This window comes from Leptidea sinapis, chromosome 12 (assembly GCF_905404315.1).
Source record: "Leptidea sinapis chromosome 12, ilLepSina1.1, whole genome shotgun sequence".
Classification (NCBI taxonomy): Eukaryota; Metazoa; Arthropoda; class Insecta; order Lepidoptera; family Pieridae; genus Leptidea; species Leptidea sinapis.
The window spans coordinates 10506161-10634992 of record NC_066276.1 but is presented as its reverse complement, the minus strand read 5'-3'; the positions used below and the strand labels follow the sequence as shown (position 1 = coordinate 10634992).

At 34.6% G+C, this 128832-nt stretch overlaps 4 protein-coding genes across 5 annotated transcripts; 3 read left to right on the top strand and 1 right to left on the bottom strand.

The window, feature by feature from the left end:
- The first annotated feature begins 24086 nt into the window (after positions 1–24086).
- On the top strand, positions 24087–35055 carry LOC126967202 (protein AAR2 homolog). The gene is made up of 5 exons (XM_050811688.1): positions 24087–24443; positions 24739–24941; positions 27061–27285; positions 30001–30127; positions 32314–35055. Exons 1-5 carry the CDS (start codon positions 24241–24243, stop codon positions 32732–32734), a joined length of 1179 nt encoding a protein of 392 aa, XP_050667645.1. The 5' UTR covers positions 24087–24240; the 3' UTR covers positions 32735–35055.
- An 8508-nt stretch (positions 35056–43563) lies between these two features.
- On the top strand, positions 43564–61849 carry LOC126967133 (uncharacterized). Its single transcript, XM_050811558.1, has 4 exons — positions 43564–44555; positions 45965–46028; positions 48471–54273; positions 56641–61849. Exons 1-4 carry the CDS (start codon positions 43912–43914, stop codon positions 56985–56987), a joined length of 6858 nt encoding a protein of 2285 aa, XP_050667515.1. The 5' UTR covers positions 43564–43911; the 3' UTR covers positions 56988–61849.
- LOC126967163 (vacuolar protein sorting-associated protein 51 homolog) lies at positions 61781–64421 on the bottom strand. The gene has a single exon (XM_050811624.1). The coding sequence runs from the start codon at positions 64123–64125 to the stop codon at positions 62020–62022; it is 2106 nt and encodes a 701-aa protein (XP_050667581.1). The 5' UTR covers positions 64126–64421; the 3' UTR covers positions 61781–62019.
- Positions 64422–74046: 9625 nt separating this feature from the next.
- Positions 74047–120224, top strand: LOC126967147 (aminopeptidase N-like). 2 transcript variants are annotated; one of them, XM_050811593.1, is made up of 14 exons: positions 74047–74179; positions 98427–99150; positions 101406–101561; positions 103832–104125; positions 107342–107525; positions 108767–108923; positions 109451–109710; positions 110591–110789; positions 111944–112224; positions 115755–115954; positions 116994–117161; positions 117446–117589; positions 118457–118535; positions 119985–120224. In XM_050811593.1, the coding sequence occupies exons 2-14, from the start codon at positions 98462–98464 to the stop codon at positions 120135–120137; spliced, it is 2964 nt and encodes a 987-aa protein (XP_050667550.1). In that variant the 5' UTR covers positions 74047–74179; positions 98427–98461; the 3' UTR covers positions 120138–120224. The 2 variants fall into 2 exon arrangements, with proteins under 2 accessions (XP_050667550.1, XP_050667551.1); XM_050811594.1 differs by lacking the exons at positions 107342–107525; positions 108767–108923; positions 109451–109710; ... (5 more) ...; positions 118457–118535; positions 119985–120224 and having other exon boundaries at positions 103832–104129.
- Positions 120225–128832: the final 8608 nt, after the last annotated feature.

Genomic DNA, 128832 nt, shown 5'->3' with positions numbered 1-128832 from the left:
ACGTACCTAACTATAAATATTTAAAATTAAATTCAATTTAATAATATTTAACAAAAAAATAATAATACAAAGGGAATATCTTTATCCCTGTAATACATTCCGGAACAGGGAGATGATTGGTTAAGAATAACTGGAACATACTGAAAATAGATGTGCAATCCAGGAATGTAGCTTCTTAGGTCACAGGAGTGTGGCAAGCTGGGTACCACGGTGAAGCTTTCTTCCACCAAGCAGCCGGCTACCGAGACCGGCTACGGGGGTTGCTAAAATGATCTGTTTCGGCTATAATCGGCAGCCGATTTTACCACTGCATTATGTTGATGCCTGCATTATTATGATGGGGAATGCCCCAAGAGCGTGGTATACAAGAAACTATGTCAAATGAAATCAAAATCACTTTACTCAAGTAGGACAAGGAAATTACACTTACTTGAGACTTGGCATCTGATGTCTTAAGCGCAAACGGAGTGTCTCAATGGATTTGGGGTTGGCAATGTAATATATAATTAACATAAAATGTTGTTTTCAAATTTTATTTGTGTATTTATCCTTGAAGTGAGGGTTATCACTTTAATAACATAACAAATAAAGCAGGGTGTATCATTTACTATCAGGTGAACGTCTTACTCATCATAATGTATCATAAATAATTAGGTGTGTATCATATTATTCATTCAATATTCTTGAGTTCGAGCACCTTTGAGTTCGAGCGTTCGAAACTTGAAAATCACCTCACTGTGCTTATAATTTGTACCATAAAACAATTGAACCTTTTTGTGGGCTCCAAACCGTGTCCCTGACCGACAGTGAGCGTTGATGCTGGTCGACCGTAGCACGCACCCGTACGTACTTACCGTGTTTTTTTTTTATGGAATAGGAGGACAAACGAGCGTACGGGTCACCTGTTGTTAAGTGATCACCGCCACCCACAATCTCTTGCAACACCAGAGGAATCACAGGAGCGTTGCCGGCCTTTAAGGAAGGTGTGCGCGCTTTTTTTGAAGGTACCCATGTCGTATCGTCCCTGAAACACCGCACAAGGAAGCTCATTCCACAGCTTTGTAGTACGTGGAAGAAAGCTCCTTGAAAACCGCACTGTGGAGGACCGCCACTGTGGTGTGTTTACTTCTCAGACTGATCGAATTCCCTTAGTCCACTCGAACCAACTTTACCAGAACAAGCCTTATACAGCAAAACTGGACAGATCAGTCTACTCTTATACCCACACAATAAAGTGCACAGCACGCCTTAGCTATTACTTCAAAACGTTTGAACGTACACCAGTGGGAGCCTCTTTGCATAGGATCCCGGCGAGATTATGGGTACCACAACGTCATGGGTACAACAATCGGTCTGAAGGGTTAAATTACTGGGCAAATGAGACTTAATATCTTACGTCTCAAGGTGACGTTCATGGAGTATTGCTTTCACTTCTGGGAATGAACTCCCCAGTACCAGCTTCTTACAGCGAAGCGCATGAGGACGATCAAGTCATCGCCGATTTGGTTGATTCTTTAGCATTACGTAGAGATGTTGGTTCTGTCTACATACTATCACGGAGAGTGCTCAGACGAGTTGTTCGAGTGATATAAGCAGGCAAACGCCACCATTGAACATTATGTTAAGCAGCGAATTACTGCGTTTGCCAGAAAATTCTTGCCATGCTACTCTGTGGAATCGATTACTGGCTATGGTTTACCCGAACCGATACGACCTAGGGGCCTGCAACTTCAGAGCATACTCCAAACTTAAAATCCGGCAATGCATTCATTTATCCCTGAGACTGTGGATATCCATAGGCGCTTGCCTCACTATTCCCATGGAATTTGCCCCCATACATTAAAATATTTTAACAAAAAAACAACCGACTTCAAAAACACTACAACACAAACTTTGACTTTGACTATGTTTGTTACCTCAAAACTTTCGACTGGGTGAACTGATTTTGATATTTTCGAAGTACACTAACACTAGTACACTAACAATTTATCTAAAAATGTGTAGATATACAATTTTTTTCAATGCAGCAATAAACGTAAGCGCTTTTCAATTTGATTACAGATAGTTAGAAATACTGCCACAGATCGCACCCTTACTGTAAGTCGTTAAGAAGTCCCATTGATCATCAAATTCGATTACGACAATTACTTGACCATAACAATGTTATGGTAGATGACTTAAATATCCGGATAACATAAACATGATTCGGCCGAGTATCGATAGTTTGCTATACGTATGTATAGCAAATTTAAGACTTTTATGGTTTTCTCATGGATGCCAAATTACAGTGGGACTACACAGGATGCACCAGCTTTCAAATAAAAAAAGAATTATTTAAATCGGTTCACCCAGTCGAAAGTTTTGAGGTAACAAACATGAAAAAAAAGAAACATACCGACGAATTGAGAACCTCTTCCTTTTTTGAAGTCCGTTCAAAAATGCTTCAGGTTGGATTACTAACAAATATGTATTTCACTTATCTTACATTTCACAACGTTGCTAAAATCGAGAAAAGCGGGAAATCTACCCTTATATAGTTAAAAGAAAATTAAAGTGTGTATCATATTATCATTATCATGATAAAAGTTTTTACCAATTTCATAATGAATGTTTACACGAAATTAATTAATTAAAGGAGTGATAACTATTATTATTTTATTTTAGACATTGATTTCGCAAAAAAAATTATTAATTTATAGCAAATATCATATAAAATAGCTTAATTTAAGAACTTCCAAGAACCAAAGTACATTTTTATGTTAAAATAAAATCTTATTAGCAAATAGCTATCTTTCTAAGAAATGCAATATCATCTAAAGTTATACACGGTGCAATGCAGCGGTGTGAACTGGGAAGATCTCGGGGTCGACGAGAGCGGATGCAATTACAAATGGTTACAGTCCTGGACAAAACCGTGCCTGCAATGCAATATCAACGGCACGAATGGACAATTTGCAGCTGGTATTTCAATTCCAGACGTTTCTTTGATTTGCGTTAGTAATTTCGTCATAAGTCTTGAAGTTGTGTAGCTTAACTACGTATGGATTTATCTACGCAGACAATAAACCTACAACCCAATCAGGTTTTAGCACTCACAGTGTCTATATGAGTGTATTGCAGTTATTGTAAAAAAATGCATTTGCGCTCAAGAATAATGTAGGGCCTTGAAGAGTTTCAAGTTTAAATATACTAGGGAATTCCCTAGTATATTTAAACCAAGCAATTTAGCAATTGCTTGAAGGGGCCTTAATTGGTTGAAGATTTGAAAAAATAAATTTTATAACTTCAGTCATAAACAATAGAGGAATGTAGTGAAACTGTCAATCAAGTTATTCGAACCTCATTTTCTTTCTCTTTGGTACCGTATTCTGCTCGACCGAAAAACTCCCTAGTTACCTAGATCTTATTGAATTTATGTGGAGATCTTATAAGCGAATAAAAGTTTGCCCAATAATTGTGTTATAATCTTAAATACGAAATTCTCGTGTCCCGACCGGTGTGTTACCAAACTCCTCAGAAACGGCTAAGCCAATTTGTTTGAAAATCTGTGTGTATCGGGTAGGTCTGAGAATCGGCCAAAATCTATTTTTCATACCCCTAAATGGGATCACCCACCCCTAAATATTATTTATTTTTATTTTATTAAGATTCAGCATTAAAAAATACAAACAACTTCAAATCTTCACCCATCTACGAGCAGCGCCTATTTTTGTATCGCGATTTTAATATAATTCTATTCTATCCACAGATACGCAATAGAGTTGCAAGATGGCAACCAAATATAATGATTATATTAGTACCATATATTTGGAAGATCTGAGAATCGGTCATCATCTTTTTTTTATACCCGAAAAATATTAATTATTTAAAAAAAAAATTTGAAAAAATTTTTAGATAAATTTTAATTATTGAATTTTGTTTATTACTTTATATGGCAATAGAACGTTTGCAGCTAGTAACATTGTAAAATTTGTATTTTTAAGTATAATAAAAATATTTCAATGACTCAGTTGTAGCCTAATGATTTAAACCCAGAAAAACTAAAGCATACATACTTATTTAGAAGTATATATGCATACATACTTATTTAGAAGTATATATGCTGTAACCAACGAAACAAAATCACTATTACTAAGCTGCTAATGTTCCCCGCACTGGAGACGTTCGTTGTAATTGATGTTAGAGTCGGCATTCACGTTTATTAAACACGAATTCAACTTCCGAAACACGGAAATCGATCATTACCATTGAATCTCCCGTATTTCACTCGATTCTAGTTTCTATCTCGTCTATTTCTGGTACAGAACAGTCTGTGTATGACGGCATACTTCGCGGATAAGTGAATACGAAGTTTGGTCGTCAGGCCGGCCCCTTCCCAATTATCGGTTCATCCAACACTGTCTCTTTCAAAGGACTAATCAATTTATACGCTTTTCGTGTTTCGTGACACGTTATGTTTTAATTTTGTTGTCTTTCCACTTTCACGGGCGACTAATATTGCCTTCGTTCTGAAAAACACTTTTTAACGGCTTAAATTAAAATTTTAGTAAAGAAAGCCGATATCATAGTCACGAGTAATTGTTTTATAAGTGTCCCCTAGCTAATAAACACATTCGTTTTTGAAGTTATACTTCTTTAGACGCGTTATGAAAAAATGATTAGAGTGAAATTTTAAGATTCGCACGCATCTAACACAAAAGTAACAGGTTCAAGTTGGTTCCTAAAATTTACTGACGTGTGCGTAATTCGTTATTTTTTTTTGGTTACTTCGACCATTATTAGGACAGGCAAAGGGCTCAAGCCCATACAGCCGAATTCATTATTTAATAATTAATTGTCAAAGCCATCCTTGCAAGATTTTTATAAAATTGTTGTTTCTAAAAACGCAGAATAGCACGAGGAATAAATTTAATGATTTTTGCTTCGTTAGGCCAAAGAAGTATAACTTCTTGCGTGCATACACTACATACACATACATTTTTTTTGTAATGCGAATATATTATAGCTATTTCTAAGTCCAAAAATATAGGCTTCGGATAAGTATTCATCATAAATTCAATACCAAAACTTTCGAGGCACGCTAGTGGGAGGCTCCTTTGTACAAGATGCCGGCTAGATTATAGGTACCACAACGGCGCCTATTTCTGCCGTGAAGCAGTAATGTGTAAGCATTACTGTGTTTCAGTCAGAGGGCCGCCGTAGCTAGTGAAATTACTGGTCAAATGAGACTTAACATCTTATGTCTCAAAGTGACGAGCTCAATTTTATTGCCGCTTTATTGTTTACCTTATATATATTATAATGCTTGGACAAGGGTAATTTAAATACCCCTGAAGCTGTAATTAGTTCTAAGAAATCTCTATGCTTTAAACATGACTATTCAAGTCAAAGTTGAACAAGCTTACTGAAAGTTGCCTGTAATGGCTTATGCAACAAACAATAGAGCAACTTGTTATAAAGTAGATTCAGAGCCACTACCAAAGCCTCACTCTGAATAACACTTCCTACAACATACTCTTGCTACTAATTACTATGCGCTGACTATGTGCACAAATCAAATACTAATTAAAAAACGTTTACTTTTTGTTCTTCAGATCTTCAAATCTCCAAAATAGCGCATAATGGAAACCATTTCTTAATGATTCATATAAACCTTTTATTTTTCAAAAAAAAATTGTTTGTCACGAAATATGAGAAGAATTTTACGAGTACACAAAATGAACCATTTTTATCCGAGACTATTAGCGATGTCGAGGATAAAATGGTTTTGTGGACGAGTTATAAACTCTGCTTTTCATTTCGATTGCGAGGAAATAAAACAGTAGTAAAACATGGACATTTTTAACAATTTTAGCAAATTTGACGAAATTAATAAGCGTACGAAAAAACAAGACCTGTTTCCCGCCGCTTTATTTTTTAATCTTACGATATTGGCTTGGAGGCTTGGGCTCCAGACCTATACAGCCTACTATTAAATTAATTTCGTAATATTTATATTTTTATAATTAATTAAATAACCTACCGTATTTTAATTTAAATTTGAATATCTTTTATGTCTTAAAAACATATGAGGCAAATAAATTAAAGTAATTATTATAAAATAACAAATTCTATCTCTGAACTTTCTATTGTTTTTGGCTGTATGGCTCATTTTCTTTGCCTTAATATATATATATATAAATTTATCAGTAGATACGTTAATGCACTTGTGCACAAAAATCGATTTTGGCAGCCTATATCGTGCACAAATAAGCAATTTCAGAGTATGAGAAGTGAAAATTATTTTTTTCTTTACATTTCTATCTTTGATATACAGTGCGAAAAAAAAATCTCCAAAATAGCCCTAACTTTTACAGTTAGAGCCATGATTGTCATTTAATCCAGATAAAAATTGTATGAAAAATAAATAAATATCTGTTTAACAATACTATTTAACATGACATAGTTTTGTTATTTTTCTAAAGAAAATTGTATTACATTTGTAATAAATTAAAAATGCTTCGAATGAAAACTATGGCGATCTTGCGGGAGAGGTAACCTAGCTCCGTGAAATTCCTTAAGGCCGTTGGCTCAGTCCAGTACAAACGAGCTTACGGGTCCTGATGTGAAGTGATCACCGCCACCCACACATTCTTCGCATAACACGCCATAAATTAGGATATCATCCCCACCATCTGGATGTGTGCGGTGCACCTCCACAGTGCGGTTTTCAAGGAGCTTCCTTCCACGTACTACAAAGCTGTGGAATGAGCTTCCTTGTGCGGTGTTTCAGGGACGATACGACATGGATACCTTCAAAAAAAGCGGGTACACCTGCCTTAAAGGCCGGCGACGCTTCTGTGATTCCTCTGGTCAAATTCACACTAGGTATTCACAATTACAAAAAATTAGAACCATCCATCCATCCATCATCGTTTGTTAAAGTAATGTAATTAGAATTAATGTTCGATAAGTTTTGTAAATACTTAAGCTCCCAGGGTTTCTTTGATTCCGTAACTGAATGAAGAACAAAATTCGCTCACAATACATTTCAATTGGTAAATGTAATAAATGAATAACACAAAATCTAAAGCGATTACTCACAACAGATTGAGGTCAGTTGAGATAAAAGAGCAAACCTGAATGAATAAAATGTAGATTAATATAATTTAATCACATAAAAGAAATTTTATCATGTTGCGAAAGTTTGATGGATTCTGCCAAAGTTTTTTAAATAAAATATTATCACAATAATTAAATTCAACACTAAGATAAATGCATTGCAACAAAATTACCGTATTTTCGCTCAAAGCTCTTAGGAAGGTTCCCAATCAGTCGACAGAGTGCAAAGTGGGCACTATCCGACTTCAGTGGTGGTTTGGTGGGGTATTAACTATGAAGGAGTGACTGAGCGATACTTTTGTGAAAAAGGTATCAAAACATCAGCACAAGTGTATCAAGATACCATTCTTGAGAAGCTAGGGAATTCCATAACAACACCATGTTCAATAACCAAGAATGGTTCTTCCAGCAAGACTAGGCGCCGGTCATAAAGCTCGGTCTACGCAGTCTTGGTTGGAAACGATCGTTTCGGACTTATATAGAATATAAAAAATATGATATAAAAGTAGTAAATGTTATTTGCAATTGGAAATTTCGTTTTCTTTGTTACAGTATTTATGGCAAGACTAGGTATATAGCAGTCGAAACTTATTATGGTGTCATTTGTGGCAAGTTCCATATTCCGGCTTTGTTTTTATACGACGTGATTTGTCTATATGTATAGAAGTATAAATAGATTGCTGAAAATGCCGAGCGAAATTGCGGTGTTTTGTTAACTGTATATATTTGTTGATATCTTCACGCAGTATCGTGAAAGTGAGTTTTGACTGAGAAGTAGACACTGTCCTCAAACAGCAGGTTTTTTTTATATAAAAGGGGGCAAACGGGCAAGAGGCTCACGGGATGGGGAGAGGTGAGGCAACCGCCAATTATCATCCGTAACAACAGGTGTCAAAAAATGCGTTGCCCGCCTTTATGGTGGGAATATACTTTTTTTTTAAAGGTCCCTAAGTCGTATCTGTTCGGGAAAACCACAGCCAGTAATTGATTCCACGAAGTGGCTGTGCGAGGCAGGAAGTTTCTTGCAAAACGCGCGGTTGTGGAATGCTAGACGTCAACGTGATGCGGGTGGTACTTTGCACGTAATGTCCGGTGGTGGAATTCGGCCGCTGGATCAACCCGAATGCCCGAATCAAGATGCAGAGAGAACCCACATCTGTACTCAATGCCATGATGGTTATTAAAAAATGAAGATTCTAGCTAATTGCACCAAAATAAACGAATTGGAAGGCAAAAAGAAGGTCCAAGTAGTTCGAAGGAGGTTCTGTGCTTTATCATCGCGTTCGCATATTTCAAGAGCGTGAAGCTTTCAGTGACACGAGTTAATGACGTGTCAACTACATCGTTCAGTTCAGACTTAGGGTGTGTTCCGATATGCACTGCAACCACTGAACAATGTGACGTCAATTTAGTATACTGTAAAGCCGTTCCTTTATAGCCAGTTATACTGGTTACTGTTTAAAACGAAGCGCAATCCCCTATTCTGTCAACCGCATTTTTGACGCAGGATTCAAATGAGTGTTTAGAGACTGAGCGTTTGGCGATTAAATAAAACAACTGCATGACTGTGAGGAATATGTAGAAGATATATGGAAGATATGATTTATTTAAAGGTTACACGATATATACACAAAATCCTTAAAACTAGTTACCCAATTACAATCGTTACTTAAAAAATATTTACAAGTTCAGAAAATACACACCAATTATACTAAAGCTTACATTTTAACCAATAGTAAAACGTTTCATTCAATAAGAATTGAGAATAATATGATATATATCTATCTCGCTCTAAAACTAATGCTATCGCAGTTTGTGTAAACTCGCGTCGAACCTCGATCATACGATGTCAATGAGCATTCCGCACCTACGTTGTCGCTCATTGATTAAAATTTCATGAATAGCGATCGAGTCTCGACGCTTCACTCGTCAGTCGAGTCCGCTCGGCCTTGCTGTGCGGTTGTGTAACGCGGAGCATATGACTGATCACGTGAGTATGTCTGCGATCGTCGAGAGAAAGTACGATGCTTGAAACTTCACTGAGATGACTACTGGTGATCTGTATGATTCTATGAGTTGATGTACAGCATTATGAAATGGTTCTTATCAGAGCTAATATTACGTTATATAAAATAAAATATTCTTGTCAGAACGAATCTTTCGGCATACGCTTATTACAGTTAGCACGATTACTATTTCTACGATCTATAATGCTACGTTACAAGTTAGGTGTTAGACATTTGTATTAATTGATATTATTGGTTGTAGGTACAAGTGTATTAAAGATTTCTAGTTCATTAAAAGAAAATTGTTGGAATACTGTCAAATTAAAAATATTTTAGGTAAGACTTTAGGCACTCGAGTGGTTTTGACTGATCACGTGATCAAAGTACTGCGAGTACCTTACCTCGAAAACGCCAGTGCTCGCAGTAGAATATGGCGGCGATTTATGACGTCATATATTTCCCTAGGGTACTGCGGCTGTATACTGGCAGTCCATAACTGAACGAATTTTTCTACAGTGATAGCACTGTGCAGTGCTCGCAGTGCATGTCAGAACACAGCCTTAGATTGTGCTGCCGTATAGACGACCCGATAATGCGTGAACAATATTGATGTATCAATGTGTGCGTTAAATTAATTCCTCCTTATAATAAAATTTCCAATGATCCCGTTTTAAATCTGTGACGTCAAGGAACCGTTGTGTAAAATTTCCACGGTGAAGAAATAGCATGCCCAAGTTTTTTTTATGACAGTAAGGGACGAGACGAACAGGACGTTCAGCTGATGGTAATTGATACGCCCTGCCCATAACAATATGTTCCACTCAGGATTCTTGAAAATCTGAAATTCTGAGTGGCACTACAATTGTGCAGGTCAACTTGAGACAGAAGATGTTAAGTCTCATTTGCCCAGTAATTTCACTAGCGGCGCCCTTCAGACGGAAATACAATAATGCTTACACATTACTGCTTCACGGCAGAAATAGGCACCAGAAAGTTGTGTAATTTATCTATTGATAAAATGTTGGAATATCATGCTTATTTTTAAAAGAGATTCTCGAAAGAAGTATTTTAAGTACAGAAATGTTTACATTATAGTAATTAAATTTTATATTTATAAGCGACTGTAACTGACTTAAATTATTTATTGCAATGCGTAAATCAGTCGATACCGGCAACAATATTTTACAATGCACAATGAACAAAATAAGAGGACATCTGTTTAAACAATCCGGATAATGCAATTTACGATATGGAAATTTGGAGCATGTCGACATTTTCTATAAGTTATTTTATTACAATATATTATTGTGAAACATTGAAATTTTATTTCTAGTTTTTACCGTGGTTATTTTTGAAAACTACTAACGTTTTCAATAACGTATCTCTAGTTACGGATACGTTGCTGTCACCGTTTTATGACAAGATCTTATCTATCCATAGTTATGTTCAATATTTACTTAATATTTAATTCCTTATTTATTTATTTGTATAACCACACTACATCCATCATTACAGGTTTAACCTAATGTGACAGAGTAATGAACAAATAAAGTTATAACAATACTATCATTGAAAAACATATTTCGTAAAAGAAAAACTTAATTAACTAGATAATATTACTCTAATTAAATACAAACTATACAATACGCAGCTCTAGTGAGTTCACTGATTGAACAAGAGAACAGGTCTAAGTGTTCGGACATCGCGTTGAGCACTCGCAGCGCACGCGTGTGCGGTGCGCGCTGCAGAAGGTTGGTGCGTGCACGAGGCACCACCAGCAGCGTTGGTTGCCGCCGCCGTCCTTCGTACTCGTCAGGGACACACAGCAGTACTGACTCCAGGAGCCTAGGACTGTGTATCTAACTTGACTTCTCTTCTAACCTCAATTTTGTAATTACCCACCATGCTTAACAGCAACAAAGTCGGATACAATAATGGGTAGCTCGGATATACCCCAAACTGCTTGAGATACATGAATCTAAGGAACTTATTCTGTATACGTTCAAGCATAAATTTATATTTAGCTACATGGGAAGACCAGATTGCAGAATTACATTCCAAGTGGCTTCTAATCAGTGCATCGTACAATGCTCTGAAAGTAAAAAATATTTGTAAATTGGTTTGCTAGCCGTGACATCAAACCTAAGTTACGATATGCTTTCTTACAAATATCAATAATATGGGTCCTAAAGTTCAAGTCCAGCTGACTTGCCAACGTGACTTGACCAAAGCACACTCCTAAGTCTCTGACTTCAGTCACCCTTTCGAGTAAGTTTCCTCCTATATGATATGGATGATGATGTGAAATATGTGATCTGCTAAATGATAATATTGAACACTTACTTGTGTTAAAATATAGTTTATTTTCTTTGCTCCACTTTAGAACGTTGTTTATATCCTGTTGAAGTGGCTCATAGTTTTTGTTTTCCATTTTGTAAACTAATTTTAAATCATCTGCGAATATCTATGGTGTTGACTTTGTAACTACTTGTGGTAGATCATTTATCATCAAAATAAATAGTAATGGCCCTAAATTACTACCCTGACTGACACCTGAGTTTGTGGCATAGGGCTCTGAATAATATCCGTTACAGTCAACGTACTGACTTCTATTACGTAAATAGTTGGCAAAAATCTCCAGGGTATGAGGAGTGCAGCCTACACACGCCAGCTTATGTAACAGAACATCGTTGTCGACCGTATCGAATGCTTTTTTAAAATCAAAGTAAGTCACGTCCACCTGTGAGCCAGTATCTACTGCAGGTACAAGGTTTTGAAGAAAGAAGAAGAGAAATTTCCAGTTGTCCCCCGTCCAGGACGAAATCCGTGCTGAGCATCGGACAACTGGGCAGTGGGTACAAGCGTCTCTGGGTGACTGACTCGAATATTTTGACAGGAGTGCTCAGCACTGCAACAGGTCTATAGTCGCTGGCCTCAGTACCTCCTTTACCTAAGGCACTGGTACAACATGAGTGATTTTCCACCAATCTGTATATATTGCAGCTTCAATACACACATTGAATATATGTGACAAAGGTTATAATATAGTTATAGTCCAATGCTTTATGTCGATAGGTTAGTGAAATGTAAGTAAGCGTAAAAGGATAGATGTCTCTACCTCTAGTAAGTTTAACTAAGGATAGATAGGTTATTGTAAACGGCTGTTAGACCATATAAACGTCTAGATGGACTATTACAGCTTTGAAAACTTCGAGAAAATAGACTTTAGAACTAAACTTAAAAGCGCGTACACCTTCCTTAAAGGCCGGAAACGCTACAAATCGCGAGTGTAAGACGTAGCTTGTCACGCACAGCAAACTAATATTCCTGTCCTGTTCTTATCGGTTGTCTAACAGCAAGAGACTCTTTCTAGATGCATAGATTATCTAAGACTACAATGCCGACATTAATGAACACACCGTTGGAGCTACATAAATGTAATCATAAAAAATGTGTTTGCGTGTAATCTTTACGCGCGATTAAATACATTATAATTATATACATTAAATAAAGCCATGTTACCAACAAAGAACTCACGTATTGCTGAAGAGCTAGGAAGGCATTGTTACACTTTTTACAGGTCAATTAATATTAATATATGTGGTAATTAACCACATATCAATATGACGTTGTTATTCAATATTAAAGAATATGGCTGTATGGACTCGAACCCTTTGCCTGTCCTACTAAACGAATGAAATGAATGTATATGGAATAATAAATGTTAACGAGTGATTTATACATTTCTATTGTGCTATTTATAATATTAATAATAACGCTTACAGTACTCACTTGAGAAGCGTCTCTCGGCGAGGAGAACCAAGCGTCTTCCTTGTTAGCACTGTTAAACTGTAAGCGTATCTCTCAATAGAGGTCTAAGTTAGGGCTTAGGAGGCATATGAGTGACTCAATGTGCAAAAATAGTAATAGAACTACATTTTATTATATAGGAGCGAAATATCATAGATCATAAAAGACCAGTTAAATAATAACCTTTTTTTTATGAAAATAAGGGTCGAGACGAGCAAGACGTTCAGCTGGTGGTAATTGATATGCCCTGCCCAATAAAATGCAGTGCTGCTCAGGATTCCTGAAGAACCCAAAAATTCAGAGCGGCATGCACTACAACAATACAATTTCACTAGCTACGGTGCCCTTCGGACCGAAACACACTAATGCTTACACATTACTGCTTCGCGGCAGAAATAGGTGCCGTTGTGGTACCCTTAAATAAGCCTGCATCCTGCGCAAAGGAGCCTTCCACTGGCCTCCAATTAACTCGATTTTACACCAGTGTTGCAATAACAGAGCAATCTTTCATTCCAAATAAAGTTCTGAACAAAGTCGAAATTAAGGTTCCACGTACCGCCTCGCTCATTAACTTAATCAAATTTTAACTCTCAATTATCTTCCTGATTCTCATCACGTTCTGTCACAGAATAGAATTTAGTTTTAGACGTTAGTTTTTAAGTCGTTCGTTTTAAATGTAAATTTCTTCTGTGCAAATTCTTCAGAAAATGGAACAAATATGTGTAGTCATTAATTTAGTATAATTCTCTAATTCGTTTCTCTTCATCTTCTACCACAGCGTATTAGCATTGTACGCGAACTCGCAATATAGTTTTTCTCGAACCGATGCGATTTAGAGATATTGATACCAACAGCAAACTTGCAGCTCAAAGCCTTTATACTTTTTTATTAATCGGAATCCTAAATTGTGGTTCTGACATTGATATATTTTAGCAAAGCCCATCTAAAGAACGTATTGGTGATTTCTATCTCCAACCTATCTTTGGGACGTATTGATGTTTTTAGATTATATGTATAGCATGAATTATAATTGGCATATTGACACCAAGATTCAGAATAGACCGTATACATACCTAAAATCTGTTTCAATAAACTTTCTCATAGGTCGAATACTGAAAGACATCATAAGACTTCTAATATTGTAATGTTTTTGTTGCCACAATTATAAAAATCTTATTCCAAGATTTAGAAAAAAATAGGAAATATATTGACGAGGAATGTTAGAAACATTTCAAAAAAGTTTTCATTTATTGAATCGTTTTTCAACTTTTTCCATTGCGGCGGAATGTGAACAGTGTAAATCTATAGACTCTATCGCCAAATTCAATTGTATCTCAATAGTCGATGCAATATCTATATAGTGTACCTACAAATTCAATTTTCTGTAAGCCAATAACCAAACAAAATAAAAACAGTAGTGCGTAAAATGGAATTATTTTGAGCAGATTGCTTTTAAAAGGAAAGATTACCTGGCATGAATAACAACTAATGCAAACACGTTTCAGGCATTGATGCTTGTGGTCGAGCCATGGGACGGGTCGTTCCCAAGGCGAGAGTTGAGTGAGTCGTCGATCCTATTATCACAAATCTGTATTTGTTGGTAATAAAAAGTTGAACGACTGCGAGATCGAATCATAAATGAGGAGATCGGTATGAGAACTAAAATCACCTAAAGTCACCGACATAGCCCAAATGATTGCGAAACTGTATTGGCAGGGCACGTAGCTCGACGGACAAATGGCCGGTGGGGCAGAAAAGTCCTCGAATGGCGACCATGTACCGAAAGACGCTGTGTTGATAGGCCCTCCACAAGATGGACCAACGATCTGGTCATGATCACCGGAATACGTTGGATGAGGGCTGTGCAGGACCGATCGTCGTGGAGATCTTTGGGTGAGGGCTTTATCCAGCAGTGGACGACTTCCGGCTAATGAGGTTGATGATGTGTGTTTTATTCGGATTATGGCCCTAAGAACGATGTAATAAGGCTCACTTTACGAGCAAGTGTGTTAATAAAGTTCGTACGAAACTCTCGAGCAACTTGCTTACTTACACACTGAGTTGATTTACATTTTACACCCTCGCCTGCGGCTCGGGTTCTACCCAACTGCAAATTATATGAGAGTAGACAGAGCATTTTCAATTTAATCGGGTAATACAGAATAATAAAAAATAATAATAATAATAAAAAAGTGGCAAGTACCAATCTAACACAAACTGTGAAATTGCCATTAAAAGCAATCCAATATCTTTTAGAAAATTGTACATTCACAAAATTATAATAATAATTAATCAATTTATGGGCTGATTTACACCCTCGCCTACGGCTCGGGCTGCAACCCACAGCTTCATGTATAATAAGCAACTTAGCTCACTTATCTCATAATATACTATGAACATTTTCAATATTATTTCTTAAAAATCATTTAACATAATGTTAGATATTATGTACATATTGTTAAAAATACCTTGATTTATTTGCAAGTAGATGAACCAACTGTGGGAGATAGCAGGAACAATTTGGAGGATTTCCTGTTTTTTTTTTTATAATTAAGCTTACAACTTGTCCAAAAATATTAATCTTTCTGAAAGCCGAGCCTAGTACCCAATAGAGGTAAAAGAAGTCGAAAAGGTGATTGCTCAAATTTTATTATTAATAATATATAAACTTGCTTTAATAATTGGAGAAGTTCATTTTAGACCTTCTCAAGAGAGGACTTGGCCGACGATTTCCCGAGAGAGAAATTCTGCATGTTTCACCATAAGAGGATATAATAATGCGTATAAGCGTATAAATAAACGCACGGTATGAAATTGAATTCTAATCAAAAACACATTGATACTTAGTTGGGATAACATTGGCGCGGCCCCTCCCCGATGAGGACAAGAACTGCGTGCGTCAAATGCGATTTCACGCGAAATAAGCGCAATTTTTACGTCAAGTTACGGAAAATAGCCCGCGAGACCTAAATATTCAGTCTATCTCCGTTTGTGGCCTACTTGAGATAGAAATCATAACTATCGTTGACATTTCTGCCCCAATAAAATAATCGACGGTAACTCACCTTATCCGTACACGCAGTCTGTCAATGAGAATACGTATAGTTTACCAGCGATAGACGTTTGTATGGAAATTGCAATTCACGCGTCCCAATATAAGGCGATGACAATGACTTATCGGGTATATTGGGACAGCTTCAGATTATTGACAGGTAATTACTGACAGTAGAAGCAAGTAATTTATCTCTATCTGTAGATAGAATATTGGGAACGGCCGTATATGATCGCGTAGCAAAGCGCAATTTAATCCAACGCAGATGCAGAAATAAAAATTAAAAATGCTATTCATAAAACATACCAAGTTGCGAAACTAAAAAGAGGATAGGAAAGTATAAAAGCTCCTAAGACATCAAAATAAAACCATATGGACGTTAAGTGGGAAAAATGGAAATTCTATTTCAGAAGCCTTACACAAAACCCTTAGGAGACAACCCTTTACACCGGTCTACTGTGTCATGCCATTTTGAACCTTAAGTTGCGTCTGAGAACCCTTGAGGAAGGATTAAGTCTCTTTTTTCATTCGTTGCCCTCGCAACATGCCTTTAAGAACGATAATCCACTGTAGCATGCAACAATTTCATAAAATAAAATTTTTTCAATGGTCGAGGTAAAGATATTCGTATTTTTATTATAAATTGTCAACAAATTTAATATCAAAAAGTATTTTATGCTACGTTAGCTACGTTTTGTATTAATATAATGAGTATTGTATATAATTAATAATATCCGGACAACCGAACCTTGCTCGGATTTTTAAGAATGTGCTAAGCTTGAACAAAAAAAACTAATATGACATCTGGATTCGAACCGGGGTCTTCTGCTTCCCGCATCACCCAATGTCCCTCTGAACTATTATAGTATATATATAGTGGCGAAATTTACCTTTGTATTCTTATGTTATTGTTGCTGTTTCTCATTAAAACACGTATAAAACTACATTTGTTTAAATTGAAACCCATCTGATTTATCGCCCCCGAAATCCCCTGTATACAAAATTTTATGAAAATCGTTGAAGCCGTTTCCGAGATTCAGATTACATACAAGATATACAAGAATTGCTTAAACCACTAGTTAACGCACACATTGACAAATTAGCCTACCAGGCACAGGATGCCGACTAGATAATGGGTACCACAACGGCGTCTATTTCTTCCGTGAAGCAGTAATGCATAAACATTACTGTGGTTCGGTCTGAAGGGCGCCGTAGCTAGGGAAATTAGTAGGCAAATGAGACTTAAAATCTTACGTCTGAAGATAAAAAGTGCGATTGTAGTGCAGCTCAGAATTTTTGGGTATTTCAAGAATCCTGAGCGGCATTGCATTGTAATGGTTGAGCTGAACGTTCTGTTCGTCTCGTCCCTTATTTTCATAAAAAAAAACTTTCACTTGGCGGATAGCCTGGATAATTAAATAATATGAAATGAAAAAAGGTGCAGAATAAATGTAATAATATTAATATAGGTACTAGTAAACGTTAATATTTTTTTTCTCTCAAACTTATATAACAGTGGTAAAGATAGGTATAAATAAGTTGCATTGTTATATAAGTTCGTACATTTCACGTGTCTGAGGTGACCCGTACAAGCCAAGAACAAACTTAGTGTACATTGGAACGATTCTGAATCCCGGAGCTCCCCAGGGATATGAACACTATTAAAAGTTTTACAACTTCCAACGACGACACTTCAAGTTTGTATTTGCTATCTACAGCAAAGTGACTTACGAGGTGCAGGTTATTATTGGTCAGTTTGTATCGTTGTGATTATGTCTATTTAAAGGTTATTATATTTTTTTATTACTAGCGACCCGGCTTTGCCCGGACAGTAGGACATCAGCCTGTTGCATGTGGATTAAATTTAAATGAAACCAACCTACACGTTGACACTACTTGCAGTATTTTAAGAATGTTTTATGTCCTCTCCTTTAGTATAGTATATATAGTTATTAGTATAATATTTAAAAATATGTAAAGAAAAATGCTATTCTTCATCACTTTCGTTACTTAGATTTCCAAGTCTTGTGACTGATAACGAGTTGATCCTATATTTGATCATCGACGAAGCATAATAAAATAGTTAGATGTATTTTTTTTTAAAAAATCATCCATCTAATTTAAAATGATGGAAGGAATAAATATCACATGTAGGTATAAGTCTAGGAAGTACAATACAATACGATACAATGAGAGTTCTAGGAAGTACGGTCAGCAAGAAAAACTCAACAAAAGCCGGAAATTAAGTAGGACAGTAAAAAAGATTTTGTAAGGCTTATTGAGCGTAAAATCGCAAATGATGCCAGATCCAGGTGGCGCTCTTGAAAAAAGTTTTTAGTTGATATCTCAGAAACTATTTACTTTAAGGCAAAAGTTATGAAAACCATTAATGTATGAAATAAAATTTCGCGTCTGTTTTTTCCTGTAAAACTTACTGTTTACGATTTAGGGCCCATCTACAAGATTTATATCTCGGCTGATATCCCTTAAATATCGAATTAATAAAAAAATACATCCATCCATTTTATTAAATTAGTTTATTCCCTACAACTTTTCTTTAATTTTTTTTCATATCCATACTTTTTGAGTTATTATTTATTTTATTATATTCTACTAAAATATTTAGTCATTATTATTAAATATGTTATGTTCAAATGGTAGAATAAAATGTAAGAAATCGAGCTTTGCAGTAAAATAATGAATAACAATCTACGGATGTTCAGTGTACTAAGTTGCTAACGGTACTAACAGGATGACGGCGGGGTGGGGAACGCGGAGAGGGAGAATGGTCACTTTTCGACTCAGGTCCCGAGTTATGTTGACTGGCTTGTTGTAGGTACCTATTACATTTTTCGTTCACCGCGCGGCTTTTAATATGATCAGACATACTCACCATACTAGTAAAACTTATTAAATTAAACAACGAAACGAAACCTAAAAAATACACGTGATTTTGGAAAGGGAGTTTCAAAAGTTAAATTAACGGGCAATCACTTAAGTGCTAACTTACAACACAGGTTCATATTCGCTGAAAAAAAAGTGAAAAATCATCAATCCATCAATATTCGTTCAGGTGTGAAAATTGATAAAACAATGTGTAAGTTTCCAGCTCAACAATTTCTCATAGTATTCGGCTGAAGTATTCGATACCTTGCTTCCTACACTCCCAAGAGATATCGCATCCTTAAATATCTGATGAAAACAAAGAAACCATGAATATACGTTTGAGAGAGCGAAATGAAAATTTACATCCTAATTTCCCTGGAGTATCGAGTCTATTCGTCAACGACATCAAAATTCGAAAAAATCTAGCGTAAATATATATTATTTTTCGACGTTTTGTTCAGTAAGATAACTATGGAAAATATACTCAATGGATGCTCGATTCTGAGTTCTGCCAACTTTAATATTATAATGTAAATAGGTAACTCAAGGTGGTACTTTCAACTAGGAATAGCTTGAAAATTATTTAAGGGCGTCACAATAGGTAGAACCAACCGTTGACTCACCACGATGCCCCCGGTTCGATCCTCAACCCGCCACGTACGTGCTTGCGATTTTCAAATTCAAAATATTATGTTTTCGACGCTTTTTAAAGTCGCTAATGCTCTAGTAATTCTTTTGGTGATACATGGGAGTATGGGCGGCGGTGATCACATACCAGATGACCCGTATGAATCTCTCTTTTGTCCACCTTTTGAAAGATAAACAGCGATCAAGGCATCTTAATTTATATGAATAAAAATAATTACTAATACTTATACACGGTGAAACTTTATGGGTATACTTCGAACCAGACATTCTTTAGGGTCATCACTAATGACTATGTGAAGTCTGAAATGAGTTTGCATTATATTTTAAAACAATTTTAATATTATGTCTGCACTTAATAGTATACATAGGAAAGCGTTCTATTTTTGCATATATGTAGATAAGTATTTTGTTTTATTTTAATAAACTCAAAAACTACCTACTCTCTCTGTGATTTTAAAAACACTGTTTTGTACGTAATATAATATAATAATAAAAATAAATAGCAGTTGTAGAGACTGCAGATAGAAGTGAAAATTTAGAACATTTAGTATTAAAATTTGAGATTTCATCCTGTTTAAAAACAATTAAATTATTAATTGCAATTTATTTTCATATACTAACACTATTTCAACAAAGCACAGTATATAGGTACATAATGAACATTTCACTAAATGAAAAAATATAATAATGTGCAGTAAAAGATGCAGAAAAGTCTCAAATTCTTGATTTGAATTCGTGTGTTATAAGAGATTGAAATTAATTGTTGTTTTTTTCTTTTCATTAACGATTTCAATTAATGTTACGAATAGTAAACTCAACAAAAGTTTTCGTAACTTCGTCGTATTTGTGCGGGAAGGCTTGGATCAACAACGATTGCTAGAAATTTGATTTTAAGCCAATCTACAATTTCTAGAGTATGTCGAAGGTTTGTAGAGACAGGTTGTTTGAAAAGGAGACTCAGTACCAGTAGAACTCGAGCAACAACCCGACGTGATGACCGATTTATATTTTAAATGACTGTGACTGGTCCATTGCCACTTCTGCCACTGCCCTTCAGCCAAATGCGCTCATGGACACGCTCTCTCACCAACAACCTACACAACACCCGATGGATGAATGTCTCAAGCTGTAGACAGTCGAAGGAGGCGATACCTGCAATGTCGTCCAAACTGACACGTAGACTTATCAGCCTCAACAGACATGACATCCGTATAATGGTAGGCACCCTAACGGGTCACACATCACTAAACAAGCACCTTTTCAAAATCGGCGTAACGAACAGTCCTAAGTGCAGAGGCTGTCTAGCCGCGGACGAAACAGTCACTCACGTAATCCATAACGTGCGAAACAAATACGATACAAATATTATAGATTAATAAGGTAGTTTGTTTCTCGCTAACGTTACCACTTCATACTTTAGTATTTTTATTTTAGTAGTTATTATACATGAATAAGCACTCGAAATACAATACAGTATAATTATGAAAATTCACTAATTGCAAACTAAAATAGACCATAACCTTTACAATTTAGTGTTTACAGCTCCCTAACTGTCGTCTAGTGGTACTCGAGACAGGAATTCGTCACCTGTAGGAAAATAATTAGGCAAAAAATTGTACCGTTGACAAAAAAAATGGAAAAAGCTCTTACTGTGTTAAGCCCTTGAAGCTGAAAATACTTAACCGATGATTTTATAATTCGTTAGCACGAGGCTTGTTTCTAAATTAAAATATAAATTGGTTTTAAATGAATAAAAATGCAACTTTCAACGAGTCATAGGTGCATTTCTCTGTCTATCAGATTTTTTAGGTGTATTTGGTGTTAGTGTTTAAAATTAAGTTGAAATGAGTTAAAGGAGGATGGCGAGAATGGACCCACTTAATTTAAAATTACGGAAGCATCGTACAAGTTTATATTAATTATAAACATAAGTTTACAATGTGTTTATATAAAAATTATTGAGGCGCTAAGATTTGGGAGTCAAAACTATCGATATCTACTCAAATCAGTAGTAATTTACAATAAGATTCATTAAGATATCGTTTTTTATATTAAAATGAGTAGGTAACTTCTTTAAAAGTATAGATACCTGCTTGAAAAAAGAATGAATTGTGAATCCTCAATTATTAGCACTTTTTACTAATAACCTTAAATATCCCACTGCTGGCAATAATGCTAATACTGCTAACCTTCCACATATTATATATATTATCTCAGACAGTGATTAGGCATAGACAAGATACAAATTATCGTTTATTAGTTTTAGGTTATATTTTACTTTTAGGTATATCTTTTTTCTCCCACTTTTTTAGACTTACTTACGATTTGCTTTTTTCTTAGTTTTGTTACGTTCTACAATCATTAATAAGTTTCCATGATGTACGCCACTTCTTTCAGCGGGTCCCAAAATACATGCATACTCGCCGTCCTCCATTGTGAATTTATGTGACCCAAATACTACGTGTTGCGTTAACAAATTTCGCGGTAGCAATCATAGTTTCCACAGCAATCCCTTGTAAATGATTATCTTAGCTTTCACTGCATTCATTCGCAGCCATTCTTTACATGTGGAGTCGACCTAAAACTCTTATCGCCTTCCCTAGGCCCCTTAATTCTTATCTCTTATGTGCGAAATTTCATGTTAATCGGTGAGGAGTAAGCATGAAAGCAAGAAAACTCACATTTGCTTTTACTTACCTAGTATTTTGCATGTAACTACTCCTTAGTTTTGTATCGTTTATTGTGTGCTGTTGTAAAAATGTGACATTTATATCTTCCCAGTGCAAATAATTACAAAAACTTAAGCCATATCCAGTCAAAACAAATGATCACAAAATTAATGAGTGAATCATTATGATAAATAATATGCCTTGATAGGATAAATAATAAGTTAAGTATTTATAACTTATAAAAATATATAAGAACTGCCTGAATATCTCGATCCTAAATGGGTAGAAATGGGTGAGTCGAAGGAATGGGCGTTGTTAGTCTTGAGATACAAAGCGCTTCTAGCGAAACTGCCTTCCCGGTAAGTTACGCAAATGGTTTACTAGTGTAGCTATCCCCGACGCCATTTCTTCTGCATATTAATGAGGAGCACCAAATCGGCGACATTAGTTTCTATAACACGGGGTATGGTTGTTACACCGGTCGTCGAAACATCTCAGGATCTTATTTGGGCACTAATTGGCTAGGCCAATTAGAAGTCCGAATTGAATATGTGTATTACCTGTGTGTGTCCTTACGAGAAAAAGTGTGGACTATTATTAGAAATATTGCAGAAGGCCTTCCTAAGGTATCTGTACAAACGTTGCTATGGAAATTATCCTTTCATGTAACCAACCAAATTTCTCTTAGGTTGTTTAGGTTTCAATTCCTTTGAGGTCAGGAGGACTTGCGACCAGCTAAAAATTAAGTGTCGAATTTCAGAGGAGACGTTGATGCTCCAGATCTTCATGAGCAATGGTGTCGTATAAGTGTCCCTAAACTCAATAATCTTCGCCCATTACATTTCCTGGCCCCACTTCATCCCACCGTTGCCCGATGAATAGCACACAAACCGCGTTCAGTGGCATCTTTCAACGTGCTGTTGGACAAGAATTCTCAATGGGATCCATTCAATTATTGGTGGACTTCCCTAGTTTCTGAAATATGCGGAGAGCATTGAAATAATATAAATAATTCAATTATTTTATTATAATCTTTTGTTGTTTGTAATTTTTTCCTTTTTGTGTTTCGTCTAAGTCTTCGACCTTCAGCTTCGCAATCACAATGACTACACCGCTAGTCCAATGTCCGTATGATCATTATGTTAAGTGCAAAACGCACTTATAAGAAATACTTACAGATAAGCTCGATAAGATAATGCAATAGGTATAATTGCTTTGAGATTTAAAACCTAACATTTGCAAATGTTATTTTGCCAATATAAGGCCAAAGAAAATAATCATAAAGGTGGTTGTTTGTTTTCTTATGAAGCTTTAAATTCGCAAATAACATCCGAAACAATCATATTATTTTAATTATCCGTTTATTCGTCGAGTTGACTATTATGTGCAATCTACAATTAGTGTTGTTTTCGTCTACGGTTTGAGACAAGGATTTAAGAGAAAATACTCTTAGTAATAGGGTTTAAGTTTGCTTTATTATTTGTAAAGGATTTTTGATTTGCAACCACTGTAAAAGGTTAAATAAAATAGTGTGAGAGATGGCTTGTGTTATTATAGTGAATGATGAGGACGAAATGCTGCAAAGAGCTCATATATATTCATTCAAATTATTGATTAAGAAGAAATAAAGAATACCTATGCATACTATATCCTTGTTTTTATTTCATTTGTTCTACCTAAAGAAAACAAGGATATGAAGTGTAAATTCTTATAAAATTGTCATAGTTACTTATCAATCGTATAATATTTATTATCTTTACACGCTAACGCGGGATAGGTAGAATGTTACGAATCCATAAATAGAGATGGCAGTGGCACAGGCAAAGATTGGACCTCGATAAGTACAGTATTCTGTGGTAGTCAGCTGTCAGTAGCCGTCACAGAGAATGTAAATACTATTTGTGTAAATATCAAAGAGTAATAAATATATTCTCAATTCTTTGTTTACGAGTTCATGCTTGTTTTACAAAAATGCAAATAGGATTTTTAAGAAATCTATAATCTCGATTATTAAGTATTAACTCTTAAACATAACGACAGATTGTATTTCTATAACTAGGTACAGGAAATGGACCAAGCAACAGCCAAAAAACTTCTGATAGAAGGCGGCACTTTTGTATTTCTTGGAGTGCCAGAAGAAACTCAATTCGGTATTGACATGCAGTGTTGGAATACAGAAGAAGACTTCCGAGGCATAAAAATGATTCCGCCAGGATTACATTACATACACTATGCTGCTGTGAGTAAAAGCACCGCAGATATCTCACCTAGGTAACCGTTTTTTCTTTTTGTGAGGTACCGATAGTACTTATAATAATTTTACAATGTTCAAACTCCTCATATAACTTTTGAAAACAGTCTTAAAACCCTATATTTAAATATTTAAAAAAAGTATTACTCCAGTACTATGCAATATTTTATTGTGTTAATCTAGCTTAAAGCAACTCTGACATTATTTTAAAGTTTCTGTATTTCTTTCTTGACATCCAAAACCCCAAAAGACAAATGAATTTCATAAATCATTTAGCTATTGGAGTTATTCATACATCCTATAAAAAATTTACAGGTCTGGATTTATGCATTTTTTTGAACAAAAAGAATTCTTAGTCAAGATATGGAACAAAGACAAAGAAGACATTAGTAAAGATGAAGTGAGCGATGAAAGTATACAGACACTTAAAGACAATTTATTAAATTTAGACCGACATTTGGCACCTTACCCATATGAGATATGGCAGAAATGGAGGCTTCTCTCATCACAAATAACAAGTATGATACTTTGTTTAATACTTAGTTAATTGTTACTATATGTATATTGTATAATATATTTATGTATTTAAAATTCTAATAATAGTCATAATAAAACTTAAACATTTAAAAATATTTAAGCTGATAGCTAAACATCAGGTACTTTTTTATGAAAAACTTTTAAGTCCAAATATCTTGAATATGGAATAGGTTAGCTGTAAGATATTGTGTTTCATAGTCAAATCAAGCAGAAACAATGCTAACTATACACACTTACCGGGAATAGGTCAACTTAACCTGTAACCCTGTAAGATATATCTAATATATAAAATTCTCGAGTCATGGTGTTAAACATTGAACTCCTCCGAAACGGTGTGACCGATTCTCATGAAATTTTGAGTGCATATTGGGTAGGTCTGAGAATCCGATCTATTCATCATATATTTTTCATCCCCCTAAATGTTAAGGGTGGTCCACACGAATTTTTTTATTTTTTTGACATTTTTTTTAAATTTGTTTGATTATGAGTCAGCATTAAAAAATACATACAACTTCAAATTTTCACCCATCTACGATCAACAGTTACTTTTATATTGCGATTTTAATATCGGCAAAACAATGTTTGCCGGGTTAGCTAGTGTTGATATAAAATATACATATATGTTCTCAGAATCATTGTTCTCATTGGTGTTGTCATTACTAGGTGTGGGCGTAGCATTAGAGCAAAATGCATGCATAAAACATAATGTTCAAGGTATTACACTACTTTCATTTAGATTTAAGAATATTATGTCACTTCAGAATATAATAAGGTTTTATAGCTATCTTAATATATATATTTCTTTTGTGTGTCTGTTGTAACTGAACTCCTCTTAAACAACTGGACCGATTTTAATGAATCTTTCTGTGTGTCTTCAGGTGGATTCGAGAATGGTTTAGCTTCCCAATTGAACTACCTCATAAACAGTTGGACCAATTTTGATGATTTTTTTGTGTGTTCTAGTGAATTTAAGATTGGTTTAGATTCTCTTTTCTGTCCATATAATATAATTCTTCTGTTCAGTTGTATGATAGTGAACTCCTCCTAATGGCTGGACCAATTTTTCAAATTTAAGATGTGTGTACAGGACAACTTCTGTCAGGTCCACTAGTAGAATATAAAAATGTAAAGAATTGGAATGTAATTAAATATGTACCAAATAATTATTGCACACAAACAACAATCAACACAACTCATTGCTTCCTCCTACATATTATATATTGTATATAATATAATTTGAGAATACCATAATTTTCATCCTATTATCCAACTTAAGTCAAATCTGTAAAAATATAAAATTAAATTCCATAATGTAAAATTATAAAATTAATTTTAAAATATAAATTTAAAATAAAAAATTAAGCTTCCCTCACTTATCTTAATATATATAATTTACGTGACACATTGTTTGTCCGCAATGGATTCCTAAACTAATGAACGGATTTTAATGGGGGTTACTTCATTTAGTCCAACTTGAGAGATAGGATACTTTTTATTTCGATTTGGGACCCATAATTATTTTTATTTTCAATATTTGTTTTGTATGGATATATTTTCTATGAGAGGATTTAATGACACACAGTTTGACAGTTCCACTGTGAAACAATTTCATTAGCATTTCTTAAGAAATAATTCTCAATGTTTTGAAATATTATTGGCAAATTCCAATAAAACAGTTTTTTTATTATCTACAGAACAACATCTGTCGGGTCAGCTAGTAGTATATAAAATGTTATTAAAATAATGATACATAAATAGATTTAAATCGTACAATGACCAATATTATTAAAATGTTAACTACCCACATAATATACAAAATAATACTTATAAGCATAAAATGTTCCATATTCTTTTTATGTTTGTTTGTGTTTATGTTTAACTGTGACTCAAACATTCATTAAAATCATAATTCATATTTAAATTTCTTTCCATCTTTTGTGACAATCAAAATAAGCCTTAACATTGATTTTTACAGTCTTTTTGTTTATGAGTGAGACATAACTTTTCTTTTGTTTATTGTTTATGTTTACATATGTCTATTGATGAATGTTGCTAGAATGTTCTAATAATTTATAAACATCATATCTATCAATCTTACAGTTGGTTTAGCTAAAAAGTTATCACCAGAAAGTGGTATAATAAGAGCTAACATGGAGCTTTTACCCACAAGTGACGGCGATAGACCAAGAGGTGTTAAAACATTAGATGAGACTGGAGAGGAGGGGACGACGTCAAATGCTGGACAATCTGTTTCTAAGAGAGCTAAGAGGTTATCTGCACAAGAAAGAGAAGATGCTATGCTTCCTGACCTAAAGTGTGTTCCTGGTAAAATCACATTTGGTATTTTAAAATCAATCTTATTCCATTTTACATGTTTCGATGTTAAGTACTTGAAAGCAAGGGGGAAGGCCTGGCAGTAAGCCTGGATATAGCGAAGGCCTTTGATCGTGTATGGCACAAGGCGCTCCTCTCAAAACTTCCATCATTTGGGCTTCCCGAGAGCTTATGCAAGTGGACGGCATACAGTCGACGGTTATTGCTCGATTCGAAAGCCCGTGAACGCTGGAGTGCTCCAAGGCTGTGTGCTGTCTCCCACGCTGTTTCTTCTGCTTATCAATGATATGTTGGACACCTCCAACATACATTGCTATGCAGACGACAGCATTGGTGATGCCGGGCCATGCAGGGCTCTCTCGGGAAATTGTCGGCCAGTGCCGGGAGAAACTTGTGTCTTCTATCGAGTCCTCTCTCGAGAAGGTCGCGGGTTTAACCCCCAGAAAACTCAAGTTTGCGCGTTTATCACTAAAAAACCCCATTTGCCGTATCACTGCTCTTCGACAACACTTCCCTTAAAGCCTCGCCTAGTATCGGAATACTGGGTCTCGAAATCTCGAGCAATTGCCAATTCGGTGGCCATCTGGAGGGCAAAGCCAAATTGTGTTGTGGAATGAGCTTCCTTGTGCGGTGTTTCCGGGACGATACGACATAAAACATTCAAAAAAAGCGCGTACACCTTCCTTAAAGGCCGGCAACGCTCTTGTGATTCCTCTGGTGTTGCAAGAGAATGTGGGCGGCGGTGATCACTTAACACCAGGTGACCCGTACGCTCGTTTGTCCTCCTATTCCATAAAAAAAAAATTTGACTTGAACAGTTCACCTATTGATATTTCTAGTAAGGAGTTAAGCAAAAACACCAAAATAAAATTCAATAAATGATTCACTTATTTTGTAATCATATGTAACAAGTTTATGAAATTGCCGATGCTTAAAGCTGAATGAGTTAGTCAAGAGATGTGACACAAACTTTTTGCCCAAACTCGTTGATAATAATAATATGGTGATAATTGTGTTGTGGAATGAGCTTCCTTGTGCGGTGTTTCCGGGACGATACGACATGGGTACATTCAAAAAAAGCGCGTACACCTTCCTTAAAGGCCGGCAACGCTCTTGTGATTGCTCTGGTGCTGCAAGAGAGTGTTGGCGGCGGTGATCACTTAACACCAAGGACAAACGAGCGTACAGAGCGTAGAGGGTCAACACCCGTACGCTCGTTTGTCCTCCTATTCCATATAAAAAAAAGTATCTTTAAATGCCAATGTGTATACTCCTACAATATTACACCTAGTAATCAATGTAAGTGAATAAATTTAGCTACAAAAGCAACCAAAATGTTGTCTACCCACCTACCTACACCAAATTACTATGAATCATCCAAATGTTATGAGTTTTTCTTGAGTATTAATTCTGATTAGTATTACAAACCAAGCTAGCTGAACTCAGGTGGAAACAAGGAAATATTTTAAACCTCTTGTTCTTAATGAAAATGTATGATGTTTTACATCAAAGCCTTTAAAATATGTTTAAGTGTAAAGCCTTATATACTCACTCAAATTATAACATTCTAGGGCTAGCAATGTGCTAAGGAAACTTTGTAGCCTTCTTGTAATTAAGTGTCAGAATAAGTGTCAACACAATTACAAATAAATAAGTCATCTGATAGTAAGAGATTACCACCTGCTATGGTCTCTTGAAACAACAGATGATTTAGTTCTCACTATCAGTTTTTATTCCACCAATTCTTAAAAATCGAGTTTAAACACCAGATTTCTATCAGTGGGAGGCTTCTTTGCAAAGGACGTCGTCTAGATTATGGATACCACAATGGCTATTTCTGCTGTGAAGCAGTAATGTGTTAACATTGAACCTACTGGGCAAATGAGGCTTAACATCTTATGTCTCAAAGTGATGAGCGCTCAGAATTTTTGAGTTTTTCAAGAATCCTGAGTGGCACTGCATTGTAATTGTAACATAATGCTTATCTCGTTTCTAATTTTCAAAAATAAAAGTAACTGGAAGTTGACATCAATTATTTACAGTTTCTGTATTTTACAAGATACACAAAGATTTCATGTTGCTCCTTTGATTCCTGTAGTATTGCACTAAAATATGTGTAGAGGTGATCACTTACCATCATGTGACCTGTATGGTCATTATAAACATATTATTGAAATACACCTGTTTTCTGAATTATGGAACATTGGCTTTTAATATTTATTTATATACAATCAGTCAATTGGATGGCTTGATGGCCCTTCAATTAAATAATGACATTCATTTAATTATAAAAAAGTTTCGTTAAGAACACTAGGCTCTATAACTGTTTGGCTGTTTAAGCTAACCGGCTGTTGGTTGTATCTTTTATCTAATACTTACTATTAAGCAATTACTTGCTTCATCATCATCCGGAAGACATCAATCGGTCCTGCGCTGCCATCATCCAATCTATTCCGGCGATCTTGACCAGATCGTCGGTCCATCTTGTGGGGGGCCTACCAACACTGCGTTTTCCGGTACGTGGTCGCCATTCGAGATCTTTACTGCCTCAACGGCCACCTGTCTGTCGAACTATGTGCTATGCCCACTGCCAATTCAGTTTCGCACTCATTTGGACTATGTCGGTAACTTTATTTACTTGCTTAATAGTAAGTGTTAGATAAAACAGCATTAAAAGTCCTAATTTTTTATGCAATATTATTTCAGGAACTGCAATGAGATTTACAAAGTTTCCAAAAGAAAAATATCCTCCTGGATCCTCACCGGAAGAAATCACCAAACATTATTTGGACCAATCATACACATTAGAGCTAATGATTTCCCAACATGATGAGTAAGTATTCTAACTGGAGTTTGAAACACCAAAAACATATCGTATTTTTATATTAAACTGAAACTTAAATATCACACATATTCAGCTATATGTGTATTAATATAATATAGCTATGCGCGTACACCTTTCTTAAAGGCCGCCAGCACTCCGGTGATTCCTCTGGTGTTACAAGAGAATGTGGGCGGCGATGACTTATATCTACACCAGATGACCCGTACGCTCTTTTGTCCTCCTTTTAACATAAAAAAATTTAAATAAAACACATTGTTGTACCACTGAATCTATTTGATGACCGTATAGTCGGAAATTTAATTCGAGATCAAAAATGTAAACAATGGTCTTGCCAACTCAAAATAATAACCTTTTCCATTGTGTGTGTTCAAATATACTAAAGTATAAATTTAAAATTATAAATACATAAAAATAAATATTGCACGACGTTTTCTCTTTGTAATATAGCATAACATACATCCAAAAATTAAAATATAAATTTTTCGTGCCATTTTGCTTTGAGACTGGCAATAAGATAGAAGTGCTGAACATTTGGCGCGTCTACAGAAAATAAAACGTAAATATTGTTTTAAAAAACTTGGTTGTAGTGACACGTATGACTGGTCGCCAAATTGTTTTGTTAATTCGGTTCCTGACGTTCGTCGTGTATCGTGATTTAATGTGCTATGCTTGCATTCCCGTTGTAGTCGTTAAGTTTTCTTTATTTTATATATTAATTGGTTTTATTTCGATACTGTCCTAACAAAGCGAATCGTCAATGTTGAGCCAGGTTCGTCAACAAAACAGGACATGCTGTCACCGCCGAGAAACGGACAACACACTCTTATTTATGTCTGAAAAAGTTATGATAATGAATACCTATAAGCATGTCTACAAAAATTGGCCTAAATATCAGTATTAGTCTTTATGTGAATGCAAAGAACACCGCAGAGATTACGGGTATATTTGCGGTGATAGTGAGCAAAATATTAATTGAAAATAAAACCACCTCGTATAACCGGCCCTGAAAAGATTATTCGAGACAAAGTTGATGAATTAACTTTTTCAGCAATAAGACAAAAAGAGCATGCTTTTTTTTTACAGAAGAACTTAACCTGTAATGATATTATAATAGTTTGGACATTTGGTTATTTGTATGTATGTTGGCTACTATTGTTATTGGCACGCTAATTTATTTTATATACTGAAGAGGATTTAAATATTAATTATAGTTTATGATTGTCGAGGCTCCGATCCATATTTGCCTGATTTTTCAATGCACATGTTGAGAGTCGTCCTAAAACATATAAATTTTAAATATGCTACTCGCAAGGTCAGCAAGATATAATATTATGGAGAAAGCGATACTTGTTAACCATAAAGCAATATCGTAGAGAAGGAAGGTTTTTATATTATCAGGACGAAACATGGGTCAAAGAAGTTGTGTATTAATACGACATACTATATGCTATATTATACATGTTTATGTAGCGGTGTATTGTGTATTTTATATTTGTAAAAAAGTGGAAAGTGAATATTTTGCTTTTATACAATAATATATACATTAAATAAGTTTATAATACAATAAACTACCTAGAAAAATGTTGATAATCTCTGAATTGTCATTTTGACAGTGACATTTCTTTGTTTACATTTTTGATCTCGAATTACATTTCCGACTATAGACTTATAGCAATTAGCTCGTGTAGTATCCGCCCTTGGTGATGCAAAGCCTTTAAGTGCTAAATATAGAAATTCAGTCACAGTATTCTGTAGCTTTGGATGGCCGAACTTGTTGCTTATAAAAAATAATTCTAATTTCGTTATTACCTAAACATTATATGAATATATATTAAATAATAAATTTACTTTAAATTAATTATTGTTGGTATCGCGCCTGCGAGCCTTTTCTTATGTCTAGGGTGTTGGATGCCCGGAGAAGATCGGAACGTAATTAAGGTCGTATGAATTCACATTTCATGTGATCTATTTATATGGGTATCATAAGTACTGCCCATACATAAAGAACTTCGCGTCCGGGCTTACAGCACTCAAATCACCACCGAAACATATGAATAGGCACTTATTGTTTAAGATGATATTTTTATATGATCTGATTCCACTTAGTGTGACTAAAGGCAATAATAATAATTGTGGAGTGTTATAATTGCTTATTATAATAATTATTATTCCAGACCACTTCACATAGTTGGTGAGCTACAGTTTGCGTACCTGTGTTTTCTTATTGGCCATTCATTGGAGGCCTTTGAACATTGGAAAGACTTGGTTATATTAATGTGTTCTTGTGACAGTGCAATAAACAAATACCGTTCAGTGTATGTTCAATTCATCCACACCATTGAAACACAAATTGAGGAAATGCCAGAGGAGTTTTTAGCTGATATAGTGATGAATAAGAATGTTGTGTATAAGAAGCTTCGAGAATTTTTCCGTATCGCTCATGCAAGTAAAGTTGATGGACGTCTTTTGGCATTGATTGATCGGTTTAAAACGAACTTGACAGAAAAATTGCAGTGGGATTTTACTGGGTTGGATAAAGATGAAGATGATGAAAGACCAGTTATTGTGAACATAGATGAAGCTGAGTTAGAGTAAAGTAAAAAATCTTTAATTTTATGAATTTACTAGCTGACCCGGCAAACGTTGTTTTGCCATATAAAGTATAATTCACGCGATAGTTTTATAAGTAATAAAATATTGCCTATATTATAGCCTGTACATCATTTTGTTCTATTGTCAATAGTTTTTGCAGCGCACGCAAAAATAGGTTTTCGATTTTACACCTTGTGTTACAAAATAGCAATTTTATTACGGATCCCTAATTTTGAAAAAAAAACATAGCCTATAGCCTTGATAAATGGACTACCCAACACTGAAAGAATCATTCAAATCGGACCAGTAGTACCAGAGATTAGCGCGTTCAAACAAACAAACAAACACTGCAGCTTTATAATATTAGTATAGATATGAAAACTTTCTGAGACCAGTTGGATCCATATCAAATCCATAAAAAAGAAATCCTCTTATATCGACATATGATCATCAGGGAGCGTACATATCATGCCGATGACAGGCGTATGACGCCAAGCTACATACAGGATGGTAAAAAACGAATTGTTGGTTTTCATGACTATCTCCTCAATTAAGCGTGTTATTTAGAGATAAATTAATTAGTTATAATTTATAACTGACAGAACAGGTACGAATTACGTATTTCAATGGACCATGAAGTCGATGTGGATGGTGAAGATATGGTGTTCACTTTTCATTTAAATTTTATGGCATAGTGTGCCTTGAATTGCACCCATATTGCGTTTTATATTTCCAACTTGTTGACTACGGAGAAGACGAAACTGAGAGATAGTACTTAATATCATAGTGCACAATAAAGCATTTTGTTTCCATCGCATTAAATACTTATTTTTTTATATTTCAGAAACTATTATGTTAGAATCAAACGTTAATAGAGTGTCTTTCACTACGTTTTTTGAAACACTTTGCGTTTTTATATTAATACGTCATTATGACGAAACGGGCATGAAATGTACGCTCCCTGATGATCACTTACGGCCGTTCCTAATATTCAGTCTATATCTTACTTGAGATAAAAATCGTAACTATCGTTGACTTTTCTGTCCCAATATACTTATCGACGGTAACTCACCTTATCCATACACGCTGTCTGTCAATGGGACGACGTATACCTTACCAGCGATACAAGTTTGTATGGAAATTGCAATTCACGCGTCCCAATATAATAAGAATGACTTATCGGGTATATTGGGACAGCTTCAGATTATTGACTGCTAATTACTGACAGTAGAAGGTAGTAATTTAGCTCTATCTGTAGATAGTATATTGGGAACGGCCGATAAGGAATAATATTTGTCATAAGGACTATATGTTAATTATACTGTTTAGTCAGCAATATACTTGTACAGTAAAATGGATTTTAAGATCGAACGTGTGTAAGTTTTATGATATATTGTAATAATTGACTCAAATAACACTAAAGTTGTATTAATTTATTAAATTCCCAAAAGATTATGATTTAAACTCATTGTTATCATTTCCTAAGTATGAGTTATTTGTTTTTCAAGGAAAACAATTTTGTGTTCGATCATTTTGCGCTATATATTGATGTCATTGTCTACTGTCAAGTGTAAAGTCAAATACCCACATAAACTTTAAAAAAATTAAAGCGTTGCATTAGCCACAATTATTATTGTCTAACTAGAAAATAGAGCCAAATGAAAATCAAATAAAAAAAAATATGATATAACCACGGAGTAGGGATAGGCTTAGTAGAAACAGAATACAATTCCCATACTACGAATTAAATCGCATTAGAAGTGTGACAATGACAATCATGAGTATATAAGTATGTATGTAACGGAAACTTTGATAATGATTTTCACCCACTTGTTGGATTGAATTGAAATTGCACACGCGGGTTTAATATTTTATATTCCCAATGACGTTGAAATATGGGAAAGCTAAATATACTAGCTTTTACATCGTAACAACATCAAAATAAACAATTTCCGTTACTAGAATTAGATTTTTATTACTTAGATTGTATAAAAATACGCAAGTATTAGTCGTTACGGAGTTCCATTGATCATCATATTTTACTACGACAATTACTTGACCATAACGACGTTACGGTAGGTAACTCCGATCCGGATAGCATAAAAAAGATTCGGCCTAGTATCGTTGATCCTAAGAATTGAAGAGTTTCGTTACTTTGTCATGGATCCCATATGCAGAACCTATCCAAACTATCACCAAACTGCCTTTGAAGTATATCCTTTCCAATAAAAAAAGAATTATCGAAATCGGTTGGCGCGATATTGAGTTATTCGTAAATTTGTTGCACACATACATATAGCAAATTGAACACTTTTATGGTTTTCTCATGGTTTTCAAAAAAAAGAATTATCAAAATCGGTTCAGACAGTCGAAAGTTCTGAGGTAACAAATATAAAAAAACATACCGACGAATCGAGTCTCCTCCTTTTTTGAAATCGGTTAATAAGAGCGACTCTATTGTTTTCATTTCTGACTGTGTCCTTTCATCTGCCCCATTCTGACAAGCGGGTCTTGTCTGGGGACTTACAAAAATTTTACCATATTTAATGAAAAAAATTTCGTTTTATTAAATGACTACCTAAATAATTAAAAATAACCTTACCGATGATAAGTCACACCATCTTTTTTGTGAGTCCTTAATTTATTATTTAAGCACTTTTTAAAGCACACATAGGCTTGTTGATTGACACACGACTAAGGAGAAAAATGTGCTTACATTGCCTTTCAGCACACTTTTGCCTTTCTGTTATCAGACTGCGAATGATATGTATAGAATGTTATTGCCCACTCCAAGAAAAGTGTTGCCAGAAAAGAAGTTTTCACTTCATCAATTAAATTAAAAATATTTCACGGCTGAGATTCGATCCCTCTATCTCGCGGTGGTTCGGCTTCGCAGTCACAATGATTCAACCATTGGTCCAATTCCCGTATGATCATTAAGTTGAAGAAGCCGGACTATAATTAGTTAGAAGTATAAATCTTTCATCCATAATTTCAACGACTGTGTTACGAATTTTCGATCAGGCCACGTGTTCTGACGCGAGCTTAACATTTATACCCATCCCAAGAAAAGTGCTGAACGCCGCTAAAGAAGTTTTCTAAAACATGCATGGAAATATTGTCATAATTGTCTAAGAAAGAACACGCGAAGTATTGTATTTCTGGACAGAGAAAATTAAATTCATTGCAGGAGCGTTTTGAATTTGGAACATTACAACGCTCCTGCAATGTTGTATGAAACGGCGTGCTGGGGTTATTAAATACTCTTTAATCGGATCTCTTTTGTCATTCTTGGCAATACCTTAGTCTCTGCGTTTGCCTGTCGGCACAGATGAAAAAAAAATTAGCGGCAACGATGAAAATTCGTCTTGATTTGTTATTTTCATATTACCTACATATTAAATATAAATTTAAAATAAGTTTCAACGGTTCAGAGAGTGAAATGAAGATTGATTGCTCTCCACCAGATTTATGATTAGAAGCTAAATTGGCAATGGAAAACCTGCTTCCAGCAAAGTCAAAAGGAAAATACATGAATGTATATGAAAATTTTATGAGTTGGAAAAACGAGAAAACAGTGAACATTTTCTCCGAAACAGTATTTTTGGCGTATTTTAATGAGATTTATAATTCTTAAAAGCCATCAAAATGCTAAATTCCATGCTGAAATGTACAGTTCATTTTAAAAACGGCATAAACTTGGAAAATTGTCCGAATTTAACAACTTTTAATATAAATTATATATAAAAAGTGTGTTTTATTTCCCTGCATTATTTTGAGAAAAGCACTATATATGCCTCGGCGGGAATTGGCAATTGCCTGTCTCTTATTTAGTGAAGTCCTCACCTACGGCTCGTCCATCAAACTCATACTCGACCTGCAATTGCCTACTTCCCGGCCTTTGCAAAAATGTACTATTTCACTTCAAAAAACCTGTTTGATCAGATGCAGCTTTGACCAATTACTGGTGAAATTCTTCGAAACCTTCCACATGAAGCTACAGTCAATTTTCCTGATATATGAAAAGTAGCTGAGATTATTTTGCCGCTGAGCCTAGAAAGTCACCACAAGAAGTCGCGTTATTACCCTTAAAATGGAAACCTTGAAAAATGGTTCTTCAAACGTTTGAAACCTATTATATGAGAGAAAAACTTGTTCCCGATTATTAGTTTATTTTTAAGGAAAGACATTCAACCATGAATCAAGTCATAAAATAAACCAGGAAAATGCTCTCGAAGGGAAAAATGTTTGTACCACATGTTTTTTAGATGTCGTGCAAGCTTTTGATAAAGATTGGCATGAAGGACTTTTGCAGAAACCATGAAATAAGCTTGCTGAGCAGCTCGCAGATATAGTCGAATCGTATTTCACTCAGTGTTTTGAGTCAGAAAAGATAATACATTCTCTGAATTAAGGGATATAAAAGCTGGAGTACCACAGGGAGGTCCAGTCCCTTAATTATTATATACGTGTGATATCCTAGAGTTAAAAAACAATACCATCGTAACTTTTGCTGACGATACAGCTGCTATGGTTGTTGGGCATACGCAAGAAGATGTGTGTAATGTAGAATCAGCCATAAACACATTATTTAATTTGATAATGACATTATAGTTATTTATGACCGACAAAGAGTTAGCACCCCTAGTACTAAGTCATCCTCTTAAGAGGGAACTGCTTGTAAATGCATATTTTCTGAGGTAGGTAAGCCAAAAATAAAGGGAATACTACTAGTAGGTATATCTAATTCACTGTTCTCACATTTGAAACCAGAAATTAATTGAGGTTTCATTAAAATATTTCTTTTTTTTTAAACCCTATAAAGTAATCATCTTGTACATCCCTATGGGTAAGATGATCCGCAGATAGAGGGATTACCCCTTTGATCATGTTACATTTTGTGTGATTCTTTCAAAAAGACATCTAAATTTTTCGTGTGAGATAGGTGACTATCTAAAATCAGCTTTATCAATATTACTGGATCCTCATCGTGTGGTGTATAAAATATATAATAATCAAACCACTGGGTAAAAACTTTCAGTTTCATCTACCCTGATGCATTACAAGAAAACCCCACTTGTCATATCATCACACTTCGACAACACCTCACTTAAAGCCTCGCCTAGTATCGGTATACTGGGTCTCGAAATCTCGAGCGATTGCCAATTCAGCGGTCATTTGTAGGGCATTGCCAAATTGGCGTCGAAGAAGTTGGGCGTCATAAATACAGCACGGCAGTACTTCAAGCCTGCCCGGATTCATGCGCGCTCCACAGAGCACATCTCTGGCCTATCGCACCCCAGTAACAGATCGACAATCGATCCATTTCACCGCAAGCAACGAAGAGCAGCTGGAATTGTCGGGGACACAGTGCTGTGTGAACGGCTGGATCACTTGGCGATGGTTAGAGACGTCGTTCCATTGTGTGTTTATCACGGGGAGTGTTCCGAAGAGCTGTTTCACCTGATTCCACCTTCACACGATAGGCCACAAATAAGGCGCATGCCTCCACAGTGCGGTTTTCAAGGAACTTTCTTCCACGTACTACAAAGCTGTGGAATAAGCGTTTTGTGCGGTGTTTCCGGGATGAAACGACATGGGTACCTTCAAACAAAGTGCGTACACCTCCAGGTCAGCCTTGCCTGATTGCTCCACTCTTTAAAAAAATATAACCTCCAGCATGAATTGGATGGTATCGCAAGTAGAAGAACAGAACAGACAGCTGCCGATAAACGCTCTCTTTCACATTATGGCTTGCCTATAGCGCTACTCACTCGCACCTATACATAATGTGTTTGATCACCTGGCTGGTAAAATGTCCCACCAAAATGATCTGTCTTTTTGAGAATCTACTTAGTTAAAATTCTATTAAAATTATAAGTTGCCTGAAATACATTTTTATATTTTTGCATACGTCTGGCAATGTTAAAACCTCGACTCAATGGTCTGGCTTATTTTTTTATTTATTCTTTATACATAAAATAACAACATATATAAATTACATATTTTTTTCTAACATATTTTTGAAAATAAAGCATATTTGCGTATTGATTGATTTGATTGATTTCGACGATGATAAATATTAAAGTAATAAAACAAATGCTTACCATTTATTATATAACATAGATTATTAATTAATAATGGTATTAATTGAGAATCAGTTGGTGGAATAACAGAAATATTTCGTTGATAAATAAAAATCTACCTCATTCTTATATTATGTATGAAATTTCTTTGGTATCCATTGCAATAGAGTCATCAGATCATTATACTTTGCGATGTATATAGGCTTTTAACTGTATTTGTGGGATATTTTCAGGGAATTATCTTTAAGGCATTTAAAAATAGTGCGACTGGCTCATTTTTATTCAATTGCATCTACAGATTCTGATATTTTAATTTTTTTACCATCTTTCGGTTTTTTCGCAACATGGACGGTCCAGCCTTTTTATACAATCCTGTGAAGTCTTTAAAGTCACTTCACTTTATGCACCACAAATGGTCGTTTCCCTGCACAAGACTGTCTGCTATACTGCTATAGTCTTCACGTCAGTCAATTCATCAGAACCATCACTAAATTATCCAAACATATTAAAAGCGACGTATAGGTCATTCATAACATGCATGTTTGTTACCTGTGTTTTTTCTTTTTGGTAGGAATAAAATAATAACACTCATTAAAACTAGCCTCAAGCACCCCAAAAAGCTTTAGCATAGCAACATTTTAAATATATCAGAATCATAATGTTTTATTTTTATTTAAGTCACATTGTACCTAATTCATTTCTCACTTCATTTAATTTGTTTAAAACTACTACTTAAATATTATTATTACTAATTTCAAATCCTTATTCTTACAAACAAACTTAAACTATACTAACAAACTAAAAAACCATGAAAAGTAAGACAGTACTTACAAATACTATTGGAAGAATAAAACTATTTACCAACTAAATAATGTAATTTTAAATAAAGATACGACCAAAATAAATAAAGTTATAAAAAATAAACTTAATAATAAATGTTATGTTCTGACCTTCTTGTACCAAAAAAATAATAATTTCTTCATTCATACTTTGGATATTGTATAAATATGTCTTATATTCGGGATATATTCAAACGAAATCACCCATTTCTTATAAAATCCTGACTTTTGGGAATCGGAACATCGAAATTCGGAACGAAATATATCGGAGTATTTTGCTGTTCCAAAAATTAATAGTATCAACTTCCTTTATTCCATAGACCAAGTATCCATAGTAAGTAACTAGACTAATTGATAGCTTCCATCTCATTCACACGAGAAAAAGAAAAACTTATGCGAGTCTTTTTTTTATGGAATAGGAGGACAAACGAGCGTACGGGTCACCTGGTGTTAAGTGATCACCGCCGCCCACATTCTCTTGCAACACCAGAGGAATCACAAGAGCGTTGCCGGCCTTTAAGGAAGGTGTACGCGCTTTTTTTGAAGGTACCCATGTCGTATCGTCCCGGAAACATCGCACAAGGAAGCTCATTCCACAGCTTTGTAGTACGAGGGAGAAAGCTTGAAAACCACACTATGGAGGACCGCCACACATCCAGATAGTGGGGATGATATCCTAACTTGTGGCGTGTCGTGCGAAGGTGAAATTCGGCGGCAGGAATCAGGTTAAACAGCTCTTCGGAACATTCCCCGTGATAAATGCGGTAGAAGACACACAATGAAGCGACGTCTCTACGCAACGCCAAGTGATCCAGCCGTTCACAGAGCACTGAGTCCCCGACAATTCGAGCTGCTCTACGTTGCACGGGGTCAAATGGATCGAGCAGATACTGGGGTGCACCAGACCAGAGATGACAGCAATACTCCATGTGTGGCCGGACCTGCGCTTTGTAGAGCGCTAGAATGTGGGCCGGATTGAAGTATTGCCGTGCTCTATTGATGACGTCCAGCTTCTTCAAAGCCAATTTGGCTTTGCCCTCCAGATGGCCACGGAATTGGCAATCGCTCGAGATTTCGAGACCCACTATTCCGATACTAGGCGCGGCTTTAAGAGAAGTGTTCTCGAAGAGCGGTGATACGACAAATGGGGTTTTTTTAGTGGTAAACGCGCAAACTTGAGTCTTCTGGGGGTTAAATTGGACAAGGTTCAACTTACCCCATTCCGCGACCTTCTCGAGAGAGGACTCGATATAAGACACAAGTTTCTCCCGGCACTGGTCGACGATCTCCCGAGAGAGACCTGCATGGCCCGTGTATACGGCATCACCAGTGCTGTCATCAGCATAGCAATGCATGTTGCAGATGTCCAACATATCATTGATATACAGAAGAAACAGCGTAGGAGATAGCACACAGCCTTGGGGCACTCCAGCATTCCCGGGCTTCGGGTTCGAGCAATATCCGTCGACAACGACCTGTATGCTACGCCCAGTGAGGAAGCTGGAGGTCCACTTGCACAAGCTCTCGGGAAGCCCAAATGATGGAAGTTTTGAGAGGAGTGCCTTGTGCCATACACGATCAAAGGCCTTCTCTATATCTGGCTAACTGCCAGGCCTTCCCCCTTGCTTTCAATAGCCGCCGCCCATCTATGTGTTAGGTATACCAGAAGATTACCTGCCGATCGTCCATGGCGAAAGCCGTACTGTCGGTCGTTAATCAACTGGTGACCCTCTAGGTATACTAAAAGCTGGCGGCTAATTATGCTTTCCATGATTTTGGAGAGCAGGGAGGTGATAGCAATAGGCCTGTAGTTCGCCGGATCCGAACTGTCTCCTTTTTTTTTGAATCGGATGGATCAGGGGCACACGTTCTAAGCAGGATTGGAGAAATGCCATCCGGCCCGCTCGACTTCCTGACGTCCAACGAAAACAGAGCTCGCCTAACAGTTTTCTGTCTGAACTGTACTTCAGGCATAGAGCTCTGACACCGCGGGATGGTCGGCGGTGTTTTTCCGTTGTCGTCAAGAGTCGAGTTGGAGGCGAAAAGAGCGCACAGGAGCTCGACTTTCTCTTTTGCCGTATGGGCCAGGGTATCATTCCTTATGTGCAACGGCGGCATGGACGGCTGGTTGAAGTTACCGAGAGCATCTTTCGATAACGACCAGAACGCCTGTTTTGCAGTCAAATGCTGCTTTAACTGACGCATCGAACCAGGACTGTGATCTGCCACCGATCGGTACTACAGAGCTTGGTATAAAAATATCCATGCCCTGCAGTATCACATCGGCTACTGCAATGGCGCAGGCACTAGGATCATCCGAAGGGAAACAAACCTTGCCCCAAGGGTAGGATGCAAAAAAGGAACGCATCCTATCCCAATCTGCTGACTTGTAGTGCCAAACGCAGCGGGTCGCTGGTGGTTTGCGACGTTGGCGTCGGATAGGCACTACACTCCTGAGCAGGCAGACCTGGTCGGACGTTCCGAGAGGGGCGTCGACAAAGACCTGGTAACCATCGGGATGTGTAGTCAGCAGAAGATCTAATAAGGACGGCACGTGGCTATCCACATCCGGGAGCCGCGTTGGCGACTCAACCAATTGGGACAGACCATACGCCAATGCAAAATTATGCACAGATTGCCCTGCGTAGTCTGGGGTACGTGATCCAAGCCATTCGGCATTGTGCCCGTTGAAATCACCCAAGACTACGATTTCATCGGAGGGGATCTGTGCAAGCACGTCGTCAATTTCCGCCTGAATGCAGCCCATGAGATGATCGGTTTCTGCGTTACCACTATGGGACCTGTAGACACACGCATAGATACGGACGCGGTCATCTAAATCTACGCGGAGCCAGAGAGTAGACAGGTCCCTACCCTCAAAATTGCCGAGACGGTGACAGCAGATATCCTCCCTAACGTACACACATACCCCGGCATGAGGCAAAAAGTTGTGCTCAATTTTGTACCCGGGATACGTTAAATATGACGTATCGCTAGGTCGAGATATCTGCGTCTCCGTAAGGAAACACAAGGCCGGCTGCGCCATCTCAAGGTGGTGGTGGACGGCGTTTAAATTGGAGTGAATTCCCCTGATATTGCAAAAGTCCACGTTGAGCGTGGAGCGGGGTGCCGTGGTGTTACTGCCTCGTTTGGCCTTGGTCATGCGCGGTTCTGTGCCCACCCAGAATACGAAGGGCAGCCCGAGCGAGAGTGCTCGGGGAGGGATTCTCCGGCTCTGCTAGAGCTGGTAAATCCCATGGGCCTGGGACTCCCCTATTCTTTTTACGCCCCGGGGAAAGTACAGTCTTATGTAAAGAAATGAGATAGAGTGTTTATATTTTTTGTTTCGCAATGGGTGACGGTTTTTTCAAGGTCAGCACACCCAGTGTGCTAAATAAACTTGACAGCGCTGCATAGAAAACTTGTGAAACGTTTGCAATATCCACTATTTATTCAACATCAGTGACAATTTTAAGTATAATCGAAGGAAATATGGTGCGATGTTGTGTTTTACGATGTAAAAGTGATAGTGAAAGAACACTTTCTTTATATATTGTACCTATTGTACCTATATATAGGATATTATTATCTGTCTCATGTTGGCCACACCGAACCGATGTCTAGTTACTATACTTGGGGTTTATTCAGTGTATAGCCAGGCATATCAGCAGCATTTTTTGTAATTGCCCGTTTCTCAGGGCTAGCATTCATTAGCCGACCTTAGCCTATTATTATTATCAACAATACTCTATCAACTTTGTGAACACTTTAAGGTGGCTGGCTGTATTGGCTAGAACCATGTATTCCTCCTTGCGTTGTACGAAGAACAAACAAAATCGACATTTGTATTAAAAAAAAAACGTCGGCCATCTTTAAATATATCATTGATGTGTTGATAAATCGTGTTCACCGATCACAGTACTGCGTTTAATTTTGTATTCAAATAAATTAACTAAAAATATAAAAAAACAAAGCTTTGATGTCATTACGTTTTAAGAGACCATTTTGTACAGAACATAATATAATGTGTCCTGTTTACAGTGGAAACTAAAGGAATCGTTTTGTTTTTGTGTGAACTGTGAAGTGTCACTATTTCATTATCGTTTGTTCCAAATAAAAATTTCACTCGTAATTTTTTCTGCATCTGATCTAAGTGCTAATTGGACAATCGTCAAATCATTTTATCATGTCGCAATGGTAAAAATGAATGAAAATATGTATTCAGTCTTTAGTTATTGAGCTCAGATGACTGAAAATGGATAGATTGAATCAAATACGTAGTGAAGCGGGAAGTTCCAAAGACTCAACATTGGATACGTCTTTAGCACCTAGTGAAGCGTATTTGACCGCGAATGAGAGCGAGTCTTCTAAATTCTTTTCTTTATCGGAAGTTGACTCCACATTTAGCATATCTCCGACAAAAGAATCAGCCTCAGCAACTACGGACGCTGATGAAACAATTGCTGAGCCTAAACTTATATCTAACTTGTCGCCAATAGCGAAATCTAACGATATAAGTAGTTTTAAAATTGGAAAACATATAGAAGCAGCAAATATTTTATCAGGTGGTGTAAATATTTTTGAGGATAATTCTTATGATGGTGATGAGCTTGTTATCGACGATAATGCATGTAAAGACGACACCGAGGCGTCAAAAGAAATTCCCGAAAGACTTCATAAACTGGAAGAAAATTCACCAGTTTCATTGGATGTTGCTGATGTTATACCAAGTAAAGATACTGAAGTAGTCCTGCAGATTGATGGGAAAAATGTAGATGCTATTGACATTGGCAATGACCTTTATTTGTATAGGCAAGCAGGTGGAGAAGAATTGGCTGCTGTGCAAATATTGGATGATAACCAGAGCCAACAGCCAAGTTTTAAATTTTTGAAAGTCCGGTGAGTCTCCTCTCATATCTATATATTTATTTTTAATAATTCATTCATATGAAAAAGTTTTACACAATATTTTCCAGACTAACCATCATAGGATTAAAAGATATTAAGGAGCAGGTACTTTACCAAAGATTTAGACTTATTTGTACATAACTTAGTTTTGCATTAGGCTTCAGTAAATGTAACCTCTTTAAAAAAATTTCTATGACTGCTTGAAGCACATTCCACACATAATATTTTGTAAAAAGTAAACTGTTAAAAGAGTGACTTTAAGCTACCTACTTAAGCTAATTTTGTGAGAGTAGGTAAGTGAATTTTTAGTAATGTAACCTACTGTAATGTTGTCTACCAAGCATTTGAATTGATAAGCTAGAGTAACTTCTAGCACACATACAATATTTTTGCTACTTACTTCACATGTGGTTTGTACATTTTCTGGGACCCTGTTGTAAAAGCATATACCAGCTATTAGGCAAATACATTATTTTTTGTCTGTCACCCAGAGACTACACATACAGTTCTATGCAAATAAAAAAAATATTATTATTCTATTCTTTCTAGTGGCTTCTGTGGAAGGGGCACCACAACTCGCCAATGTCACGTTTCAATAGACCAACAAGCTTAGAGTATGTCATTTGATTGGTGTAAACAAATTTACAAGTGATTATAGTAATGACCGGTGCCCAGAATCAAAACAGATTTATTTTTTTATTATACCTGAAACAAATATTCATGCTGTTAGATTATAATGGACAAACACTGATAATATTACTTATATAAAACAATTATTGTGTTAGTTATAACTTAATATTATTTTGTTTAATATATTTACATAAAGTATTTACTTTTTGTAACATTGATTGTTTTAAATTTAACGATATATTTATATATGTATAAGCTTAAATTACAAATAAAAAAAAGTAATATACACTATCAAGCCTTGCACCCTGTTTTATAATATATCTAGCTGACTCAACAGACATTGTTCTGTACATAATAAATAAAATACTGGTTTGATGAATTTGTCAATAATATTTCCTAACATCAAGAATAATTTTGTAAAATATGCTGTTATCCTTGTTGTTATAATGAAATTGTTTCACACCACAACTGCCAATAAATTCATAAAACAAATATTGGAAATAAAAATAATTATGGGTCCCAAATTGAAATAAAAACCTATATCCTATATATCAAGTTGGACTAGACTGCACTCCACAAAGTGATCCCTATTAAAATCCATTCATTAGTTTAGGAGTTCATTGGAAACAAACATCAGGACACTGGATTTATATATATTAAGATAAACAGCATTTTGGTTGCTGTCTGCACATAAGGTGCTTAAGAAGCAATGTAACCTCTTTAAATTTTTTTTTACCTTATGTTTGACTATGATTGTATATTTGTTTTAGAGAAAATGCTGAAGGAAACCTAGAGGTGTATGAAGAAATAGAAATAGAAGTCCCAAAAGAATTGGTATGTATGATGATGGATGTGGTATATTTTTTCAATCTTCCTTTGCTAAATTAATAGACTTGTACAAACATATTATTATATTAACTATAATTAATTTATGTTCATACCAAATCTTATATATTGTTCATTTGAATGAACTGGGTATTAACTCAAAAATGACTCAAAAAATTAAAACAAAAGTAAGTAAGAAAATCAATATCTTTCTAATGAACTGGGTTTTAACTTGATTTGTTTTGCGTGAGGGGTATGGTATGGTATAGGGGCTCTTGTTTCCGCAATTAAACCACTAGTATGGGTCCATTTTGCGTGCAGTATTGGCCAGTTGCTCCAACCAGCCCAGCTCCCTCCAGAAGTTCAAAACACAGTGTTCGCAGACTTCCTGGAGCGACCTAATATTTGTTAAAGTTTAAGGTTGGCTAGCCACCCCTGCCCATTGCAGGATTACTTGAGTGACCGTTTCGTCCTCAGCTAGACAGCCTCTGCACTAATGACTGTCCTTTACGGAGATTGTGAAAAGGTGACTTGTTTAGTGATGTGTGATCCATTAGGGTGTCCACCATAGGGTGTTATATGTGGCGTGAGGGGTAGTATCTAAACTTTTTGCTCATAGTATTTGACAAAAACAGGTTTATTTAGTCTTGCAACCAATCTTGTATTGCAATGTTGCTGTTTGTAAACAGAATGTGTTTGAAATAATATTTTCTTTGAGATATTTTTTTTTATTGTTAAGGTTGTCTACAGTATGTTTGAGGTAATACTAAGTTCTTTATAGTGTTATTGAATTTATTCATATTTTTTCTATGATAAACTGATTAAGTTTAATATAGTGATGAAGATAAAATTTAGATTAAGTGCTTTCTTTTTTCTGACTGAAAAAGAACAGGCATAACTTGGCTTGTGGAGCTGGGTTCTAGCAAGAGCATATATAACCATGCCTCTAGAATTTGTCTTCAATGATGTCTTTGAGTCCTCTTGAGAAGATCATGGAATGGGATAAAATCAACCTTGTCCAATTTAACCGCCAGAAGACTCAAGTTTGAGCTTTTACCACTATAAAAACCCTATTTGTCGTATCAGTGTTCTTCGACAACACATCCCTTAAAGCCTTGCCTTGTATTGGAATACTGGATCTGGAAATCTCAAGCCATAGCTAATTTCGTGGTCTGGATGTCAAAGCCAAATTGGCTTCGAAGAATCTGGGTATAATAATTAGATCACGGCAATACTTCAAGCCGGCCCACAGTCTAGCTCTCTACAAAGCGAAGGTTGAGCCACACATGGAGTATAGCTCTCATCTCTGGTCTGCCGCAACCCAGTACCATTTCACCGCAGAGCTGCCTTAATTATCAGGGATCCAGTGCTCTGTCAATGTCTAGATCACTTGGCGCTGAGGTGAGATGTCGCTTCATTTTGTGTCTTCTACTGCATTTATTAAGGGGAGTGTTCCAAGGAGCTGTTTCACCTGATTCCAGCTGTTGAAATCCATCTTCACACAACATGCCACAAATTCTGATATTATCACCACCATCTGTATGTATGGCTTTCCTCCACAATGCTGTTTTCAAGAAACTTTCTTCCACATACAACAAAGCTGTGGAATGAGCTTCCTTGTGTGGTGTTTCCCGGACGATACAACATGGGTACCGACAAAAAAAGCGCATACACCTTCCTTAAAGGCTGGCCACCAGTCTTGTGATTCCTCTGGTGTTGCAAGACAATGTGGGCAGCAAAGCATTTTGTACTGATTTTGCAGAAGACTTCTTTGATCATTTTTTTTGTGATATTTTTGTTACTTTACATAGTTTGGTGTTTGTTGATTTAGAATAAGAGCAACAAGGTCAGCTATTTCAAAGAAATAAATATTTTTTTATAGTATAATAGTTTGTTTTCTTGCAGTATTATCTCAACAGGAACATTTTTGTGATTTTATTATGACTGATTTTTTAAAGTAAGATATTTTGAATGAAATATCTTCTATTTACATAAATCTCTAAATATTTCATTCATAATATCTTACTTCTTCTATTTCCTACTTTTTTAATTTAATAGCTATAGAGAATTTTGAGATAACAAATAACTTAAAATAACTGTTAAATATGCATATAGTACAGGCATATATATCGGCTTTTAACATGTATACAACCAAATCTTAATAGATGCTGACATAAGCCTCAATAAGACTTTAAAATCAGTAACCCTGTAGTAATCAAGCCATATGATAAAGAGTTCTCCCCGGTACAAGAAAAGGGGTTATAAAGCCGTTAGAAATTCTAAAAAATAAGAAATCTTTTCCTTATTCCCATAAATAAATATCAATAGATTTTTTTTTGTGAAAAATGAAGTGGTAATTATAATAATTTTTTTGTAGTTATTTATTGATATGTAGCTTAAAGATTATAACAGAACTCTTTTGAATTATTTTATAATTTATACATGTTACAGCCTAAGAAAAAATCAATGTCTGCTGGAGAGGAGCTATGTAAGATCCCCAAAGATACACATTCTGCTACCATTTTTAAAAGTGATGCTTCTGAAAAAGATGTTACATGTGTTGAAAATAATGCTTTTAAGGAAAAAGGTACAGAAACTCAGAAAGAGTCGATTGATACTAAATCAGAAGTAAATGTAAATGGTAAAACCATGAAATTAAGTGAATCTCGAAAATCTCCTTTAATAAATACATTTACACCTATGACTTACCATTCAACACCCAACAAAGAGGGAATACCACTCACTAAAACAATGGTTAACCAACAGCTACAACCAAGCCGGCATTCAGAGAATGTTAAGAAAACTATAGAGGTGCATATAAATAATTCCAAGCAAAAGTTGGTAGAAACTTTAAAGTGCCCAAAAATTGAAGTACTAAAGGAAGAAACCAAAAATGCTGATTTACCACAATCAAGCAAAGCAAAGCTAGTTGAAGATAATAGTAGTATTAACTTCAATGAAGGTATAAATGACAAAAAATGTGTCAAGCAACCTGATGGAATATCCAAAATATCTGATATAATTGTTATTAAACCTGAATTTTTAAATGAAACTAATAATAAAGTATGCAATGACAGCCCCAATTTACAGCCAGTCTCAATTCAACCACCTGAAAAATTATCTTCACTAACAGCTATAGAAACTGATAACCTTAAAGCTAGCAAACCATGTTTACAGTCATTATCAACAGCTAAAGTTGTCCCTAAAGAAATTTCTGTAGAAACAACTGATAGACATAATGATTGTGATTCTAGCAAAGTGTGTTTGATTGAAAGTGTCAAAGAAAATAACAATTATACTTTACAGTCTATGACTACCATTTCACTACCTATTGAACCTTCAAAAAAAGATTCTATACAATTATCTTTCCAAAACATTGGTAGTAAAGATGTTTGCATAGAGGTCCCTATCAAGAAGTGTGTTAACAGTCATATTTTGCAACCAATATTAATTAAAGAAAATGAAAACTGTTCATCACAAACTACATATAAAAATATTGATTGTGAAGTAAAGGAGGTGTGCATAGTTGATCCTGTCAAGGAGTGTGACAATAGTGTGATATCACAGCCTTTGTCAAATATAGTAGTACCCAAAACAGTTTCTCCACAAAGTACTATTAAAAATGATTGCAAAGCTGAGGTGATATGCACAATTGAGCCAGTAAAGGAATGTACTAACAAACTTTGCTTAACGCCACTGTCAAATGAACCACTCAAAAAAGATTTACCACAAACAGCTGATAAAAATAATGATTGTGAATCTAAGATGTGCAAAATTGACCCTGGCAAGGAATGTAACAACAGTCCCATTTTGAATGTATTGTCAATTGAAGTACCTAATGTTTGTTCACAAACAACTACCAATAGTAATGATTGTAAAGCTCGTCAGAAGTGGATAGGTGCACCTGCTGATAAAAACAGTCTTATCATACAGACATCAGAAATGGAAGCGTCTGAAAAAAGTCCTTCACCAAAATCTACTGAAAAAAGTGAATGTAAGGCTGATGGTGATGCTTACACAGGTATGCTAAGCTACGATATTGTCAAATGTATTGAAGAAATCAAATGTGATATGCCTTTAGATTTAAAAAGTGGAAGTATAAAAAGTTATGAAGTTAAAGAAATTAATAAAAACCCAGCAAAAATGGCTACTGAATTAAAAAATGAAATTGATGCAGTCCATGAAAACAAAAATTCAAGTTCAAATGTATCAAGCAATAAAGCTCAGGTTCCATTTGGGAAATGGACTGAAGCAAACAGACAAGAGTTTTTAAATAAGATAAAAGAACCTAAAATTACTGCAAGTGTACCTAATACTAATCAATTAAAACAACCACATGACTTAAATAGAAGAGATGTTTTGAAGAAAATTGATAGCCAGCGCCAAACAAGTAATAGTCATTTATTGAAAGTTCAACAACTGAAAATTAGCACTAATAGTACTCCTTCAACAGCGTCCGCTTTCACTAAGGTTGAATCCCAACCGAAAACTACAAATAGTCTACCCCAAAAATCTTCAAATTCAGATAATAAGAAAATGATACCTAACACAAATCTAACAGATATTAAGGAAAACAAGTTAGAAAATCAGTCACCTCCTACAAAACATAAAAATGTTTTGAGAAAAGAAGTATCCAGAATATACAATAATCAAGATTTAATAGATATTACAATAGAAGATCGTATTAATCGAGGTTTACCAAAGGTTACTCATGGTGATACTAAAAATGTAAAAGATGGAATTACTAAAGACAATGTTCCAAGCCTTAGCTCTGTGACATTAGATGATATAGAGAGAAAAATGAATGAATTACATGGTATTCCTTTTGTTGAAAGGCCTGTGCATGAGTTACCCCTTTCCATTGATAGCAAGCCAAGTACTTCAAAGGCAGAGGCAGGTAGTGATAAAAAACAGACACTTGCGCCTTTTACAAATAGCAAGCCAAGTACTTCAAAGGCAGAGGCGGGTAGTGATACAAAACAGACACTTGCGCCTTTTACAAATAAAAGCCACACTTTAAAAAATGTTGGAAGTGATTCGTTATCTGATGATGAAATTATTGAACATGAACCAATTACGGGAGATATGGTTTTATTACCTAAAGAAAAGTCAGGGGAAACTCCATCTCAAAACACGAATCTAGTTAAAAAAGACACTATTATAACAGAAAAAGATTTTGATAAATTTGCTAGACGTAACTCCATTACTTATGAAAACTGCATCACCGTAAATTTTGAGAAAAGAGATCCTCGTAATGACAATCAAACTATCGTTGGGTTAGATGTGCCAGTCAAGAAATTGTCACGTAATGAACTTATGCTTGCAGAATCAAAAGCAAAGTCTTCTCTAAAACAACAAAATATGAGACAGATTAATCAACTTAACAAAATTCCAACAGCCGTCAGACATTCTAATGAAGTTAATACTAACAAGAACTATCAATCCAAAGTTCAAATCGCATACCAATCGGCTCTTACAGAAAAACGTCAGCATGAAATTCCCATTTCAATTATTGAGGATAAACCTGTTAAAGTTGTTTTCATGGATTCTACGATAAAATACCCATTAGAACTTAATAAGATACAGGGTCAAGATCTTTCCCCTTGCAAAAAGTCAGTAATAGAATCTGAAAATGCTACCCTCAGTGCATCTGAATCACTAGATTCAGATACTTTAGAAGGTTCCTTGGAGAGTAAAATATCACAGGAAGAAGTTAAAGTTAAGACAAAGCATCAAAGAAAGCAAGTGTTGACACCTGTAATAGAGTCTGCGGATATGCAATTAATTGAACCAGGAGATTTAGGAATTGATGTAAAATCCAAAAAGAAACGTAAAATTGACGACAAGAATGATAAAGGTAAACTCTTAGTAGTTCCAAAAAAATCATATCTACTAAGCCGTAACATTGACGGTAAGTTGTGTAAAATACAAAACATTGTAAAAAATTCGGAGGAGCCTGTCATTAGAAATGATGCATACATAGTTCACTCGGACCCTTTTTATGCAATTGATAATTTAGTTAAGGCTGCTGAGCTTATTGAAACACAATCTGAAAATAAAGATATCAAGGTAGAAACACATGTAAATATTCCCCAAACTTCACCCCCTAAAAGAGGGAGAGGTCGCCCTCGGAAATATCCAGTGCCTGAAAAAGAAGAAAAATCTAATCTCATTCCAAGTCCCCAGAAAAAAATAAAAATAATGGATGAAAAAAGAGTTCGAAGTGATTCGGAATCTGAAATAAGCAGTGGAGACGAAATTGTAAAAGAGAATTGGACTATGGGAAAGATAAATGAAAATATAGTGTGCCCTATATGTTCTAAGCTATTCCGTTCTGAGAATGTTGTTTTTAAACACGTTAAACATTGTACAGGCCCATCTCCTAATAGGTCTGACTCTGACAAGCTTAGTCCTCGTAAAGTACGAAGTTCAAGAGATTTTAGACGATTATCAATGGGGAGTCAATCAGATTTAGAAAGTGAGGACGAAAATTTGGCTTCCAATATTTGTTTATCGCCACCTTCAGATAATGTAAAAGAAAAGATTTATGATGGATTGAAAGATAGAGAAGTGAATAAAGTAATTAAGACAAATATGAAACCTATTAATCATGTTTGTGAATTATGTGGGAGAACTTTCAGACAGCTCTCATATCTTCTGAGTCATAAACTTCAACATCATAATAAAAAGTCTAATGATGAAAGTGTTAATACATCTGTCTTTAATTGTGAAGTTTGCCAAAAAACATTCAGAAAACTACACCATCTGGTACAGCATCGCATTATTCATAATCCAAGAATGACTTCGAGATTAAGCAGAAAAAGTTCTATTGAAAACAATGATAGCAAAATTCATAAATCTGATACTTCGTTGAGAAAAACTGAGGATCACAGCGCAGGATTTCGTTGTGAGCCATGTGATAAGTCGTTTAGAAAACTCCACCATCTTGTTGAACACAGAGAAACTCATGATGGCATCAACAACAAAAAGACTGCAGCACTAAATGTGCCACCTGATGTAAATAAACAAAATGTACATCAATGCAAAAAATGTAGTCTAACGTTTAAAAAGCTTCAGCATTTAATTGAACATAAGGATCAACATTTGGAAACAAGCTCAGATAAATCGGACGATAAAAGTGTTCAAAGCTCTCTTTCCACTAAAGATATTATACATGAATGTTCAATTTGCTATATGGTGTTTCCAAATGAGCATTCCTTAAATAAACATGCCTATGCATGTCAAAGAAAGAAGAAACAATCAATAATTAAAAACTCTAAGCAAAAACTTAGTAACGAAACTGAATCTGACTCTGAAGAAGCAAGTGCAGTTGCTGCTATGTCAACAGAAAAATCACAGAGTGCTATTTTGAAGGAGAATCCTGACGAATCATTAAAACACAGGGATACTGAAGACAAAGAACTAAAAGCAAACTTAAATGATGATAAAATAGAAAGTAAAACAGAGATAATGGGTCAATCAACAGTAGACTCTGATAGTAAAAGTGATGATGATTTACCTTTAGTTTGTGCTAAAGTTGTAAAACCTTTAGCCGATAAAACAACATATGAAACAAATTGTATTGGCCTTAAACATAAACTGAAAGACGAAATAATAACTATCACTGATACTCCAACACCCAAAAAGAAATTTATTGAAATAATTACAATACCTGACACACCTGTACCAAAAAAAGAACCCATTGAAATACAATCTACAGAAAATTCACCCACACCCAAGAAGAAGAGTGTTAAAGAGATAATGGAAGTTATTGTTACAAAAAAATTAAAATCGTCGAATGTTCGTTTACCAGCAGATGATACCAAAACAGTTACGGAATCAAGTGATGATGATGAAATTAGATATATGTTGAATCCAGACTATAAGCCAGAAGAAAGTGTCAAGGAAAAGTTTATGAAAGTCCAAAGCCAAAGATGTAATTCATTATTTTCACCTACTTTGAAAGATTTAAATAAATCAAATTCCAAACATACATCAAAACTACCAAGACTCAAATCAAAACAGATTGATACGAAAACTACGAAAAATCTCCAAAAGGACATAATAATGAAAGATTCTGATAAGGATATCAAATACTCTTTTCCAAAAAAAACTCTTGAGAAAACTGGATTGAATTATGACAAGAAAGTAGTAAAGAAATCATTATGTGAAAAACGGAAATCTCTTAACGGTATAGCGAAAAGGAAATCATTAGGCAAGCAAAAAATAGAAACTCCGCAGAATATTCGTAAACGTAAGTAAACCTTCAATATTATATAGAATAATTATATACTATACACCTTCTGCATATAATCTTAGGTTAGGGTAAGTGAACAACCAGCATTCTATATCTATTGTTGTCCCACGCAGTTCGTATTTTAGCATGGAATAATCGTTTATCGAAACTTAAAAGTTCCTTTTAAAAACTTCATCCTTCACACCTTCAGCGACTAAGGCTTCATCACTTATATGCTTATATAAATTTATATGCTTTGAAATAATCCTTCAATGATGGAAATAGATAGAAATCACTGAAAGCTAGGTCGGGTAAATATAATATGCCGAATATCAAGTATCTCGACGCCCAGCATTTCTGGTACAAAAAAATTTTTGCTAGTTTGCCTCGGTGTTTCTTGCGAATTTATTACCGAGTTTGTATTTTATCTGTTGTGTGTATAAAGAACCAGTAACAGTAGCTCTATGGTTGAGATATTCAATTATGATCACCCACGTACTATCTCAGAAAAGAGTGCCCACGAACTTTCCGCTCTAACGACTCGCGTTTAATTTCTGGGGTTTGGCGATCTATATAAAAAAACCTTTTTATTGGTACCTAAGCTTTGCTAAGGGCACTGTTGTAGAATCTGAACCCTGTTACCCTAAAGAAAACATTTCATCGCATGCCACAATTCAATCCAATATTCCTTCATTTTTGTATCGATTCAACAAGGCAACACAAGCTTCCACACGCGGTTCTTTCTGCAGATCAGTCAAATGATGACCCATACCTATACATACCTTTATATATTTTTTGAGCTGTTTCTGCCCCGTTAGTTCCGCGTCGGAACTCGTATTCAAAAAATCACTCAAATTTTCGAATTGTTCATCAGTCTTGTCTAAGCTGAATAAGCTGACGGACTGTCACCATTGAAAAACTCAACAAAAGCGGTATCAAATAGGCCAGTAAAAATAGAATATTTTAACCTCGCACTAAATTCTCAATCCAATCTTTTTTTCTAAGGCTTAGGGTCACTTACTGAGCATAAAATCAGCCAAATACTGCCAGATACAGGTGGAGGTCTTGAAAAAAACATTTTTGGCCGATATCTCGGAAACTGTGCACTTTATGGCAAAAGTTAATTTATTATAAACCATTATTGTAGAAAGTAAAATTTCGCATCTTTGGTTTACTATAAACTTTTTTTAAACTTAGTGCTTACGATTTATGGCCCATTTAATCAATATAATAATTTTAGTGTGCTAAGATGCTAACGCTACTAACAGGACGACGGCGGGGTGGGGAACGCGGAGAGGGTGAATGGTCGCTTCTCGACTCGGGTCCTGAATAATAAGTCTCATTCCGTAAAATCAATTAAAGAAATAAGGTTTGGTACTCCTGCGGTCATACAATAATGTGTAATTCAGATCGCACAGCGATACTAACCTACATTTTTATTTATCTAGATGTTGCCTCTCTTTCTATCGCGTGACTCTTACCTCTTCTGATGAAATTAGGGTTGACTTCTTTACCTAAAAGTCTACCTACCTAGTATAAGGCCATCTTATAAAAATAGCTTAGTTTTTCCCATAATATAAATAGTTAGGTAATCGATCAATATTCTTTCATGGTCAAATCTAAGTAATTGTAATATATGCGTTGGAAGACCACGACATAGTCAAACCTACTTAGTTTATAGGAAATAAATAGTTAGCTATCATGAATGGCAATAATTTTATTATAATAATAATCACTTTAAATTAGACTGTTTCAGTATGTTTTAGGAAGCTTAAAAAAATAAATTTCGATCGCAATGACCTTTAATATGCATTGCTTAATTTTTGAAATATCGGTCGGAACTGTGAAGTAGGTGGCAACAAAACGCGCGTCCATCATTGTTCGCTCGTGAGTTCCGACTGGCTGGTAGAGGTGGTCGTTAAATCAATAAACTGTTATTATTAACAGTTTTATATTCGTTAACGAATTAACTGTTTTTCTTCAACGAAAAAACCTGTTGAACATAATAAGCTAATAAATTCAATCAACGTCTTCGCCCGAAACTCGCAATAATTGAAGAAATTGAATACCTCGCTAAAACAGCTTAATTGAAAACAGTTGACGAATTTGCGAATTTGGAGTATAGAGTTTGTGTAAATTAAACGCCCCTGTGTATATAAAAGAAAGTATGATAAAATGTATATCGCACAAATCACAAAACTCAGTTATATCAGTGGCGTTTGCCTATAAACCGACTACACACGAACCGCGTCGGACAAACACAATCTCTCGACCCTTCCTCGCTGCGCGTTCCGCTACATATACATACATACATGGTACATATTATTGTACCTACATTTCGCAGAAACAATGAGCATCCAATAATTATTTTAAATTTAATTTCAGGTAAAGAAATAGAATACAGGTGTGACTGTGGCCAGCTATTCAGCAGTGATGCATTACTATCTCGACACACAGTGTTAGCTCACACACCTCCCCGGAGAAGGAAACATCGCTCCCCGCCTCCAGACAAGCCAAAACCAATTGCACAACCAAAGCCCTCAGCGCAAAATGTTACCACATTACAAAAATCCAAAATAGGTGCGGAAACACGAAAATCTAACGTAAATAATAGTAATGCAACAAAAATTGTTAACACAACAAAAACTACACGAAGAAGTACAGCAAATAAAGCGCCGGCACTGACTGACAATGAGAAGGTAAAGAAATTTACGGATAGACCGAATAAGTAATGTGGCTTAAATTGGACTGAGTAGATTCCAATATTTTATATGGATAGATTAAGTCAGAATGATTGCTTGTGCTGTTTGAAGTCGCTGCGAGCGCTCATAGGTAACAGACGGACCATTATATTTTTACAATCAACATGTTTGATAAAATAAAATCATATTTTTCTGAGTCCAGCATCGGTGACTGATAAGGAAAGTGGATAATGATATGTATTTTGTCAATTCGTTCTAATTGTAGGTATAGTAAGAAAATATAATTTATGTTTATAATTTAATGTATTTAGTTTTAATGAACTGTTTTGCAATCGATTATTTTAAAGGTTTTGGTTTCATATATTTGTTCAAGTTTAGTCTGTACTCATTTATTTAGAGATGTATATATGGTAACGTAATAAATATGCTCGTATTTATTATGGGGTGCTAAGACAGGATAGTCATGCCATAATCCAGAATCTTTACTCACATCGCTTATTGAGGTCATTTAAAAAAAAGGTCTTGCAACCAGAAATATTTTAAATATACTGACACCATCTTAATATATTCATTATTATAGTTAAGTCTAAAAATATGGGTAATAGCTGGACTGTACTAGAAATGTATAATTTGCCAATTGCACCCATCAGGTAATGTTGACTATTTGAAATAGAGCTCAATTAAATTAAAATCCATGAAAGATCACTCTTTTGTTTTTAACACAGGGTACATTATCTTCTAGCCCACTGTTATTATAGGTATGTTAAATTGTTACACCATTTCCTTTTCAATATAATACTCTTACCATCTTCAAATACTTGCACTATTGTTTTTAATGTGAACTCTTTTATTTCATTCAATTATAACAAATATAACTAGCTAAATAGCATCTTGTCGACTTTTGCTTGCAGCTGATATGAATACTTCAAAAATGGTCGAGAATAATAATTAACTGATACCATAGACTCGCCCAGCCCAGTAATGTGTGACCAATTTTGATTTGTGAATGTGTTTTAGTTAGTGGCCTAGTATTTAAAAAACTAAGAGGCTAATGCCAAGCGTGGCTGACTGTTTGCGACTCGTCAAATCAAAATCAGTTACAGTAACAATAGATTCGCTTACCTTTTCTATCTTGCTGTATCTCCGTTAGAGATGTCCTTCTATCTCGTACGCTTTGTTCATCTATATGCTAGTATATTGTAAGGTTATGGTATATACGTTTCCCAAAGGCTAGTGAAGAAGAGTATGACCTTTGGCTGGATTTTGTTTACCGTTTCTTCTTTATATTGAACTAGCCGTTCTCGCCCTCTTCGCTGGGCGAATTTTAAAGAATCTAGAATAAATTTCGCATCGAATGGCGGTAGTTTCATGTCGATACGATCAGTGGTTTAGACGTGATTGAGCTTCAAACAAAGACCATTTTCATTATATATATATATATATATATATATATATGGATAAAGATTGAGATTTGCCATCACTCTCTCTTTGAAAAGTATTTAATGTCAGTTTGAATCTGTTAAAAAATGTATGGCGAATAGTAGTCTTAAACTTTCTATCAAGAAGGTTAGAATTTATTAAAAAATTATTAACAATTCACAACAAATTTTTGCAGGCTATCGCATAAGGTTTATATGGTAAACAGATAAGATCAAAGCTGTCGACCTAATAGTTATGACAGAAGATAGTAAATCTAACATTTGTATATTATAGAGGCTTGATACTTTGGATCGGTATATTATTTGTCTCCTAAAAGAATGAGTGCAATCTTAAAAGAAATATTTTATTGCTAATCTTCCTATCTATATCCAGATAGAATTTTTTCAGACAGTCAACTCCATATTTTTTTAACATATTAAATTTGATGCTAAATACTTTTCATCCATTGAACTGATGGGTGAAGATCACTTCCTATTCGGATCCTTTACAATATGTGAACAAAACAGAAACGACAATTCGTCAACATTATTCGGGAAACAACCCAAAAATGATTTTATAAAATGTCATGTATTTCAATTATTCTCAACCGCTCTTCTTGAAATCGAGCGCTCGAAATTCAAAAATCACTTTCATCTTTTCTTTTCAATATTTATAGCTTTTAATAAAGCAAATCTAAGCTGTGGTTTCACTCCGATTAAAGTCAGTTGCAAGCATAAACTTAGTATACTAGCGTTATAGATGGACCCTGTGTGAAAGTGAGATAACTATCCTTACATAAAAACCGAGGTGTGAAAAAGAGACGGAATAGATCAAGACCGTTTTGAAACAATTTAGAGTCCATTAGTCTCCTGTCAAATTGGAACGCATTTTAATTTTAGTGATTTTATCGTTATTGTTCTGTGTTTTAACGGATATTAAATAAAAAATATAATGGTGTCGTGTTCTGTATTAGATTGTGTTGTTGCATATAACAACAATCCAACTAAAGAAACATTTCACAGGTAAATACTGATACTTCAATACGAATATATAATAATATGAGAAGACCAAGACGTTTATTTTCTTAAGATTATAATCATTTAAGAAAATATGTGTTAGATAATAAACAATACGTGAATATGACGCTTTTTATCAATATTTGTCATAGGGATTGACCAAAAGCAAAATACTACACACTTCACTAACACATCTGTAAAACAAGCACACAATGAACATTATAAATTTAGTCTCGCCGTAATGAGGAGAGTGTTTGTCTATTACGCTAGTATACAAGGCTTATGGTTACAGCGAATACCCCATAGCCTTATCAGATAAAAGTTATAAAATAGTCATATTAATACAAATAAAATTTTGTATCTGTGAAAAATATGTATTACTTAAAATGTAGATATGTAATAATTGTATTATATCCTGTCTTCTTTTCTTAATAATCTCTACCAATTTTTTGTATTGTTGCAACAACTTATTTTATGTTTCAACTTAACTTATTAGTCTCAAGCCATCATAACATCGACTTGTGAGACAGTTGGTTAATAACCTATTACAAATTTGTTATATTATGTATCATTTATTTTATTTGTAAATCTATTTGACATTTTTTTTAATTTTGTTGTATTATTTTAATCAATTTGTTCACGTTTTGCAATGTGTATAACATATTTTGAGATCGCCAATTTAGATTTAAGACTTTTTTTACACCCACTTTAAAAATATGTATATATCAGTTTGAATACACCTATTTCTAGACCAATGTCTTCAAAGAAAATTATATATTCCCGAGCTGATGATTATACCCAATAATAACTCTCCAAGATCTGCTTATATTTCTTGTTCTGGCTAGCAACCAGTAAGGATGTAACAATGTGCAAATCCTGATGCAGAGTGTAAAAATCCGCACTTGAATATCTGCCATATCTGGGGTCTTACAAAATGCTGGCTTTAACTCATTAATCTATGTCATGTCGGTTAGGGAATACTGTAGTCGGCTCGATGGCAGAAATTTGCAGAGAAAAGCATGAAAAGTACATGTTTTCAGCACTCTTGCATTAAATTTTCAAAATGTTTACTTCATTGCTTTTGTATGTAATAATATATTGACAATTCATTGATACAAACAGAAACCTATGCCAGATTTCCTTATGTAAATTTTAACATATCAAAACTGGTCTTTTCAGGTAAATTTATTTGATTTTCATAGATATGACAGAGCATTTCAGCTTTGATTAGTTATAAGTGGTTATACTATGTGTTATTGCCATTAAAAAAACCGGTTGCAATCCGGGAGAGCCGGTGGAAGTGAAAACTTGAACATTAACGTTGTGCATTTATTTTGGAATGGTTAGGGAATAATTTCACACGAATTGCTTTACTTATCAGTATATACTATCATTTATGTGGTTAAATACAATATTCTTTTATTGCGCTATCGTACAAATGACAATTTATATAACATAAAAAATATAACTGTTCAGAACTATTACAATTATTTTACATTTTTACAGTTTATCTCTCAGAAAAATCAAGTTTCATCCATAATAAACTGTAAAAATATTATACAATAATTCAATCACTGGTCCTATGACCGTATGATCATTCATTTGAAATAGCCGAACTGTAATTAGTGCGAAGCATAAATCTTTCATCCAAAATGTCAACGTCTTACGAATTTTCGATCAGGCCACGTGTCCTGACGCGAGTTTAACATTTTATAGCCGTTTTCACTTCAATAAACATAGGCATAACCCTCAATGTTAACGTGTTGTAATTTGTAAAAATCGAAAAATATAATTTTATCTTTTAGATGTTTTTTCGATCTTCACATTATTAGTATCTTATTAATAAAATGAATGTTAACTTGATGTGAATTATTAGTGACACTTGTTGGTCATTCTATGTTGATGTTTTTGTAGTTTTAAGGTCAAATGATAACATAAATGTTACGAGCTTGATAATTCAAAAGGAGTGGCAAACTTTATAGTCAGTACCAATATTATGAGCTTCCCCCCCTAGTGTTGCTGATTTCTAGATGTTAGAATATTTCGACAAAATTATGGATGTCTTGTATGTTAATTGTATATTTTTAGAAATATATCACAGTAGGCTAAAAAGAAAATTGAAATACAATTAAGTAATAATAATTATTCAGAACAAACCAAAAATACAACACTATTTTGGATGACGATCTGTCTTCATTTTTAGAATGTTATGTATTACGTCTTTTCAAAATTTTTAATATATATTATATGACCAAATTATTAATCTGTTTTAGTTGTAGTTGATGTAATAATTGTTTTTAATTTTAATTAACTCCTAACTAACCTTTCAATAGATGTAGATAATGTCATGTGGAATTAATTTCTAGGTGCATTTAAATAAAATATATATTGAGTAGATATCTTTATTTTTAATATGCTGCAATTTTCATTATTGGGTTACAATAAAATACAAAAGTATGGTGGTTTTTATTTATAATAAACCTTGGTACCTACATGAATATAATATACTGTCATATAAATATAATATTATAAAATAGTGCTTTAGTCATTTGAACTTATAAACTAATATTGTATTAATATGGATTTCTAACAAATAACTTTCTTATAAATTAAAGCATCCATAAAATTCATCCTCGTTCACATATAATATCAACAATACTTGGTTCCATAAGCTGTGGATCAACACACCTTAGTTGTGCTGATGCTAAAGCATCTTCTAATAGTGCATTCAGTAGCCTCTCATCAGTACCCATACATGACAATCTTTGTTGAAGGAAATGTACATCAACTTGTAATTGTTGGAGTCCATGGCGACTGAAAGTACGCAATCTTACACATTCCACCAAAGCTTTTAATGCAACTTTTAGTGCACCATTTGACAAAGCTGCTCTATCAGCTCCTGCTGGACTAAACACTTCTATTCTTTCAGAGAATAATCTATTAATTGGTGAAAATGATGATGGAGCTCTGGACCAAATTGTTCGTCTACTTGAGTCACTTGATGGCTTTAAGCTTGTTGGGAACAGTTGGCTTGCTGCACTATCTGCACTAGCAAGAGTTTCCACTACTCTTCTGCAAACAGCTCTCGGACCTCTAGGTTCTGGTGCACGGAGCCAATCACGAGCAAGTACAGACACTCTCAACATCTGTGCTGCCATTTGTCCAATGTAGACAACTTCACAATCTAATGCAGATTGGGCAGCAGTTGATAAATTCACCATGATGCTATTAGTATCTTTTTTTTCAAAGGTTGTACCAGGTGCTGATTCCTCTAAAAGTTTGGTAAGGTGGGTATGTAATGTTGTCACTCCCGGTTCTTGCATGTCCAAGCATAACTTTGCCAAAACAAGAAGCAGTTCAAATGGGATATTATTTGATGATTGGAGGACTGACATTTGCTTAACCATCTCGGAGAGATCAATCAATGTCTCCGATATTACTCTCCAGCATCCCTCAGCTACTGCTTGGGCACACCAAGGTTTCAAACCAAAAGACAAATTACTCTGCAAGAAAGCCATTAAATCGAGAAGTGATGCTTGAATTTTCTGCATTAAATGTACTTGTAGTGAATTTAATATATCTTTGAGATCAGCATTTTCAGTACCCTTGCTGGCAAGAGATTGTCTTACTTTCATAAGATTTTCTTTAAACTGAACCTGAATAGTTTGCTTTTGTAGATTTGCTTTATGATTGACACATTGAACTACAACATCTAGAGCTTTGCTGGAAACTGCATCACTACAAACAATCTGAGACATTGCCTGTAATTTTCTAAAGAATTTGTCTAACCCTCTTATCAAAATTTCTGTTCCAGCATTTTCTGGTCTTTTCACAACATCCTCAAATAGTTTAAACACCTGTGACATCACTTTTTGAGCAAAGTCTGGTAAGTGAGCACTATGCTTATCTTGAAATATGTCATCATAACAAGAAATAACAATCCCTAAATCAGCCAACAATGTATTGTTGCACTTTTCCACCCAAGCTAATATATCTGTACTGTCAACCATTGCACTTAAAACTTTAAGATGTTGGTCAAGCCTACTTTCTGCACAATTCAAGAATATATCTTGAAGTGATGAATCTGATTCTTGCAGTTGCCTCAATAAACCCACACTCTCTGCTAACTCTGAAGCTGAGGTCTCCGGACTAAGTAGCCTCTCCTTTAAACTCTTCTTGAGGGCACAAATTATTTCTGAACATTCGGTTTGAATGCTTTGGAATGAAGGCTGATCACCATATTTATGTAATACTTTTTGAGCGTGCACATAATCATTGACAGCATCTGTGTATCTTTTTTCTTGTATTGCTGTATTCAACTGAGTAGGTAATAAGAATAGGAACTGCAATTTGTCTAGGAGCTGACGGGTACTGCAGAGTCTATTTACATTATTACCACTGTCTTTTAGAGATTCAGATATCTGAGAACTAAATGCTGTTATTTTATTCATATTTTCACTTAATTTATTCATTTCTTCCTGCATTATTTGAAAGTCAGAACGCATTTTGCGCACCGTTTCAGTGGCAGATATAAACTTATTATAATTTTCATATACTAATGTTTGCATTTCAGATTGTAAGTATTGGCTTTGATTTACAATTTCAGCTTCCTTGTCCATAACTTGTCTCAAAGAGGCACACTTCAAAAGACAATCCAAATACATCTCCGAATTAAAATTGCCTCCATCAATATCTAAGCTGTTCTCTTCCATTTCCTTCTGCGTATCAGTCATGATGTGAAGTTTGGTAAAGCTTTAGATAGTTATAATCAAGTGTGAGCTACACTTCTGCTAGTTGGGTCATACAGCCAATTCAACACCCTCAAGTTAAAAAACAAAAACGTTTGTGTACCTATCTCCTGAACTTAGATATTAATATTATTATAACTTTTAATGCTTGTGCAAGATGCCGGTGCACACATATACAATTAATAATAAATATTAGTTATGCTACCAAAATAAATATCATAGTATACCATTATTTAACTATTTAGTTTTTATTAATAAATTACTATTTTTATTTAGGTAGGTACTCAATTTAATTTGACAGTATACAGCTGTCAGCTGATGTCAATATAGGTCACAGATAAGAGTATTTAATTTATACTGACAAAGATAGGCAGGATAGGAATAGGTGTCCTTCCGCCGCGACCCGCTCTCGCCTCTCGCCTCCACACGACTCAAGCACATCTCACCTATAGCTATGTATGTAGTTAAAAACCTATCTCGGATGACACCGATTCTAAAAATTACAATAATCGTATCTAGAATTAGATTAATTAATAAGATTGTATAAAATACGCAAGTATTTTTATAATAATTTTTAGTGCATATTATATCTATTGTTTTGGAATAGTGTTTTTGAAGTCGGTTGCTTTTTTGTTAAACTTTTTTTTATTTTATGATTTTTATTGAATTTGAAGTACACTAACTAACAATTTGTCTAAATATGTGTAGATATACTAAATTTTTCAATGCAGCAATGAACGTAAGCGCTTTGCATTTGATTACAGACAGTTAGAAATTCTGCCACAGATCGCACCCATACTGTATGTCGTTAAGGAGTCCCTTTGGTCATCATATTCGACTACGACAATTACATGACCATAACTATGTTATGGTAAATGACTTAAATATCCCAATAGCATAAAAAATATTCGGAAGAGTATCGTTAATTTGCACCTAAGAATTGAAGATTTCCGTTACTTTGTCATGGATTCCGTAATCATAACCTAACCAAACTCTCACCAACATATCTTTGAAGTATATTTTTTCAAATAAAAAAAGAATTATCAAAATCGGCTCACCCAGTCGAAAGTTTTGAGGTAACAAACAAAAAAAAACAAACCGACGAATTGAGAACCTACTCCTTTCTTCAAGTCGGTTAAAAAAAGCGTTGTTAAGTTGCAAGAGATTGTGGGCGGCGGTGATCACTTAACAACAGGTGACCCGTACGCTCGTTTGTCCTTTTGCATAAAAAATAATAATAACAGTTTATCAAGTATATCTAAAAGTACTCTGTGAGTTAATCCACGTAACAACGTAATAAGGATTGTAATTATTTCGAAATGCGAAATGCACATTATAAGCAGTAGCTGTTCTCAACAAGACGCCATTTGCAATAAATAAAATATTATCTAACTAAAAGTTAATACTAACTAGTAACTAGTTAATAGAAGAACTGTCAAAGTTTCAAACTCCGTTTCTATAAGGGCATACAGATGGCATTAGTTTCAGTGAAAAGTTAATGTTCTAAGTTACCATGGCTTGTGGTATTAGGGAGTACCATAGCCTAGCCTACTATTATTGTTGATACGGTCGGTACGTCGGTATGGATATAGGCTATATATTCTAGTTGGCTATGGGAGTACGTTCATAACTCGTCATGATATCTTTCATATTAACCTAAACTCACGATCGGATTTGGTACGGCCGGACCATCGGAAGGTCCTGTGGGAGTGGGTGGGCTCCTCGAACCGATTGGTCCGCCGTCGTACTTGGTACGGTCCGGACGGTTATAATAATAATTTTTAAGATGGACAATGTGCCATACCATCCAATATGGTCCGCTACCGGACCGCGTCCTATGGTTCGGCCGTACCAAATCTGATCATGTAGGTATTAGGAGCGTTCACGACCCCAGAGTGCGGTTGTTCATTGTCTTTGTTTCTAAGACAATGTATGAAATAGATTTACCAGAAAGAATCATCAAAATCGGTTGGCGTGATATTGAGTTATTCGTTTATTTAATATAAATTACATACTTAATATAAATTTAAAACTTTTATGGTTTTCTCATGGATGCCATTGTCAGATGTGGACCACCGGAAACACCAGCTTTGTAACAAAAAAAGAATCATCGAAATCGTAAATATAAAAAAATACCGTCGAATTGTGAACCCCCTCCTTTTTTGAAGTCGTTTAAAAAGCGCAAATGCACCAATTAAAATCAGCAGCCTGAATTTACGGAAGAGAAATAATTATTTATTAACTCTTTCCGTTTTGTCAATTATTCGTTATAGGTAATATTTTGATCAATAATATTCGGTCAACAATTTTTTCTTCTTTTTTAAATAGTTGTAAATAATAGTATCTAAGTATTTAATTTATTTGGCTAAGTGACTCAATTGTGCGATTGTTCTTTATTGTTCAATCATTTTTTGTACGAATTTTATTTCATTTTTTAATTAAAATAAAAATAAATTGTAGATTAACGTATATAATTAAATTAACAATAATAATTTATTTTGTTATTTCAATGATTATCCATCAACTGTTCTATATGTTTCGATCAAATTTATTATTTTTTTTTGTTAATTCAATGTACATTGCGTTTTAAATTAGAATAGGAATACCGATATCCCTATTAAAAATTACTATCCGTACAGAAAAGGGTCCTGTCAATTAATTCAGTCACTAACAAAGTACGGATTGCAAAAAAAAAATATGGAAATCAATAATAATTTAGTGTTTAAAACAAATTTAAATGAATAATTTATACAGTAGTAAATTATCTAAATATACTATCTAACATTTATAGACATAATTGACAGATATGACCTCACAATATGGCGCGAAGTCGGTCTCGTCAGAGTAGGTATCTAATAGATTTGTGTTCCATTCTCATTTGAATCGCATTGTAAAAAAATCAATCTCTGATTGTTATGGCACCTACTCTAACCTCTTGCACTTTTTTAAATTCAAATTAAAATATTTTTATTCAAAATAGGATGTGAAATCACTCATTGAAAGTCAAAAAACTATTCCAAAATGAATGCCTCAGGCCTGAGAATAATGGGCGCAACAAACTCAGCGGGCTTTTTTTTATCAAAAATATGTTTTAATATTAAAGTAACATTTACAAAGTAATAAAGTAACATTGTACAATTAAACGTATTATTTAATAGCCTGAGGGCGGTCACTCCATTCCCAATCTGTGGTATCATTAAGAAAGTCGTTTATGTTATAGTAACCTTTACCAAACAAACGTTTTTTAACAATTCTTTTGAATAACGTAATACTTTTGCTTTGAACATTTTCTGGGATCCTGTTGTAAAAGCATATACATCGCCCCACAAAAGATTTGCTAACTCCACTAAGTCGAGTTGAAGGCATTATAAGCTTATGTCTGTTCCTGGTGTTAACATTATGGTTATAACAGTTTCTGGCAAATTCATTCTCATGTGCCTATGAACATACATTACATTATCAAGAATATATTGAGAAGCAACAGTCAAGATGTTAATTTCTTTGTATTTTGCTCTCAATGATTCCTTAGGGCCTAGGTTATAAATAGCTCGAATAGCCCTCTTCTGCAGCACAAATATTGTATTAATGTTGGCAGCGCTGCCCCATAGCAATATACCATAGGATATAATACTATGGAAGTAATTAAAGTATACAAGTCGCGCCGTATCTATGTCAGTAAATTATCTAATCTTTTTAACCGCGTATGCTGCAGAACTAAGTCTGTTCGCCAACCCTTAAATATGGGGGCCCCATTGCAATTTGGAATCCAGAGTAATGCCAAGAAATTGAGCAGATTCCACCGATTTTATCACCTCTTCGTTTAACAAAACACTTGCATCAACATTTTTTACATTTGGTACGATAAATTTTATATATTTTGTTTTCTTGCTATTTAACAACAAGTTATTAGCGCTAAGCCAGTACACGATGTCAGATAGAATATCGTTCACTTCGTCTTACATAGCTTGGTTTCTTTTCACTTTGAAAATCAGTGAAGTGCCGTCTGCAAACAATACTTATGTAACCTTTGAGTTACTTAATTTATGTATGTAACCTTTATGTACTTATATAACCTTATGTGTTTCTCTATAAGATTAGGAAGATCATTTATATAGATAAGAAAGAGGAACGGTCCGAGAATAGACCCTTGTGGTACCCCCATACTGAGAGCAGTCCCAGGAGATCTCCTGCCATTCACCTCGACCTTCTGAATTCTATTGTTTAGATATGAAATCAGAAGATCGAGCGCAGTTCCATTTATGCCATAGTGACATAGCTTCCTGACCAGTGTTGAATGTTGAACACAATCAAAAGCCTTAGATAAATCACAGAAGATGCCAAGTGCATTCTGTGATTCCTCCCAGGCATCAAAAATATTCTTGATAAGCTCAACACCTGCATCCGTTGATAAACGTCCCCTAGTAAAGCCAAATTGTTTCAAATGAAGTAACTTATGAGAGTTAAAGTAAGTAAGCATTTGGCTTAAAATAATTTTTTCAAAAATTTTACAAAGGGTCGGCAAAACCAACACAGGATGATAGTTATTCGGGTCAGAAGAGCATCCCGATTTTAATATTGGTGTAATTTTACTATGTTTCAGAAGGTCAGGAAACACGCCATGATTAATACAATTATTAAAGACTATTGCAAGATATGGTGCTATGACATCAATTATTGAACTTATTATTTTAACAGAAATGCCCCATATATCAGCAGTTTTTTTCATGTCTAAAGATTTAAAAGATTTAATTATTTCTCCAGGGATAACGAAACTAAAATTGAAACTTTATTGAATCCTATAACATTTTCCAGAAGAAGTGACTCAGCCACACTGGTGGAGGAGACAAGAGTGTTTGTGATAGAAACTAGAATCTCAGAAAAAAAAATCTCAAAAGCAGTAGCAACTTCCTGCTGAGATTGAATTATTGTATTGTTTATTGATAGATTATATTCAATGTTGCGGTCTTTCAATCTTCCAGATTCCCAGTTAATAACATTCCAAGTCATCTTTATTTTATTTGGTGCATTTTTAATAGAACAAACACTTTTAAATAATTTAGAGTATTTTTTAACATACTCGAGAACATATATAGTTCATATAGCCTTTGTCTGCTCCTATGAATGCCAACTGTTGCCCAATCATTAAATGACAGGAGACCACCTGATTTGACTGTCTCAGAAGTAAATATAGAAGCAAACTCTGTTTTAATTATTTTAAATAACATATCATACGTTTCAATGGGATTAATATTATATTTGAATAAATCCAAATTTGAGAGTTTAACTGACACATTGCCTCTATATTTCTCCATTCGCCTATTATTCACAGGAACAAGCGTAAACTTTTTAATTTTAGTACATTTATTGACCTCAATATTAAAAGAGGCTAACTGACCAAAGTAGTCTGAACTCAGTTTGTTAATTATTGCCTGAGAAATGGGTTTATAATTGGTAAATATATTATCAATACAGCTTTTGGAGGTGCCAGTTACTCTAGTAGGCTCTAAGAAAACATTGGTTAAATCATATGATTTGAATAAAGATCTGAATCTAATACTGGTCGTGGATTTTTCTAATAAATTAATATTAAATTAACCACATATCATGATATACTTCTTAGACTCAGATAATTTTAATAAAACCTCCAATATATTTTCAAATAATTCATATACCGCATCTGGGAGTCTGTATATACTAACAACAATGGCGTGCTCGAGCTCTGCACAGGCTATTTCAATGGTACGTTCAACAAAGAGGCCTATAATATCGTCACGTTCTTTGAATTTAAATAATTTACTTACAAGTATAAGAGAATCGCCACGTGTAGCCTTTTCTCTGCAAAACGCACTTGCCACCTGATGACCACTGAAGTTAAAGATGAGCTCATATTTTCTGAGCCAGTGCTCTGTTAAACATAAAATATGTATATCTTTATGATCCATAAATAACTCCAGTTCAAGTTCTTTACCTAATAATCCTTGCATGTTTTGGTGCATCAGGTTTGCAATTTTACAATTATAACTTATTCTGGTACATGTTAAATTACTTGTTTTTACACTGCTAGAGGAGTCCCCTATTGTCTTAGATTGTAATAGAAGCAGTGGTTGTTAAATTAATACTCTGCTCAATAGAAGCGGTGGTTATTAAATTATTACTCTGCTCAATAGAAGCGGAACATTTAATACACATTTAAACTATATATTTATATATATTTATTATATATATATTTATATATATTTACTATATATTACTATATATATTTATAATAATATATTATACCATATTACGTAGAGCACGTTACGGTACGTAAGGTGTATAATATAAGTTCTCAAAAATAACAAAAATCGCTTTGGCTATATATTGGCTCCTTGCGGCGAAAATATCAAGTTGAATGTGATTATGAGTTAGTTTTTGTTATTAATGATTGAATTTGATTTTTGTATAATTATATTATTGTTACCATACACACAAGGAAAATTAAATTCCTAGTTCTTATAGATGAACCAAAACATAGTACTTGATAATATTAAAAAATAAGTTGATGAAAAAAAAGTCCATCGCCATCTCCAACATCTTTATTGCCAAGACTTAATTAAATTAAGAAATTAGAGGTGACTAATAAGTAAACAACAAATAGCAAACACAAATTTCTAGCGGTTTGTGGTTTATTAATAATATACGTCATATAATGTGCTAATTGAAAAGCTGTTTAGACATATTCAGTATTAAGCCTTATTAAATGAAAAAGTTAGTTCTCTTCAGCATTTCATTCACCCTATGATAGCCGTTGCAACTTACAACCACACCCGCGCCGCGTGCTATGTAAGCCGAGCAATCATTTTAAACTGTCGGCCATTGAGACTGTTTGAAAAAAAAAGCGTTTCATTTTCTAATTTGTAAAGTGAAACTTTTATTACATCGTCACAAACTTTTGCGTCTGTGTGTTGCATGTCGCGTGACGGTCGGGCGGCGCCTATAGTTGGCAGCAGCTGACCGTGTAGTGTATAGACTATTACTCATTTTTTCCAGTGCTCCACGCTAGTTTGTTTGTTTTTGTCAGTGTTCAATGTGAAAGAAAGTTTCACTTTACCGTGATTTCATAAAACCACACAACCCTTTTTTGATAATATATTATAATAATTTAATAAATAGACTTTGTAAGGGAATTGTAGACATTTCTAGTTGTAAACATTTATAGTTTTTTAATTTATAAATAAGGGCTTTTAACATCCATGTACATAATATGTGTACTGTGTCAATGGTCAAGTAATACTAATAGTACACGTACACATAATAATTATGTGTACGCGTTTATGTTTAGATAACGAACTGACATCATGACAGACAATAAAAACCCGACATACCAAGTTATCAAATAAAAACTAAAAGAAAATAGAAGTGGCAATATCGATTGAATTAAAATTAATTGTTTTTATCTTACCGATCCAGTTGAGGCACTTTTCAGAAATGGGTGTAATACCCTATTGATTGCGTTTTTTGTTTATTCGCTTCCGCAGACGAAACTTCGACTTGAAGAATGAACCCCAAGGGAGAGGAGGAATAAAGTAAATAATGTAAAATCGATGAATTAGATGGTAGAAGTAGATTCGCATCAAACTTTGGTAGTTTAGTAGGAATTAGCCCCATGCTATTAAATTAGCATGTCTATCCACAATATTCATCCGTTTGAATCAAATCGTCAAAGCTTGTAGAATGTGTGCCCCAGCATTAAACTAACCTACACTTTGCCTACACAGACTGGTGAGGTGTGATGAAAAATCGATTATAATATGCAATAATCACTATGGATAACTATAGGTCAAACACCACAAGAAGATACAAGACTTACATTTAGAAACCCTCCAAAAACCTCACCCCACCACGTTAGGCACTACAAGTCAGCAGATTTCTGATCAGTTACGTTTCTTTTGTACATCTTACTTGGGACCGGGTTTGTTTCCCTTTCAATGATCTCAGTGCCGTTAATGACTTGCATAATATTTTGTCTACCCGATAGTTTATGCAACTACACACCATACAGATCGTAGTCGACGGGTATTACTCGTGTGAACTCTGAAGTTCCCCAAGGCTGTGCGCTATCTCACATGCATCTGCGTAGCAATGCATGCTGTCCGTAAATCTCAAACTATTGTCAATTCCGCCATTTTTTAAAAGATAAAGTCAAATTGTCTTCAATGAAACTGAGAGTTATTAATAGAGCAAGTCTATACTTCAAGCTGGCCCACATTCTAGCGCTCTACAAAGTGCAGGAATTGCTGTAATCTCTGGTCTGGTGCATCCATGTATCGGCTCGAACGATTTGACCGCGTGCGATGCAGAGCTGCTTGTATTGTCCTGGATTTAGTGCTCTGTAAACAGCAAGATAATTTACCCCCTTATTCATAATGGTCCGCCAACTTTAAACAGCCGCTAAGGAGTGGGAGAATTAGCAGAATAATTGAAGACAGAGTGAGAATTAGCAATGCTTTAAGTTAGCAGACTATTATGAATAAGGGGGATAGAGTTCTGTAGAGATGACGTTTCGTTGTTTGTCTTCTACCAGAATGATCACAGGGGGGTGTTCTAAAGAGCTGTTTGACCTGATTCCTGCCACCGATCCATTTCACCTTCACGACACATCCCAAACTTGGATATGAACCTCATCATATTGATGTATGGTAAGTACGTCTTACGTATTTTGGTTGCAAGAGAATGTGGGCGGCCATGATTCATTATAATCAGGGGACCAGTACGCTCCGCCTCTTTCTAAAAATAGTTTCTGCATCTGATAAGTCTAACAGGATCGGAATTAAGTACATGCCTATATCAATGGGGCATTAAATATTAGACCAGGATAATTAGCGGATTTTGATGAAAAAGTTTTCATTATTAACTGTTGTTTTATAACAACTGAAACAAACTATAGGTAGAAAATTATAAATAAAAAATATGCCTACATGAAAAAATAATAAGCCACCGCGGGTTCCGTACTATAGTCGGAATACCGCATAACATCAATTAACTTTATTTATAACTATTACCGGTGCTTTCGTCGGTTATGATATTACAATTAAATAACCTAATATTATTTTATGTGTTAATTTTCGCTGAGATTTAATCGGCCGTTTTAGCGTAATGGAGCATGAAACATCCCAACATGCACACTTTCATATGTATGATATTAGTGTAGATATTTTTCAATCCCAATAAATTACGAAAACCATAACAGTAGTTACCAACTCAATCTGGAAAATTTCCCCCATATTTAATCTTGTTACGCTAAAAAAATCTTTGTTATGAACCCCTTGTAATTAACAAATTCCAAGTCAAAAATATTTTATTGATATACAATTAACAGATTGCTGGTCAACGTTAATCACCACTAATTACGCAAATGTGTAAACATAATATTATATATTTTAAAAATAATACAATTCAGTAAAACAACGCAAGGCTGAACCATAAAATCCATAAAAAATAACAACTATAATACTATTCAATTCCACATTGTAATATCGTTTACGCAATCTTCAATACTGTAATAAGCCTTTGACATAAGTCTGCGTTTAATAAAATATTTAAATTTATTTATTGATAATTCAGATACACATTTATTAGGTTATTGTAAAATTTAATACCATTGCATGGCAAATACTTGTTTATTTTACAGTAGGGGCACTATAAGCTTGTACTATTTCTAGTGCATAATCTAGTGATGGTTGTCGCTTATTTTACTGTATAAATTAACAGGCACAACTACTTAGAAATATGACGTTGCTTGACTCTTGAGTCCTAAACCCTTGAAAGGCGTTATGAAAACATAACTCTAGCAACGCGGTAGAAAGCGTCATTCAAACGCATTTTCCTCAAACACTCAAAGCTTTCCACCCTTTGCTAGAGCAGGGCGTACCGCGGAGTATTTTGCCTGCTGCCAGTCGCTACGAAGTCGCTGTTAGGAACGCACGTGTACTTAGAAATACAGTTCCCGCCTTTCGTGATACCTGTGATAAGGCACATTGGATATGAACCCAGCTACAAGGTAAACATTTTTGAATTCCATTTTCGATTTATTGAGATTGCGTTACATCGAAACAATACGTCATTTTGCAATTTACATTAAAACTTAGGCACGTAGATGTAGACGCGTGATAAATAATATTTATATTTGTGATAACGTCTAAGGGGACTTTCAGATGTGGTTAAAAATATGAAAATTTACCAAATTTTATACTTTAATCTTAAACCGTTCAAACTCAAAGCAATAAATATTTATAAAAATAATGATTAAAAAAGGAAACGGAAAAGTGTTGTGGTAAAGAAATGTGTTAATGCGATTATTCTCGCAGTAGAACGCAGAGACCATTTATTCTTCCGAGTAAATTCTTATTGTGGACAATTTCAATGATTTTACAATTAATTCGTCATTGATTTAACTTTGTTTTGGAAAGTTTTATTCGAAATATTCAATTGACCGGGAGCTATAAGTTCCTTAGAAGATTGTTAAGCTGTCACAGTCTCTACAGGGTTCTGTACCCGAAGGTTAACAAATGGGAACCCTGTTACTATGGCTCCCGATTTCTATACGTCTGTCAACGGGCTGTATCACAAAAACCGTATAAGCTACACATTCAAAATTGACAGCGTGTACTTAATATTGTCGCCATAAAAACAAAAAATAATATGAAACGATTTGGGCTAAAATATCCGTTATGCAAATAAAAAATGTTTCTTTTACCAAAGCATATTTTAAAAGTACATAGTGATATATCTTGTACGTTAGGCAGCGATGGCAACCTAGTCCAACACGCGCTTGACCGGATTTTAACGAACCGAATACAAGGGTTAGTTTAACCAACTGTTTATTCAAATCAAACGTTCCCACCATCGAAGAGACCACCCGGGGCTATTAAGAAACACAAAGAAATCTCCTAGGGTACGTGTGAGGTTTATTGAAAAGATCATGCAGATGTATGTTAGCTTAAAGTTGATAAGCGTTCTTGTAGACTTAATTAAGTGTACTAGTACTCAAATAAAATTTGAAAACAAAACTAGAGTAGATCGTGTAGATGAAGCCACAACCTGAGAGTTGAACGATACATCACTCGTACGGTTAACTCAGTTGGAAGAGCACTCGCACGGATCGCGAGAGGTCGTGGGTTCGAGTCCAGCATCGGTCGTAAAATTTTGTATTATAAATTTTATTTGTGTATTAATCCGACAAGTGAGGGTTATCACTTTAAAAACATAACAAATTGTGTACTAGTACTTTTAGTAATTTTGTAGCATATCGCCAGATTTTAGCAAAGCATTTGATAGTGTTTGGAATATCTGTCAACACTAATTGCAAGATTGTATATTGTTCCGAGTATAGTACCATTATTATTATTAACATCATTCATTCTATTTTTATATTTTAAATATCTGTAATATACTACCCTACGAGTAACTCAACCCTTATTCTAAAATTCGTATGTTCTTCCGACCACCACGTCTCTCAGCAAGCTATTCCTTATAAACCGCAATAGTTAAACAGCTACAATATTGACAGAGGATATTAATATTGTCACTATGACAAAAGATAATAAAACCCAAATTGTTGAATTCTAAAATGGCCTCCATGAAAAAATATTTCTTTTACAGAAGTATTTAAAATCTACATATCTTGTAAGATGGTAATGAGCCTTCACTCCGACTCGCTCTTGACCAAATTTTAAAAGTGAGAGGCTCCTATGCACAGGATGCCGGCTAGATTATGGGTAGCACAATGGCGCAGAAATAGGTTTCTGCCGAGAAGCAGTAATATGTGAGGTTTACTGTGTTTCCGTCTGAAGGGCGCCGTATAGCTAGTGAAATTACTAGGCAAATGAGACTTAACATTTTATGTCTCAAGGTGAAGAGCGCAGTTGTAGTGCCGCTCAGAATTTTTGGGTCTTACAAGAATCCTGAGCGGCACTTCATTATAAATGGGCAGGGCGTATCAATTACCATCATCTGAAGGAAGGAAGGCCACAGTTTGGTAACTTGTCCTTGAGTTTATTGAAGAAGATTGTTTAAGTCCATACATCTGGTGAAGAAGGTATTTTAATATCTTTAAATTATCAACAGGAACCATCTCAAAAAGTTCTCTTGACCCAATTGCCCATAAGTTGATATACAGACGATATAAACTCACTAAACAATGGCCAAAAAAAACCCAGTACACTGACACATTGAAATGAACGTTACTGATACACACTTGTAATAAAATAGCTACTTTTTTCGATATATATCATAAGAATACAAAACATATACAATTATATAAACAAAATACACTAAAAATACAACTCAAACTCAAAATCATATAAGTATTTTTATTCAAAATAGGATTTAAAATCATAAGTGATTCGTAAATCTTAAAATCAATAAGTTGAACGTCAAAAACTTCCACGCGTCCGAATATTTATGCCGCAGGCCTGAGAACCTCGATTGAAATTTTGTAGGATTTCCACGTTGAAATCAATACGGAAATTGGTTTTGCCCTCTGCCCGGAGAACGGTCGAATGCAAATACTTCAAACATAAATAAGGCTATCAATCGTATGAATGCCAAAGCGAACGCTTCGTCCCTGACCCTGAAATTCGACTTACGAATATTACTTAATGGAGCTGTAATGACAACCCTTTTCAATTTTATCTATATATATATGAATGTAATTGCTGTTCGTTAGTCTCGCTAAAACTCGAGAACGGCTGGACCGATTTGTCTAATTTTATTCTTGAATTATTTGTGGAAGTCCAGAGAAGGTTTAAAAGGTGAATAAATAGGAAGATGCTGCTAAATTAAATAAAAACAACAAATTTGTTTTTCCTTTGATGTGTCCATACATAATTTCTATGAGAGAATTTATTGACGCACGGTTTGACAGTTCTGCTATGAAACAATTTCATTACGACAGCAGGGTGCATATTTTACGAAATAATTTTTGAGTTTATCATATATTATTGACAAATTCATATAAAAACATTATTTTATTTATTATATACAGAACAACGTCTGTCGGGTCAGCTTGTATTAAATAAAAATTCTATTGTTTGTTGTGGCTATATAGGCCTATTGTCGTAACAACAGAGAATAGAATCGAAACGACCTTATGTCAAAAAGTTAAATTTCGTATTCATGTAACACAAATCGACGGTTCAGTTTCGATTGTGATGAAGTTACGTTACGATTGAAAGCCAAAAAAAATACCACCCATTCCAAAATGGCCTCAGGCCTGAGATGATGAGAATTATGATACGTATTTTCGTAACGAGATCGAATGTCAATTATTGGGAGATGAGGAGATGGTATGTATTCTACAAAATTTTGACGTTTGGTTTAGTGTACAATATTAAACATTATTTAATATAGCATAATAATCCTTTTAATCGTTTGTTCATGTTGGTAACTTCGAGCAAGCTTGTCGTTCTAATGACGTTGACTCTCAACTCAGATTCAGTTACCGTTCTAGGGAAATTATAGGAGATTTTTTTTTTTTAAGAAAATAAGGGACAAGATGAGCAGGACGTTCAGCTGATGGTAATTGATACGCCCTGCCCATTACAATGCAGTGCCACTCAGGATTCTTGAAACCCCCAAAAATCGACACTACAACTGCGCTCGTCACCTTGAGACAAGATGTTAAGACTCATTTGCCCAGTAATTTCACTAGCTACGGCGCCCTTCAGACCAAAACACAGTAATGCTTACACATTACTGCTTCACGGCAGAAATAGGCGCCGCACTATATCAAATAGCTGTGATCTAGTGCAAAAATCGACCATACTTGCATTTCTAAACTAAACTTTCTACCCATTTAGTTTAAAATAACAAATTTCACTTTCAATGTTGAACTTGCCAAAGAATTAGAACTAAAGTGGATCACAAATTACATGTACTGACTCTACAAATTACAAATATACTTAACACACAAAGTTCGTACAATTAGTCAACAATAAGCAATAAAGAAGCGGATTCTATTTAGAGCTGGTTAATAGGCGATTGTCATTTATTGGCACTTATAGTTCTTACATGCAATGTCAAGGAGTTTGTTTTCCTTGTATAGGTTAGTAGAATTATCTACGTTCGAATACAGATGCTTAATGAAATATAAATTCTACCGTTGTATTGATAAGTTTATTAATTAATATCAAAATACTTGTTTCTCGTTACTTAATCACTTGCAGTCTTCTAATTAAAAGAGTGCTAGATTTTTTTTTAAATTTTGCATTGTATAAGATAGACAAAAGAGGCGAGTTATTATAAACACTTATATAGTGTATGCATGTAACTTTTATTAAGTTTAAATATTTTTTTTGTAATCTTTATTATAGTTATTTCTTCTTAAAGTTTTGCTGAATAATCAATATTAATTAACTTAAATGCAATAAATACAAACGCTTAAATGCAATAAATACTAATTAACAAATTAAATACTTGTGTAATATAAAATATTGAAATGCAATGCTATTGGTTGAAGCACAGTGTGACGTCAATGTCCATTGTAAACACAATTGCTGCTGGTATGTTGGCTAGATATTATATTCGGTGATTAGAAATATATTAAATTTTATCTTGATTTTTTATTATAAAATGGTTGTATAAGTATTATTAACAAGGACTAAAAGTGGATTTGTTAAAGCGCAATAGTACACTCTTCAAAAATTTTCTCGTTTATGATGCTATTTGATAACAAGATTTTATTGCTTCAAATCCAGATATTATTTCTGATTAATTTAAAACAGTGAAAGCAACAAGGTAATTATGTTATAATTGATTTGATTTCTAAGTTTTTACACTTAATATTACCTAATTAACTGTTTTGTAACCAAAAAATATGTATGCGCTGAATTAGGAAGCCGGTGTAAGGAAAGATGAGAGGAGGACTTACCAGAGCAGCAGCGATTCTTCCACCACGTGCCGGGTCGCGAATTTCTCTCTTTAGTTTGTAGGCGTTTTCTTTGAGTGGCCACTCTTTCTTCCCGAATTCAATAATAATAAAACAAGGGATCACAAGACACTTGATCATGAGATTACACATAAGGAGACGAATTAATGAGTTATCACGGCGTTGACAATACAAGTTCAACAACTTACAGTTTAACTAATTTGTAAAACTTAACATAATCTTCAAATTACTATATCCAATGTTTTTTCTGTTATTAAAGATCTCGACGAGAATCATATGATATACTTCAACATTGACAAACATATGACATAACAAAGTTAAGGTTCTCATATATTTTTAAAGTAAAAAACAATAAATTTATAAGCCAAATAAAATAAAATAATATCATATACATTAAGCACTGAAGTGTGTTAAATAACCTCCACAACAAGTTGTTGAAGATACATTATCTCTTCTCATTGATTTACACCAATTTGCTCGGAGTTTCTTGGAGCTAGAAGATATACTTTATAGTGCTCTAGTGCACCATTCGAAGATTTTTTCCACATAAGCACCACAAATATCGATTATTTTATAAATCACAAAATGCAATTAAATTTTATAATTTTCACTAGATGACTAGTGCTGACCTGGCAAACGTTTTATTTAATTATATTAAGTACCCCAAGCCTGCTCATTGTATGAATTGTGATAACTAATCAAGTGTCATTGACTGAATCATTTGTATTGCGAATATATAGGTATTTATAAGTCAAAAAATATAGGTTCTGGATAAGTAATCATATTATATACTAAAACCTTCTCCGAAACAAGCTGCATCTTATAGTCTAAGTATTATTCCGATCGGATCAGCAGTTTTCGCAATATAACCGAAGTAGAAAATACACTAGTACTTTGACGTCACATAATCCCGCTCAAAAGCGCGTTTGAATAGCCGAAATATATTTCCTGAAAAGAATATTTATTTTTTTAATTCAATGAGAATGTTTTATCAATATTTTGATGTTTGATATTTTTTTAGGATGTAAGTAATCATATTTAAGTATTTTTTTAAATCATGCGCATATATATATCCTATTATGCTTGTGTTATTCTAATAAAAATTGTCTAAAATGTTATTTTTTTTATAAATTATAAGTTTATACTTATAGCTTCCATTATAGTAATTTAGTTTATTTTATTATATAATAATACTTGTACCAAAAGATGCCAGACCATAAGAAGCGTGTTTCGGAGGTTAGAGTATATGGTATGATTAATTATCCGGAATGTATAATTATTTATTTATTTAGTTCACGGGTGCAGAGATTTCCATATACTTACCTTCGAAAAATTTTTTTGCAAAATTAATTTACGATAGGTGTTAATTGAATTTATTTTTCTCGAATCCGTTAATACTTAATAATGTTTAATAAAATGCAGGTAAGCTTTAAGCTCAAATGAATTATTTAAATATATAACTGTCTCCCAGTAGATTCTGTCCCCCATCCGTTAGCGTAACAATTTAATTATGAGCGACGCATTCGACAATGTGCGCATCGGTTTATTTTTTATGGCTCTAGTATAATAATACCAACTATGGTTGTTACAAACCCTTTGTATTACACACGTTTGAGTAGGGGAGAAGAGAGTCCTTTATCTCAACAATAGGAATGGATGATGCAATATGCTACGAGGGGACACGCAAGGGGCACACTGGGCCCTATACGTTAAATATGTGATAAAACTTCGATTTATTAGGAACATTATTGGCTATCTTATCCTTTGCAAGGGATTTGATAAATTTGAGGGTTTATAGATTATCTCGCTAATGAAACAGTTACTCGCATTTTTGTTTATCAAAACGAATAAATAGCATTATATAACTTATTACAAGTGAGATTGAATCACATAGGTCAGTATTGTTTGAGAATGTTGGTAAATATCGTGGTGATATAGCGCTTATAAGTACTTGTAAAATCATTAGCTCATTTCTAGATACTGTTTAGCCGTTCACAACTACTTAATATTGTCATTGGTCTATCTTATATCTATAAACTCGTATGGCATAAAAGGCATAAAAAGGCATAAAAGGCATTTATTTTCTCTTTTTGATATTATTTCTAATAAATACTAGATACTACTACCGCTTCGACAACAAATGGCGCTCTGAGAGAGAAGAAGCGGCGCAAGAAACGCTCCCAGCATTCTTTTTTTGCGCTCTTTTTAATAAAAATATACAATATTGTACAGTCATTTCTATCGCTATAAAATAATCACAATCTAGTCCCAGGCTGTCCGATCATTTAGATATTCAGCAGTGGATTAATAGGATTTACGACAGAGCCATTTTTTTATAAAAGCAGCATTTAAGTAATTATTTCTAAAAACAAATTTTAAGGAAAGAGAACACTATATCAACTTGTGAATGATATAACTTGGAAGCGTTTTTATGAAAGTTACATTACATTCACCGTGCGAGTAAAAAGCACAGTAATAAACTTCCAGAACTAAAACGTTTGGTTTTTATTATATAACGAGTGTCTTATTACGATCTTTGCGATTTTATTTGTGTGTTCGTAACAGAAATCAATTACTACAATAGCATCTTATCTATATTATATTCAAAATACAAAACAATAAAGTCGGTAGTAAAAATATGAATTTTAGCGGCAAATATTTTCAATAGTAATGTTATATTTAAACGCTTTTCATAATTTTTGAACTATAAAGCCATTATCTTTGTTATTATAAATGTCATGTTTTTTATATTTACAATGATTTATCATGTTACTTACCATTACTTAAAGAAACTTTTTGATGTTGTACATCAAAGAAGAGTCTTAAAGATAAGGTTATGCATTCAATAGAAGTTGTGTAAGACGCTTATAAGGGGACGCGGAGTTGTATTGAAAAAAACTAGTTCATGATTCACGTTTAGAAGCAAGGCGATCATGTCTTTGCTATTGAATGATAAGCATTCTCATAGTCACACTGACAGAGTTAATCTTTAATAATACTTAACATTCCATAAGAAACATAGTATAAGTGTAACCAGCTGTAAGTAATCATTACTTACAGCTGGGTAATTAATATAGCTTTCTAACGAAAAATGAAGCCTTTAATATGCTAGCTTATGCCTTAGCCAAATGAATTTTCGATATTTTTATTACATGACTATACAACAATATTATCGAAATACCACAAGCACGTTCAATCCTATTAATATTATTATAGACTGCTCCATCAACTCCGACTTATCTAAGGCTTACAGAGTATTGTTTGGTAGCTAGATATAGTGGAATAACATCTTCATCCGATATATAAAAAACTATAACACTAGAAATAGGGATTGCTTGTAACTAATTCTAGTAGGCTTGAAAAGACACATAATAGCTTTAAGGGTAAATGTATACACTTTCATTATAAATCCCAGCCACCGTTCAGGCATTATCTGTAAATAAATTTAAATGTTTTATTAAAAAATGGCTCTGTCGTAAATCCTACTACTCCACAGCTGAATATCTAAGGTGATCCGACAGACAAGGTTATGATTATTGTATAGCAATACCAATGACAATACAATATTGTATATTTGATTAAAAAGAGCGCAAAAAATAAGCTGGGAGAGTTGCTTGCGCTCTTCTCTCTCAGAGCGCCATTTGTTTCCGAAGCGGTAGTAGTATCTAGTATATTAGAAATGACATCAAAGAGAATTTGTAAGGAATCAATTTTGAGAAAATAAATGCCTCTTTATGCCTTTTTTTACTATTTTTATTTTTATATTATATTTATCTAAAACTACTGAAAAACTAAAAAAATAGTAATGTACTAGGATAAATACTTACGTAGTTACGTATAAAGACGATACCAAAGTTAAAAACAGTCTAAATTAATGCATTAAAAAAAGTTATGTGAATCATACGATGGCATTGATAACATTGTCATCGTATAAATAAATGTCTTTCGATATTTTTGCTCCGAACTAAACAGCGTAATTCCCAAAACTTATTAAATTAATTATGGCAACCGTATTTTCTATGTACTAGTATTTTTTTCGCTTTTATGGAAGATGTAGTTCTCAAGCAAATTACCAAATTCTTAAAAATAAGCATTCGTTTTCGATTTTAATAAAAGTATAATATTAAATACATATTATATTCAAATTTCTCTTCAATAGGATATTTAGTTTAGTTGTAAAATCTCGTGAAAATCTCATATAATTATGGGATACCTACCTACCCTGAATCAAGGCGATGTTAATAATAAGAAAACAAAAAAGTTTTTTTCTATATTTGTAAAGTAATTACGAAATAATTAAATTCAAGAATTTCTGCGTATAAACATCAAAGATCAATGGTGTCTTGCGTTGAAAAACAAATATTAAAATTCTTACAAAAAAGACAACATAGCTTACTGATTAGTGTTAAAGGCACTCATTTAATTTAAACAAATCGAGATCTTACCTAAACGTGACAATTTTCGCCATAGAGCAAGTATAATTATGTGATGTTAACTATACTACAGCATAAGATATATTCACTGACGAAAAATCATGTGTACATCATATGCGTATCAAATTAGATGAGACTGTAGAAATAGCCTATTCTTCATTTTCTTCTCGGGGCATATTGAGAATAAAATACGTGATGAAAGGAAATTATTACACAAACCATTGCTTATCGGTTTAATTAATTCCACAGTAAAAAGTGTTTGTTAATATCGGCACATGTTTTGTATCAATCTGTTTATATATTTTGGAGGTAATAGAATCTAATTTTGTTCACTCCGCGGCGTATCTGTGAGGTTTCTATCGTTCATGATCTTGAAGGTTGAACCAATTTTCAGTGCTAGTAGTTAGTTCTGTACTACGAAATTTAGTAGTTAAATTTGCTACATTCTTAACATTCAGCATTCCATTGAAGTAATGCTGTTTTGTGCTCAAATTGAAGATATAGGGAAATATAATACAGTCTGTAGTAGATTGCAGATACAAAAATAATGAATAACAAAGATTTGCTATAAAAACCAATCAACAGTAATTAAATATAAATACTACAACAAAAACTAGAAGAAAATAACATACATATAAATTTAATGTAATTTCATTTGAGGTAAAGGTTGTATATAAGTGTAATGTAAGGGTTAGGGCGATAAAATTGAAGGTCAAAACTTGTTTTGTACAGCGTATTTGTAAGCGAATCGCAAACAGCTATCATTTGTAGCGGACTTCTATTAAACTCTGTCACACACAAGGCTGTTAGTGGCATCTACATAATGTGTTAACGTGTCTAAGAATAAAGCTAAGGCTACAATATTAGCATCATATGTATGATATTTTTTTTTATGAAAATAAGATACGAGACGATCATTACGTTCAGCTGATGGTAAGTGATACGCCCTACCCATTACAATGCAGTGCCGCTCAGGATTCTTGAAAAACCCAAAAATTCTGAGTGGCACCACAATTGCGCTAGTCACCTTAAGACTTAAGATGTTAAGTATCATTTACCCAGTAATTTCATTAGCTGCGGCGCCCTTCGAAACACAGTCATGCTTACACATTACTGCTTCACGGCACAAATGGACGCCGTTGTGGTACCCATAATCTAGCCGGCATCCTGTGCGAAGGAGCATCCCACTGGTGATATGGAAGTGTTTGATAACAAAAATAATACAAAATTGATTTTGTGGCTATTGCATTTTCCTGAATCTGAAATAGATACAGCAGATACCAAATGACAAATTTAACGCAGATCAGAACTATAGGTATTTATTTATTTTACATATCAATTTAATAATTTGATAAGAAATACCTTAATTAAGAGATCTTATTTTTTATAGGCTCCTGATTGGTTTCAAATATTAAAATGAGTGGCACCGAAATGCGCCATTAAATTAAAATATCAGGTTAAAATACCTATAGGTGTTTATAGAAGTGGGGAAAGAGACACGGAAGGGTATAAAACTATCTAAAAAGGAAGTTAGGTCATATTTAGGGCAGGAAAAAAATAAGTGCTCCAGATCCCCAAATAATATTACAATTTATTTATACAGAAATAAAAATAATATATTATACTAGAGCAATAAACCTAAAACTAAAAAATTAAAAAATATAATATAAACTAAAATATATTATTAAAAGGTGTCCAATAAATATTATTATATTAATATGTTTACAACCATACCGTGTGCAACATGCTTTATATTTCCGAAGGTCGGGTCAGAATAGTAGTGAAGAAAATTTGCGATTCAATAAGTTAGACGCTGTCAGTCGAGACTTATCGGTAGACGGTATTGCAACTTGGAATATATATAACTAGGGTATCCTCTATATCTTGAGTCACACTTATAAGTTATACATGCCTGTGCCTCAAGTTATACATGCCTGTGCCTCAGAAATACATTACGTAAATTACTCGACTACTGGAGCCCTATTACGAAAATCGAAATACGAAGTTTCGGTTGACGGATCGTACATTTTTCTATTACGAAAGTGTTTCGAATCCGAAGATCGAAACGAAGTTCGAGATTAGACATTTTGTCTTTCGTTTAGCTTATTCCTAAATTCACTCGACACTTACGTTTTCGTTGTTTGACATTGTTATGGTCGTAACAACAACGTCACATTTAACGACAGACTTATATGTTTCGTTTTAGATAAAACATATTTATTTTATTATAAAATGGCACGTTTTTTAATGTACGAAGAGGTCTTCTTGTACGAAGAAAACCTTGAAAGAGCAAGAGAGCGACGTCGACTCCGGCAATATTTATTAAATAAACAAATTCCCGATGGTTGATTCCCTAAATTGTTATGAATTATCGCCATAATCATACTTTATTTGAAAAACTTTGTGAAGAGATTATACTAATAAAGCCACTATAAATGTTTATATTCTATTCTATTCTAAATAATACTTACTCGCATATAACTTTCACTTTACTTCTGAAAAAATTTAAACTAAAAAACCGCGAAAGTATGTTAAACTACCACAGACTAAATAAAAATATAATGCAGTAGATGACATGATACGTCAAATTTAATTTAACTAATAAAGCATAATTTCTTGCAGTAAAATAGGATTATTTTTTAAATAGATAACTTAAACGGAATATAAAGCAATTCCATTATTTAAATACATGTTAACATAACGAAAAACTTATTTGTAAATTTCTAATTTGTTATCGGTTTTGGCACGATTTACCGGTAATATAAGTATGTACATTCATATCATCTTTGTACACTTTTTTTATGTCTATAGTTCCGAAACGAATTTCATCCGCACTATACGGATCCGACGTACTTTGGTAATAGGATTTAAATCGAAGTTCGTCGTTCTTTCGTTTCGGACCGAAACTACGTATTTCGATTTTCGTAATAGGTGCCCTGTTAGTTAATTGGCTTTAAGTTTGGCAAAAAAGCTGTTTTAATAATTACTTTTGTACGGCAAATGATCACTTAATTAGGGGAAACCGTACGCTTAAACGTTGACTGTCCAGCTAGTCAGAAGAACGCTGACAATCTTTTTTTTAATATGAGGCAATAATGAGGCATCCGCCCATGGATGGCAACACCAGAGGTCAAGAGATGAGAGAGTTGCCGTCCTATAAGGTATGTTTGTTTCTTCAAGGTCTCTAAGTCGTATCGGGTTGGCAAAACAGTGGCTGTGCAAGGCAAGAAATTTTCGAGGCAAGGTTGTGCAATGCCAGATGTCAGCGTGATGAGGTTTGTATTTAACACTTTGACGTAATGTCCGGTTGTGGAATTTAACCGCTGGTATCAACCCGAACAGCTCCTCTAAGCACCACCCATGCAGTAAAAGATACAGAGAGAACCCACATATCTACGCAATGCCAAAGAATTCAAAAGTCAAAAAAGCAGTTACAATAAACAACTGTTACTTTACTTTCCTCATCAAGCATGTCATTCAGCTCATCACAGATTCAGCTATAATATATGGCATTTTATATGTTAGCATAGCAAGACGTGAACACAACAATAACAATGCTAAAATGTATAGCGTAACTTAGCACTGTGTTTGTGATGACAGCAAGAATATAACATTTCTTAATAAATAAAAATATATGAACGCTGTGCTAATTAAAAGAAAGAATATATGTGATAACAGTAATTATGCCTTGCTATTCAAATTCAAATTGAAATATTTTTATTCAAAATAGGATGTGATATCAATTTTTGTTAGTCAAAAACCACCAGACCTTCCAAAAAGAATGCCCTAGACCTAAGAAGAATGAGCTCAACCAGCTCAGCGGGCTTTTTTAATAGCCTGAGGGCGATCGCTACATTTCTAATCATATCATTAAGAAAGTATTTTATGTTATAGCAACCTTTACCACGCAAACGTTTTTTAACAGTTGTTTTGAATATCGTAATATTTTTGTTTTGAACATTTTCTGGGATCTTGTTGTAAAAGTATAATTATACATCGCTCCTTAGACTTACTAACTTGACTTAGCCGAGTAGTAGGCATTATAAGTTTATGTCTGTTTCTGGTGTTAACATTATGGTTATGACAGTTTCTAGCTAATTCACTTATGTGCCTATGAATATACATTACATTATCAAGAATATATTGAGAAGCAACAGTCGAGATGTCAATTTCTTTTAATTTTGCTCTCAAATTTATATATATATTTATATTATATAGCGCTATATAGTATGGCTTTATCTGTGTAAAACTTCAAGCGTGCTCCGTCGATCATTACTTACTAGGTCATCGGTTTACATTGTGGGACGCTAACACTAAGGCACTGAACACTTATTTTGCCTTACATTGTTATTTTCTTTGGCTATGCAATGCTCGTGTGGGTAAACTCGGCTTTATAGTAAAGTCAGTCAGAGCGAGAGTAATTCAAAAGAGTTATTATTATTATTTGAAGGGGGTGGCTATTTTTCTAGTCCTAATGATTCCTAGTAACACCGCGTACAAAATTGAACCATTGTGTTCGCCACTCATACTTATAACTCGACGTCATGCCCTGCCCCCTTTACGAACCGCAGTATCTTCTTGACGCGTGTATTATAAAACAGCACGTGGGAGCAGGGTATACTCACCAAGGATGGTGTTACGCTTATGCATTAGTGGGCAGCATTCGGAGAGTAGATGAAGCCGCGTTTCATCAGCCTCAAGGCAAAATCTGCAAGTTTTATCGTTTTTGATTCCGACCACACTGAGGTGATTGTTTAGGCGACAGTTAGCATTCTGGTTAGTATGCATAGATTTTTCCTCTTCAAAGATAGGGCTTCGCGTATCTACTGTTGAATGCCGTTATCAGTGCTTTGGAATGGTTTAAACCTGTTGGGTTGTTCGAGCGTTTAAATGCTTCTTGTTGACATTGGTCTCTCAGGGTGTGTCGGATGGCGCTCTTAGGCAGTTTACAAATAGGTTCCGGACCATATTGTACTGTTTCAAATCCAGCTCTTGCGAGCTCATCAGCCATTTAATTCAAAACAATTACTATATTAATCACACAATAAGCACTTGAAATGTTATTATCTTATGAATATAGAACAAAAATATTTTAATTTCGTTAGATTGATCTGAGTTTTCTTTAGTGTTAATTCCTGACACGGAGTCTCGTGCCAGATTTTGGCGAGACAACACGTCCTGAGGATGCCTCGTGTAGAGGCGAAACACGTGTCGAGTTGTTTAAAGACAAATATTGGCGGAATTAACACTAAAGAAAACTCAAATCATTTTAATAATTATGGATTTCCGCAAAGTAACGCCTGTTTCAATAAATTTTAATTTCGTATTATTAACCATCTATAAACTCAAATCTATTAAATTCGAAATGAAAGGGTCGTGCCCTTGACCCTTGTAAGCTTTCAAATTTGTTGTCAAAATATAAAACGTTGTTAAATTATTCATGAAAAACAGTAGAGCTACGCGGCATTTCATTTACCTAATATCACAAACTCAGCATTCAAGCAAGTCTCCAAGGACTTGGTTGTTTTCCCGACTTTGTTATTCTACGAGGGTCATGCACATGACAGCTAATATGTTTTTAAATTTTATATGAAGCAAAAGTTTACTTAGGCGGAGAATTTAGGCGAAATTCACAGTGTTTTGCCTTGAACACGCAATTCCCATTTGGCTTGTAGAGCTGAGTCTACATAGAACGACGTGAACGATTAACGAACGACGTAGAAAGAAAGATAAAGAATGAAACAGAGGGATCGCTAATGTATAGGCATTACTTGCATTTATGTTATTATGTTAAACACTAGAAATAAGAGATTGCTGTGACTAATTCTAGTAGGCTTCATAAGATACATAATAGCTTTAAGGGTAAATGTATATATACACTTCTATAATAAAGTCCCAGGCACTGTTCAGGCATTATCTATAAATAAATTCAAATGTTTTATAAAAAAAATGGCTCTGTCGTAAATCCTATTACTCCACTGCTGAATATCTAAATGATCGGACAGCCTGGGACTAGATTTTGATTATTTTATAGCGATAGAAATGACTGTACAATATTGTATATTTTTATTGAAAAGAGCGCAAAAAAAAAGAATGCTGGGAGAGTTTCTTGCGCCGCTTCTTCTCTCTCAGAGCGCCATTTGTTTCCGAAGTGGTAGTAGTATCTAGTAGTTATTAGAAATGACATCACAAATAATTCTAAAGGAATCAATTTTGAGGAAATAAATGCGTTTTATGCCTTTTAATGGATTTTCTCTTCTCTGCCCGCATATCTGTACGAAATAAATAACGCAGTTTCGGACGAGCTGTCGCATCGAATCGAAGGCCCTATAAGATAATGCTAAAGCTATTCTACATTGTTAGTTTGATAAAGGAAGTCTTTACAATATCAATGGTGGTCCATGTACTAACACAATGGGCCGCTCAGTTGATATAAAAACATACTAAGTATATAGGAAGCAATAAGTGCTTCTTAAGAAGGAAGATCCCACACGCGTGAATACTCATTTCCTTTTAATAGTTAGCTTATATATAGTTGATAAGTAAGGGGTGATTGTTTTGTGGAAAAATTGTTTATGTTGAACAATTAATTTGTGCAAAAGCTTTTTTTTTAATTATTAGTTAAGAATAAATGTGCAATAAAATATCTGTTTCTATGAATACCTTTAATAGCTAAACAAACTAAACACGAACCGTATGTTACAAAATTTGAAAGAAGCCATTGAGTGTCAAGATGCTACGAGTATGTACACAAGCACCTATAGTTGCCGTAATAAAAAATCCATTGTTCTTAGATAGTGCGGTCTAGTTGGAGTGCAGCGGAGACCGATCCTTAATCTAAGTATACATCACCATTCTCTTTAAATTGGCTACTATTTTTATGAGCTTTCGAGCATAGGCCCTCGTATGGCATTCTTAAACACTACAAACAACAATAATTAACCCTAAAGCAGGCTTAAGAACGCTAAGAAATACAAAAATAATTCATAAATTAAAAAGGGCGATTAAAGCAATAATTTTAAACTTCATATCGATCATTGGAATCCCTACAGATTACTTGGGGTCGTATTCCACCCGTATAAAGCCATAAAAAGGGATTGATCCTTGATTTAACAAACAAACTCCCTGCGTCATGTTACATGTAAATCTGTATATTTTAAACAGGAACTAGTTAACAGAGTATTAAGTTCCATATTATAGTTACAATTCAGCATATTTTTTTTATGAATATAAGGGACGAGGCGAGCAGGACGTACAGCTGATGGTAATTGATATGCCCTACCCATTACAATGCAGTGCCGCTCAGGATTCTTGAAAAATCCATTAATTGTAATCGGCACTACAATTGCGCTCGTCACCTTGAGACATAAGATGTTAAGGCTCATTTGCCCAGTAATTTCACTAGCTACGGCGCCCTTCAGACCGAAACACAGTAATGTTTACACGTTACTGCTTCACGGCAGAAATAGGCGCGGTTGTGGTACCCATAATCTTGCCGGCATCCTGTGCAAAGGAGCCTCTTACTGGAAGACCTAGACTACCTCTTTTACTTATATTGTTTTTACTTACTTTGATATAGACTTACATAATACATTGTGGTCCTAAAGCTGTCATTCAGCTAATTCATAGCCTTGATTACTTTCGCAGGCTTAATCGATATTCCAGTAGCTTTCTCATAACTTTGAACGTAATAAACCATAATATAAGTCGTAAAGCTGTTGTTACACTTAATTAGGTCAGGAGATTCTACGTTGTTATGTTAGAACCAGAGATCATTTATCCGTCTAGAGAGACTGAGACAGCTGTGAAAGCGTCCAAAAAATTAAGGTTTGCTGTTAACCTCTATATTTTATTATTATATTGAGCAATGCACGCACACAAAGTTTTTTTAATGAAAATAAGGCACGAGACGAGCAGGACGTTCAGCTGATACGCCATGCCCATTGCAAAGCAGTGCCGCTCAGGATTTTTGAAAAATCCAAAAATTCTGAGCGGCACTACAACTGCGCTCGTTACCTAGAGCCATAAGATGATAAGTCTCATTTGCCTAGTTATTTCACTAGCTACGGCGCCCTTCAGACCGAAACACAGTAATGTTTACAAATTACTGCTTCACGGCAGAAATAGGCGGCATACTGTGGAAAGGAGCCTCCCACTGGTAAATAAGGCTTTATCGAGACGTACAAATTATCCAAGGTTAGACCTCATATTCAGTCGATTCATATTGACATTTTGTGCTGGATAACCTTTGTTTGAATCGCGCTGTGTTCTGAAAACAATTACTTTGTATACATAACTTCAAAGAATACTTACGTTTAAATATATTCATGACAGTAATATAAATAAAGAAATGTATCGTAAAAAATAAATTAACATCGAAGGCCTATTATAATGCGAGGGATTATTTGAATGATAAAAATAGTTGGGACATTAATGTTTCTTATTGTTAATGAATATTGTTCTACTCATTTGAATGCTATTGTGATTTTTGTACTTCATCCTGACTTTCACTAAATAACTTATGTAGATTAATATATACACACCGGCACAATTAGCGGAACAGAAAAAAAAGTGAGACTATGAGATAATAACGCATATATTTGACGAAAATGTAATTAGACACAAAATAACAAATTGATTAACATCTTTTAACAACGACTTTGAAAAGTCTTCGTTATTTTTTATTGAAAAATAAAGAAATTTGAAATAAGTGAAATTTTTAGATGATTATGAACCATCACAAAAAATAAAAAAAAGTAAGCATTAAATGATTTAACAATAAAATTAAAGCAAAATTAATAACGAGTGTTTCCTCCTCTTGCTCTGATTACGGTTTCCTTTCGTCTGGGCATGCTACAGATTATGTTATCGATGATTTCTTGAGGCAACCGCTCCTACTCCTTAAGTAATGCGTTTCCAAGTTCATTCAGATTGTTGGGGGGTGGCATTCTGGATTTAACCCTTCTTTTTAGCAAGCCCCAAACATGCAGTATCGGATTCATATCGGGGGAATTTGCTGGCCACTGCATCACCGGTATACCTACGTGGCTCAGATATGCCTGTACCGATTGAGCACGAGCATTATCTTGCATTAGAATAAAGTCGTCACCAATAAATGGGGCAAATGGTACAACATGTTCTTCTAAAATGTCTCTGATGTATCGATCTGCTGTCATGGTCCCTCCTGTGACTATCACTAACTCCGTGCGAGCTCCCAAACATATCCCTCCCAAAACCATAATTGAGCCGCCACCATAAGCCACTGTGTGTTCAAAATTAGACTGTATGTGGCGTTCTCCTTTGCGTCTCCATATTCGCTGTCTCCCATCGATCTGTTTTAAAAGAACTCTGCACACATCAGTAAAGAGAACCTGCTGCCATTCGTTCAAATCCCAATGACGATGTTCTCGCGCATAGCTTAATCGGTTTACGCGGTGACGTCTCTCAAATTTTGGGCCTTTGGCAGGTATATACGACCCTTAACGGACTTCTTCAAATCTCCTGCGAACTGTACGCTCACTTACTCGTACTCCTCGAACGTCTTCCAGTTCATTTCGAGCTTGTACAGCCGTTAATCGCGTATTCCTACGAACTCCAAGTTGTAAAAAACTGTCATCTCGCCTCGATGTACATCTTTTTCTACCTTGACCCCTCCTCCTCACAAGGGAATTAGACGATCTGTACCGCTGGATGCTGCGATGAATCGTTGATACTGGTCGACGAGGCCTTGAGGCAATCGATCTGTAGGTATGGCCATTTCTTCTCATTTCATCAGCCCTAATAATTTCCAGTGTTAGTCAGGCATAATAAAGAGCTTTTAATAAACGAAATTGCCTATAGAATAACAAATTTATAAAAAACCATTAAGTGCAATTTTTCAAAAAAATTACAATTACGTAGTTATTACTCGAACAAGTTGACAAAACGTATTGTTCGGGAAAATAAAACAAATGAATGAAAAAAGTGTATGTCATCTAATTTTCTATTTTCAAATTTGACAATAAATTAAAAAAATATCAGAACTGTTCCGCTAATTGTGCCGGTGTGTATATATAAATTACGTGACACGTTGTTTGTCCGCGATGGACTCCTAAACTAATGAACGGTTTTAAATGGGGATTACTTCATGGAGTGCAGTTTAGTCCAACTTGAGAGATAGGATAGTTTTTATTTTGATTTGGGACCCACAATTATTTTTATTTCCAATATTTGTTTTGTATGCACAAATTTTCTGTGCGAGATCTTATTGACGCACGGTTTGACAGTTCTGCTGTGAAATTATTTCATTATAACAATAAGGAGCATATGTTATGAAATAATTCTTGATGTTATGAAAAATTATTGACAAATACATAAAAAACAGTATTTTATTTATTATGTACAGTATAACGTCTGTCGGGTCAGCTAGTAACTTTATACAGATTTAATGTAAATAAAGATTTTTCTTTGAATTTGAATTGAAAAGTGCAAATTTTATAGACCAGCAAATTTAAAAAGGTACGCAATACACTGCCCCATTAAATATCCTAGCTATAATTTAAGAATATTAAGATTCTACATTTTATGACAATCGAATCTGCAATGCAATATGTAGGTAAGTGTTAATTTTAGTATAGCAATATCGATTGGAAACTTAACACGCTTATCTGTCACATTCATACAAATGATTTGAGTTTTCTTTAGTGTTAATTCCGCCAATATTTGTTTTTAAGCAATTCGACACGTGTTTTGCCTCTACTAAGTGCCCGAGTCTCGTGCCAGATTTTGGTGAGACAACACGTCCTGAGGATGCCTCGTGTAGAGGTGAAACACGTGTCGAATTGTTTAAAAACAAATATTGGCGGAATTAACACTAAAGAAAACTCAAATCATTTGTATAATTATGGATTTCCACAAAGTAACGCTTAGTTCAATAAATTTTCTTTTGTCACATTCATATAAAAACCAATCTGAAGATGGATTGAATAACGTCCGTTATCAATAACCTTGAGCTAATCCTTAGATTAACTTACTACAGGTAGACAAATGTATCCTTTTACGATTTTGTACATTTCAATATCCTATCGACACATAATTTTGGACTATAACTAATAATATAACTATATTGGACATAACTATGGATAGATAAGATCTTGTCATTAAACGGTGATATCAATATATCCGTAACTAGAGATACGTTATTGAAAATAGCCGTAAGAGGTCACCAAAGATACATACATCGGCTATTGAAATACTAAAAGCAAGAAAAGGTTAAAATATATCAATCTCAGGATAATATGTTATGTTTTTTTAAAGTGATAACCCTCACTATTAACCCTAGATTAATACACAAATAAAATTTGAATAACAAAATTTTATGAACGATGCGGGATTCGAACCCACGACCTCCGGCGTTCCGTGCCGGTGCTCTAACCAACTGAGCGAACCGTTCGAATACCGCCTCGTTATAAAATTCTGTTTGCTTTGTTCAACTCTCAGGTTGTTGTTTATAGCACCCGCACGGAACGCCGGAGGTCGCGGGTTCGAATCCCGCATCGTTAATAAAATTTTGTTTTTCAAATCTCTGGATGCCGTTTAATATAGGACCCTTAGGCTATTCATAGAACACTTCAACGTTCATCTATCCTTCTATCAAAAACAATTACCGAGTTCAAATTAACATCAAATCTAAATCAAAATAATCTTTATATATATAATTCTTGTGTGCGTGTGTATGTCACTCAACTCCTCCTAGACGGCTGGACCGATTCTAATGAAACTTTCTGTGTGTATTCAGGTGGATTCGAGAATGGTTTAGATTCACAATTGAACTACCTCCTTAACGGCTGGACCGATTTTGATGATATTTTTGTGTGTTCCAGTGAATTTGAGATTGGTGTGTGTCTTCAGGTGGATTCGAAAATGGTTTAGATTCACAATTAAACTACCTCCTAAACGGCTGGACTGATTTTGATGACTTTTTTGTTTGTTTCAGTGAATTTGAGATTGGTTTAGATGCTCAATTCCGCCCATATAATATAATTCTCCTGCTCATGTGTATGTTAGTGAACTGCTCCTAACGGCTGGACCGATTTTTCAAATTTAAAACATGTGTACAGGACAACGTCTGTTGGGTCCACTAGTCTATACATAATATAAAATAATCGTATCGTAAACAATGATATTATAGTACTTTTAAATATCATTGCTCGTAAATTAAAAACATCACAAAGAATATTTTTAAAAGAATACTTGCTGTTCGTTCTATAAATAATTCCAAAACCGCTGAATAGATTTCTGCGACAGTAGGTATATCTATTATTATTAAGATGGATCGACGATCTGGTCAAGATTGCCGGAATACGTTGGATGAGGGCAGCGCAGGACCGATCGTCGTAGAAATCTTTGGAGGAGGCCTTTGTCCAGCAGCGGACGTCTTCCGGCTGGTTATAATGATGATGATGGTATCTTTTATTTCTGTAGATGCAGACATAGTGTGTTTGCTGCTTTAAGTGTTCATGTTTATGACTTTGCGGGAAACAGCTACTCGTAACACAAGTCCAACATTCAGTAACCTTTTTTAACATGTATATATCGAAACATACGGTTACTTCTAATTCACCTAGAAATTTGGAACTTGGCAGTAATAAGGTCTCACAGTATAATAAAGAGGATAAATTGAAAAGTGTGTTTATTAAATAGATTTATTGGAGTGTAAAACACCTGCTTATATAGTATTGATAGTTGAGTGAAATAAGTAAGTTTACAAATGTATTTAATTTATTAACCAAATATATTTTATCAATTAATATATTAAGTTGAATTTAAATTCATTAAGTTTAAGTCCCAATAAGATAACTTGTCCTAAAACACTCTTATTGGGAATGTCTCGCATCATCCCCTTCGGATTACTTAACTCACGAGAGATGAAGTTCCACTATAGTGTAATCTCTTTGTTTGTGTGCGTGTGTTGTGTGAGAGTATGTGTATGTGATTGTGCGCGCGTGCACGTGTATGTGTGTGTGAGGTTGTATAAGTGGGTTCCATCTTAAGTCTGTGTGTGCTTATCATGATATTCTGATCAAAAGACCTTCCATCTTTTCATAAGTAACAAAATCTAGACAATTATTTAATGATTTTTTTTTGAAAAACTAGCGCGGACAGTACAAACTAGGCCGGAGATAACTTATCAATTCTCAACTACTACCAACTTACAAATCTAACTTCTCGACTTGTGGAGGGCTATATCAAGTTGAAGTAATGTAATATTGATAGAAAATTTTTTAACATTGCCACTAAAGGAAACTTACTTAGTGTTAAATTTTTTTTTATAGACTATTTTCTTTTAATATATTTTTTATTATTCCAGCTTGCACATTTATAAAAGTGATCACTCGTTTTCTTGTAGTATTTAATAATGCATTTAAAACTTTTTTTTAATCATAAGGGGTGAGACGAGCAGGACGTTCAGCTGATAGTAATTGATACAACCTGCCCATTACAACGCAGTGCCGCTCAGGATTATTGAAAGACCCAAAAATTCTAAGCGGCACTACAACTACGCTCGTCACCTTGAGACATAATTTAAAAAAAAGTTTGCATATATAGGCAAATATTGCGGAATATGTGAATTATTATCAAGTTATCGACAAGAATGGATAGGCTTTCTTAATAAACAGGACGCAAATAATTTCTGATATTAAATTAATAATGAATAAATAAAATAGGATATCATCGCGACCATCTAGATGGTGGTCCTCCACAGTGCGGTTTTCAATGAGCTTTCTTCTACCTACTACAAAGCTTTGGAATGCTCTTGCTTGTGCGGTGTTTCCTGGACGATACGACATGGGTACCTTCAAAAAAAAGCGCGTACACCTTCCTTAAAGGCCGGCAAGAGAATGTGGGCGGCTGTGATCACTTAACACCAGGTGACCCGTACGCTCGTTTGTCCTCCTTTTTTTTTATAAAAAGAAAATCCTATCAGCAGATATATACTTTTCGTATGTATAGTATAGTATTCTAATTCTAACTTGTTTAAGCGTTATCTGTCCGACGTCATTACAACGAATGTTCATTACAATACAACTCACTCGAAGTCGACTTCCCATACAGACTCGTTTGGATTAATCACACGGTGTTTGTAAGACTTTTGAATACTTTAAATCTTTAATATGTTGACCTGAGCACGTGCGAAGATAGCTCTTCAGCTCGTTAGACATTGAGCTCTTTCATTTTATTTTATTTGGGGAGCTTACAGTAACATTTATAAATCAGTCAAGTAAATATAATTCTTAGTGCCAATTACAAGCTTCCACATATTATAGATAGTATTATTCCACTTTTATATTTCACATTGAATTATAAACAATTATTAAGATTATAATAATATGTTTTATTGCTGTTTTTATAAAACTACAAAAAGTTCTAAAGCGATGGCTGGACTGTATTTTATGAATAAGCGCACTGAATACAATATTATATTGTAATGTTCGTTTAGAGAAAATCAGGTCGAGTCGACCAAGAGACTAGACTATATGCAGAGAGACCGTTTTTTTTTCAGAGTCTTAAGGAGAGAGTAACTTGGCTTTAGAACTTGCTTTCAATTCTTTGTTCATATTTCTTTTTGTAATGTTAATTGGTTAGCCATGTTGTATCGAACTTGGAAATGATGTTGGAGCTCCTTTAAGCAGGGAATCACGCTCACACTGTTCGTTTTATTTATTTATTTTTAATTTTTTATAATATTTGTTACGTTATTTAATTTAGTATTTTAAGATTTTAAATAATATTGTAAATTATTGTTTTTTTGTGTGAGTGTTTTTTATTGCTAATAAAGTGTGTTTCTATTTCTATTTCTATTTCAAGATGGTACTTTGCCAAGTATATACTGTTAATTATAATTTTGAATTGGAAACAATAATACTAAAAAATTTATTTCTTTCCAGATAACATCATGACGTAATTAAAGAACGACTCCATAATGGACGGGAACCTCCAAACAGATTTTTCTACAAAAACGAAGCGAGGAATCTACGTTTCAAAAAGCCTCGCTTGTGTTATTTTCGTCATCGTATCCCTTGCACTAGTTGCTACTGCTTTTATAGTGTACAACTTCGCTGCTTGCCCAAGAACTGATCATTTAGCTAACGTCACTAAATATGAACTTAGTCTTTGCGATCCAGCTAAACATTTAGTTATTCCTCTCAGCACTGAAGCCAGTAAAACCACGACAATCTTTGAAACCACAGCAAATTCGGTTGAAACTACTACAGAGCTTAATAAAATCACCGATGTTAATCTTAGGCTACCAACAAATGTAAAACCAGATAGGTATTTTCTTAAGTTAACTCCGTACCTATTTGATGGAAATTTCACTTTCGACGGTGAGCTTAGTATAGTTATAACAGTAAAAAATGATACAGACAGAGTGACATTTCATGGTGTTGAATTGGATTTCCATAAAATAGCATTGCACAAGAAAGAAGATGGAAGACAGATTGTAATAACGAGACGAAGTGAAGATATACAGAAGCAATTTCAAATTCTGTCAACGGCTGAGTCATTAAAAGCGGGGCAGCAATATGTTTTGAATATAACATATACTGGAATATTAAATGATAACTTACATGGATTTTATAGAAGTTCGTATGAAGAGAAGAAAGTTAAAAGTTAAGTATATAATATAAAAGCTTTAACACTCATAAAAAAGTGTGTGTGTCCTTATGTATGCACGCAAGAAGTTATACTTCTTTGGCCAACAAAGCAAAAATCCTTAAAATTATTTATTCTTCGTACTATTCTACGTTTGTAGAAAGAACAAATAATCTTGCAACGATGGCGTTGACAATTAATTATGAAATAACGAATACGGCTGTACTAGCTTGAACCTTTTGCCTATCCTAATAATGGACGAAGAAACTAAAAACACTGCGCGCATATCTTAAAATTTCACTTTCATCATTTGTTCATAACGTGCCTAAAGAAGTATAACTTCAAAAAGTGTCTGCATCAATACAAAAATTATTTTATCCTTCGTGCTATTTTACGTTTGCCGAAATAAATCCCACCTATTCAACCTTAGGGAGATGCGGATGGCTGAAAACCAGCGCTGCATGAAAATATTATTTCAAGCACCATAAGCTGAGCCTACTCCCCTTTGTTTAAATGTATGTTTTTAATAACTTGATTTTGTATTTTTAAATTGACCTCAAGGCAAAAAAATGTATTCAATTCTTGTTCATTGGTTGAGGTTCAGTCGACATATAAGTAAGAAGTTTTTCCCTAATGCGCCAAAAAATAAACACTAACATAAATATTTTTAAAAAGTGTCAGCTTGAAAATTTTACAACCCATCACTTGATACCCAATCATATTACGTTTGTTTGATTATAAAAAATTGTCACACGAACGTAGCACAACTAAGAAGTGGTAATTAATCTAAAGAATGAGTTTATAATTATACATGAATAAGTCTCAATTATCTCGCAATTATTCTGTCCGTAATGCAGACGTCAACAGTAATAGCCTTTTATACTATTTAATACATTTTAGTTTTAATTTTGTTAGGATGTACAGAAGGTATTGTAAATGAAATCTTGTCTGTGAAAATGAACACGGAAGAATTTACAATTGCCACATTAGTATTCACTGTAGATACATCGGTAGTAGCATAATTTACGTCTTTACGCCTGGGTGTCTGTCGTATGTCAATACGTTGTTAGCATGCAGTAAACGCGTAGTAACGACAATTTGCAAGGAATTCCAAGTTCGTTTGATTTTATTGAAGAATACTGATATTGACTCGTGGAATGAATATGATGGAAAATAGTTCAAAGGACAGATGGCCGTTGGGGCAGTAAAGACTTCGAGTGGCGATCACGTATCGGAACACGCACCCACAAGATGAACCGACGATGTGGTCAAGATCGATTGTCGTGGAAATCTTTGGGGGAGGCTTTTGCCTAGCAGTGGACGTCTTCCGGTTGATGATAATGAAACAAAATAATATAGTCTAACTTGTTATCTTGAAATCATTATTACTCTAAGGAAACATAGAAGGAATCATTTGATAATATTTATATATAATGGAGATAGACTAAGTTTATTATTTTATTAAACATTTACTTCTTATACCTACTCGTAATGACCAAGGAAAATGTGTGTACATATTCATTGCCTTATTATCTTTGCACTGGACAATATACACATCGTCGGTCATTATCGGAAAAATAATTTTCAAAAGCAAGGTCTAGGATTTTCAAAGGGTTATATTATTAGTCATTGTAATAGGCAATTAATGAACATAATATAATGCCATCAAAAACTTGTATTAAAACCAAGTCTCGCAACTCAAGTCAGTCAATTTATTTTGACCCTACTAAAGGGTCCTTCTGTAAGTTATTACATAATTAGCTAACCTAATGACATCTTATAGTGATCATATCAATATTGAAAATATTTAAAATAAATAGATTTACTTGGCCGTCGCATGAAAGCAGAATGTATCTTTTTTTAAATTAAAAACACAATATATCTCACTAGTAATACATATTATACAATTAGATTGTTTAGTCTGATGGCCAAGTCAATTAAAACATAAAATATTAAATATATTCTATGTCAGTCAGTAATTGACAAAATTAAGCAACTTTGACTAGTTATAATTCTGAAAGTATTGTTTCAAATTGAATGGAATCTGAAATATACCGTGTTTATACAATGTTTGCTTGGTTATTGAAAATTCAGGCTTCTAATTTTATCCCCAACGAAGTTATAGAAACAATCAATCAACTGATTCGAGAAGAGAAAAAGTACGGCCGTGCCGCTTGTTTTTGCTCGACTTTGCGTGGGCACTGCATGCCCCCAGATGACAGTTATTATTATAAATATACAGTTATAACAATCGTAGTAATTTACTGATACAGATGGATTGCAGTCACACAATTCCAAGCTACTGATGCTCGCCGTGCTTTCCCGTGCTGGGACGAGCCAGCTCTCAAGGCTCGGTTCACCATCAGTATCGCTCGACCAGCTAATATGAGTTCGGTGTCAAACATGAACCTAGTTAAGAAGGAACCTCAGTAAGTAATTATGAATAGTTCAAAATATTCTGAAACTATGTTTACGTACCAGTGGGAGGCTCCTTTGCACAGGATGACGACTAGATTGGGTACCACAACGGCGCCTATTTCTTTCGTGAAGCAGTAATGTGTAAACATTGCTGTGTTTCGGTCTGAAGGGTGCCGTAGCTAGTGAAATTACTGGGCAAATGAGACTTAACATCTTATGTCTCAAGGTGACGAGCGCAATTGTAGTGCCGGTCAGTATTTTTGGGTTTTTTCAAGAATCCTGTGCGGCATTTTTTGTAATGGGCAAGGCGGCATCAGCTGAACATCCTGATTGTCTCGTCCCTTATTTTCATGAAAAAATAGGTCTTTTTGTAAATTTTATTGCCCTAAGGAAATTATTATTTCTATCGAAATTTTCTGCATAGGCAGACAAAATGACATAACAATAAAGTCTGTAGACTTAAATAGTCATGCGAATTATTACAATACATAATAGAATTTCAGTTGACATTAATTTCGAGAAAAGTAAATACAATTATAAACTTAACAACTCTTTTATCCCCAGTAGGTACAAATACATACACACATACAACAACGATAGTTTTCTCAAACTGCACCTTTGTTACAATTCCGCACGCACAAAACGGAGGACAGTTGTCTTTCAGGAAGAAAAAAGAAAACACATTGTTACAGATACTACATACGTCAAATTCAAATATTTTTATTCAAAATAAGTTATAATATCACTTAATGAAAGTCAGAAACTACCATCCATTCCAAAAGATTAGCCTCAGACCTGAGAAGAATGAGCGCAACAAAGTCAAGGGCTTTTTTTATAAAAATATGGTAACAATGTAAAATCCTACAATAAAATTCATTATTTAATAGCCTGTGGGCGGTCGCTCTTTTCCCAAGTCGTCACTTAAATTGCATAAGTTTTTTTGGCTTAATGAAATCTCGATTGATCGAAAAACTGTCAATACAATAATAATTTGAATTTGTTGTTTGGTGTGGTGGTGGTTTGTTTGGTGTGTTTATGTCTTGTCCGATAGCATTTTGCAAAATTTTATTCATGTCTGTTGAATTAAAATTGCATAATAATACGCGTAAGAGGATTATCGACTTTGTTTATCGACACGGGCTTCTCTCTAGCTTTGCTAACTGTGAAACTTTTAACGGAATATCCTAAGGAAAGACAAGTTAATTAAATTGAAATTGGATTACGTTTGAATACAATTAAATACATATATACGTAAGGTAAGTTAGTATTAGGTGTTACAATGAATGAATTACCTTCAGTTATAATTGCATTAAACTTCTAAGATATCGTGTGCTTTATACTAACGTCTACTATTTAAAGAGACCAACTAATCGTAGGTATAAATTAGATTTGTAGTTTTTTAACTTGTTTTTTTTTTTGTTTAATCAACTGATGATAATTGATACGCCCTGCCCATTACAATGCAGTACCGCTTCTTGAAAAATCCACAATTACTGAGCGGCACTACAATTCCGCTCGTCACCTTGAGCCATAAGATCTCTGCCAATTAATTTCACAAGCTACGGCGCCCTTCAGAGCGAAACACAATAATGCTTACACACAGTTGTGTGTAATGAGATGAATAATGTGTGTAACGGCGCCTATTTCTGCCGTGAAGCTATTTCTGTTGTGGTACCCATAATCTAGCCGGCATTCTGTGCAAAGGAGCCTCCCACTATATAAATATAATGTAATATAAATATCAAAGAAAATACGGACTGATACAAAAAATGGTTGTTAATTATCTAAGCAAAAACATGACAAATTACAAATTGCCAAACCCCATTCACGTCACTTCCATCTAAAACCTATATATATAGCTAACCTCATGATACATCTCAGAATACAGAACAAACCAGAAACCATCAACGCACTCAATTCTGAGGCGGTGTAAACTACTCCGGAACGGCGTAGTTCGGTTGGAGCAATAACCGTCGACAACGACCTGTATGCTGCGCCCAGTGAGTAAGCTGGAGGTCCACTTGCATAAACCCTCAGGAAATCCAAACGATGGATGATTTGAGACAAGCGCCTTGTGCCATACACGATCAAAGGCCTTCGCTCTATCATTATCATTTATGGCGTTATTGCTAATCATTTTATAATTGGGTTTAATTTAAAAAAAGTTAGCACGTCTTGCGTGTTTTCTTAAACTTCGAAGAAAATATCAACCAAGAATTGAGTCGCAGCTTAAAAATTTATGCATAAAACTGTTTTTAATCTTAATATTATAATTTCGCAGTGAAATCCTCAAAGACTACGTTTGGGACCACTATGCTGAATCGTTACCAATGTCGACCTATCTTGTCGCGTTTGCTGTCACAGACTTCGGTACCATGAGCTTGAACAATTTCTCCGTTTGGACAAGAAGAGAGGCTTTGCCATCTGCGTCTTACGCCTTGGATATTGGCCCGAAGATATTGAAGTTCTTGGAAGATTACTACAAAATTAAGTTTCCTTTGCCTAAGATTGATATGATTGCGTTGCCAGACTTCAAGGCTGGTGCAATGGAAAATTGGGGACTATTAACTTTTAGGTGAGTTTCTTTGTTAACAGAACAGCAACACACAACAAATATTTTTTCACTTCTCATGCTCTGAAATTGCTTATTTGTGCACGATACAGGCTGCACAAAATAGATTTTCGTGCACAAGTGCATTAACGTATCTACTCATAAATGTATCTATATTAAGGCAAAGAAAATGAGCCATACAGCCAAACACATTAAAAAGTTCTGAGATAGAATTTGTTATTTTATAATATTTACTTTAATTTATTTGCCTCATGTGTTTTTTAAGAAGATATTAAAATTAAAATACGGTAGGTTATTTAATTATTAAGAAATATATATATATTACAAAATTAATTTAATAGTAGTCTGTATAGGTCTGGAGCCCAAGCCATCAATGTCGTAAGATTTAAAAAAAAGCGGCGGGAAACAGGTCTTGTTTTTCGCGCGTTTATTAATTTCTTAAAATTTTCTAAAATTGTTAAAAATGTCCATGTTATACTACTGTTTTATTTCCTCGCAATCGAAATGATAAGCAGAGTTTATAAGCCGTCCACAAAACCATTTTATAAGAGACTTTTAGCAGCCCGAGCCGAAGGCGAGGGCTGATAGTAATGTCGACGATGGTTCGTTTTGTGCAGTCGTTGTAAAATCTACTATTTATTAACTGTATGTATAGCTGTGTTTATATCAATATTTTTGATAATAATTTTATTTTAGCAGTTAATTAATATTTATTTTAAAATAATTTCTCGAAATTATTTTTGATCTTTCCGACCGAAGGACTTGTCTTAAATTTCTTAGCGGATGGAGATGGTGGTCTCTTTCAGAGTGTTATAATGGAGAAGTTACGTTTCATCTATGGTTATAAATCAAACTATGTAATATTCAGAATCTTATCTCTCGAACTATTTTGGAATAAGATTCTGCCCGTACATAAACGCCCACGTCTCACACTAACTCCAACAAAGTACAATATAAAATCTCACCCACTCAGTCAAACAATTTTAAGTTTCGCTTTTGTCACATATTCATTTTGCTCTAAATAGGTACTTGCTCAGTGTGAACAAATCGATTGTATGCTCATAGCCAATCTTCCGCTATTGAAATGTCGGATGGTTTTCCACGGTCAAATGAATAAGGGGAGATTGTGGCTTGTCAAAGAAAATGTTTGCCGAGTTGATTGAAGTAAGGGTGGGGGTTGGAGAGTAGGCTGTATTTATATAAGTGTGTTGTATGTTGCTTCATAAGAAGTGAAGACAATCACTTGTGTGTGTGGCTAGGTTTTTTGTACCTATTGAATGATTCAAGCTCTAAAGGTTGATGTATCCAATATACGATAATTTGTTTTTATACAGTTTATTCTTTATTACTTTTTATGAAATATTTGATATTATTTAAACACGTTTCATATATTGGATCGAGCACCTTTCAAACTAATTTGCTGTGTATATTACAGCTATTGTTAAATACTCTATTTGGCTGGCAGTTGAGTTCCTTGTTTGTTTGTTTGTTGAGAAGAATCTCACGAGCTCAACTTTTTCCGAAAATATTGTAGTAGATTCAGTAGTTTAACAGATTATAGTGACGATTTAAAAGCACTTAATTAAAGCCTGAATGGTGTGGGGCAGCGCTGCCGACATTAATACAATATTTGTGCTGCAGAAAAGGGCTATTCGCGCTATATATAACCTACGCCCTAAGGAATCATTGAGAGCAAGATTCAAAAAAATTAACATCTTAACTGTTGCTTCTCAATATATTCTTGATAATGTAATGTATGTATCATAGGCACAAAAGTGAATTTGGCAGAAACTGTCATAACCATAATGTTAACACCAGGAACAGACATAAGCTTATAATGCCTACTACTCGACTTAGTCGAGTTAGCAAGTCTTTTGTGGGGCGATGTATATGCTTTTACAACAGGATCCATGAAAATGTTTAAAGCAAAAGTATTACGTTATTCAAACGAATTGTTAAAAAACGTTTGTGTGGTAAAGGTTACTATAACATAAATGAATTTCTTAATAATACCACAGATTGGGGATGGAGCGACCGCCCTCAGGCTATTAAATAATAAGTTTAATTGTACAATGTTACTTTGTAAATGTTACTTTAATTGTAAAACATATTTTTGATAAAAAAAAGCCCGCTGAGTTTGTTGCGCCCATTCTTCTCAGGCCTGAGGCATTAATTTTGGAATGGGTGGTAGTTTTTTGACTTTCAATAAGTGATTTCACATCCTATTTTGAATAAAAATATTTGAATTTTAATTTGAATGAATAAAGTTTTTATGACGTTGACTTTAGTGTTTCGTTTTTCAGTAAGATCAACTAATGAACCACCCTTTATTTATAACAGCTATACCATTATACATACTAACAAGCTGTTACTTGCAACTTCGTCCACACCAGCGATACCATATTAATTAATTATAATTCCAATGTTGCCACATGCATATATTCAACAAAACAATCATATATCGTTATCGTATCGATGTAAGGCAGCATTCGTAAGAAACATTTTCGTTCTACCATTTTTTCTCTGAATTATTTTACAAATCCAACTACCCATAGATTAAGGATTGGTATCCGCTGCGCTCCAACTAGGTACCGCACTACCTAAGAACAATAGCTTTTTTATTACGGCAACTATTAAATGCTTGTGTGCGTGACACTCAATGGCATCTTTATAATTTCGTAACTTAGGCTTCGTGTTATTTTTCATTGAAATTAATTAAATACAAAATACGTATAATATTATGTGTATGCAGTGTCTTTCTTATTTCTTGTAGTATTCTTTTTACATAGTTTTACTACGCAACCCGGCATTTTAGTTTTTATTATAAGCAAAGTTTAAAAGAACATGTGGCACGTCAACGTCACACATTGTTCGAGACTGGCTCGAGTACGCTCACTTGGGCGTAGTATTAGGCGGCGGTGATCACTTAACAACAGGTGACCCGTACGCTCGTTTGTCCTCCTATTCCATAAAAAAAAATATAATATGTACCATTTCTTAATGTTAATTCTGTAAAGTGTAGTATAATCATTTAGTGATTTTTACTGTATTTATATTACGTATAACGATAGTTAGGTTTGAATAAGAGGGTAGGTCGATATAATATGTATTGGCCAATAACTACTAATTACTGGTTTCCGTAACATATCGGAAAAGTTAAAATTGCTAGAAATATTTTGTTGATAACAGTCTTGAGATTTACTTTAAATATTGTTTCAGAGAGATAGCAATGTTGTACGAGCAAGGATTGTCACCGACCACAGCTAAGGCCAGGGTAGCGTCGGTAGTAGCGCACGAGATAGCCCACCAGTGGTTCGGTAACCTGGTGACACCAGCCTGGTGGTCAGACATATGGCTGAACGAAGGCTTTGCCAGCTACGTGGAGTACGTCGCTGTTGATGCGGTAGGATATGCGATAATATATTGCCACTATACACATGTTTTTCTTATATTAGAGGGGCCAAATGGGCAAGAGGCTCACGGGATGGGGATCTCATGGACATATATACTTTGCACCATAGACTAATAAAACACACAAAATCCACCTTCGCACGACACGCCACAAGTTAGGATATCATCCCCACCATCTGGATATGTGGCGGTCTTCCACAGTGCGGTTTTCAAGGAGCTTTCTTCCTCGTACTACGAAGCTGTGGAATGTGCTTCCTTGTGCGGTGTTTCCGGGACGATACGACATGGGTACCTTCAAAAAAAGTGCGTACACCTTCCTTAAAGGCCGGCAACGCTCTTGTGATTCATCTGGTGTTGCAAGAGATTGTGGGCGGCGGTGATCATTTAACACTAGGTGACCCGTACGCTCGTTTGTACTCCTATTGCATAAAAAAAAAAACAGAACAGACGGATACTTGACTCTAGAAAGTGAGTGAAAAACGTCAATTATACTAATAAATGTGTTATTAATTTATCTTTTAGGACATTAAATTATTTATTATAACAATTATATAAAAGAGGAAATATAATGAACTCGCGTATAAATTAAACGCCTGACGTACTCATAAATTTTCTTTTGCCTCAGATGGATTGGTTAAGAATTGAGACATTTTTTTATTACAATTCAGACATTCAGCTGGTGGTAATTGATACGCCCTGCCCATTACAATGCAATGCTGCTCAGGATTCTTGAAAACCCCAATAACTCTGAGCGGCACTACAACTGCGCTTGTCACCTTTAGACATAAAATGTTTAGTCTCATTGGCCTAGTAATTTCTCTAGCTACGGCGCCCTTCAGACCGAAATATAGCAATGTTTACACATTACTGCTTCACGGCAGAAATAGGTACCGTTGTGTTACCCATAATCTAGCCGGCATCCTGTGGAAAGGAGCCTCCCAATGGACTAACACTGTCTTGTTTAATAGTTTCAGTTTTGTATTTCAAATCTGTTCAAATTTCAATGTATACTTTAATAAAGGATAAATGATAAATATTGAAACACGGGTTAGGACAGTCTTATTATATATGTCTGTACTTCAAAAGTGTTTTGGTTATTTTATTATATATTTTTTTGAACTATTTTTAATTTTCTTAAAAATATTTGCAATCATTTTCTAGCTGAGGACTGTAAAACCATCTTGCAATGTATTTTACTACATTGCACATAATAAATTCCTCTCACTCTTTTAGATTGAAAAAACTTGGAAGTTAATGGAAGTATTTGTGCTGAACGAAGTACAAAGTGTATTCAAATTAGACGCTTTAACATCATCGCATCAGATATCAGTTGAAGTAGGAAACCCAGAAGAGATTGGAGCTATATTTGATAAGATCTCTTACGGAAAAGGTAAGTTTATATCTACATCTAGATTCATTGATAACTGTATAGTGGTTATTGCAACTTTATATTCTTTACTTGTAACAAACACGGTAACGAAAACTATTCCCAGACCATATTATTATTATTTTACACAAATTCAAATATTTTTATTCAAAAAAGGATCCAAAATCACTTATTGAACGTCAAGAACTACCACCCATTCAAAATAGACTGCCTCAGACTTCAGAAGAACGCAAGAAACTCAGCGGGCTTTTTTTAAATAAAAATATGGATTACGATGTGATATCGTACAATAAACATTTATAATTAAAGAGCCTGAGGGTGTTCGCTTAATTCCCAGTCTGTGGTATCATTAAGAAAATCGTTTATGTTAGTAACCTTTCCCACAGAAACGTTTCTTAACAATTCTTTTAAAAATTCGTAACACATTTGTTTTGTACATTACAATCACTGATTGTAACGCATTCTACAAATTATCAAAGATTGAATGCTGCAATAATGAAAAATCTACTTTTCCTTATAAACCCTTTCAGGTTCCGCGATTCTTCGTATGATGAATCATTTTCTAACTGATGACGTCTTCAATGCGGGTATCACCGATTATTTGAACGCTAAAAAGTATGGTGATGCTGAACAGAAGGACTTATGGAGTGCCCTGACGAATGTTGCGAGAGAGAAAGGTGCTTTTGATGCTGACGTGGCTGTTGTAATGGACTCTTGGACGTTGCAAACTGGATTCCCTGTTGTGACCATTAATAGGAACTACAAAACTGGGGAGATTACTTTAAGACAGGTATATTGCAATGTTGCAATACTATAGAGTATAGATAATTGTTAAAATGAATCTGCAGCAATCGAGGAAGAAGGCAAAAAGGCTTTTATTTTCTCAAAATTGATTCCTTTAGAATTCTTTTTGATGTCATTTCTAATATACTAGATACTACTACCGCTTCGGAAACAAATGGCACTCTGAGAGAGAAGAAGCGGCGAAAGAAAGTCTCCCAGCATTCTTTTTTTGCGCTCTTTTTAATGTCTGGTATTACAAGCCACCGGCCGTTTTAAAACTCGAGGAAATCATAGGTTGGAAGTTGCGATATAAGCAATTTGTGCTAAACTCATCCTTTGCTTGCATGGGTATATGCATTACTTTAAACTTTCGCCAATCATTATAGATATAGGTTCTGATTTATTTATGTGATGTAAGGTATATTAGAGATCATTTATCAAATGGTGATTATAATACACTGACTTCTTTGAGCTTGGTGCTGCCTTTTCTGTCCGAACTGTATATCTGGCATTGAGAATATAAGTAATCTTTTTCATTGTCTTATAAGAGTCTAATTCATGAAGCTCCTTGTGGCAGACTACAAATTTACTAGTTTGTTTTAAAGAGGTTGGTTAGAACACACCTACACCCTGAAAAAAAAATCTTAAAAAAGTCTTAACCGTAAAACTACTGTGACGCTTCTGTAGGGCTTAAACCCCAAGCAACTAAAGTTTGGATGTCAAATGAAGAGCATCGAAGAGGACTAAGTATCTTTGAGGTTCCTGAGTCGTCTTTTTAGATTACCAATAATAATTAAAAATAGACAATCCCATTTTAATCACCCCGGAGTTCGTGATGGGAAGTTTTCGTGACTTCTAAAATAATTTACGAACAATTTATAATTTAGGAGAGGTTTGTCCTGATAAATAACACTGAAGACCAACAAAACCCAGTCTGGTGGATTCCAGTGTCATATACGACCGCTTCGGAAAAGGACTTTGAATCGACGAAGCCTAAGCTATGGCTTAGAGGGGAGCGGTCTGTTGTTGTTTCTAATATGTCTATCAGCAATGAAGAATGGATTATAGCTAATATACAACAGACAGGTAAGTGTTTCAAATATTTTCTTATATCTCATTGCTTACAACCGAAATATTTTGAAATATGATAAATATTATCCGGCAGAGGTGATATAATTTCCTAAGTTTAACAATGATTTTGAGATTAGATATTTTAATGAAGGAGAACATAATATGGGCGTGGGATTCAACCTGTGGGAGGCTACGTTGCACAGGATGCCAGCTAGATTATGGGTACCACAGCAGTGACTATTTCTGCCGTGATGCAGTAATGTGTAAACATTACTGTGTTTCGGTCTGAAGGGCGCCGTAGCTAGTGAAATTACTGGGAAAATGAGACTTAACATGTTATGTCTCAAGGTGACGAGCGCAATTGTAGTGCCGCTCAGAATTTTTAGGTTTTTCAAGAATCCTGAGCGGCACCGCACTGTTATGGGCATGGCGTATCAATTACCATCAGCTGAACGTCATGCTCGTCTCGTCCCTTATTTTCATAAATACAAACCAACACAGGAATCACAGGAGTATTGCAGGCCTTTTAGGTAGATGTAGGTACAGGATTCATTGTGGAGGGTTTCCATATAGCATCGTCCTGGATAGACCGAACCAGGAAGTTCATTTCAAAGTTGTGCAAACCTCTATATACACCAGACATCCACATGGTGAAGTTCTAATTGTATTGCATGTAATGAATGAATGGGATCTGGTCAAACAACTAGAGATTTTAAGACCCGTTATAATAATAATAATAATATTCTCAATATTCTCACTTACACAAATTATCTTGCCCCAAACTAGGCATAGCCTGTACTATGCGTACAAGAAAATTATATATTTAATACGATATACTTACTTAGATATACATAAATTCCATTAAACATCCATAAATGTTTGCACCTACCAGGATTAGAACCCGGAACCTCAAGCTCAGTGGGGCAGGTACACTAACCACTGGGCTATAGGTGTCGTCAATTATACATACTAGGCGAGGTATTCAGGGGATCGTTCTCGCTGAGCTGTATGCAAGCCAAAAATATAACGAATAATTTTTTAAATATCTTTTACCACTTACTTCGATAAAGAACATCAAAATAATATTTTGGTAATATTTATATGAATTTGTTTAATTTTATTTATTATATTATTAAATCGAGCAAAGTATAAGCACTGATTATTTTTAGGATTCTATCGAATAAATTACGACAAAAGTAACTGGGGCATGCTTGTTAAAGTGCTCAACGATCCGAATCGGTTCGAAGATATTCATCCGATAAATCGAGCACAAATTGTTGACGATGCAATGAATTTGGCACTATCCGGGCGAATAGACTACCGGTTAGCACTAGATATAACCAGTTATTTGAGCCACGAAAGGAGCTATGTGCCTTGGAAGGCTGGACTTGTTGCTCTTGGATATATAGATACTATGTTGTCTAAGGGCGCTTATTATTTGGAATATAAGGTTAGTATTTCACAAAAATTATAGATACATAGTCCATGAAATTATTGACTATTTTTAACGATTTTTTCTGGCTGCTTTATTAAGAAACCATAGACGTTAATCATAGACTAATAAAATGGATATAGTTACACAAACTTACCTGGCCCGGTGGCCAAAAGAGGTACTAACGACGCCATTTTGAAATGAATTAATCGGAAATGAAATTGAGTTAGATAATCGGTTAAGTACTTTTCAAGATTTGGTTCAAAATGGTTTTTGTTACATGCTAACCCACTTTATTACAAAATTTATTTTTACCAGCGACATCAAATGCGATGACAGCGACGCTCTCACCTGGCCAGATAAGTTTGTACGGCTATATTTGACTTGAATGTGAGGCAAGTAATAAAGACCAAAGAGGATGTAAATACGACGTAATAAGAGGCTGCCTCAGTCGAAATTGAAATTTAGTTTAGTGTGAAACGTGCAGTGATTTGACATAAATGTTAGTAATTACAATAATATGGCGACGAAGTATAATCCGGCAAAGTTTAAAAGCAACTGTTGCTTTAAACGTGGTGGATTTCGGCTATCTTTGTTTTTTACAAGATTATAGCCATCATCTGTCAATCTATCAATGACTCATTTCATGCAATCGCTTTTTTCTTAGAAATTTTCGCTAAGCTGATAAGGAGCCTAATCAGTCATAGGAAGCCAACTTATTGACGACAAAAATGCTTTATAAATGTATATTTAAATATTGTATCAATAAATTCAACTCAAGTAATAAATAATGGGGAATCAAGCCGATTCCCTAAAAAACGATAAGAATCAGAAACTAGTATTTTATTAGTCAATAACGTTTGATTTCAACACAAATAATACTTGAAAACAATATTTTATGAACGATGCGGGACTCAAACACATGACCTTTGGCGTTCCGTGCCAGTGACCTGCCAACCGAATGAGTGACGAATCGTTATAATTATATTAGAATTAATCGAGAGTGAGTAACTTAACATTTGCGTTGGGCTGTGTTAGCATAATCTCACTTGTCAACAGTCAAGACCAAACAAGTTCGGCAAATTTTTACTTAAGTTCTTTATGTAATTTACAAGTGGGAGGCTCCCTTGCACAGGATGCCGGCTAGATTATGGGTACCACAACAGCGCCTGTTTCTGCCGTGAAGCAATAATGTGTAAACATTATTGTGTTTTTTATATAGCTAGTGAAAATACTGGAGAAATGAGACTTAACAATTCATGTCTCAAGGTGACGAGCGTAATTGTAGAGCCGCTCAGAATATTTGGGGTGTTTCTAGAACCCTGAGCGGCACTGCATTGTAATGGGCAGGGCTTATCAACTACCATCATCTGAACGTCTCGTGCCTTATTTTCATATAAAAAAGTAAACTCTGAGCAAAGTCTAAGTACGATCTCAGCCTGAGGCTTTTAATATTTGATTTATTATTATTTTGTCTCTTTTATTCCATGTATTTATAATAAAATATTAATGAGTCATCAAGAAGTTTAGATGTAAGCTAATAGATGGCGCTACTTGTATTGAAAGTTAAACCAACCTATCTTGATCTGAATAATAATTATAAATTAACACTATTATAATATGATTACTCAATAATCATGATAAAATAATTTTCATCATTGCCTACTAATCTCAGATGGCTGGTAACGATTACATTTCAGTCGTATTACGAGACAGTCAAGTAATTTTAATTCGATTTCTTAAATCGATGAATTAAAGTTCAAATTGCAGTAAATATTATTTTATATCGATTAATATAAGTTACCTTGATATGCCTTACCTTAGATGCGCTATCTAGTATGACGTCTGGGTTCTCTTATCTACAATAATAATTGTAATTCAAATATTATTTTATCTATAGGATAAACTATTATATTATGTGCGTAATGATGCGTATAAAAAATTATTATTTATTTCTAATATTCTTTGGCACGTGACTGGAATTGATATCACTACATAGTATAAAACAAAGTCCTCCGCCGCGTCTGTCTGTCTGTCTGTCTGTCTGTCTGTACGTGATAAACTCAAAAACTAGTGCACCATATTCATGTTGTTTTCACCATGGATAAAATGGTTCTCGAGGAAGGTTCTAGTATATATCTTGTTAAGTGTTTGTATACATTAACGATATTTGTTGGAGGTGTTAAATAAAAGCGTTCTGGGAGCTTTCAATAAAAACGCTGTCTAAAGCCTTTCAGATATAAGAAAATAATGTATAGTGGAATTGTGTGTCTTATATAGGTCTACAGAAAAGTCTACGATGGCATATGAATATCTCTTATGGATAACATACTATATCCATTTTAATACTATACAAATTGTCAATTATAAAGCGGTAATGTAAAAAAGCTATAGACAAGTACGCTATTAGTCCTTATCATTTTATTACTACATAATATAAAATCATTCAGAAATACGTTTTTGTTTCATTTTTAATTCATTACGTTTGATTACACATTTCCGATGGTTTTAGACTACATTATTCCCGAATGCTTACATCATCTTCTTTCTATTGAGTAATTGATAAGTTTTTAAGAGCCATTCTTGTTCCATGTGAAGCATAACTAGTACTTTTACTGCAGTTATATTTCACCATATCGTATTAAATAAATAACATCTAAGGTAAATCTTTCTTTTACAGATTGTTGAATATAAGGAAACGGTTGAGTATTTTAAAAGTTCTAAACGATAGTACCAACTACCTATAGTACCACCCTGTGATTATCACTAATTACTAATTCAAATTCAAATATTTTTATTCAAAATAGGATTTAAAATCACTTATTGAACGTCAAAAACTACTACCCTTTCGAAGTAGTTTGCGTCATAGGAAGAATCAGACCTGTCTGACGAACGTTCTAAAAGAAGAACGTTCCCAGCGGGCTTTTTTTCAATTTCATAAGAATATAATATGTAATAACCTGATTAATGTGCTTAACATATAGAATATTAATAAGAATATATTGAAATGCAACAGTTAAAATGTCTATTTCTTTAAATTTATCTCTAAATTATTCTCAAGGACTTAGCTTATAAATAGTTTTAATATCGGCTGACGGCAGCACTACTCCTAAACAATATACCATAGGACATAAATCCTACTCTGAAAAAACCTTAAGTAAAGTAGTCACGCCGTATATATGTCAGTTAATTTTCAAATCTTTATAGCCGCGTATGCTGCAGAAGTAAGTCTATTGGCCAATCGTTCAATATATCCCCCATTGTTATTTGAAATCAAGAGTAATGCCTTGTTGTATTATTTGATGAATGAAAACATTCATCAAACAATACTTTGAAATGAAATGAAATTTTATTTGCAAGAAACATAGTACTTAAGATGTTACATAACATTATTGATAATCCAATATGTTTCGTCAATTGACATGCAAAATAAAAAAAAGGAATATCTGATTGGTCCTATGTCAAATGAATATCAATTTTATAAGAATATACATATTAAATCAACAGAATATAGTCACATTCATACTTAGAAAGTTCTTTCATCACAGCGTTACGTTCTTCGTCTCTTGAGCGGTGCTGTCAAGGATGTAGGCTGGGAAGTATCGTCCAATGAGAGCGTGGTACGAGCTCAGCATCGCGTCGACATGTTGTCCACAGCATGTCACCTGCAGCAAGTGAATTGTTTGGAGCATGCCGTCGTTATGTACACCAACTGGATGCTAGAACCTAATCCAGATTCCGCAAATGAGTGAGTTGACAATTAATTTTTAAATATTGTTTTTCTACCCCTCAACTTTTATCTGTCATTTATGCAACTACCATCACTTGTACAAGTACAAACTTTATTGTGTCTTTGAAAAATTCTATACTCTATGGCCTACAAAAAGCATTGTTTAATTGTACTTTAATGTCGTCAAAAAAGCCTAGTTTTTTGGTGCCACAGAAAACTTAATCTAAGTTAGTTATGGTAGGTTCATAGAAATATTAGGTAGCACGTAGTAATTCATAATATTTCCATATTTTAATCATTAGAGTAGACATTTTAATGATAATTTTTTATGATTTTTTTTTTAATGAAATCGGCCAAGATGCTGGAAGATATATTCAGTAATTTTCACATTTTCCCGCGTTGGCTGTATGTGTACCTTTGCCATTCCTTAAAGTAAAATAAAACCACTCACCAGAAATAAGTTTGTATAAAATACATTTCCCTCCCATTTAAGCGGTAACTCGAAAACTTGTACTTTTCTAAAATAACCTAGTCGTAGAAAAGTTATTATAAACGACAAGTTGTATAACTAAGTCAAAAAAAAACTCGTAGCATCATCAATTGTGGTGTTCGCTTGTGGCTCACATCGCAACTTTTTTTTTCGCAGTTTTTTTGCACACCACTCACGTTTTTCGACCCTTCTTATACTACGATTGCATTAAATATATTGCCCGCGTGTTGAGATAGGGTCTTGCCGCCTTTTTATTACTTCATAGAGGTCCAGATACTTAAAAAATCAATCAAAACTACCGTGTGCAAATTGAGGACTGCCTGTATATTATATAAATATATAAATAATAATGTCACGCAGTCGTTAAAATGAATAATGACTATACAAAATATGGCGTTATAAATAAAGTGCTAATGGTGCAACAGGTTTCTCAACCGTTTTCTTGACTGGAGGAAAATACACATATACACGACATGACGTGAAGCCACTCTAAAAAACTTTATTTTGTGAACGTTTTGTAAGACATAATAAGGCAACAAATATTTTATGTTAAATTATATTTAATAGAATTCACCCGGACATCAGAAGTACCGTGTACTGTGTCGGAGTGCAGGCTGGTGGCGCTCGTGAGTGGAACTTTGCGTGGGATCGCTTCCTGCAAGCGAGCGCTCCTTCAGAAAGAGAACTTCTGTTGTCAGTGCTGGGATGTACCAGGGCACCATACCTTTTGTACAGGTATATTTCTAAGATGCAGTTTTGTTTTTGTTAAAGCCGAGCAATGTGCTCTCTTGATGGTGGAGGATTGCCTTCTACATTGGTTGGATAACCAATAACGCGCTAACGGCTTTCCTCTGAGCTGGCCAAATTTTAAATTTTCAATTACTGGCTTAGGCTTATTATTTAGAGGCTTAGTAGCCTGTAAATCTGAAATTTCTTTGTAACTGAATTTTCCATTTAAGTTGTAATGCTCGTAATACAAGTGTGTATCGTTTGACTACTAATCCTTGCTTTTAACTCAGGTATTTAGATCTGTCGCTTCGCAATGACAGTGGGATTCGTAAACAAGACACAGTGAGGGTGTTTTCAGCCGTCGCGAGTTCTTCTATTGGGGAACCTATTGCTTTCAGCTTTGTGAGAGCAAATTGGCAGAAGCTTAAGGAATAGTAAGTTTGGATATTTTTCATAGAGTAATTATTATATAAACAAATGAAACTGCTGCTATTATAAGGAGACGAATATTCCAAACCTTAAGAGATATATTACGGGTAGTTTAGTAGTACTGGGGCAGTAAGTTTGTCAAATGGCCATCACGCACCGGAAGACGCAGACGATCTGGTCAAGATCGCCGAAATACGTTGGATGAGGGCAGCGCTGGACCGATTGTCGTGGAAATCTTTGGGGTAGGCATTTGTCCAGCAGTTGACGTCTTCCGGCTGATGATGATAGAAGTACTAGATGTCAATTTACTCGTGAAGTGATCCTTACTAGGCTCTTTTGAATTAATCGTCTGTATTAAGTTATAAATCAGCTTTCAGTCAATTGAATTAACAAATTCATACATAGTAAAAAGTTGCCAAAATAAGAAACATGTTTTATGGAAATTCTTTACAATTTGATATGTTTTTAAAGTGATAAGGGCGCTTCTAGGATTAATACACAAATAAAATTTGAAAAACAAAATTTATGTCGCTCTTGTAAATTACAAATTGTTTGATTTACAAGAGCGACATCTTAAGTCAATTTCCTAATATGCAAATATTGGGGTTGAGCAGGTTATCAACTGTAAAGTAGATCCTGTAGATGAAGCCACAACCTGATAGTTGAACAAACCATACAAGATTTTATGACGATACGTCACTCGAATGGTTAGCTCAATTGGTTAGAGCACTGGCATGGAACGCCAGGGGTCGTGGGTTCGAGTCCCTCATCAAAAATAAAATTTTGTTTTTCAAATTTTATTTGTGGACATTCTTTATTTTTTTAACTGGTTCCTTGTAATAATTTTAACCGAATCGTTCTGCATTTTACAGCGTGGGATCTGTTTCAACACTTAATTCAATATTAAAAGTTGTAACCAGGAGATTAAACCAACCACACGAATATGATGAGGTAAGTGCACAAATCAGTGAAGGCCAATCTGAAATTTTAAACTTTACACAACCAACCATAACAAAATTAAATTAAAAACTTTTAAGGGATTAAAAATTGTCTAATTGTCACTGCTTTTTACACGCTTTTTATTAGTTTTTTGATCCACTTTAAGATTTCGTTCAATCTTCGTAGACTTATCAAGGACCGATGACAATACATTAATTTGATAAAATAATTTCATTTTTCAATTTGAAAAATAAGATTTATGTTATTTCCATCCATCGTCGTTAAGGCAGAAATAGATATTAATTTTAAATTTCAACCATAAACATTCAACCAAAGCGTGTTTTTTAGTTTATTTAAACTATTTTTATAACATTATGTTTTTGCGTAACAGCTACATTATTTTTATTTTTTATTTATCCCAAATCTACACACACCAAAAACGAAGAGGATATTGTCAGTCAATTATGCCAAAACTTATCTGCTTAGCAAACACCATCTCCAAGGCAATAATACGCGCTGAACTTCACAATAATAAGTATGACAAATACTAAATCGACTCCTGTTAACCTCACTATCTTCTGAAAATGTGAGCCTTCAAAGGCCCCGAAACGTTAGGTTAAATAATATTTATTTAAGCGACTATTGTGTAAAAGGGGTATTAAAACACGAAGCATAGCCGAGTGTGATAATAGTATCACATGAGTGTTTTTATACCTAATTATCAACAGTTGCATACAAGACTTTATCAACGCCCATAATATGAATCTCCTCTATAAAAGATTCTGAAAAAGTTAGCTTACTGGTAACATTAAGCCAGTCCTAGTAACCATAATCAAAGGAGTTTTATTATGAAAACGGATGATATAATGTTGTACTGAATTTCATTACAACACTCGTTTGGATGATGTAATGGTAATTAGGACATTGGGTGTCTTAATGTTGGCAATAAGCTAACTGTTTGTCTACTTTAAGGGTAATTGTATACACTTTAATGATAAAGTCCCAACCACTGTTCAGGAATTATCAATAATTTAAATGTTTTATTAAAAATGGCTATTCCGTAAATCTTACTACCCCACAGCTGAATATCTAAGTGATCCCAACAGCTTGGGATTAGATTATGATTATTTTATAGCAATAGCAATGACAGTACAATATTGTATATTTTTATTAAAAAGAGCGCAAAATAAGAATGTTGGGAGATTTTCTTGTGCAGCTTCTTCTCTCTCAGAGCGCCATTTGTTTCCGAAGCGGTGGTAGTGTTAGAAATGACATAAAAAAAAATTCTAAAGAAACCAATTTTGAGAAAATAATTGCCCTTTTTGCCGTTATAACATAATATGTTATCTCTCGGACGCTGTGTATGTCTGTCCTGCGCTAGTTAATATAAGTCTTATTGTTCTACTTCAATTTTATTTATGGGTATAGATGTATTCATCTAAGGACTTTTAACGTTTTCAGCTGAAACGGTTCGTGTCAGAGTACGCCAGTGATTTAGGTCGACCAGTCCAGCAAATTCTCGAGCGGACAGAGGCCAACGTACAATGGATGGAGAGGAACTATAAAACGATAGTCGACTGGCTGCTCGCAGCTGACAAGTCGACAGATGCGTGATGATAGATTAAATTAATTAATTAGTCTAAATTATTCGTATTTTTTATAAGTGTTCTTTATGATTAAGATTAAATAATTAATGCTTAAGTCTTTTTGTTTCTTTGCAAGGGATATTTTTGATTTTATAGTACAAACTGTCTTTCTATTACTTCAAACGTTTTAAAAGCATCTTATATTGTTCGCGTTCAACCTATTTCAGTACTACGGCCATTTATTATTCTCTTTAGTACTCCTTTTAACAATTAAAAACCATTAAAATAGAAAACAACGTGTGAGCCACGTGTGTAATTCATCCAATAATAGTGATGCAAACGGTACTGATGTTTTGAAGTGTCTGCACGAGCTTCATGTCACTAAAGCCGGGTCTCTAGCGAACATGTGTTCGCTAGAGACCCGGCGGAACATGTTACAGATAAAATGTTTTGTGTATGTACACAAAACATTTTATCTGTAACATGTTTCTCTACTCGTGACTTGTGTAAACAAAACTTAGTTTATGTAGCAAATAAAATGAGTTCGGACTAGGAATATATTGTTTAAACTTTAGTAATTTTATATTTGATAACAAAATGAAAAAAACGTCGCTTTCTAGTGAGATCCGTCGATCTACAGTGGCGAAATTTTAACTTTTACAAATAATTAAAAATAAAATATCGGTTTGTCCGTATTTATAGTTGACATAGAATAAGAAAACATTAACTCTGACGAGAACTGGGAACTTTAAATTGTTGACGAGTATCTTGGACAAATAATCCAGTTGGGCAGGTCCAAATTCGGGAAAGAGGTCACTCGTCAAATCCAACTCGGATGGGCAGCGTTCGGGAAGCTCCGTAAAATCTTCTCGTCCAAAATACCACAGTGTCTGAAGTCGAAGGTTTTTAACCAGTGTGTGTTGCCAGTGATGGCATACGGAACGCAGATGGTTGCTAACTTGGGCCTTAAGAGGAAGCTCATTTCTTCTCAGCGGGCAAGGAAGAGGGGTATGCTTGGAGTTCCCCGACCAGATCGATGGAGAGGAGAACCAAAGTTACCGACATAGCCCAAATAATGGCGAAACTGAAGTGGCAGTGGGCAGGGCACATAGCTTGACGGACAGATGGCCATTGGGGCAGAATCCTTGAATGGTGACCACGTACCGGAAGGCGTAGTGTTGGTAGGCCCCTCACAAGATGAACCGACGATCTGGTCAAGATCGCCGGAGTAGGTTGGATGAGTGCAGCGCTCGTCATAGAAACCTTTGGGGGAGGCTTTTGTCCAGCAATGGACGTCTCCCGGCTGATGATGATGATGATGATGAACTCTCATGAAATGAATGAGTAATTGCTGTTTGCTATGCCCGAGATACTTCCCTCACAGCAAACTTTGTGCGCGACCGTTCCACGGGGTGACAGACGGTGGCGGGGACAGGGTACTAAATCTGTAAGCGGGTAGCGGGTTACGGTAGTCTCACGCATCCCCTCCCCGCAACACCATATCTTATTTAATTGATATACAGTGCATTATGCTTTGTATCTCCTTCTCCTTTTTGACTCATGATTGTAAAATTTTTTATTATCATTAACTATAATATATATATATATATTAAATAATTTTCTGTCATATCATGATGAACCGTTATGTCAAATCATACGCATATAATCGAACGAAGATAAAATATTTGAGGTAATGAAATAATTTAATACTTTATAAAAAGACGGATAACTGTAATAATAATTTCCTGGTGTATTTATTACAACAATGCGCTTAGTTTAATAATTCTATTGATAACGTCTAACTCTTTAAGTTTGGTAAAGCAGAATTCATGATACAAGTACGTCTTACACTAATAAATTATGAAATACCTTGAGATGTCCATATATATAACGCAAGAGAATTTTATACGTTCTTCACCCAAATTAAAATAATGACATTGTATCTTATGTTACAGTGCACATGACTTTTTAAGTATTTAACATATATTTAAAAAAATAATTTAATGGTTATGTAAGTTTTGCTAAAAATTTTTTAACATTTTTAATATAGCGCTTTTATATTTTTATACATTATTTCACACACCACACCAGTGGGAGCTCCTTTGCACAGGGTGCCGGCTAGATTATGGGTACCAGAACGGTGCCTTTTTCTGCCGTGAAGCAGTAATGGGTAAGCAAAACTGTGTAGCGGTGTGAAGAGCCGCAGCTAGTGAAATTACCGGGCAAATAATATTTAATATATTTTGTCGAAAGGTGACGAGCGCAATTGTAGTTCCACTCAGATTTTAGGGTTTTTCGAGAATCCTGAGCGGCACTGCATTATAATGGGCAGGGCGTATCAATTAACTTCTCGTCTCGTCCCTTAATGTCACAGAAAACACACTTTTTATAGATAACCGTAACCTACCTGTTTTATATAGATATTTTTTAATAAATTACAATAACATCTTATTAACAAGGTTATAAACTGAAAAGTAGAACCTGTAGATGGAGCCACAACCCGAGAGTTGAATAAACCGATATCTCAGTTCCAAAATGTAAAAAGTCTGAAATTCAGTATGTTTGAGATAAATATGAGAAATTGTTCCAACAACGATAACCCACAATTATTGCAGAGAAACAAGTCGATAAGTGAATACAGTTTAATTACCAGTGGGAGGCTCCTTTGCACAGGATGTGGGCTAGATTATGGGTACTACAACGGCGCCTATTTCTGCCGTGAAGCAGTAATGTGTAAACATTATTGTGTTTCGGTCTGAAGGGCGCCGTAGCTAGTGAAATTACTGGGAAAATGAAACTTAACATCTTATGTCTCAAGGTGACGAGCGTAATTGAGGCGCCGATCAGAATTTTTGGGTAATACTTTTCTGAATCGCTACTCTTTGGTACTGAGGTATAGATACAATATACCAAGATTTACTGATCATGCGTTATGCGGACGGTTAGCTTCGTTGGTAAGAGCGCTGGAACGCAACCCAAGTGGCGCGGGTTTGGATCCCGCATCGGTCATAAATTTTGGTACAAATTATATTTGTATAACATTTTACACTGAAATATTTAATATGAGCAGAAAAAAAGACGAGACAGGTAACATGTTCAACCTGATGGTGCTACGTCCTGTCCATTACAAAGCAGTTTCACTTTAGATTCTTGATTGAACCCAAAATTCTGAACGGCATCCTAATTACGCTCGTCACTTTGAGACATAAGATGTTAAGTATGATTGCCCAGTAATTTCACTAACTACGGCACCCTATGAATCGAAAATCACTTCTGTTTGAACCTGAAAAAGGCGCTGTCACCTTGCAAGTATTCTGTCAAAGCAGCCTTCAACTGGGGAGATATACAGGGTGACCCAAAGTTATGGGGCACGAAGGGAAAGTTCCTTAAATATCGAAGATAGGCTATTTTACTGAAAAAAGACTTTATGTTATTTTTAAAAGTTAGTAATTCTGCATTCAAAGATTTTATAAAAATTACTTGCGTCGTCTGGGAATCGAACCGACTTAAATGTAAAAAAAAAACATCCCTACTCTTATGATGCCAATCGAAAGAATGGCCAAAATCTAATAACTGTTCTTTAGTAACATAGTATTTTAAATAAAGTAGTCAATTAAGTGGGTATTTTTTTATAAATTAATTAATTAAATGCCCAAAATGTGGTCTCTTGTCTTATGCAGATCGCCAATCTTTTAATGAGTCCGCTGCCTGTTGATTTTCTTATCATTTTATGGTGAATACTCGATATGATATGGCACAATTCTGTTTGTAACTCGCCCACGTTCTCGTATCGCTTTTTGTATAGCATATCTTTCACATATCCCCAAAAGAAGAAATGTAATGGTGTAAGGTCCGGGGATCTGGCCAGCCATCTAATCGGTCCATTCGTACCAATCCAAATAGGAAAACATTCATTTTACTATGTTCCTTTCTTTTAAAATACTATTTATCTTAAGAAGAGTTATTAGTTTATGGCCATTCTTTCGATTGGCATCATAAAAGTAGGCGTGTTTTTTTTGAGGCAAGTAATTTTTAGAAAATCTTTTAATGCAGAATTACTCACTTTTAAAAATAACAAAGTCTCCTTTCAGTAAAATACCCTATCTTCGATATTTAAGGTACTTTCCCTTCATGTCCCATAACATTTGGACAGCCTGTATATACAAAAGAGACTCTTTGCATTGAATTTTTAAACTTTTATGTGTTATATTATCTATATAATAGCGATATTTTGCGGAAATCCATAGCTATCCAAATGTAACGAGTTTTCTTGAAATGAAATTATTTATATATTTGCAATAAACATTGTACTTAAGATGTTTACATAATATTATTAATATTCCAATATGTTTCGTCAATTGACATGCAAAAATATATCACCAAGTTGTCTACATTATCGTTATCTTTAGAATACCTCGAATACGAGGCATCCTCTGGATATGTTGACTGGCTGAATTCTGGCATGAGTCACGTGGAGAGCCGAACCACATGGCGTATTGGTTGAAGACAAAACTTACTAGAGTTAACACTCAAGAAAACTTGTAATTAAATATTATGTACTCTATAGTTGTAAAGATCCTTCACATAATTCCAACCTTTATAATTACTGTATTAATATTAAGCTACCGTTTGTGATTGTGTTAAATTTACTTTATGAAATATCCTTTAATTTTTTTTTATTGTAAATTTCTCTTTTATTATTGAAATGTTAGTTTATTTAATGTTTCTGATTCGTGACATGAAATATAATAAAATAATATTGTATTATTAAATCATAATAAACTAGTCAAATTTTCTTGTTTTTTTATTATTTGATTTCAAAGGGTCAAGGATATATAATACAGCTAGTGGACCCGACAGACGTTGTCCTGTACAACGACAGAAACACATACACAAATCATTTTATCTGTAACATGTATCTCTATACACGCCGTTTACTCCTCGAGTGACTTGTGTGCACAAAACTTAGTCTCTGTAGCAAATAAAATGAGTTCGGACTAGGAACAACCGCTCGTTTTGTTCGAAATTTCTTGCCTCGCACAGCCACTTTGTGGAATCAACTACCGGCAGCGGTCTTCCCAAGCAGATACGACTTAGGGAGCTTCAAGAAAAGAGCATACACCCACCTTAAAGGCCGGCAACGCATTTCTTGGCACACCTGTTGTTGCGGATGTCCATGGGCGGTATCCTCACCTCTCCCCATCCCGTGAGCCTCTTGCCCGTTTGCCCCCCACTTAAAAAAAAAAAACGGAATATATTGTTTCAATTTTAGTAATTTTATATTTGATAACAAAATGAAAGAAACGCCGCTTTAAGCTAGAGAGACCCCATCTATAGTGGCGAAGTTTTAACATATACAAAGAATAAAAAATTAATGATCGGTTTGTCCGTATTGTTAGTTAACATAGAATAAGTATAAATTAGTAATACAACTAGTGGACCCGACAGACGGTGTCCTGTACACACGTTTTTTTTTAAACACACACATTCACAATTTGAAAAATCGGTCCAGCCGTTAGGAGGTAGTTCAATTGTGAATCTAAACCATTCTCGAATCCACCTGAAGACACACAGCAAGTTTCGTTAAAATCGGTCAAGCCGTTTAGGAGGAGTTCAGTGCAGGACACACAAAATAAATATATATACTAAGATATTGATACTTTTTTACACAAATTATCTTGCCCTAAACTAGGTATAGCCATAGGTGGAAGACAACGATATATTTAATACAATATACATACTTAAATACATATAAAATCAATCACTCTATAACAACCAGCTATTTTCAACATTTAATTAATGTTTTTCGGCTTCGAAATCAGGGGATGGGGTTTCTAGTTTAGAAGTACTTAGAAAACTATGAAATCAGTCACATAAGTCATACATTTTCATAAAATAAAGATAAAATTAATACTTGGAACACATACAATAGCATTTTATGGTACCATAATATATTAGTAGTTTATCGGTATTATGATAAGGCAATAAGATAAATATTTCTTACCTGTATGTATTACTTATTCCTTGATCGGCTTGTGTTGGTATTTACAAGTTCGGCACATGCCTAATAAATAAATATATTTTATGGTATTTCATATTATCTGTTCATTTAACTCACCTCTCTTTTTTATTTATTTATGCTTGTTGTTCATCAACTAGCCGTAAGTAAATCTCTCACATCACATCAGGCAGAGTTATATTTACAGCATTTTTTGGGAGAGGAGGTAAATACGTTTAAGTATTGAAGACCCCGAAACGGGGCCAATATGTCGGGCTCGGGTAAAACACTCCAAACGACTAAAATAGTACTCTGTGCTGCTAAAGGCTTTTACAGTCAAGCCAGGCCTTGGAGGCCGAAAATGTAGCTCACAGGCGCGGGGCATTTCAGAAGGAGACTCGAACCACGGATTGTTTGCTCGCTAGGCTGAATGGAGAGAAGATTAGCGCCCGCGCTGCTTCTTATTATTCAAGTAGATATAATTTTCAATATTTTATATTTCTATATTCAATAAAATTTAAATTTAAACTATATATCATCATAAAGAAATGTTTTATATCTTTTTTTATATTGTTGTTAACATATTTAAAACAAAGTTTTTGGCTTTAGCGTCGATTAGCCTAAGTAAAAGTTTTTCTAATCGATTATAAGCTCGAATATAGTTACATGTGACGACACAAGCAAGTTGTTTGCCTGATCGTAAGTGATACGTATTACATCGTGCTTTTAACACGCTCAATGCGTTGTGTCGGATAGCGAGATGTTATATAACATGTCGCAAATTTCATGCAAGATTATTTGTATCTGACTCATGCCAATGTCTAAAGTTGTCTGAATCTCGCGTGTATGTCACATGTCGATCTTCCTCAATCAGCTTACGCACAGCATCAACGTTTTCTGTGGTGACTGCTGTTTTTGGACGACCTTGACGGGGATCATCACTGAGCTTGACACGTCCACGTTGAAATTCAGCAAACAAGCGATAAATTGTGGTTTCGGATGGGGCTTCATCACCAAATGCAGAAATCATCCGGTCAACACACTGTTTTTGTGTTAAATCACTTCGAAAGTCATAATAAATCATCGCTCTAGAATTTTCTCGAGTCAATTCCATTTTCTCAACGACTAAACAAGTTTGACAAGAAAGGTCTTGTCAAACTTGTTTAGTCTTGAATAAGGATACAAGACCGAGAATCTTTTATAAAATAAATAAATGGTATTCGATTTTTAAAACCAAGGAGTCTTCAATTAAAAAGATTTTAATAGGACAGGAACAGTGGAATTATTCCATTCCCGATACTTTTAGTGCAGCCTATGTACCTTCGAGCCGTGTTTGGATTCATTTGAATTATAGAACTCTTTATGTATTAATTCTCTTTCTGTCGAGCTTCCTCTTATTTGTGGTATACTCGTATATAAAAATGTTCATTTGTGCAAACTTGATCATCTTAAGTCTATTGCCGTATTAGGTATTAAAGAGAATGTTTAAAAACTAATTATAAATAAAAATACAGACATCAAACCTGTACATACTTTTATATGAAATTTTTGGACTGAATTTTACAGGCAGGTAGCTGATGTAATGATACTAAAAATCATCTAGCTACCCAGCTTTTCTTATGTACTTTTATTGGAGTGGTGGCTGGTCTGTCAACTGGTGAACGAATGCTGCTTGTGGCACCTGGTCGAAATCTTGGCTGAGATCTATAGACCGTACTTTTGATTTTGCTCAAACTTTGCATAAGTAAAACTTAGCTGAGTGTAAGGATAATATAATCCTTGATTTCGTTTTTATAGTCACTTTACGGCTGATTTTTTTACACATATCCTTAAGTCTTATTTGTAGGTTGCTAATGCTTGCTGTTGGTTATAGTTAACACTGCCGAGCCTTTTTGAACTACCACTTTTCTTTGAAGTTAAACAAGTTTTTTGGCATGGCGTGACGCACTTTTTTGGTACTTTTCTCAGAAAAGTTATTCTTATAGCTTGTACTTTTTTGTGTAGCTTCATTTATTCAGATTAGTAGTGAATAACGAGGATTGTAAGCATATAAACTGTTTTCGACTCAAGAATTTTGAAAATATTGGCTTCGTTACATAGATAGTGGACCGGCAGCCGTGAACTCATATCGCTCAAGGTCGCTGGCGTTTAGTGTCACCTTAATAAATTGTATTTATTTTATGCGATTACTAATTGTCATTGACAGAAATCACGACCATAATGTTCACGATGTGTCCACACACAAACAATGAATTCGAGCAAGAAGGTTGATGTCTTCAATATCATAATTAGTACAGTGTATTTTTACTACTATTCATGAAATATTTAAAATTTAAAAGGCTTTTAATTTTCATCACCGAACAAACTACTTTGTTACGTAAGTATAATACAACTATTGTAAAATACTAATTAATTTAATAATAATAATAAAATTTTATTTCAGCCATTTGCCCGTATAAATCACAATACAAAATTAAAGTGAACATCACAATTTAAATAACATAAAAATCAAAATTCGACGATCTATATAGCCGAGTGGATAGCGATCCTACCTACTAAGCTAGAGGTCCCGGGTTCGAATCCCGGTAGGTGCAAGCATTTATATGATGAATATGGATGTTTAAATGTATTTATGTATGTTTATATGAATTTATGTATGTTTAAGTAAGTATATTGTATTAAATATATCATTGTCTTGTAACCCATAACACAGCATACATAATGC

What these genes read in the sequence shown, in the direction of transcription:
- LOC126967202 (XM_050811688.1), top strand. Translation starts at nt 24,241, where the DNA reads ATGGACCAAGCAACAGCCAAAAAACTTCTGATAGAAGGCGGCACTTTT. An exon ending in ACCGCAGATATCTCACCTAG is followed by an intron (nt 24,444 to 24,738) that starts GTAACCGTTTTT and finishes AAAAATTTACAG; the next exon opens with GTCTGGATTTATGCATTTTT. An exon ending in TGACCTAAAGTGTGTTCCTG is followed by an intron (nt 27,286 to 30,000) that starts GTAAAATCACAT and finishes ATATTATTTCAG; the next exon opens with GAACTGCAATGAGATTTACA.
- LOC126967133 (XM_050811558.1), top strand. Translation starts at nt 43,912, where the DNA reads ATGGATAGATTGAATCAAATACGTAGTGAAGCGGGAAGTTCCAAAGAC. An exon ending in TAGAAGTCCCAAAAGAATTG is followed by an intron (nt 46,029 to 48,470) that starts GTATGTATGATG and finishes TACATGTTACAG; the next exon opens with CCTAAGAAAAAATCAATGTC. An exon ending in TCCGCAGAATATTCGTAAAC is followed by an intron (nt 54,274 to 56,640) that starts GTAAGTAAACCT and finishes ATTTAATTTCAG; the next exon opens with GTAAAGAAATAGAATACAGG.
- LOC126967163 (XM_050811624.1), bottom strand. Translation starts at nt 64,125, where the DNA reads ATGACTGATACGCAGAAGGAAATGGAAGAGAACAGCTTAGATATTGAT.
- LOC126967147 (XM_050811593.1), top strand. Translation starts at nt 98,462, where the DNA reads ATGGACGGGAACCTCCAAACAGATTTTTCTACAAAAACGAAGCGAGGA. An exon ending in GAAGAGAAGAAAGTTAAAAG is followed by an intron (nt 99,151 to 101,405) that starts TTAAGTATATAA and finishes TTACTGATACAG; the next exon opens with ATGGATTGCAGTCACACAAT. An exon ending in AACCACACGAATATGATGAG is followed by an intron (nt 118,536 to 119,984) that starts GTAAGTGCACAA and finishes TAACGTTTTCAG; the next exon opens with CTGAAACGGTTCGTGTCAGA.